Source organism: Pleurodeles waltl, chromosome 8 (genome assembly GCF_031143425.1).
Source record: "Pleurodeles waltl isolate 20211129_DDA chromosome 8, aPleWal1.hap1.20221129, whole genome shotgun sequence".
In the NCBI taxonomy this organism is placed as follows: domain Eukaryota; kingdom Metazoa; phylum Chordata; class Amphibia; order Caudata; family Salamandridae; genus Pleurodeles; species Pleurodeles waltl.
The window spans coordinates 1,354,049,491-1,354,193,669 of record NC_090447.1 but is presented as its reverse complement, the minus strand read 5'-3'; the positions used below and the strand labels follow the sequence as shown (position 1 = coordinate 1,354,193,669).

At 45.1% G+C, this 144,179-nt stretch overlaps 1 protein-coding gene across 1 annotated transcript; it reads right to left on the bottom strand.

Annotated features, from left to right (window-relative positions):
- Nucleotides 1-37,096: 37,096 nt before the first annotated feature.
- LOC138248631 (matrix metalloproteinase-18-like) lies at nucleotides 37,097-71,389 on the bottom strand. The gene is made up of 10 exons (XM_069202363.1): nucleotides 71,104-71,389; nucleotides 65,722-65,966; nucleotides 65,474-65,622; nucleotides 62,276-62,401; nucleotides 44,899-45,060; nucleotides 43,667-43,781; nucleotides 42,639-42,772; nucleotides 41,553-41,712; nucleotides 41,078-41,181; nucleotides 37,097-37,945 (listed from the first exon to the last, which is right to left on the bottom strand). Exons 1-10 carry the CDS (start codon nucleotides 71,206-71,208, stop codon nucleotides 37,836-37,838), a joined length of 1,410 nt encoding a protein of 469 aa, XP_069058464.1. The 5' UTR covers nucleotides 71,209-71,389; the 3' UTR covers nucleotides 37,097-37,835.
- Between the last annotated feature and the right edge of the window lie 72,790 nt (nucleotides 71,390-144,179).

Sequence of the window (144,179 nt, the reverse complement as noted above, 5' to 3'; positions counted from 1 at the left end):
ATCAGTTTAGAGAAAAAGAACACTGTTGTTGTTGGGCCGAAACCCGAGTCCTCCATAGATACCACGTGTATATCATTACTCTCAATTAGTCTGAGTGACTCTGTCAGCCAAATAAACATTTTAAAAACAAAGATCTGTTTAAATATAAATCTGTATCAAATAGAAGCATAAAATCTGAAACCAAAGTGTCCACAAGATTGAGTCTCTCCTTCCTTTTTGTGAGTGGCGACTGATCCGACCAGTGTGGAAGCCACGCTGAGGCCCCAAACGCCTGCCCCAGGAGATTCAAGTGTGCATACTTGGTTGTGAAAGTGGCATGTTTTGACTCATGGTTGAGCTATTTGTGCTTCGCCCTCTAGGAGAATGAAGAGAGACATCCAATACTCATGATTCAGAGATCGAAATATGGAGATGTTGAGCAGAATCCTCCCGGGATAGAGGTTCTTGTGATGAGAGGGGTGCATCAATGAAACACACCTTTCTTTGACCTTTTTTGGAATTCTTTGAGTCAATTGTTTAGCTCTCTTGCTGTTCTTCTTTAGACCCAATTGATTTTGCAACGAAAGTCAAGTTTCTCTGATTACTGTATTAGCTTTTGGGCAGGCTTTAAAAATCGGGGATACTTCCTGCACTATGCTTTGAGGTTCACAATTCAGGCTTTCATTAAAAAAAAAGTCACTCAATACGAATCTAATAGAGTCTACCGGGCTCTCCATAGAGGCTAAGTTCATTGGTGGTACCTTAACCTGAGACTTACTGGCCTGTGAGCAAAAGTCAATCCCAGTATGGGGACTCTTAGGCCCTCATTTTACCATTGGCGGTAAATGCCGCTTACCACCGCGGTTATGGCCGCCAAAATACCATCACTGCGGCTACCATCCATTCGCCCAATTATGACCACAGCCGGATTTCCACCAGAAGAAAGGCAGAAATCCGGCTGTGACCATACTGGCAGATGGTGGTAAGGTTGTGCTGCTACCACCAGCAGTGCCACGCCAGTAGACCGCCGCCAGCCATATTATGACAAATAATTTGGCCTGGTGGTGTTCTGATGGTGGGTGCTGCTGGCGGTAGCAGCGCCCCGTCCCGTCCCCTGCCGGAAGACCCCCTGGATCCAGGTAAGGCGGTTTCTGACAGGGGATGGGGTGGGCGGGGTGTTGTGTGTGTGTGGGTGTGTGCATGTATGTGTAAGTGTGTGCATGAATGAGAGTGTATGTCTAGTGTTGTTTGTATGCTTGTATGCATGTGTGTGAGTGCGCGTATGAATGGAAAAGAGAATGCATGTCTGCGTCTAAATGTGGATGAGTGTGCCGATGTGTGTGTGAAATAATGAATGCATGCGTGTATGTCTGTGTGAATGAGCAGGTGTCTGCGTGTGTGTGTATGAGGGAGGTAGGAAGGGAGGGGAAGCGTATATGAAGGGCGGTGGGGGCATCTGGGGAGTGTTGGGGGGGAGGGGACCTCCTATCAGTGACAGGGAAGGAATTCCCTGTCACTGATAGGGCCTACGGCCACGGAAACCATGGCGGTAGGCAGGGTTATGATACCGCCGGCAGCACAATAGCGACAGGGGGCTGGAGATGGTTATCCCCAGCCCGGCGGCTGCTACCGCCATGGCAGTCAGAGTGGTACATTGGCGGGTTGGCTTCAGTATTACCGCCACATTATCTCCGACTGTCAGGCCGCAGTGAAGCTCCTTCTTTATGTGATGTAATTGGTTTATGGATATCACCTTTGTTAGTAATTCGTTATTTTGGTATAGCTGTAACAGTGTCAAAGATACAGTCAGATCCCCCATACATTTTCTAATAGGTTTAAAATAGACAACAAGAGTCACTCTATGCTAAGGAAAGAGGAGGAAACCTTAATATTTTGTTCTGGCAGGTTGCTTGGGAGATTAACGTTTATGCTCAGATCAGGAGTTGCTGAGAGATGTGAGCACAATGAAAGATGATTAGAGTGATTACTGCTAAAGAGCTGAAGGCCTGTGGACAACGGTGAGGGAGAAGAATGGAAATTGATCCCCCCCTGTTGGGGACCATATCTTTTATATAATTCTAAATCCAGGTCTGGAAGGGTGAAATCAACCAACACATGTACTGAATCAACACTTTGGGGGCCTCCTCTGCGGCACCAACAGGCAAACCCACCCTATTATGGTCAAAACAGACGAAATTGCAAGCAGAAGGGAGGAGGAGAGTGACAAAACTGCTTTACGTGAATCATGGGCCTCAGTGTGGGAAAAGTCTACTAAGAAAGCGATGGAAACCTGATTGGTCCTTTGAGAGATGTCAGCATGTGCTGACCCCTTTAGGCTAGATTGCAGTGGTTCACCCAGCGGCAAAGCATTGGGAGTAACTCTGTTGCCGAAGAGCCTAGTCTCCAGGGGTTCCAATAGGGCCTTCTCCATTTCCCAGAAAGAAAAAAATTTATTTCTACATTTAAACCCCGGGGCTACTGCTCCCTTGTTGCGGAGAGGGTTAGATTTGATTTTGGAACAGGACCTTCCCTGGAGTAGGCGACCTGATCTCAAGTTTTTGGCAGTCATTGTACCTTTGCCAGTGTCTGTCAGTTGCAGATGTTGCTTCCCACTATTCCCTGGGCGCCCATGTGACATTCCAGGGATCACATGAATCTGCTAAAGAGGTTTGGGCGCAAGTAGCAGTTTGGGCAAAAGCGAGATGCACCGCTTTTAAGGATTTTAATCAAGTGTATATTTACAGTCTGAGTAGTGGTGCCCTTTACCTCAGTTTGAGTAGGGAAGGATCTGGGCTAAGCGGGGGAGGGTGGGGACATGGAGAGAAGGGTAGAAAGGCAACAAGCCATGCCTTTAGAGACCCGTGGCTGCTTCCATTGCCCAGACACTGCTGTCCTCTCCTGTGTGTAACCACCCCTATGTTGCACTAGGAGCCCTGTTGGCTACCCGAGGCTCCCAGCAGTCTTTTACCAGATGTGCAGCTCTGGCTGCTGTAAGCCTGAAGCGTTAAACGTGCGGCATGCATCTTGTCTAATGGCTGGTCACGCTGGGTAGGGCTCTGTGATCATGGTTCACTTGGTTCCTGTGAAGGCAGTCTTGTAGGTAATGCCCGATTCCCTGGACCTGAGTACGGCAACCCTCCACAGTCTCAGAGTCTCTCCTGCTCTACTTGAAGCATGTGGACTGAGAGCTCCCAGCTTGTGACCCAAGTTGCTGCTCTTCTAAAATAGAGGCCGCACTGTCAGCAGGCCAGCTACGCGGCCAGAATGGCCTGAGCAGCCTCCTCAGAGGAGGCCCACTCTGCAAAGTGGCCCGCTGCAGGGACACAGGACCAGAACGCTGGTGACCTTCAAACTCCCTAACGGCAAGCAGTCATCAAGGCTGCCCGGGCCACAACTCCATGTCACCTCTGTGTGGGCCAGTGCCGGCCTGTGCTGGCCTATGCTGGGTGAGTTGTCTTGCGCTCACTCCTTCCGACCTCCACTCGATGCTGTCTGTGGGGGAGCGGTCTGTGAGCAGCATCCCGTCCCCTTGATCCACAACTTCACGGGTGCGCCACAGTGGTGGTGCAAAATGGGTCCGAGGGGCTGGTGGGGCTGATGAATGGCAGACGGGCAGCCTCTGCTGCGCGGGAGCGGCACAATGAAGCAGACAGGCCGCCAGCAGCCAAGCTATCCGGCTGCTCAGCCGCTTGTATCAAATTACCGTGGCTCTGGCTGGCTCTGCTTCCGGCCAGCTCTGTTTCTGGCTGGCTCTGCTTCAGGCCTTCAGACCAGCAGGCAGCACCCAAAGCCACGCGGGTCCCTAACAGCCCACGGCTCGCTGCTCTCGGCTGTGTGTTAAGAGCACCTTGAGAGACGAATCTCGCTGGTTGTAGTTGCAGCATCACAGCATTACATCATTGTCCATCCTCTCTGTCCTGAGGTAGAAGAATGCAGCTGGAACCTGACGATGGAGGAAGGCTAAACCTACAATGAGGTAAAGCAGTAAGAGTGCAAGGACAAGCTTGTCCTCTCAGTATGAAGTAGAAATTAATCTGGTCCCTGAGACACCCGGGGGCTGGTCTGTGGAAGCACTTCGATGTAGAGGGGAGGGACACTCTGACGATCCTTAGGGGATCCTCAGGGACTCACCCACACCATAATGAAGGACTCCCTACTCACAAGGTATGGTCTGACCCCTGAGCAGTATATGGACCTACAAAAAGAAAGAGTCCCAAACTTGGTTGGAGTGGGAAGATTCCTTTTGCTGCAGATCACTGGATGGTTGAGAGAAGTGAAGTAAGGTAACAACATCTGAGGGGCTTTTCAATTTAATTACTTGGGAGCACTTGTAGAGTCTTTGCTTTCCAGAGCTGCACCAACGCCTGATTGACAGCAAGCTTACTGACCCCAGGAAGCTTGCCCAGGAAGCGGACTGTTGGCAGAGCACCAGGGTCCAAAAGAGGTATGGGGGAGACCACACCAAGGGTGGGAAGGGTCCCTCTCAGAGGAAAGGGAGGTAAGGGTAAACAGGGGGAGTTATCTAAAGGGCTCTAATCTAGTTCCCACAGTTAGGATTCCCAGCCCCCTAGTGAGAAGAAACAATGGTTCCCCAAAGGCAAACCTGTGGAGGCGGGTCCCCGCAAGTGCTTTGCATGTGACCAGGTGGGTCATGTGAGGGGGGACTCCAAATGTCCCAAGGGTACACCTGCACCCACTGGCGCTTAGTCACAGGGTTTGGTCAGTGTAGCGCTTCGGGGGGAGTTGGTTCCAGTGGATTCAAGCTAGCCTGGCTGATGAGGGGTGAAACCCCGAAACCGGTCCCAGGATGCTTGTTTCCGGTCCAGGGAGAACCTGGCCTGGCAGTTCGGGCTGGACTGTTCCCATGAGGAACAGGGTCAAGACTGATTTGCATATGGCTGGGTTCAAACTGGGGTGGCATGGTGAGCAAAAGAATGGATGGATTAAACCCAGATCTGTGACTGGGGGTGAATGTTTGATTGGTTCCGCATTCCGTCCATCCAGTTACGCTATCCCACAGCGTTTGTGTTTTGCTTTGCTTTTGCCGCCCTAAGTGCGCCGGGTATGCCCAGACGTGGGTCCCGGGCTCACTGTGCCACTGGATTCAAGCTAGCCTGGCTGATGAGGGGTGAAACCCCGAAACCGGTCCCAGGATGCTTGTTTCCGGTCCAGGGAGAACCTGGCCTGGCAGTTCGGGCTGGACTGTTCCCATGAGGAACAGGGTCAAGACTGATTTGCATATGGCTGGGTTCAAACTGGGGTGGCATGGTGAGCAAAAGAATGGATGGATTAAACCCAGATCTGTGACTGGGGGTGAATGTTTGATTGGTTCCGCATTCCGTCCATCCAGTTACGCTATCCCACAGCGTTTGTGTTTTGCTTTCCAGATGGGTGGGAGCCAGCTGAGATGACCATTGACTCACTAGGGGACAGTGAGATGGTCCAGAGAACCCTAGTACCGGAGAACACTAAGAAGTACAGGCAGTGGGTGAACATCAATGGACAGAGGGTGGAAGCCCTGAGGGTCACAGGAGCCAGTGTGACTACAGTGAGGAGTCACCTGGTGTCTGAAGAGCACATAGATCCCTGTGTACTTCACCAAGTAGTTGCAGTGGACAACTCAGAGCGCCTGTGCAGAGTGGTGCTGTTTCCCTTTGAATGGGGGCTCTTCAGGTTCCTTGAAAGTAGTTGGGACTCCAACCATGCCTGTAAATTGTTTGCTTGGCAATGGCCTGGAGGATTCCCCTTGGAAGAAGGTGGAACACAGGTCACACTTGGAGATGTTGGGTCTGCCTGGGTGGGTATGCGTATCTACCCAGTCAATGGCAGCCCATCAGGGTGGTCAGAAGCCCCTGGAGCCTGAAACAGTGGCCCAGGGGTCCGCCAAAAGGAGGAAGGGCAAGGAGCATGGGAAACCGGCCCCTGTAGTTCCCACAGTCCGGGAGGAGGCTGAACCTGTCATTGTGCCCCAGAGCCTACAGGGAAACAGGTGGCTGAGCTGGGGGAGGTCCCTGAGCTGTCACAGGATCACATCTAATTTACTGGGAGGATGGCCTCCTATATAGTGAGCCTAAGGTTGTTGAGCCTGGGTCAGCCCGTGAGCTGGTGGTACCCCAGTGCTTCAGAGCCTTCCTACTGGGTCTGGCTCATGATGTTCCTTTAGCTAGACATTTGGGGCAAGATAAGGTCTTCCATTGACAGGCTTGTCACCCACTTTTACTGGCCCCTAATGAACAGGCACTCAGATGCACATTGTAGGTCTTGCCAAACTTGTCAGGCAAGTGGCAAGAGTGGGGGAGAAGTGGAGGGCTCCCCCCCAACCTTTTCCAGTGGTCAGTACCCTCTTTGAAAGGGTTGGTATTGACATGGTGAGGTGTCAGGATCCCAAGACAGCCATGGGCAACAGGTTTATCATTGTCTTAGTGGACCATGCCACCCAGTACCCAGAAGCCATTCCTCTGAGTTCATTCACCTCCCATGTGGTGGGACGAGCTTTTATGGGGAGTTTTACCTGCATGGGTTTCCCAAAAGAAGAGGTATCTGATAGGGGTACCAACTTCATATCTACCTATATGAATTCTCTGTGGCATGAGTGTGGGGTAATGTATAAGTTCACCACTCCTTGCCACCCCCAAAGCAATGGTCTGATTGAAAGTTTCAAACGCACTTTGAAAGGCATGACTATGGGCCTGTCAGAACTCTTGCGGCATAAGTGGGGCGTTCTCTTGCGATGCCTTCTGTTTGCCTACAGGGAGGTGCCTAAAAAAGGGCTTGGATTTAGTTCTTTTGAGTTACTGTATGACCACCCTGTTAGGGGAACTTTGAGTCTGGTGAAGGAGGGCTTAGAGAAAGCCCCTAGAAAACCTCCCCAGGATGTATTCAGTTACATGCTGGCTTTTAGAAACCAGACTGCACGCTTCAGAGGTCTCGCACAAGAGCACCTAGGGGCAAGCCAGGAAGACATGAAATAGTGGTATGACCAGAATGTCACTCTGGTTGAGTTTCAACCTGGACAGAAAATGTGGGTGATGGCACCAGTGGAGCCTAGGGCACTCCAGGACAAGTGGACTGGGCCATTTCAGGTAGAGGAGCGCAAGAGCGAAGTCACCTTCCTGGTGGACTTGACCCAGGAACCCCTTAGGGTCCTGGACGTAAACCACCTTAAGCCACAATTTGAGCAGACTGAATTGTCAATGCTACTAGCAACAGATAAGGGGGTGGAGGAAAAGAATGGGCCTCTTCCTGACCTCCTGTCTTCTGGAGAGAAGGATGGTCCTGTGGAGAGAATGAACCTCTCCTCCTCCCTGACATCAGAACAACAGAGGGACTGTTGCCAGGTGTTGGGCCAGTTCATCTCCCTGTTCTCCTTGATCCCAGGGGTCATACACTTGTGTACACACGATTTGGACACTGGAGACAGTCCACCTGTTAAACAGAAGGTTGGCTGATAAGGTCAAGGCTAGTATCAAAGATGAAATATCAAAGATGTAAACCCTAGGGGAAATTGAGGGGCATATTTATACTCTGTTTGCGCCGAATGTGCATCAAAACTTTTGACGCACAATCAGCGCAAACCGTGCACCATATTTAAACTTTGACGACCAAGCCCGCGAACGCCAAAATCCTGCCGTGTGCGTCATTTTCTGGATGTGGGAAACCCCCTTGCGTTAATGACATGCAAGGTAGGCGTTCCCGTCCCAAAAATTACTTAAATGCCCGTGCGCCTTATTTATGCTACCGCGCAAAAATGACTCACGTCAGGGAGGCGGAGTTGGAAAATGGTGCACAACCCGTTTGCGTCAAAAATTAACACCTGGGTCAGGGCAGGCGTTACAATGGGGCAAACACACCTGTACTTAATGAAAACACACAGAAGCAACAGCATAGCTCCAAAAGGAAGACATGGAGGTGCTTTTCATCCAGCATGCACGCAGATGCAGAGCACAGGAGCAACAACAGCATCTTCCACAGCACCAGCAGGGACCCCAAAGGCAACGCAGAAGGCAGGAGAGGATATTCCGCACCAGGATAACCCTTCTGGGACTCCACCAACAAGACATCATTAAGAGGTACAGGCTTAACTGGCAAGCCATTCAGCAGCTGCTGCGCAACATTGAGCCACAGTTGGCACCCAGCTTGCAGACACCCTGCACCATTCCACCAGAAACCAAGCTGCTAGCTGTACTACACATGTTGGCATGTGGCTCCTTTCAAACCACTGGTGCCCTGGTTGCTGGGATCTCACAGCCATCATTCTCTGCCTTCCTACCCAAGGTACTGGATGCCATCATCTTCCTCACACCCCGCCACATCAGCTTCCCCAACACACAGCAGAAGCAGCAGGAGACCAAACAGGGGTTTTACCAAATGAATGGATTCCCACACGTCCTTGGTGCCATTTACTGCACCTATGTATGCATTGTGCCACCTGCTGCAATCGAACATCTATACCGCAACAGGAAGCACATACTCCATTAATGTGCAGGCCATTGTCGAACACCGGGGTTTGATCACCAACATCGTGGCAAAGTATCCTGGGAGTGTACAAGATTCATTCATCTTCCGTCACTGCACCATCAATCAACACTTCCAGGATGGACGATATGGAAATGGTCTACTTGTTGGTAAGTACAGAAACCTACTTATATACACACTGCACAGCAACCCTCTAGGACACACAACCCATACCCCACAACATCGACACATGGACAGGAACACACTGAGGTTGTGACACCGTTAGGCATGTTTGATATCCTCACCCAATGGGAGACACATCTAGGGACAAATGACAGTTCCAAATAACAACAGATGCCACTCCACAGACACAAGGGAAACATTTTAAACAACACAATGAAAAAGACATGGCCCCAATTGGCAGTACATTTGGGAAGCTTAATCTTTCAATATCACATCAATAACACTCAATCCAACACCCTTCAAACCAATACGTACTGTGTAAGGGGTGTGTAATGTGTTTTGCTGCAGGTCAAACACCATGACACACATAGCATGATGATGACTACAATGGTCACATGCAATCATTGAGGCTGTACCAATATCTCACATCACTCCTGCTCTCACATTGCCCACTACCAAGAAGCAAGGGGACTGTGCAAAGAACACACATTGATGGGACAATATTGAAAGTGCACATTCCTACACATACGCGTTGCGACAAATTAACACACACACAACAGATGTACTGGCATACGTACACCTTCTGAAACTCTAAATGACAACCTCACAACCAAGTTAGCCATCTGAACTAGAACATGTTCAGTAGTATAGGTACACGTTACAACCTGAGTCGACTTGACAAGGGCAGAGAAATAGGTCTGCAGTGAACTTGTCACACATGTGAAATTAGTGCATAGTCAATTGTTAGCACGTCAGTGCTCACAACGTACGGAGATGTTTTGCACATTGTTACCTTGCAAAATCTAAGGGTCTCACTGATGGTTAAATAATTCTATTGCATATGTGAAACTGTATGGGATGTCCAGGGTATATAGATGCAGCTGTATTACCACCACTGTCAAATTGATTCTGTGTATGGAAGTATCATCTCACCCCCAGTTGAGACACAGGGGCACCTATTTCACAAATCACATTGCAAGGGAGTATACACTGAACTGCAACTCTACAAAAATACTGCTGACATCCGGTCAACAGCCAAACACCCGTTCAGATAAGGAAACAACCCAATGCTGATGGTACATCCTAGAAGCCTAGGAATCCACACAATAACACAAATACCAATGAGTCACAGACAACACAAGAGAACAACTGCCATGCAAAGTGATATATATGGTGCAAGGTACATCAACATGCTCTCACTCATTTTCTCTTTCAGCTGATCAGGGGTATGGGATCTAGCCATGGATCATGACCCCATTTGCAAACCCAAGCACTGCAGCAGAGCGTGCCTATAATGAGGCACATAGGAGGACACGCACCATAGTCGAGAGGACCTTTGGCATTCTGAAGTCAAGATTCAGGTGCCTCGATATCACCGGAGGCAGCCTCCTATACTCACCAGAAATGGTGTGCAAAATAATGTTGACCTGTGCCATCCTGCACAACATATGTGTAAGAAGGAACATTCCCCTATATGAACCTGACCCACAAATGCCTGAAGAGGAGGAAGAGGGGGATGCTGTCCATCAACATGAGGGGGACCATCCACACACAGCTGCAGGATTGCGTTGGAGACAACATATTGCCCAAAATTTCTTTTAACTCTACTCACCCATCACCACTGTCTTACCATATGTAAATAAACACCTATATTAATTACTATATCATGTTCTGGATAATCATTTTTGCATAACATTATCTCTAACTATCATAATCAGAGTTTAGCCTCATGGAGCATTGCTGAAATACCAATTAGAACACAGAACATTACTAAACTAGTTTAATGCGTATGAATGTACAGCCACATTCCCTCACACAGTAAATGACATATAGTAATAGCAGAGGACCACACCTATTTCACACATACATGTTGGCAACATGGTACATCTCAGCATATGGCACACAACTAAGACACCATCAGTCTATAATATAAAAAAAATGCCTCATACATGAGGCAGTGGATGTGCTATTGCATTGGTAACAGGAATGTATGACCAGACCCTTGGCAGCAGTACGTCTTACATCACCTATCTTTGCAAGGACTATATGTGACTAGATTTCCATATAAGCAGCAAATTCATAGCACAAGTGCCCCAGGTATGACTAGCATTGCTCACATGACATCCCCTGCACATGGCAGCCCATGCCCTAAGTCCAGACACACCCATGTTCCCGCTCTCACCTCTTCAGAGGTCCCTGGAATGGTAATATGTGTCCCCAGATAATCCCTCCTCTACACACTCCCAGACTCACAATGTAAATCCAGTGTGCTTCCCTCTTTAGTATGGTATGCCATAGTCATTGTACTTCTGTCTGCATGGACGTCAGGTTAAATAATGCACTGGCTTGTAGTCTCTAAGACCTGTTATCACCTGTACATTGCTTCCCATGTGAAAGGTACTGTTGGCCCTTTGAACTTGAATCTCAGCTACAGGACTTGTGAGAGAATGATGCTGCGCACACCTGTGAGCACCTCCATGGAGACCAACCATTTGAACATTCACTGCCCTTGCAGCTGCTTGGAACCGCATAGAAACAGCCATTTTATTTATAACACTGTTATGTCTTGCCGTATAAATCAGCTGTGTAGCACAGCCTTTGGGTTAATGTGTTACGTTCCAACACACAGGACAAACAGTTTTCCGTTTCCACTGTCTTGTTCCTCCTTTGACAACTCTCAGTCTGAAGTCTGAAAGCATGTTTGAACAACGTGCTAGAGATACAAAAAATAAATTGGTGTGTGTCGTACAACATTCTAATATGAATGAGAGAATTAGAAAAATCATCTTCAACAACTGGCACATACTTAATAGTGATCCAGATTTATCACACTTTGAACATCCATTGCTTGCTTTTAGAAAAAATCCAAATATGTCCAACAAATTGGTTAGATCGTGTATGTCTAGAGATGCAGATTTTTGTCAAAAATCAATAAGGAGGTCACAGCCAGTTAAAGGGAACCACAAATGTGGTACTTGTAAGGCATGTCTTGGAGCTATTGTGAGTGACACCAAATTGTGGAACCAAAAAAAATGTAACGTTACTGACATGACAAACTGTAGAACAACTAATTGTGTAGATCTGATCCGGTGTACCTGCGGCTTGGGATATGTTGGTGAAGCGGGACGAGAAGTAAGAGTGAGGATCTTGGAACATATGTCCAATATCCGAAACAGGCGGGAGGGAGCTCCCCTAGTCCAACACTGGAACCATTGTGAACATAAAATAGAGGACTTAACATGGACTATTCTAGAAAAGATGAGGAAATCGGGAGGAACTGATGACACTAAAGTTAGGAAAAAACGTGAAGTATTTTGGATCATTACATTGGATACTTGTAAAAATGGGCTGAATGAAGATATTCCCTGGGAAAATATAATTTGTTAAAAATTCCCAGCTGTGAGATATCATCCTCGTTTGATGATAAGTTAGATCAAAAATATGTATACAACTTGAATAAGATCCGAGATCTCTACAATAATGTTAGATGTTATGCTGTGGATGTATATGCATTTATATTGTAGTTAAACATCAGGACCTTTTGTAACTATCTTCTTAGACTTTGTCCTCAAGTTAACTGTCATCAACCAACATGTTCTATAAATTAATTACATACAAGGACTTCTTAGGTGGGTCCGTTGACGTATTCCTCTTGGCAGAGCAGTGTAGATGGCTGTTAGTGATCCTCTGACCTCTAGTCCCCCAGTTATATTATTCTGTAAAAAATCTATGGAAGTGTATATACATATATTATATTAAATAAAACCTTTATGAATTGGTTTCTTTAAGATATTGTGGTACTTTGATGCAAATTTTTTTTGTTTTAATTGTATCAAGTTATGTTTTAATTTTGTGGTGGTTTCTATAATATATTGTAGCATCTATATGCCTGCGGGAGATTTCATTCCTTGCGCGGTAATTTGAACTACTCCCTGCCATCATGGCTACCGCTTTATCCAATAGTGGTTTCCTTGGATTTCATTAGTTGGCCTCATTTCGCGCCAGTCTCTCCGTGCGCGTAGTCATTTGACTGAGAGTCTACAAGGTAGTCGCAGATTCCGGCACGCGCATGAAGAAGACGCTGGTGTTCAGGAGATGCGAGTCTATCTTCGTTTTCTGGTGAGTGACTTGGCGGCTACATATCAGCATCACTGCCTGGTATACTATCAGGCCCGCACGTGCTACAAAGATTGGTGAGCGGTCAGCGAATTAGTACACATCGCATACATATTTTTCATTTTCAGAATAATTCAACAGACACCTGTGCCGAAGTGGGGTCCTAAACTACTATAACAGCGTATCCTAACAGCCCGTTGTTCTTTAAAAATTAGGCAGTAATAGAGGTAAAGCCATTTTTGGGAATATTGACCCTCTTAGGCACTCTGACTAATTATGACTATTACTATCTTGGTATTTACTATCTTAGCCACTATTTGGTATTTTTTCATAGAGAATTCCATTTCTGAAGAAGTAACGTGGACGTTACGGCGTAGTGCAAGGGGGTATCTATCACACCCTTGGTAGAGTGTGTATTTTCCATCATAGTGTCCACCTAGAGTAAATGGCAGGTAAATATTGGCCCATATTTTGAAAACAAATGGTGGGGGTCATTTGTTGTAACCCTCACAGGGTGCAATTACCTCTAGGCAATATTTGATTTCTACGATTATATAAGATACCACGGTTTTTTTCAGGTCTTAGTGCATGATTTGGCATGTTTTAATTGATACAAGTTTATAACTTTTTCTTTGTTAATGTTTTATCCCTGGGTTTTCACCTGGCCTCTCTTGGTGTTTATCACACTAACGGGCTGTCTTTATGTGTGGTGTTGTTGCTTTTTGCACTTGTCCTTTGCATGTGATATTAGGTCTGTGTGCATTTAATCTGTACATAGGGCATGTCTAACGCGTTTGGATTCAGGATTACGCGGCTTCAAGGCAGGGTTTCTATATTTTTTTATACACTAGATATCCCTATCTCAAGTGGCATTTCTTGAGACATCAGCTCCTCGTTTGATATATATGTCCGTCCGATGGTGTTGGTATCCACCTTCGAATATAGATTTGGGAATGGCCCTGATGAAGGTGGCCTCCCTATGAGAGGATCCCCGAAACACGCGTAGGCCCCTGGTTCCTACTATGTTCTTGGAGCATCATATGAGAATATTAAGAGATTGGACTCTATAGGTTCAAGTAAACTTATATGGATACTACAGTATATATATGTTGATATTTGATTACATGTTAATATTTGATTATTTTGTGGTATATTGTTGTATATATTAGTCTAGAATGAATGTGGTGTGAATGATGTAGGTACTGTCTGTTTTATGATGTATTTAATAACGATTAATAAAATATTGACATAATAATTTTGCATCTTTGTGTAATGATATCCATGATAATGTAGACAATGAATGATATGTGATGTAGCCTCAGATTGGACATATAGGTGGTCATTACAACCCTGGCGGTCGGTGTTAAAGTGGCGGTAAAACCGCCAACAGGCCGGTGGTAAAAAAAATGGAATTACGACCGTGGCGGAAACCACCAACATAGACAGCCACTTTAACACTCCGACCGCCACGGCGGTACAAATAAACACCACGGCGGTAACCGCCAACAGACAGGCGGAGGACAATGCACCGCCCACAAAATTAAAACAGTCCAATCCGCCACCATTTCCGGGGCGGATTCCCCGCTAACAAAAACAGGACTTGAAACGGAAAACGCTCACCTCTACACACCCCACGAGGAACCAGGACGCCATGGAACCGGAACTTCAGATACTCCCAGCCTTTATCTTCCTGCTCCTCTACCAGGAGCACGAACGTCAGTAGCGAACACCACGGTGGGTGCTGCACCTATGACACAGGGGAGGGAAAAAACTGCGACACACATACGCAACTCGCAAAATCCCAACCCCCACCCTCACCCACGACAAAACACACACTAATACTGCATGATACATTACAGTTACGCCCCCCAAACCCCCCTGGAAGAATGCAAGGACAAAAGGAAATGAGTTGAATAATTGTTATATATTCAGTTACATTAATCAAAAATATTTACATATATATCCATTTACACTATAAACAATTATATACACGAAGAACACAAGTCCAAGGGATTCCACCATCATAGTCCATGGACCACTGGGCCCAAAAGGCATGGGCGAGGCCCACACTCAATACCAGTACAAGACGGAGAGAACACTGCTGGGGCATCAGATAGAAATAAAACAGGCACCTCAGGGGGAAGGGAAGGGGGGGGGGCACCTCAGCCAGATGAGTGCACGACGCCAGATCCACAAGGGGGCTCATGCCCACTGTTCAATCCTGGGGAGTGCAAAGCCACAGTCTCTCAAGTCTCTACAGTGGGTGGGTTGCCCACTGTTCAATCCTGGGGAGTGCAAAGCCACAGTCTCTTAAGTCTCTACAGTGGGTGGGTTGCCCACTGTTCAATCCTGGGGAGTGCAAAGCCACAGTCTCTCAAGTGGATAACAGTCTCCACTGGTTCTGGAGGGGGCTTGGTGCCCAGAGTGCTTCATCCTGCCCGTGGCGGCCTCAGTAGCGTTGAAATCATTGGCGCTGACTGTCCTGCGGTGGTGCTGGCGGTCTAGTCCTGGGCAGCGGGGCAGCTGGTTGCGGTCTTGTCCTGGGCAGCGGGGCTGCTGGTGGTGGTCTTGTCCTGGGCAGCGGGGCTGCTGGTGGTGGTCTTGTCCTGGGCAGCGGGGCTGCTGGTGGTCTGGTCCTGGGCCGCGGGGCTGCTGGTGGCCTGTGGCAGTCTTGTCCTGGGCAGCGGGGCTACTGGTGCCGGTCTTGTCATGGGCAGCGGGGCTGCTGGCGGTCTTGTCCGCCGTGCTGATCTTCCCAGACTAGCCGGTTTTACTGTGCCCCTTCATCACCTTGGATGGTGTCGCAGCTGTCTCCACACTCCAAACTGTACCCCATTGAGCGGCTTTGGTGGCTGATTTCTTTCCCCTCTCCCGCCGGGCACTGGGCAACTTTTTATGCTTGACTGGTGGGGGACTGTCCGTGCTCTGGCTACTTGCCACACTGGCTGCCCTGCTGCCTGGTGCACTCCAGAATCCAGTGACTACTGGCACCACTGGTCCCGCCGATGTTGTGGCTGAGGTGCTAGGTTGGGACCTGGAGAGTCAGGCCCTAGGAGACTGAAGGGGTGGGGGAGGTGAGGGAAAGAGGTCAAGGTTGGCCAGGAAAAGTTTCTTAGGAACACTGGGACGGGTCGCTGGAGGGGGTTTGGGAGTGGAGGAAGATGTAGTGGTTGTAGGAGGTGTACGTTTGCTAAATTTGGGAGAAGATGCATGGGCTGGAGGCTGTTGTGAGGTGTATGGCTGTTGGGTGGGTGTGTGGCTGCTTTTGTATACCTTGGGAGGTGGGCTCACAGACTCACTGGTAGAGGACACAGGGGACGTGTGAATGGTAGTGGGGGTGGTGACTGCACGTGAGCGGGGTGTGGTGGTGGGTGTGCTGGTGATGGATGTAGTGGCCGAGAATGTAGTGCATGCAGGTGTGAGTGGAGATGAGACAGGGAGGGAGGCGGGAGACGAGGAGGGGGACACAGTGGAGGCAGTGGATGTTGGTGTGTCTGCATGTGTGTGATACTTGCGTGAGTGCCTGTGGGATGTGTGGTGCTTATGTTTGCCAGAGCTTCCCTTGTGTGTAGAGGTGTGTGCATGCTGGTCTGATGGTGTGTTTGGGATAGGCTGAGGTACAGGGGTGTGGGTCTGGGTGGAGGAAGTTGGAAGGGGGAGGCTAGAGACAGGGACAATGGCTGCCATCAGTGCTGAGGCCAGAGTCTGAAAAGCTAGCTGAAGGGCTGCCTGACCAGAGTGAATGCCCTCCAGGTATGCATTGGTTTGTTGCAACTGCCTCTCTACACCCTGGATGGCATTCAAAATGGTAGACTGCCAACAGTGAGGGACCTGAGGAGGTCAATGGCCTCCTCACTGAGGGCATCAGGGGTGACTGGGGCAGGGGCTGAGGTGCCTGGGGCGAAGGTGATGCCTACCCTTCTGGGTGAGCTGGCACGGGGCAAACGTTGAGGGGCTGCTGGAAGGGCGGTACTGGTAGGGGGGGTGGCGGCTGTACCTGTAGATGCGGGGGCACAGATGAGCCCACCACCGCAAGGGAGCTTTCCATCAGAGGAGGGGTCCGTATCGCTGGTGTCAGCTCCTGTCCCCGCCTTGGAGCTCCCCTCACCCTCCGTCCCACTGGTGAAGTCAGACTCCGTAGTGTCGCCCTCGAGGGCCATGTGGGATGCAGCTCCCTCCTGCTCTGGTGCCACTGATCCTCTGCCTCATGATGCTAATGCACACAAGAACAGGGAGACCACAAAAAGGGGGGGGAGACAGAAGAAAGACATGTTGAGTGCTTGCAATACCGCTATCGTTGGCGGACACGACAGACACAGAAGCCCCCTGCAATACGCCGCGCACTTGGAGTCCACTATTCAATCCCAAGGACATGGGTTACAAGGCTATGCCCGATTTCAGCACACATGGATGTCACAGGAGCCTGACTAGGTGTAGTTGGCACTGTACACAGGTGGTGTGGGGTGCCACAGGGCCTGCCTCAAGAAGGGTCCTTGCCTACTAAACTCACCCTGGCCTGGGGGAACCCACAGCCCACCTCCCCCACCCAGACACATACAATGCATGCTGAATCAGCAGAATGAGAGTAAACTCACCCCCTTGTGTCTGCTGTGATGCCCTCAAATGCCCATCCAACTCTGGGTACGCCACCGCCAGGATCCTGAACATCAGGGGGGTCATGGTGCGACGGGCACCCCTCCCACGTTGGGAGGCCAACCCCAGCTGGGCCTCCGCCGTCTTCCCATCTTTTCCGGCAGTGGCTGCTCCGTCTGTGGTAGACCCCCCAGGGTCCGGACTTCCTTGGCGATGGCACGCCAAATGTCCTTCTTCTGGTGGGCGCTGACTTACAGGAATTGTACAGGGGAAAAAGAGAAGTAATTACCATCTGCACCGTCACAGTCATTGGCCCACATCCCTACCCTTGCCATGACTCACATGCACTCACCGTCGTTTCATGCACGCTTCATTCTCACCCCCCCCTATCTTTCATCCACCCCACTCCACACAGGCATTGCCCATACAGCATGCTCACAGTGTACTTACCTATTTGTCTGGAGGACCGTAGAGTAGCGTGTACTGGGGGAGGACCCCATCCACGAGTTTCTCCAACTCCTCCGTGCTGAAGGCAGGGGCCCTTTCCCCAGACACAAGAGCCATTGTCTCTTCCAGACTGAGGTCACAGCAGCACTTGCAGTGTAGGTCCTCTCCTGTCGAAGATCAGGTATCAAGTGATTGAACAGATAGAAAATGGCGGCCACGTCCGCGGCGGTGCGTACCATCACCGCCGGCGTACATCGTCATTGGCTCCTGGGACCCATAGGGTCCAATGTTAACCAATGCAGGATTGCGCAGCGGTCTTCGACCGCCTACCACGACGGTGTACGCCAGCGCAGTTACCTCATATCCCTCTATCCCACTTTACAGGTCAGGCACCCACCGTTTCAGGGGCCCACATGGCATTATTTTGGACTGAGTCACACATATGTAGGCCTTGCCTAAACACTCATACAGGCATATTTCGATTTGCTAATATTTTCAGAGTAAGCTGTGTTTACGTACCTCAGAGTTGGTTAACTCTCTGCGCGCTGTTCTCCATAGGCACCGTTCACTGGGGCATGTGAGGAGATAGCGGCACCCTCTGGTGTACAGACCGCTGGATGGACCTGTCGACAATGGAGGAGCAACATGTGATCATCACCTACAGGCTTGATCGTGCCACAATCCAGGAACTGTGTGCCCAGTTGGAGCCAGACCTGATGTCAGCTATTCGCCATCCCACAGGAATCCCCCCTCAAGTACAGGTGCTGTCATTACGCCATTTCCTAGCAAGTGGGTCTTTTCAAACAACAGTGGCCATAGCCTCAGGGATGTCCCAGCCTGTGTTTTCCAACGTGTTGTGTAGAGTGTTGTCTGCCCTGCTGAAACACATGCGGAGCTACATCGTTTTCCCTCAGGTGGAGGATTTGCCTACAGTGAAAGGTGATTTCTATGCCCTGGGACATATCCCCAACATCATAGCTGCCATTGATGGGACACATGTGGCCTTGGTACCCCCCTCAGGAGTGAACAGGTGTACAGAGACCGGAAGAGTTACCATTCCATCAATGTGCAGATGGTGTGTTTGGCAGATCAGTACATCTCCCATGTTAATGCAAAATTCCCTGGCTCAGTGCATGACGCTTACATCCTGTGAAATAACAGCATCCCTTATGTGATGGGGCAACTCCAGAGGCACCGGGTGTGGCTATTAGGTGACAACATGAACCCAATTAAGTGGGAATAGTTGTCTGGGTCTGTAGATGTCCCTATGAGTTGTCCCTCGCCATTTGCAGGTGACTCTGGTTACCCCAACCTGTCATGGCTACTGACCCCAGTGAGGAATCCCAGGACAAGGGCAGAGGAACGCTACAATGAGGCCCATGGGAGAACTAGGAGGATTATAGAGCGAACCTTCGTCCTCCTGGAGGCCAGGTTCCGGTGCCTCCATATGACAGGTGGTTCCCTATTCTACTCACCAAAGAAGGTATGCCAGATCATCGTGGCCTGCTGTATGCTTCACAACTTGGCTTTGCGACGACAGGTGCCTTTTCTGCAGGAGGATGGTCCAGATGGAGGTGTTGTGGCAGCTGTGGACGCTGTGGACAGTGAAGACGAGGAAGCAGAAGAAGAGGACATCGACAACAGGAACACAGTGATCCTGCAATACTTCCAGTGAGACACAGGTAAGAAGACAACACTGTTTGCTACATCTGATTTACATCTACTACCTCTCTACTGTCTGTCATGTTCACCCAGTGTATGGTCATTGAGTTGTCACTTTCCCTTACGATTTCACAGATGTGGGTCCCACTGTGTGACATCTGCTTTGTTTCTTCATGGACTAGAGCTGTGTGACATAGGTATGTTGACATCACATTTGAAAGAGCATTTTGCCACTGTAATTGCTAATACACTATTTCGAAATCACAGACAGACTCCTGATTGTTTTGTGCTTTAAGGGTGTTTTTTTAAGTGCTCATTATTGGAGGGGGTTGTAAAATGGTGAGGGGTGATGGCTGGAGGAATGTCCATGGCAGAGTCCAGTCTATTAGTCTCACAGGTGCATTGTCCAAAGGGGCAAAGGAAGTGGAGCTGGGACACTTTAAGGATGGACAGGGTGACAAGGTGGGACAAAAGAATGACAATCAGGGTGGTCTCATTTCTTGGCGGGGGTCTTGGCATCATTCTCTGTCTTTGTCCTGGATCTCTGGGACCGTTTGTGGGGTGGTTCTCCATCTGCAGGGGGCGGGGTGCTGGTGTGGTGGTCCTGTGGAGGTGCCTCCTGTCCACTAGCGCCGGCGGAGGTGGTGGGCAGTTCATCATCCAGGCTAGTGTCAGGGGCCCCTTGTTGTGCCACAGTGTCCCTCCTGGTGTTAACATGTTCCTTCAGCACCCCTACAATGGTGCCCAGGGTGGAATTGATGGATTTGAGTTCCTCCCTGAAGCCCAAATACTGTTCCTCCTGCAGCCGCTGGGTCTCCTGAAACTTGGCCAGTACCGTTGTGATCGTCTCCTGGGAATGGTGGTAGGCTCCCATGATTTTGGAGAGGGCCTCGTGGAGAGTGGGTTCCCTGGGCCTGTCCTCCCCCTGTCGCACAGCAGCCCTCCCAGTTCCCCTGTGTTCCTGGGCCTCTTTCCCCTGAACCGTGTGCCTACTGCCACTGCCCCCAGGTCCCTGGTGTTGTTGGGGTGGTGGGTTAGCCTGGGTTCCCTGTAGTGGTGGACACACTGCTGCTTGACGTGTCCTGGGGACAGAGGTGTGGGCCCACTGGGTGGGTGCTGTGCTGGTGTTTCCAGAGGGAGGAAGCTCTGTAGTGGCTTGTGCCAGTTTGAGGGGAATCGACTGTCCCGAGGTCCCAGATGGGCAGGGCTGGTCATCTAGATCCAGTTGGACAGAGCTGCTGTCATCACTGTGGGCCTCTTCTGTGGGTGGAGTGGACATATCTGGACCCTCCTGTCCGGTGACGTTGGGTAGGGGTCCTGCAGGGGTATAAAAGCATGATTATTGCATCTGTGTATGCCATGGTGTGCAATGGATGGGTGACCGTGTACCCCAGTGCTTGCATTCCTGTGTAGGACCTTGTGTGACGATGGGTTGGGGGGGTGTATGGGTATGGGCAGTGGCCATGCTTTGGTGATGGGTGTCCATGCTTTGGTGTTGCATGCAGGGCTTGGGTTTGGGATGTGTGGTTTGTGATATTGGGACATGTGTGAGGAGTTGGAGTGATGGGGTGAGGGCGAGGGTGGGGGTATGTGATGGCATGCAGGTTGGGTGGGGGATGAAGTAGTAAAGATTTGACTTACCAGAGTCCATTCCTCCAGCTACTCCTGTGAGGCCCTCAGGATGCAGGATAGCCAAGACCTGCTCCTCCCATGTTGTTAGTTGTGGGGGAGGAAGTGGGGGTCCATCGCCAGTTCTCTTAACCGCAATGTGGTGTCCTGAGAACACGGAACACACCTTCCCCCCGTAGGTCGTTCCACCTCTTCCTGATGTCATCCCTAGCTTTTGGGTGCTGTCTCACTGCGTTGACCCTGTCCACGATTCTTCATCATAGCTCCATCTTCCTAGCTATGGAGGTGTGCTGCACCTGTGATCCGAATAGCTGTGGCTCTACCCGGATGATTTCCTCCACCATGACCCTGAGCTCCTCCTTAGAGAACCTGGGGTGTCTTTGCGGTGCCATGGGGTGGTGTGGGTGATGTGTGGGGTGGTGTGTGTTGTGATGTGTGGGGTGATATTTAGAGGTGTGTTGTGTGAGGTGCGTGGATGTTATGTGAGTGATGGTGTTGAGTGCCTGTGGATGCTCGTTTGTAGATGGTGGTGTCTCTCTGTGTGCTTCTTTCTCACTTTTTGTCATAGGGGTTTGTGGGTGATGTGGGTGTGTGTTTTATATTGTATTGGATGTGTGTGTGTGGTGTGTGTATGTGTATCAGGTGTGTGTATTTCGAATTGTCCAATGTGGATGTGTTTTGTAAATGTGTGTGTATTTTGAGCGCGGTTGAAAGACCACTGTGTGGATTCGTGGGTCATGATAGTGTGGGCGTATTCCTGTTGGCGTGACGGTGGAGGTTTTGTTATCGCCAGTTTATCACTGACCTTTGGTGTGGCAGACTTGTGTGGGTATCTAGATTTTGGCAGATTCCGGGCTTTGGGTCATAATGACCGTGGTGGAATTCCACGGCCGCGGCAGTGTGTTGGCGGTCTTCTGCACAGCGGTAAGCAGCTTTTACCGCCAATGTTGTAAGGACACCCCATAGTTTTTTGTAAGTGTTGACATACTTATAAGATGAATATTGTTACATATCCTTTTTCTTGTCTTGTATCTATTTATGAAATATGATTCTAAGGTAGCTCATTATTTTCCGTGCAGATTCCACTCTCAGCCTGACCACTGTGTATTTTCCTTGTGAAATGTTTGTATCCTGATTGACCCTGCATCCTGTTAGCCTGACTGGCTCCTGTCTTTGCGTTACCCTAAAGGTTCCTTGGGCCTACATTTGTATCATAGTTGCTTTCCCAACCCTCATATTCCTCCTGGGGTATTGTGTCAGGTGGGTCCACAATACATACTCAAATACATTGTATAGCATCATCAGTTTATTTATTGTACCATGGGGGTGAATTTGTCTCCAAATAGCCGAATCATGGCCTATCCCTTGTCTGGGTCTCATGTATGCATGAGTGACAAATTGTGACAGTGTACCATGGCTGTATGCATTGATTGGGTATGGTGCCACAAGCACAACAAACAACATCAGATAATGTGCATGAAATGTCTACACATGTTAGGACCCTGACAGTCCACACGCTGATTCACATTGCTCCCAACATATTGATGGGGCTTGTGTGGTGAATAGCTGTGAGATTAATCAGCACAGAGACACTGATGTTCCCAGATGCTGTGGGAATTTTAGAGGCCAACCTGTGTACAGATGTTGTGAGTAAACCTGCTGGTATAAGAATCCTGAGACATTAATTTTGTCAGCACACCAAGGTTACCCTGTTGACAGTCTCATAACACGTCTGCAGTGACAGGGTTGGACCATCCCCATGTGTGTTTTCAAATCCTCATTGGCTTTCCTTCTGTTGATCTGCGAAGGATACTTTGTAGATACAGGAAATGGCTCCACAGACTCATGACTAGACCTGCACGTAACTGTGACAACATAGACCCCAATAATTATACAGGCTAAACATGGGCCCACACACCTGAACCAGACACCTTTGTGCATTTTACCACTGGAAATATGTGTACACGCGCTGCTTGGTCTGCTGGTTCTCCACTGCCACAGGAGAGACATGGCTCTGTTATGTGACTCCAACTGTGGCGTAATATTACAGTTGTGTATTATATTTGGGGCTCTGTGTCACAAACACGGTACCCACATAGTATGATCCCATGCCTGACTCATGGTGGGTTAACAAGCAAGTGCCTAGGAAGTAGTATCCAACATTCCAGGACATGTGATGGCTAAGTTTTGGAACATTGACATGAACAACCGTCTGCTATCTATTGAGTGCATGCTTTGTCATTGGTGGTGTTTATGTTCCAAAAAACCTAGGAAGCGCACACAGCAGTTTTTGCTATGTGTATGACTAACACATGTCCTCTCATTTCCACACTGACTTGCATCTTAGGGTTGGACACATTGACTCCACATGCATACAAGCAGATTAGCAAAAATGCATTTTGTGATGTTCACACAGTGGGTCAACAACAATAGTAGTAGCCAAATCACACACATTGACCCATGGGCATTGAGTTATTGTAGTGAGTTGCGTCGCCTTGCTATCCTCTCTTGACGCAAAACATGACCAAACTGGGTAATACATAATTGTATCCCACACGTTTGGCCATCTATTGCGTCAGTGAAGAGTGAAAATCCGGTACACCAAGTAGAGGGTCATGGTCCGCAGTAGTATGATCTGTCACATGTGCCCATACACCGTAATGCCCAGTGTGGGTGCAATCAGCCTATCTCTGTATTGTCACAACTGTCATGTCCAATTAAAAATGAAAAATTACCCAAACCCAGTTAATGACAGAAATTGTGACGCATATGCGTCAAAAAAGACATCTAAAAATGATGCATATGCGTCAAAATATGACGCACAATGCCCTGAAACATCCATTGGCCCTGAGCGGTAATTCCCACACTGAACCCCCCGGACATTGGTTAAGTAAAAACATATTTAACAATATGGATGCGTGGTTATTTCTTCTCATGTGCGTAAAAAAAAAATGACGCACAGACTGTAAGCGTCATAATATTTTGACACATAACAAGAAAAACGCACCGCATTTGAGGCAGGAAGTGATGTAATAGGATATCCTGTTTACAGATTTGGTACAGTGGGTGTACTTTCACTTTCACTTTGCAGTCTGTGATATTTCCTGACTGTGTGGCTGTGTATAGACTTGTCTCTTTGTGCATTTTGTGACTTTGTCTCCAGTGTGGTCTTTAAATTGTCTTTTTGTGTATAATAACTGTCTGTGGTATCCTGTCTGAGTGTTTTTGTGGTCATTTGTGTTGTCAACATTTGTCTTTGTTGTGTTGGGAGTCTGCTGTGGGTAGTGGTAGTTTGGGAATAGTTGGGCTGTGTTCGTAGTTATTTTGCATTTTCCTGTCCTACTTTCCCTCTATTCTCCTTTGTACCCATTTATCCCCTCTTTATTTTTGGTGCAATAATGTTGGGTAGGCCTCGTCTTGGCAGGATGGGAGAGGAGGAGCTGGGTGGGTTTATTTGGCTGGTGTGCCACTTCCTACCCCTGATGATAGAGGCAGGTGGTCGTGTGATCCAAGGCTATCACACAGAGGCAAGGAGGCTCCGGTGGGAAAATGTGTGGTACCATCTGAGGAGACTATCCAACACACCGCAAAATGACCACCAGTTGAAGCACCGCTGGGCTGACCTTGTTGCCAGGGAGCTGCTGGACCACCTGGGGATTGTGATTGGTGGCCCTGTTGGTGAGTACAAATCAGAGTAATGTGCACGTTTAAATGCTCTGTAGTGACAGTAGCTTATTTTTTCATATTCTGCCGGCAATGTTTTTGAACATGTGGAATGCTAGTGAAACATACAGGGACATATTTCTACTTTGTTAGCATCGCATTTGCGACCTGTTTTGAAGCAAGAGTGGCGCAAACTTTCAAAATACACTTGTATTTTGTAAGTTTGCGCCGCCTTTGTGTCAAACTGCAACACAAATGAGGTGCAAAATATGTATAGATATGGGCCACAGTTGCCTGTGAGGTATACAAATTTCCTACACATTGCTGCGATTTGTTGACGCAACAGCTAAACTAACTTTCTAAACACAACAGGAGCCTGAAAATTAGTGCTGGCTTCATGTCAATTGATGATGGCAATGTGACTCAAGCATATGTTTCATGTATGGTCGGTGAGTGTATCAGGAAACATATCTTGGAAATCCAGAAATTTTCCTGAAATATTATGTCCATATTGTTTTCGGATACATATCTGAACTGGATTCTGACACATACGTAACAAGTTATAGCTTACCTCTGGTAACATCTTAGACTGATATTTTGAGTTTGTAGTGCCACAATTTAAATTAGGGATGGCTGGCAAAAGATATGCACATGGGTTCATATCTCTATGGTTGGTGCAACTCACCATAGCTGTGGCACATCAAATGAAGAAAATGATACAAATTGAGAGCTAACAACTGTCCCTGGCCCTCTGTACATTGTACCGGTGTGTCTATAATTGGTCTTAGTCACAATGTCTGGGTGACTGGTATTGCAGTCCTCACGGAAAGTGGCTTTGCATGTCTCTCATGGATACACGTGATGAGAGGAATACACTCCATGATTTTGTCTGCTCACTAATGAAGGAGCATGTTTGCCACCACATGATAGTTAGGGCCACTGCATGTGTGGGGATATGTGTGTATCACTCACTGGAGTCCCCGGGTCTGTAAACATGTTTGCAGTGGTATATAGGATGCAGTATCATCATGTCTGAGAGACTTTACTTTCTGAGTTAATATGTGTTGTACAGTGCACAGACATTGAGCACATTTCTCCCTTCCATGCCTTACAGGTGGACCTGCACCCTACACTATTGGAGAGGTGGCTCGATTTGCGGACCCAGGCATCTCCAGTAAGTGTTGATATTTCTGTTCTGTGTTGTGTTTGCTGATGATGTGTGATTGATTCCTGTGGGTTGGACACATAGCAAGGTGTGATGCGCTGGTCAATCATCTGTTTTGTTCCTTGAGAGGAGTATCATTTTCCCCATCTTTGAGTTGGCCAATCCTTATTGTATTGTCATATTTTGGGATTGTAGGTCAGTCCTGTAGGCATGGCAATGTGAATAGGGATGAGTTATGTGGATAAAACTTGAAATCAGAAAATGTAGCAGTGGACCATATTAGTGAATTAGTCAGCCAGTCAGGCCCTCATTCTCCCAGAATAGGGATGCCAAAGTCTTACCCACAGACTTCAGCTTCCCTATTCACTAATGAACATGTTTGACTGTATGTTTAACTTCCTAGCAGCATGTAGCTCCACATGTTGTGCTACGAGTATGAGGCACTTGAGTACAATGGCCTAGGTGTGCATGCAGATCATGGCCAGAGGTGTGCTTGCATCTATCTGTTTGTTGTAAGTTATGGGTTACTGGTAGGAAATGATGTTGACAATGGTCTGCATTTCCAAAGATAAGTATTGATGGGATTGTCCAAGGTTTGGGTGTATCCTATTTGGAGTTCCTCCTTACCTGTGGTGTGCTGGCCTAACCTATGTACAGCTTTCCAAAGCTTCATGGGTGTCCTTGTTGTTAGAAATTATTAGTTGCTTGTCCACCCCCCACCCTCAGGCACAGGCGTAGGGTTGTGAATAGTGTACCTAGGACTGATGGTCCAAGTTTGGTACACAGACATATAAATCAGTAAATCACTTGTCCAAACCTAGGATACCCACTCAGGATTAGCACATGCATTCTATACTGGCAATTCCGTTTACAACTTGCAGATCTTGTGGCCCTAGATTGCCATCCAGAACATAGACATTTGTTGGCCTGTCAGTGGTGGCGGATTTGCAGGCTGATTTTTAACTGACAAGTGTCAGAACAATGATGCCAAAGTCATTCCAATTGTTACCCATCTTGTAGGGCTTGGATGTGCTGTTTCATAATAGGACATGTGTAGGCTGGCTTGCCATGTACTTCCTCAGGGACTATCGATGATCTGCATGATGATATGGGCTGTTACAGGTACATTAGATGTATTGTCTGATTTATGTCTTGAGCCATATCACACAATGAAGTACCTAATGTTTGGTTTTCTATTTGTCTTAACAGCTGACAATATGACTCCCATCCAGATTCGAGAGTTTCAGTGCAGGGCAATGAGTTACCGCCACATTCTGGATGTAGAGTCTGGGTACCGCAACATGGCAAGACAATATCACCATGAAAGAGCCTCCGGGGTGTGGAGGACATTTGCCCAAGGGGGCCCTTCCGTGTCCATCACAGCCGCCACCACCAGCACCACCACTACCACCCAGGTGGCACCAACAGTAGCTGGTACCTTTGCTGGACCATCTAGAGCAACAGCTCCAGGACCAGTCACAGCACGACCTGCACCTCAGCCTACAGACATGGCACCGACAAGGGCCCATACTTCATCCACTGGCTCCCAGACCACTCCTGCTGCAGCCATAGACCCTGCAGCTTTTGCCCATATGCAAAGGAACTTGGACCTTGTCACAAGTTAATCGGAGGGTGTGTGCCATCAAAAAGACCCTGAGAAGGGCCAACTTGTAGGCTTGTACTCAGACATGATTCCCTCTCCTCCCTCCTCTTTCCTGGTTCTTTAACTTAGTGGATTTAGGGGGCTTAGTGTTAGGTTAGGGTAGGCTGTTAGTTTAGTTAGTAGTAGTGGGTTGGGGGGGTGTAGCAATGTTGGGGTTTTGGTGTTTTAAAAAAAGAAAAAATAAATCAATAAATAAAAAATAAAATATATATGTATATATTTGTTTAGTATTAGATAGTATGTGTTTAGGTTCGCATCTGTTGTCCTCCATGTGTCCCGTCTTATAAGGAGGGTGGCGGGTTGATGTTTAGATCGTTTCGTTAAATGTGATAAGTAAGTTTAGCTTAGGTTAGTTAGGGACAGTTGTGGGTAATGTGTAGTTAAAGTAGATTAGGTTAGGTAAGGTGTTTCCCCTAGTTTTAGCTTCTGTTTTTGCTGTTTAATAAATATCTAGGTAACTCTTTACAGTATGTGTCAAATGCTTGTAGATCAGGGCCTTGCCATGAGTGAACAGTGTCTCTTTTGTATTAACTTTTGTGTCCCATGCTGCAACCATATCCCAACTGAGCTGTTACATTGGCAGCTACACCAAAGCTACTTAGCTAAGAACCGGCCATCCATTGCACCCACCACTCACAGTTACTATGGATCCCAAAGTGTGGTTATTTTGTGCTGTATGTTTTCAATGTCACATACTTTGCTTCCAGATTTGGTATTGGGGACACTGTGTTAAGTCTGCCTGCAGCCTGATGTCCAAGCAAATCCTTATAAGGTGAGTGGTAGTATGGTATACATAACTCACACATATCATTTGTTACAATGTTCAGCACGGTTACTTATTTGTACTTCATGCTGTTTGGTGTGTGTTAGGTAAAAATTGGAAAAATGTCACATACGTAAGTTTTGACTTTCAGTAACAATCGAAGGCACTATTTTCTGGGTTAGACATCCCTTGAGGAGGCGTTATTCTGTACAACACAGCATTTTGGTGTATAGTTTATATTTTCCTCAGAAATAACCCTCAAAGGGGGCAGATGATGGTACAATCCAGGCCCCTGTGCATCGTTATCAGCCAAGATTCATTCAGGTCAGGCGTATAGACAATCATTGATCCTTGACCTGAGGTTAACATCACTGATGGCCATCACGGTTGATGTGTCACATTACACAGAGACAAAGTTGTTGTGTAAGTGCTATTTATTTAAAAGTGCTGTAGTGCTATATGTACATTGTCCGTGATTGTGAGTCCATTAGTGTGACATCTTCCATTGTGATCCTACACAAGTGCAAAAGGACTTGTCATTGGACATGCTGGGGTGAAGTGTCAGACAGTGCAGAGGGACAGGATTTGCCAATCAGTTATTGAGAGACAATCACAGGGCAGGCTGGCAAGATAAACAGTGGGTTGAAGAACAGTGCTTGAGTACAGTTGTTGCAAGACTGGCATGTTACAAAGCACAGGACCTTGGTAATAGGTGGCCATGTGGCAGGGACTAGTGCTACCGGGTACTCTTACGGGTGAAGGTGATCTGTTCCACGTTTTCATCTTCTGATGTGTGTGTAGTCTCCTCTGCCCTTGGTAGTGGTGGTTATGAAGGGGCAACACACAACTCAGTGTTTGAAGACGTAGAGTCAGACATCCAGGTAGCTGCTAACTGTGGGGGTCTTAAGGGCAGTACTGCAGCAAGGAGGAGCTGCTGGTTCTTACGAATAGCAGCCACCACACGGTGGTAGGCAGCCAGGTGGGCCCTGAGGGGTTCAATATTACATTTGTGCACGCGTTGACAGGATTGTTGTTGTAGGTGTTGGGTCAACTCTATTACAGCTGTGCTGATTTCCTTCAACCTTTTTTCAAGTTCCTGCAAGATTGTTGTTCGCCCTTGCATAGCTGCTGCCTGTTCTTCAGTTGACGAACGCACCCCCTCTAGGCTGGCTGCCATAGTTTGCATCCCCACCCGCACCTCCTTGGCCAGCTCCCGCTGTACTCCAACTACAGTTCGCTCAAAGCTGGTGCCAGGGTTGTCAGAGTCTTCAGCTGTGTTGGAGCTGGCAGGTAGTACAATTGGGGTGGTGGGTGGGTCCTCTGTGATGGCTGCTGTATCTGTGCTCCTCCTTGTGACTGAAGGTGGGGTCTGGAGGGTTCCAAAGACATCTTGGAGGGTCTGCTGGCTGATGTTTGTCAGCTCGTCATCCATGTAATCAGGGTAGTCCAGGACAGGCATATCCGCAGGGGAGCCATTGTCCTCTGCAATGAGAGTTGGTACAATTAGTGTGTCTGTGTTGTGGGCTTTGTAATGTGACATGCCTGCCTTCCGATTATTTTAACATTGTGATCTTGGTTCCTGTTCATTGTTCCTGTCTCTCATATTAGCATTCTCCCAGGCCTATTCCCCACCTGCATGTCACATGTATTGTGGTCAGTTTGTGGACTTGTCAGCATCACATCCTCTAGGTGTTGGTTCAGGCCAAATTGTGAATTGCCACCTTCTTGTCCTATTCAACCCTCAGTCTACTTCCATTCTCATGGTGAGGCCTTTCACTGGCTGTGGGTGCTCTGATGGCACTGGCACCACACTTAACAATCTGGACCTGTCCCAGTCTCTGATCTTTCACATCCACCTATCTGTAGTTGAGATGTAGCATATACTATGTCTAGCTTTGTTATGGCACAATATGGATGTCAGCATTGATAATGTTTAAAGTGATGCCATTTGGAATGAAAAATGTCCCTTCCACCTTTCAGAGGTTGGTCAACCAGGTGTTGACTGGGCTGGATGATTTCAGTGCAGCCTACCTGGACTACATTGCAGTGTTCAGTTCCACTTGGGAGGAACACTTGCAGCACCTCTGAAGAGTGTTGGAGGCCCTGCACAAGGCTGGCCTCACTATTAAGGCCAGGAAGTGCCAGATAGGACAGGGTTCAGTGGTGTATTTGGGACACCAGGTAGGGAGTGGCCTGGTGACACCCCTACTGCCAACAATTGACACTTATCTGTCTTGGGAGCCTCCGAAAACTCAGACTGAGGTGAGGGCCTTTTTAGTCCTCAGTGGCTATTAGAGGAGGTTTGTCAAGGGGTATGGTACCATTGTTGCTCCCTTGAATGAGTTGAATCCCAAGAAGAAACCAAAGAAGGTGATCTGGACTGAGACTTGCCAGACAGCGTTTGATGCCCTGAAGACTGCAATATGCACAGCACCTGTGCTGTGGGGACCTGATTTCTCCAAGGAGTTTTTTGTGCCAACTGATGCTTCAGCGCATGGTATAGGTGCAGTGTTATCACAATTAAATGAAGAGGGCCTAGATCAACCTGTAGCCTTCATTAGCAGGAGGTTACTTCCCCGGGAACGGAGGTGGAGTGCAATTGAGCATGAAGCTTTTGCTGTGGTCTGGGCGCTGAATAAGCTAAGACCCTACTTGTTTGGGACTCACTTCCGGGTTCAGACAGACCACAGGCCCCTCAGATGGTTAATGCAGATGAGGGATGAGAATCCAAAACTGTTGAGGTGGCCCATTACCCTACAGAGGATGGACTTTAAGGTGGAACACCGCCCTGGCACAGAACACACCAATGCTAATGGTCTGTCTAGATTCTTCCACCTTAGTTATGAGAACTCCCATGAGGTTGGGTAGTTTCTCCCCACTTTCAGCTGGGGGGCATGTGTTAGACTTGGCATCCTTGACATGGTCTCCCCTAGCTTTTTGCCTCTGCTTCCCAGGTTGTTGATATGTGCTGGCTTCTGTTTTTGCTGTTTTTGATACTCTGGTCACTCTACCACTGCTAACCAGTGCTAAAGTGCAAGTGCTCCTATGTGAAACATATGTGTAAATTAGCTTATCCATGATTGGCATATTTGATTTACTAGTAAGCCCCTAGTAAAGTGCACTGGAGGTTCCCAGGGCCTGTAAATCAAATGCTACTAGTGGGCCTGCAGCACCGGTTTTGCCACCCACATAAGTAGCCATGTAAACATGGGTCAGACCTGCCACTGTAGTGTCTGTGTGTGCAGTTTTAAACTGCCAATTCGACTAGGCAACTGTACCCACTTGCAAGGCCCAAACCTTCCTTTTGTATACATATAAGGCACCCCTGAGGTAGGCCCTAGGTATCTCCACGGGCAGGGTACAGTGGATGTTAAAGGTGGGACATGTACTGATGTGTGCTACATGTCCTAACAGTGAAATACTGCTAAATTCAGTCTTCACTGTTGCAAGGCCTATCGCTCTCATAGGTTAACGTGGGGGCTCCCTTTAAATAACTTTAAGGTGCAGATTCCCTTTGAGAGCAGATAGATATAGAGTTTAGGGCATCTGAACTCACAATGTAAAAATATACCTTTTAGTAAAATTAGTTTTTAGATTATGAGTTTGAAAATGCCACTTTTAGAAATAATGAATTTTCTTGCTTAAACCATTCTGTCCCTGTTTGTGGATTGCCTGTCTGGGTCAGTTGACAGTTGGGCTGTTTGTGAATCTCCTCTAGACAGCAACACAAAGGTAGCTGGGGTGTAGCCTACATATCCTGATGAGCCATCTGTGTTAGGAGGGGAGGGAGCAGTGGTCACTAACACCTGAAAGGGCTGTGCCTGCCCTCATGCAATGTAGTCTCCAACCCCCTGGTGTGTGTCTGGGGCCGGGCCTGGACAAGGCAGGATCTTGTGAACAACAGAGACTTTCCTTTGAAGTAGGCCTACTTCAAAGGCATAAAAGGGTATAAGTATTGGACCCAAAACCCCTGAAAATTCGATCACTTCTGGATTCAAGAGGAACCTCTGCCAAGGAGAAGAGCTGATGAGCTGATGAGAAGTGCTGCCCCTGCCTGTGACTGTGCTTTATGTGGCTATCTTGCAATTGCTGCTTCTGCCTGTGAAAGGGGACAAAGGCTTGACTTTGTTGTGAATTCCTGCTTGTGAAGAATCTCCAAGGGCTTGAGTTGAGCTTGCCTCCTGTTTTGAAGTCTCGGGGCCATCAAAGACTTCCTCTGCTATCATCTGGACTCTCTGCTGAGAACCCTGCACTGACAAGTGGTGCCCTATCCAGTCCATGTGCCCTTAAAAGGTCACGTTGGCAGACAAGAATTGAAAAGCCACGCACAGAACGCCTTGCAGGGAAATTTACAATGCACCATGTGCAGCGCGGCTGATGAACGACGCGTGGCCGGCTTCGTGGCTAAAATTGATGCTCCACCAGCATCGCAGCTGGGAGATCGACGCATCGTGGCTGGAGAAACGACGTGCAACACCCATTTGCAGCTGCTGATAATGATACAAACCCCACACAACGTGTTTTTCTAACACTGGTCGATAGGATTTTCCACACATCGTCCCTGGGCATCAAAGTCAACTGGACTCTGGGTGGATTCGAGGTACCCTGTCTGGAAATCGGCATGTCACTGTCTTGTGAGTAAGAAGAAACAAAGCATCGCCGACCTGACTGGAGAAGGAACGACGCACGTCCTCCCTTGCGAGGAAGGAATCGATGCATCGCTGGACTTTTCTGACGCATGCTCGCCCATGCAGTTTTATTTTTTATGCTAACCAGGTACTTTTTGCAAATTCAACATGCTCACTGTTTTCTATGGATTAAGACACATACTCTTTTGAAAATTCACATCTTGACTGTTGTATGTTGGATTTTGTCATTTTGTTCTTGTTTGACTTAGATAAATTTTACCTATTTTTCTAAACTGGTGTGGTGTTCATTCTGTAGTGCTTTCATTGTATTACTGTGTGTGTTGGTACAAATACTTTACACATTGCTTCTGAATTAAGACTGCCTGCTCATGCCAAGCTATCAATGGGGTGAGCGGGGTGTAACTGAGTGTGATTCTCCCTTACCGTGACTAGAGTGAGGGTCCTTGCTTGGACAGGGGATAACCTGACTGCCAACCAAAGACCCCATTTCTAACGAGATACATAAGAAAGAAGGCATTTAAAATATCCTCTAAATCATATGTTTGTATGAGTACCCACAAATTCAGAGATGCACAAATACCTTCTGCTACTAGACCCCATATCTTGTGCCCATTTCAGAAATGCATATGTTACCTTGATGCCTGCTTTTCACTCTACAGCTTTTATAATATTAATTGGGCTACACACACTACCCAATAAAAAATCATTGGACGGTGCAGCTCAGTTTTTGGCTCTGGGTACCTCTTTTCTTGAAGAAACTACAAACCCTATATATCCCCACAACCAAAATGGTCTAGCAAACAGGAAAATTCATTGCTTTTCGAAATTGGCCATCACAACAAAAAGTTACGGATGGAAACATTGTCACAATTGGCTGGTTTTTCCTACACTTTTTCAATTATTTCAACAATTAGTTTTGTTGGGAAAACCTTGAGGGATCTACGACTATGACACCTTGCTGAATTCAGAATTTTGTCTTGCAGAAATCCTGAGCTTTCCTGGATGGTCCATGGGCTTCACGCTGGTTTGCACCACAAACTGTAAGTAGGTTTAGAGGGTAAAAATAGGAAAAACGGACTACCTCTTTGAAATATACCAAAAGTTGTGGTAAAAAAAAATGTTTTTCTTTACTCAGTGCTGCATGTCCCTGAAAGCAGAGAAGATGGTGACGCATCAAACACTTCATTGATGAAACTTTTATGAAAAAACCAGGCACTTTTTTTCCAGAGCACTTTTTCCTATTTTCCCCCCAAAACCTGAAATTTAGCTACATTTTGGCTATTTCCTTGGTACCCTATTGGGGAGTCCACAAACCGTGTGCACCTTTACAATCCCCAGGATCTTTGATGCAAATTTGACATGTATAGCTTATGTGGGGAAAAGGTTATGGAGGATCAAGCACATACCACCCCAGGTAGCTACAAAAGAACTTCACCCATGGGGGTGGGAAGAGAAGCATAGCAGCGAAAGGGATAATGCTGGCCATAAATAAGTTCTATTTACAGAAGCTTTAGGAGAATGAAATATGGCCATTAACACAATCAATGTCAACAGGTGTGCACTTGCCCAAAATACATTCAGTAAAAACAGTTGCTCTCAGTCTTCCATTGTACCCCACATAAGTGCGCACAGTAGCAAGAGGCTACTGCAGATCAGCAAATGAACGTTTAGAAGGTACAGTATTGTTAAGGTCTCCAGCACCACCTGTCTGGTAAAAGTCAGCCCAGTGCTGATGGTTGCCGGTGGGGCCCACTTGCACCTATTTTTGTGGGCCAGCACTTATTTTAACTCATCAGAGACTTTGACCCGGAGCAAGAGATAGCAAAACATACATTGGAGATGGAGAAAGAGAAAGATGGAAAAAACAGGACAAATGGAGAAAGCAGGAACCTGCATGAGTGAGATAAAGGGGCAGAGAGTGTCTGGTTTTGGATTAAAGAGGGAAGAGGTTGACGCAAGACAATGAAGCTTTGGTATTCACCACACTTACATTTAGTAGCACCGTCCGCAGGCATCTGACCAAACCACTGGGCCCGGGCACATAGGCCCATATTTATACTTGATTTAAGCCAAATTAGCGTAATTTGATTTACGCTAATTCAACGCAAACCTAACTCCATATTGATACTTTGCCGCTAGACACATCTAACGGCAAAGTTATGGAATTTACGTTGTTTTCTGGAGGGGAAAACCTACCTTACTCAATGAGATGCAAGGTAGGCGTTCCCGTCCAGAAAAGCACAATATTGTCTTTGCGCCATATTTATCCCCCATGCTAAAATCCAGCACAGATGGATGTGGGCCTTAAACAAGGGCACTAAGCTTGCTTAGCACCATTATTTAACGCCTGGGTCTGGGCAGGCATAAGGGGACCTGTAGGCAGGTGTCCATGTTCTGAGACCATGGAATTTGCACACAGGTACCCTTCCCTGGCCACAGGAACACACCCACACACACCAGGAAGTCACCTAATGATGGGGGACCCATCCCAGGTAAGTACGGGTGAGTATTTTTCTTTTCTTTTCCAAACACCGCTCGGGGGCCCTGACTTGGGACCCTCTGCGCGGCGCTGACCCCAGTGGCCATGCCCAGGGGATATTTGTCCCCTGGGCATGGCCATTTGGGTAGTGGGCATGGCTCCTATCTTTACGAAGACAGGAGCCATGTCCATGGGGGTGTGTGCCAGAAAATGGCGCTACACTGCTTAGAAGCAATTATTTTGCCTCTAAACTGTGTAGCACCATAATTTGACGCACAAGCCCCGGTTCCCCCTACTTTCCAAGGACGCTAACAGGGCATTAGTGCCAGCTAGTGCCATTCCATAAATATGGCGCCCCACCAGCATCATGGAATGGCGCTAGCTAGCACTATACTTTTTGACGCAAACCTGCACTAACGCAGGTTTGCGTCAAAAAGTATAAATCTGCCCCTCATTCTTAAAAAAATTAAGCACCTTGTCAAACTGATGGGGAGTTGAGTATATGACTGCATGCACCCATAGGAAGTGTTACAGTCACCCAACCTTAGAGCAAAGCACAGTTGGGCTGCAATGAAAACAGACTCTATGGCAAAGATAGGGCATGATCCTGACCACTAGGCCTGGAAGGCAGAGGACACAACTGAGAGTGTAAAGAGAGGGCTATGTCATGAATAATGCCCCAGTCCTCAGTTTATCCGAGACATTGATATTTGTACCCTGACTTCAATAAATAAAATTGGAATTACCCACCTTAGAAATTTGACTCTTTTATTGTTTTAAAAATGCTCAAACATAATTTGCTGGCCATCATACAGAAGCCCATTTTATGATAATTTCAAAATCATGTAAAATTCCTCTACTTGTTTTTCTACAAGTCCGAGAAAGAGGGCATGGGGAGTCCGGGCCACCATGCCTACATGCTTTGGGTCCAGGACGCCTAGCCCACCAAGCGGTCTAGCTTCTTCTTTCAACCCTCCTCCATCTTCTCACACCTTGTCAGTCACGGCTCACACAAAGCAGAAGGGGCGGGGTGACGCGGAGGAGAAGGTGAATTAAATTAAAAATAATAAAAATAAACACTTACCTTTTTGCCGCCGCTTCGTGCTCCACTCCTCTCCTCGGCTGGCTGCAGGCACAGGCTCCCAGCCTGCCCGGCGGCCAATCCTGACGCTGCTCAGAGCAGCATCAGGATTGGCTGGGAATGCCCAGCCAGGGCGCTCCCAGGCAGACTGGGAGCCTGTGCAGGCTCTCTCTAGCCCAGCAACTGTGTTGCTGGGCTGGAGAGAGCCTACTGCGCATGTGTGTTTGGCCAGCCTGAGACGACCGGCTAAACACACATGTGCTCTGAGGGGGGGTGCTGTGCACTTCGCCTCACTGCTCGTCACCCCCTGTGGCCCTGCCCCTTTTTCCAAAAAACAATATTAAACACAGTTTATTATCGATTTTTGGGAAAAGGTTTGCAGCTGCCGCTGCTGGCGGGTGGGGGTCGACGCTCCTCCACCCTAATGGAGGAGCCAGCTCTGCTCCTTGTGATGTTCCATGAACAAAAATTCCAAGGCTATTCACTGTACACTTAAAAACAACAGTTTGGCAAGTAACATTTCTTAGCCCCAATTATACTCTCTCCGGAAATAACTTTAAAATGCAAAGGTTTCTTGAACATATAAATACTTTATTCTTCCGTATAACATATAAAATTTATATATTTATCGAAAACATCAATTAAATATATATATTTAACATATTCTTAAATAAGTGACGAAACTGCAATCCCTTTTAATTAATAGCATAGATTGCACACATGAATGATGAAGGGTTTTAATAAAAGTGGTCACATTTGACAAACTGAGCTCTACCAATGCTGGAAGTTAACTCTTATGGTTTGAAAGGGGGTTTCCTGTATTGTAGCCAGGAAAAGCCTTACGATTTTAAATGTTAATTGTTTTATATAGAGCCCATGCCACCTTGAGGTAGTGGCATGACATAGCATAGACTGATTTAAGTTTAATTCAAGGGGCAACCTGGGGCTCCTGAAACTATGGCCATTGTAATTCAGGAATTATACACGTACATTTATCTGTGCACTTGCGAACCCTTACTGTGCCATGCAGGAAACCACACCCTAGCTAGTGTAGAATGTAATATGGCAAATTAAAGGAAGAACTCTTCACTCCTCCCAACCTCCGACTCATCAATTAATACAAAAGATCATGTGGCTCTGTTGTAATAATATCTTAAACTTAAGAGGGATACTTAGTTATAAAACTTGAGGCGTACATTTGGGCTTTATTCTCCAAAAGATTGTAAAATGGCAAGGTAAACAGTATCACAGTGGTATTTCTTCTTTTATCTTCTTGTAGAATCCTTTCGTAGAAAGCTTGTGTCTTTTCTTATTTTTCTGTACAGCTCAACCAGCTGTTGCTTTTCAATATTCTGGTAACTCTCTTTGTTTTCAAGCTGAACTCATGTTGCACTGATCCGCTAAAGAAATACAAGAATCCTAGAAATATGATAAACAGGAGTCAGTTGTTATTTATTTTGTTTAAATGTTTGTTTGCTATAACAAAACTGTGTTCGCGGGCACATAACATGTCTTTCAAGAAGGTTTTCCTTACTAAAGGCAGGACTTAGGGGCTGAATTAGAGTTTGGAGGAAAGGGCTCTCTGCTGCAAATTCAGTCAACCCCTGAGACTATCTGCCTCATTTAGAGTCAGGCGCACCACCAACTTTCCACCACCAGACCCTCCACTGACTCCATTGATGGAAAGCTTTCTCCAATGGCCCATTGAAGTAGGGGCCGTCAAAGGAAGGGCATTACACCACCTGCCTATATTGTACCTTGAAGGCAACTGCGGTGATGACTGTTTCTTACAACGTACATAGATGACCAAAGGCCAACAGTTAAATCTAAATTTGTTAAAAGATAGTCCGTCTGCCAAAGCCTAAATAAGGCCCTTAGAGTTGAATGGTGGGGGTAAATCAGCATGGGCTAGATTTACTAAGCACTTGTGTTGTCTTTGCATTGGGCAAGGTTACACCAGGCAGTGTAAGGCTTTAAAGGAGATTTAGTAAGCCAAGCAAAGCCACCTTGCATGGCTCTTCGCGTCTTCGTAAATCCAGAGTAAAGCAAGGCAGTGCAAATTGCTGCCTTGCGTTACTCTGCACTGGGCAGGTATTCCATGGGTGGAGGATGGGCATTGCTATGCACCCACTCATGGATTATGATGCAATCCCTGATTTACAAACGTCAGTAAACCTGGGATTGTGTAAAAATAGTATGCCTTCCAAACAGAGGCTTAATCAGGAGAAATATCTATATTTCTCCTCATTATTTCATCTTTCTATGTGTCCTACATTCTGCAGCAGACATATAGGAAGAGGAAAATGCCTCTTTGGATTGTTGTTGTGCAGGGGGACATGAAACAGCACAGGAGTGCCTGTGTTGGCGCTAGGCAGCACTATTAGTAGATATGGAACATTCCTGCTCTCACCCTGTCACGCAGGGTAGTGCAGTAAGTTGTCTTTCTGAGTTGCATACAATGGCAATTTGATAAATCTGGACCTTAGGGGGGATCTATTAATGGTACAGAATCCATGTACTGAATTTAATTTACAGCAGCAATAGTACAAAGGAGGAGCTGTATGTCAGAATAGCAAGGATAATAATATTAATATTGTCTCCCCATATACCTTAGGCAAAATAAGGAATATCAAAATATTGTGCAAGGTACATACACATGAAGTTAGGTTTAGTAAGGTTTAGTAAGTCTATACTAAGCTTCACGACAGTCCAGTAGACAATATTATTGCAACAATATTTTGGCAGGCCTATATTTATGTGTTGAATGTCTGGTAGTAACCCAGTGGAAGGTATTGAACATAAATGTGTTTACACTCTACTACCACTCACCTGTAAATCTGGCCTGAGATCCTTTCTCCCTTTGTTGCAGTGCGCTCTACTTGGAAAGGGGTTTAGGGCCAATCATTTGCATGATTTATTTATAAAAATAATCTGTTAAAACTGGCAATTTGCCAATTTCTAATGAAGATCAATTTATTCTCAAGACAATGCAGTTAAATGTAATGTTGTGTTGTGCTATGGTATGTTATGTTATATTATGTTATGTTATATTACATTACATTATGTCATTTCATGTCATGTTACATCACACTTTTTTGTGAAGGTCAACAGTCACCAACATATGTTCTCACACACTGAGAATGTGTGCTGTTCTGATGAATCATACAGAATAAAGAAAAGGGTCAGAATTCTTACTCCAGTGAAATCTAGCTGCATGGAGAACTCTCAGGAGAATATGATATATCACCATTCAGGGACATATTGAAATCAAACAAATACATTGTGGTGGGAATTTTTGCTTTCACAGAGCAGATATCACTTTCCATTTTCGATATGATTCTGATTTATACCTCCAACAAATATGCTAACCTTCCTCGGAAGACTGGCACATCCAAAGAGAGTCATAAACACAAGATGGGGGATTCATGCATTTGAGATGGTATTGTATAAGTAATTGTGACTTGAAATCTTTCCAGAATCATCTCACATAGACACTTCAATTGGAAGGTTGCTATGGTAGAATGAAGACAATTATTTCAGAAAGATCATGCTTCTGCTGATAAGGAAATGTTTAACTTGTGAGTTGATGATGCTAAACTGTTCTCTGTTTAATGCTTCCCAGGAGAATAGGTCCATGATGTAATGACTTAGTGATGTGGCCAACAGACTTTTGAAATGAGCCTTCTTCCACTGATTACTGGCAGACAATACATCAACAGAAGTCCTAACCTCTATTAGCCCTGAGTAAACAGTAATGTTACTCTTTGTCAGATAGTAGCCAAACTAATCACGGAGGTGAATTCCAGAAGGCACTACTCACTGTATGGTTAGTATGTACCATGTTTCAATTCCTCGAAATACATGGTTGCCAGATGCAGCTTGGTGCACAGCATTGGAATATTCGTGTGTAACTAAGGGGGCCAGTTGGTGACATTCCGAGATTTCCGACATTGCATTGGAGCATAATATAACTATATATGTCTGGTAAAAGGATGTGCCTGTTTGTTTTGGCTGATGCACTATTCGAAAAGATGTCAACTCAATACATTGTCCACAGGCCGCCAAGTCAACTGTCACTCGAATAATCGGTTGAGTACACTGCTTCCTCGCAAACTCCAGTTTTTGTTGATATGTTATCAGAGCTGTGATGCCCATCAATTGAGAAGGTTGAGTAAGAAGGAAAAAATAGAAAAGCATTATAGAAAGAATATTGTCTATGTTGATGTTCGGGTTTCATGTTTTCCTAAAACCACAGAAATGCGGAAGTTTAAGTGTGAAGGGTCGAGAGAAAGCGATGGTGAGAGTCATATGATCTGAAGAAATTGATTGTTTATGAAAGCCACCTTTCAGTGAGACTATTGCTTGACATTTCATAAATGTAAGATGGGTCCATGGAAAAATAATAATTTGTCAAGTGGGAGTTACGTGACACACAGTCTAAAACTAGATTGACACTTTTCAGAGGCATCTTACTTATTAACTATAACTATAGCTCTTACAACTAATGCATCCAAAACTGTCAGATAAACGTAGCTCGTTTGAACATCTTACCATCGCTTTGGAAAACAGCATTGATCTTATGGCCAATTCCTGGAAAGTCCTCTTCTATCTGTCTCGGGAAACCTTTGTCCATTTTCTGTTTCTTTTCATCAAACCTAAAGACAGAGGAGAATACCAAACGTTGTCAGAAATCATTTTACTTCATTTGTGACATAATAGCCAACTAGATATGTAGCAGGGCGACAGCATGTGATAGAAGAGAGAGAAACAGGAAGCGAGATATGACGTTTCTTCTGATCAGACTCAGTGAAAGGAGACCATGGTAAGGACTCTCAGTAATATTAACTACAACCTCCCTGTGCTCCCAGCATTGATAGTTTGCATTTATTGTTAATTTTCCATTATCATATAATTTAAAAAAATAGTCAATTACAGTTTTCAAGTCATAACATAGATTTGGAGTGCACTCTTGTAGACAGGTGGTAATATTCCATTACTTCATCTGACCCCCTTTTATCCCTTTTACCTCCAGTATTGCTCTCCAACAAAGAAGTATGTTTTTCTTGTGCCTTCATCATAGGAAGCAGCGTCAATTTGTGCCACATTTCTTGGGAAGCCCAGTTTGTAGATATTCTTTGGGTATCCTTCAAGTATTTCATATCCACTAAGAGCCCAGTATTTAGAGCCTGCAAAAAAATAATGTTTTTTTATTGCTGGTTTCTTAGGGGTTACATTTCTCAAGCAAGCTACTTTACAGCAGCAACAGTTGGACGAAGCTACTCTACATCAGCAACAGGTGGATGGTGAGGGCATAAAAAAAGGTAAAAAGAGAAGAGTCACGAAGTGAGAATAATAATTTCTTACGTGTGTCAAGTTCAGCACTGTACATGAGTTTCCCAGTTAATTCTAGTATGTGCAGTAACTCCTTTTATTTATCACACATAATGTAATTACGAGTTTTGTGGCATACATAACACACCCGCGATTCTCCCCAAACAAATTTAGCATGCAAAGTTAGAAATGTTTTTAGAAAGGGAAATGTTTCTCCAATGTTACGGCTGACTCTAGAAAGAGTACATCTTTGGTACAAAGCCTCAACTACTTTTTTCCTACATGGGAGTTTTGGTCAAAATTCATGAATCATTGCATGGGAATACCCATGTACCACCAATGTAACGTCAAGTTGGGTCAAAGTAGGGAAACACAACACTTTGCTCTGTTTTAGGGCTACTTTCGAGTACAAATCATGAATTTGTGTTGGAAACAAATCCCTGTTCAAGGCTTTGTGCTGGTTTGCATCACTTTTTGTCACATTGCACATGTGCAAAGCTATGATAAAATTGGTACTTAGTATCAAAGCTAAGTTACTCATACTTAATTTAAGGACTTATTTTTAAAAAAGTACACTTACAAATCTAAAACTATTTGCAAGACCACAAATATTGAGCTTCATCTTTAATTTACCTATATAAAAATCAGTTTTGGCTCATCAGCATATTTTCTGTGTGCCATGGAAAAATTCAATGTGGTAATAAATTGCTCCACATCAAAATTGTTTTAACCAATGCAGTGTTGAGTTCACAGTAAGCTAAAACATATGTTAATAAATCACCTTTGAAAATGAGAACTTGATCAATATCTGTATTTTCATAGGCAGCATCAATGTCAGATGGTAAAGAAGGCCAAAACATTTTGATCATACGCAGTTCAGTGTTTGAGGTTTGGGGGAGATTGCGCCAACAGAACCTGTAGAATGGAATGCAATAATTTCACATCATGACATACATAGTAGAAAACTAGATGTAGATTTATAATAGTGTTGTCAACTGAGCATACCTTGCCATCATTTGTTCAAGAAAGTGACAGATTAGTTAAACGTAACTGGTTATAGGAATTCCTTGGTTACCCTAACAAGGGCAGAAATTTACTACTTGAGTTTCTCCCAAGGACAGCATGAGGCTTCCATCATCTGGCAAACACGCTGATATATTAGATAGCTCCATATGATGTGTCAAGGAGACGTTAGATGAAAAGATTTAATTTTAAATATCAGAATCCCATTGCAAAGAGTCAAAAACAAAGAGAACAACCATGGGTATTAAAAAGTGCATTGCAAATACTTTGTTACTTAATTAAGGATAGCATATGCCACTTAATGTTTGTGTTTGATTAGGAATAACAGGCTAAGATGGCACATAGTTGAAAGATAACTGTAAATTGCACTGTAGGGCAAAGATGTGGAGCAGGGATGAAGGTAGGGGGAAGATAAGAAGAGTTTGTCCTTTGTTTCATAATTGTTGTAAATCTAGTTAGATATTAGTGAGTTAAATTGAACTACATAAAGAAATTTGTGAGCTTTGGATGGAAGCACATATATCCTCCTCTTAACACCTTCTGTCCTCCAGCAGTTATTGGTGATGGCAGTCTGTTATCAATTTATTATTCTCTAAAGCTTAGCCAGAAAAGCTGGCACATATGCACCTAGGTAACGTGTGACAAACGTCACCAGTCTCCTGCAGATTGGCAGTGGCCTTTTACAATAGTTATCAGGTCAGGAGTAGTGGTTTTCCTACAACTTCCTATAGTGTGCTTGCTCAAGTGTTATGGAACAGAGCCCTAGTTCATGCAGAGTATGCTTACCTGTCTTTAAAAAAAATAATTTCTCCTCTGAGAGTGGTGATGGCGTCAAAAATCAAATTATCACAAGCTGATGGCGTGATAGGCCCTGTAGGTTGAACAGGATTCTTTGATAATCCTAGGAGAAAAACACACTCATGTTTACAACTCAATTAATATTAACACATATTCAGCATTCTAGAGTTGCTTGCGTATCATTTGATGCCTCTCACATATGGCATCCAACAGCACCAAAAGTAATAATCATATTGGCAGTCTATAAAATTAGCTATAATAGCATTGAGCATTGTAGATTTGATATAGTCTTGAAATAGGTAATGGTTGTTTTATCGTTTGTTTTGTTGCGTTATGTTATGTTACTCATATATGATGCTGTATTGGCTATTTATGCAGCCTAGTAATGTTGACCGTATCCATTTATCAGTCTGCTTGTTAGACATTTCCCTCTGGAAGCAATCCCTGTGGAGTTAAGTGAGGGGTTTGTGTACTTCAGTGTCATAGATTTCATTGGAGGGAGTCTGGTGTTTAAGGGGCTGATTGCGAGTTTGGGGCTCAGAAAAACCTGACCTCCAAACTCCCAATGAGGAGACCACCACTGTGCTGGTTCTTACCTCACCGGCCCCATTATGAGTTTTGCATTGGGCTGACCGGCAGAAACCAAGGTTTCCGCCAGTCAGCCCAGTGGAGAACATTCAGCGGCATTGCACAGGGGGCCCCCCTAGAGCCCTCTGACAGTGCTTTGGAGGGTGGGCCCTGCACTGCCCATGACAGTGTCATGGGCAGTGCAGGGGCCCCACTGTTCCCCCCTGCACTTGTTCTCTGCCAGCTTTTTCATGGCGGTTGAATCGCCATGAAAAGGCTGGTGGAGAACATGATTGTAATCAGCACGGCAGTGCTGACTTCAGCGCTGCTGTGGCTGATTACAACCACGACTGCCGTCATACCGTCGGGATCAAAGATCCTGGCGGAGACTGCGGTCTTTTGGTGGTCTGACTGCCAGGGTTATAATGTAGCGGTCGTACCGCCATAGCGGCGACAGCTTCACATCCACTGTGAGTCTGTCGGTCATTGGACTGGCAGACTTGTAATAGGGCTCTATGTCTCCGCATCTTGGTGCTGTTGACTGTTTATATTGGAACTCTCTACTCACACAGGCTTTGCTTTGTCAGACTCATTTAGTCACTTGTCATTTTATAAAGTTTAGATTCTTAATCACAGTCATAATTGTTGTGTACCATAAAGGGACTGAATTCCATTAATATCGTCCTGAGAAAGCTGAAAATCCTTGGTGTTAACATTGACGACAAATGGAAACATCAAAGCTCCAGGGTCTTTTGAGTGAGCGAGACCCAGTGCATGGCCAATTTCATGAGCAGCAATCAGAAACAGGTTGGTTCCTAGAGAAAAAAGAAATATGAAAGTTAATAAAGATAAGACTTTTCCAGATGAAAACATGGCTATGTAGCACATGCTCGATGGTCTTGCATCCATTTAACCCCTCAGGTGCCTTGGACGTAGCGGTTACGTCCTGGGCAGCACCACTCGGGTGCCCAGGACATAACCATTATGTCCTGCTACTGGCCCTCGGGGGAAGCGCTAGGGATCCCCCTGAGGGCCTGGCACCCCACTCCCCTGACAGGGATGGAAGGGGAATCGCTTCCCCTTCCACCCCTGACCTCCCTTGTGGCGTCTGATGACGTCAGCACGCAATCGCACCAGGGATAACATTTTTTATTTTTTTAAGACATGGGGAGTGACCCCTTAGGCAAGGGTCTCTCCCCTGGGGGGAGGGGATTTGTTTTAGGCCATTTCTGCCCCCCTTGGGGGCAGGAACCTCTAGGCACTAGAGATCATTTTTATTTTGTTTGCTTTTTTGTTTTAGATGTGGGGAGCGACCACTTAGGCAAGGGTCGCTCCCCTTGTTGACAATTTTATTTTAGGCCACTTCTATTCCCCTTGGGGGCAGATTAGTCTATTTTTATTAGGCCTATCTGCCCCCAAGGTAGGCAGAAACCACTAAACACCAGGGATTTTTATTTTTTTGCATCAATTTCACACAAGGGGAGCGACCCCTTAGGCAAGGGTCGTTCCCCTCAGAGACAAATTTATTTTAGGCCATTTCTGGCCCCCTTGGGGGCAGATTGGCCTATTGTTATTAGGTCAATCTGCCTCCAAGGGGGTCAGAAACCACTAGGCATCAGGAAGGTTTTTTTGTGTGCCAATTTCACGCAAGGGGAGAGACCCCTTAGGCAAGGGTCACTCCCCTGTGGGGGGAATTTATTTTAGGCCATTTCTGCCCCCCCAGCCTATTTCTATTAGGCCGATCTGCCCTCAAGGGGGGGCAGAAACCACTTAGGCACCAGGGATTGGTGTGTGTGCACGTGTGTGTTTTTTGTTTGGGGGGGCAGTGCCTTGGGCAAGGGTCACTCCCCAATGGGGTCACATTACTAAAAGCCAACCAGGTTAGATTTCTTTTTTTTTTTTAAATAGGGTGGTGGTATGGCCATACCCGACCCCAAATAAATGGGGCCAAAGTTGTTCTGCCTACCGGTGGGCAGATAGGGCAGTTACCTCCGATCCACTCCCCGGGGGGCAGAAAGCCTACTAGATGCCAGGGAATAAAAAAAAGAAGTAGGGTAGTGGCTACCAACCAGTATAGGCATGGTTATGCCCCCACCCCAACTGAAGGGGGTAACAGTCTTTCAGCTCTCCCCCGCACACTAAAACATCTTATCCTACGGCAAGCAAGAGGACATTTGATTATTTGGGGTTTTTGTTTTACATTTGGGCCATGAGAGCTTGTCTAATTCTCAAAATCGTCCCACTTGAAATTGTGAGGGCTGCACTTTTTGGACTTTCGGCTGCTGCCATGTAGAAAAATCTACGAGACCTATACACATCTGAAAACTAAACATCTGGGTGAGTCTAGGGTGGTGTGCTTCAAATGCACCTCACACCATTTTCTTACCCACAATGCCCTGCAAACCTCCAACTTTGCTGTAAATCACACATTTCCTACATTTTTGTGATGGAACCTTCTGTTATCTGCAGGAATCCACCATCTTCCTACCACCCAGCATTGTTGCATCTATACCGATAAAAAATCTGCCCCACTTGTCAGCCTAAAAATATTTTTTTTCAAACTGCCCTTTTGGAACCGCTTTGGTTTCCCCTCAATTTCAACATGTTTTTGGCTCTTCCCTGTCACAGGCTCTTGGCCCACCTGCACAAGTGAGGTATCATTTTTACCGGGAGACGGAGGGAAATGTTGGGTGGTAGGAAATTTGTCCAGGTGCAGTCATCCCACACAGAAATGTGGGAAAAAGTGATTTTTTAGCTAAATTTGAGGTTTGCTGTGGATTCTGGGTAAGAAAAACTGGGGGATCCACGCAAGTCATACCTCCCTGGAATCCTTTGGGTGTCTAGTTTTCAGAAATGTTTGGGTTTGGTAGGTTTCCCTATATGGCTGGTGAGCCAGGACTAAACACCCAGGTGCCCCACGGCAAAAACAGGTAGTTTTGTATTTCATAATTTTGATGTGTCCACATAGTGTTTTGGGGCCTTTCGCTTCCCGCGGGCACTAGGCCTACCCAGACAAGTGAGGTACTATTTTTATTGGGAGACTTGTGGGGTGGAAGGAAATGTGTGGCTCCTCTTAGATTCCAGAACTTTCTGTCACCGAAATATGAGGAAAAAGTGTTTTTTTCCACATTTTGAGGTTTGCAAAGTATTCTGGGTAACAGAACCTACTGAGAGCCCCACAAGTCACCCCATATTGGATTCCCCTAGGTGCTCAGTTTTAAAAAATGCACAGGTTTGGTAGGTTTACCTAGGTGCCGACTGAGCTACAGGCCAAAAGCCACAGCGAGGCACTTTGCAAAAAACAAATCAAGTTTCAATATAAAAATGTGATGTGTCCATGTTGTGTTTCCTGTTGCAGGCACTAGGCCTACCCACACAAGTGAGGTACCATTTTTATCAGGAGACTTGGGGAACACAGAATAGTAGAACAAGTGTTATTGCCCCTTGTCTTTCTCTACATTTTTTACTTCCAAATGTAAGACAGTGTGTAAAAAAGACGTCTGTTTGAGAAATGCACTGTAATTCACATGCTAATATGGGGACCCCGGAATCCAGAGATGTGCAAATAACCACTGCTTCTAAGCACCTTATCTTGTGCCTATTTTGGAAATACTAAGGTTTCCTTGATAACTATTTTTTATTCTTTATATTTCAGCAAATGAATTGCTGTATACCCAGTATACAATGAAAACCCATTGCAAGGTGCAGCTCATTTATTGCCTCTGGGTACCTAGAGTTCTTGATGAACCTACAAGCCCTATATATATATCCCCGCAACCAGAAGAGTCCAGCAGACGTAACAATATATTGCTTTCGAAATTCTGACATCTCCGGAAAACGTTAGAGTAAAACATGCAGACAAATGGCTGTTTTTTTCACCTCAATTTCAATATTTTTTTTAATTTCGCTGTTATTTTCTGTAGGAGACCCTTGTAGGATCTACACAAATGACCCCTTGCTGAATTCAGTATCCTGTCTACTTTTCAGAAATGTATAGCTTTCAGGGATCCAGCATTGGTTTTACACCTATTTCTGTCACTAACTGGAAGGAGGCTTATAGCACAAAATATAGTAAAAAATGGGGTATGTCCCAGTAAGATACCAAAAATTGTGTTAAAAAATTTGGTTTTCTGATTCAAGTCTGCCTGTTCCTGAAAGCTGGGAAGGTGGTAGTTTTAGCACTGCAACTCCTTTTTTGATGCCATTTTCAGAGCAACACAAACCTTCTTCTGCAGCCCTTATTTCCCTTTTTTTTTAAATGAAATGTTCACTGTATTTTGGTTAATTTCTTGGTCTCCTCCAGGGGAACCCACAAACTCTGGGCACCTCTAGAATCCCTAGGACGTTGAAAAAAAATGATGCAAATTTGACGTAGGTAGCTTATGTGGACAAAACGTTATGAGGGCCTAAGCGCAAACTGTCCCTAATAGTGAGAAAAAGGCCTGGCACCTGAGGGGGAAAAGGCCTGGCAGCGAAGGAGTTAATGAAGACTTCTAAATTGGAGCAACATTTCACAGACAGGCTTTACATAATTCATGTGGAAGATTCATATAGATTTTCATCTTGCTGTCATAAGTAAGCAAACAATGTTAATGTTGCTCAGTTCAAGAGACTCATGAAGATTCTCAGTCTAATGCATTCGCCTTCATGACAGCCATAACCAATTGCTTATCAATTCTGCTGGTAAGGGATTGTCCACCACTGTGTAAATGGGTGTGTTACCATGCCTTGAATGCCTGATTGCAAGAATCTGGTATCCTGACTTTTGTTTTTGGCCCTCACATCATGTTAATCTAGCAGTGGCACAGAGGCTTAGGCTTGTGTCTGAATCTGAGAGGTGCTGGTCTTCTCCTGTGACCTGGAGGGGTACACCAGGTGTGCCTTCATTTTAGACAGAGGAATACTATCACTGTCATTTGGTTTGTCGGGCATATAACGTGGTGGTGGCAGCATTCAATGTTTTAAAAATGAGTAGTGTTATGAGATCTTTTTATCTTCTTCAACAGAGTGAAGCCCTACTGGTCCTATCATGTAAAAGTCTACTTCTACATGGTTGACCAGTCCTTTACACTAACATCCACAGAACCTGTTAAGAGTGTTGATGTGTGTAGCATGTGTGGTACATGTATAATGTGTGTGAATGAGTCAGAGTAATGTAGGCCAATGTGATCCATTTTTGATGCTCCTGGCCTGGCCATAAACAGGAGGGTGAGGTCTATGTTCCCTTACTATAAAGTGTATCACTCACATTGCTGTAGATTTAGAAAGGAGGCCTCGACACTGAAGTGAGGGGAGTGGGAACAGGGCTCTTTAAGATACTGGTCATAAAGTTGCTGCTGATTAGTCCTCCTGAGGACCACCATTTGATGGGCAGTATGTGTGAAGGGTGGAACTACTAACTCTGTTGTGCGAGGTGAAGGAAGACTACATCTTGTCTTTCCCTGAATACCCCTTCAGTTGGGCTGATGTCAGGTGGCGAACCCTCTTTGTGACTCTGATGGGATTTCTCCAGGAAGGAGATGTCAGTGCTGTGGTGAAGCACAACTCTACACATAGGCTGTGCCTAGAGAATGGACCACTGATAAAATATTGAGGAAAGGAATATTGATGTAAAAAATATCAGAACAAAATATTGATTTCCATAATTTCGAGAGCCTATAGGTGTGACCCCCTGACCTGTTCTTGGCCAAGAGTCCACTTTGGCTCCACCAGCCTGCCTCCATGCCCCTGACCCCGCCATCTGCCACTAGAAGAAGTTCGAGGCCCTCCACCACCTGCCCTTTTTTAATTCCACTTTGTTTTACCCTTGTTGTTTGCACTGCCCATTTCCAGCCGGCTCTTGCCGGTCTCCTGATTCCTGCCGCTGCGTCCCCTGCGGTCCGCCCCCCTCACATCCCCATTGGTCCTTCCCTCCCACCTCCTAGCTGCTCCTCCCTCCCACCTTCCCTTCTCGTTGGCGGGCGCTGCGCGGCCGTGCCGCTGGCACGCCAGAGGCAAGCCTGCCTGTGCCCCTCCGCGCCTGTACCGTGCCTAGCGTCGGTCCCCCTGGCCCTCGCTGCTCCGACCCCCCGAAGCAGCACTACTCCTCCACAAAACTCCACTCCCTCAACCCAGGCCAGCATCCTGTCTGCGCCCAGGCCAACCCCAGGCACACACATGGACCATTCACATGCCACTCATGCCGTTTTTCCTGCACTCACACAAACTCCACAACAACACCAACCCCCGCAACCACCTTAACTGCATACTCCTTAACACCCGCTCCGTCCACAAGCACGCCATCAAGCTCTGGGACCTGATCACAACATACTCCCCTGACATCGTCTTCCTCGCGGAAACATGGATGAGCCCCTCATCAGAACCCGACATAGCCATAGCCATTCCAGAAGGCTACAAAATCTCCCGTAGAGACTGCATAAACAAGCCAGGAAGGGGTATCGCCATCATACACAAAAACACCATCAAAATCTCCACCAACACCAACGACACCCTAGAAAGCACAGAACACCTACACTTTTTAATACACATCAATGCCAACACCACCCTTAGAGGAACCCTCATTTACAGACCACCAGGTCCCCGCCCCCCCATTTTGCGATGCCATCGCAGATACTATCAGCTCCCACGCCCTCACCTCCACAAACTACATTCTCCATGGTGACCTAAACTTTCACCTGGAAAGCACCCATGACTGCAACTCCACAGCCCTGCTGGACAACCTCATGAACCTCGGCCTCAAGCAACTGGTCACCTCACCCACTCACTCAGCAGGACACACACTTGACACAATTTTCACCTCCAGCAGCACGTAACCTTTACCCTCACCACCGAACTCCACTGGACTGACCACCACTGCATCCATTTCTCCTTCATGAAACCCCCAACCCACCACCAACAAAACACCGCACCCTACCGAAAGTGGGACAAGATCTCCAAAGAACACCTGATCGCCAAGCTCACACAAGCTCCACCCCCATCACCAATTACCCTAACACTTCCGCCCACAACCTCACACAATGGTTAACAACTTGCGCAGACTCCCTCGCCCCATTGAAAAGAAACAACAACACCTGCACCATCAAGACCGCCCCCTGGTTCACCACAGAACTCCAAGCCTCCAAACGTGAATGCTGCAAAAAAGAGAAAGCATGGCGCCAAGAACCCTCAATGAGCAATTTTTCCGCCCTCAAAACAGCCATACGCAAACACCACCAACTCATCCAGACCACCAAACGGTCCTTCTACAAAGAACGCATAGACAACAACTCACACAACAGCAAGGTACTCTTTGCCATCGTCAAAGAGCTCACCAAACCCAAATACAGCCCCTTTGACCCCCCTCGCACCCAAAACCTTTGCAACTCCCTCTCCAACTACTTTCACCTCAAAATCGTAGACATACACAACAGTTTCACAGCATCAGCACCCACCATCAACACCACTGACACGACCAACAACACAACGCCTTCCCACACCAACCAACTACACACCTGGACGACCCCAACCAACGATGAAGAAACCAAAAAAACCATGAACTCCATCCACTCAGGCTCCCCCACAGACCCCTGCCCCCACCACATTTTCAACAAGGCCAGCCAAATCATCGCTCCCCAGCTCCGCACCATAATCAACAGCTCCTTCGACACTGCAACCTTCCCAGATGTCTGGAAGCACGCCGAGGTCAGCGCGCTCATCAAAAAACCCAAAGCAGACCCGGAAGACATCACGAGCTACCGTCCCATCTCTCTTCTCCCCTTCCCCACCAAGGTCGCTGAGAAGATAGTGAACGCCCAACTGTCTCAGTTCTTAGAGGAAAACAACACACTCAACGCCTCCCAGTCTGGATTCCGCAAGAACCACAGCACTGAGACCCCCCTCATCGCCTGCACAGATGACATAAGGACCAGACTGTACAAGGGCGAGACCGTCGCCCTCATCCTCCTGGACCTCTCCGCAGCCTTCGACACTGTATGCCACCAAACTCACGCCTTTTTGACGCAGGAATCCAACACAAGGCCCTAGACTGGCTCACCTCCTTTCTCGCCAAAAGAACCCAAAGAGTCCGCCTCCCTCCCTTCCGGTCTCCAGCCACCAAGATCATCTGCGGGGTCTCCCAAGGATCCTCCCTCAGCCCCACCCTCTTCAACAAATACATGGCCCTCCACACCAACATCCTCCGCCCCCACGGAATCACCATCATCTCTTACACAGACGACACCCAGCTCATCATCTCCCTCACCAGGAACCCTTCCACCACCAAAACAAACCTGCACACCGGACTCCTCGACATCGCCAAATGGATGACAGCAAGCCACCTCAAACTCAACTCCAACAAAACAGAAATCATCATCTTCGGCCCCAACAAGACAGCATGGGACAACACCTGGTGACCCACCGCCCTCGGACCACCCCCAACACCCACCACGCAGGCAACCTTGGCATCGTCCTAGACTCATCTCTCTCCATGGCCCAGCAAATCAACACCATATCGTCCTCCTGCTTCAACACCCTTTGCATGCTACGCAAGACTTTCAAATGGATTCCTTTAGAAACAAGAAAAATGGTCACCCATGCCCTCATCAGCAGCAGACTGGATTACGGCAACGCCCTCTACGCTGGTACCACAGCCAAGCTTCAGAAAAACTCCAGCGAATCCAGAACGCAGCTGCACATCTCATCCTCAACCTCCCCCACCACAAACACATCTCCGCTCACCTCAGAACCCTACACTGGCTGCCCATCAGCAAAAGGATCATCTTCAAAGCCCTTATCCACGCTCACAAATCCCTCCACAACACTGGACCGGCCTACCTTAACAAATGAGTAAACTTCCACACACCAACTCAACTTCTCCGCTCAGCTGACCTCACCCTCACCACAGTCCCCCGCATCCAACGCACCACCTCCGGTGGCAGATCCTTAACCCACCTTGCCGCCAAGACCTGGAACTCTCTCCCCACCAACCTAGGCAAGACCCAGGACCTCCTAACTTTCAGAAAGCACCTCAAGACATGGCTTTTTGAGCAGTAAACGGCAACCCCCCTCACCCCCCTCAGCGCCTTGAGACCCTAACGGATGAGTAGTGCACGTAATACATTTTTTGAATGTTTGATTGATTGATATATATATAATATATTATGGCAAGCACAGAAAAATCTGAAAAGAATATTGTTGACACTAATATCATCCAAAAATATTGATCTGTTAAAAGCAATAAATGTTAAACATTTTAATATATAATTTTAATTTAAGGTAAGTTAAATATATTCCACTAATATGTAATACTGCATATAAATAGATACTTTACACATATGTGTCTATCTATATATATATATATATATATATATATATATATAATAATGTAGCATAGTTAGAAAATATTTACTTTACATGATATCAAATTTTTTAAAACTTTTAATTGTATTATTATAAAAAAAAAAATATATATAGATATATTCACACTAATATTTAAAAAATATTATTACAATTAATACAATGTAAAATGAATATTGTTCTAAATTATGTTAGACACTGTGCATCTATATATATATATATATTTATATATATACATAGTTGTGTATATATATTTATATATATAAATACATATATATATATATATATATATATATATATATATATATAAACTATAAACGAAAAATAATTGTAAAATAAAAACAAATAATGTTAATACAAAAATATAAAAAACTAAGAATATTATAAACTTTATTCAATCAACATTATTAAAACAATTGGAGTCTGAGAATTTTAAATATACTATTGAACTCTAGTTAACTCAACTGTAGGGAAAGTGTTGAGCTTCGGAGGAGTAAAGTTTACTTTTCCAACTGTAGTCTATGCACCAGTAGAGAAAGCGTTGGATTTCAGAAGGGTGAAATTTACTATTCCCAATCCAGTCTGTGCAACAGTAGGGAAAACGTTGAATTTCAACGGGGTGAAATTTACTTTTCCCACTCCAAACAGCACAACTGTAGGGAAAGTGCTACACTTTGGAGGGGGAAAAATGTACTCTTCCTACTCCTGTCTGTGCATCAGTAGGTAAGAGTTGGATTTCGGAGAGGTTAAATTTACTATTCCCACTCCAAACACAGCAATAGTAGGAAAAATGTCAAATTGCGAAGAGGTATTCTTTTATTACTATAATATAAATACACAAATAAAAAATAATCTATTTCGCATAATTATTATTCACAAAAATATATAATTATCAATTGTTGAAAAGTGTATTATTGGTAAGGGCAGGTGAGTACCAACACTTAGCAATAGGCCACCAACCCCCACTAGATCGAGTTAGGTCTCAATAAATTAATCCCAGCTGAACCCTTGGTAGCTTGGTAATGAGCAGTTAGGCTTTACTTAGGAGACAGGTGTGTAAAGTATTTAAACATCACAAACAATAAATAAGTGAAACACAAAGCACTTTATAAAAGTCCAACTCCGAATTATAACAATAGATTAAATTTGTATCTTTAAAATGACAGTTAAATGAAAAAAATCGAATAAAGAGAAGAAGAGATATACATTTTTAAAGAATAAATGTTTTAGCTCATAGAAACTAAAAGCGGCAATCTGGACATCTGGTCACACTCAATCGGGTCATGCTCTTTTGCTTGGCGATTTTCTTCACCGGGACGAAGTTGCAAGTCGGATGCAACCTCACTGGAGCCCTCTTCAGGTACTCGTCGCAGGAGATCTCGGTGAGGAATTGTATGTTCGGACAATTTTTCATGGTGAGAATCTTTGTCTGGGACAAACTTGAAATTGAAGCCGACCTCCCTGGAGCCCTCCTCGGAATCCTCGGTCAACTTTTTACATTTGGACTGAGAAACTTTTTTGGAGCTTTTTCTCCCCGACGTCGAAAGACCCTCCATGGCAAGCTGATTTTGAGTTGACGGCATCTGATTGCCTTTCCACAAGCCCCCCTGTGGAATTTTCAGCATGATGAACCTGCAAGTCAGGCCAGGTCACGAACGACGGAAGCCAGCTTGACTCACGGCCTCGAGTCAGTCCACTAAGGAAGCTTTTTTTCCAAAGTTGCTCTAAACTTCTGGATCTTCTTGCAGAAGCTCTTTGAAGGTCCTTTAGGAGTCCACACCTCACCCCAAGGTTCAAGAAGCTTTCACTTGCTCCTTGAGGATTAGGACTCCAACTCCCAGAATGCACTTTGTTCTAGTCCAAAAATGACTACTGGACACTGGTCAGCTGGTCAGTTTCTTCACACTTGATGCAGGGGACTCTGGTCATCTATTTTCTACCTATAGCAAGCAGTAAGTCCCTTCTTGAAGCAGTAGGCAAAGTCCTTTTAGTGGTGAAGCCCAAGTGTGCAGCTGGTGCAGTCCTTCAAAGTGCAGTGTCCAGGTGCAGGTCAGGAGTCTAGCAGGGCAGTCCTTCTTTGTCTTGTTCCTTGTAGGGATCTGAGGTGGGGCACAGCTTTGCCAGTTTAAGTCTTGCTCCTCGAGGTGGAAAGCAGGGGGGAGCTTTGTCCAATCATGTACAGGCCACCACCCTCTTGAGTGACCACTTCCTGGGAAGCAACATTCTCCACAAATCCAAGATGGTAAAAATTCAATCTCAAAGGTTAGGTCTGGCTGAGCCCACCCACTGGTGTGGCTAAGTTTCTCTTAGCACATCCCTTTCAAGCCCTCTCCTAAACTAATCAGGAGGCACCTGGCTGTCTGTTTTTTCAGAAAATAGGGGCGGTCCATTTGCTGGACCAAATGTCCTTCCCTCCTTTGAAGTACAGTTTGGCTGCTCTCTCCCAATCCTGTTTCGTCATCTGCTGAGGCAGTTCTTCTCCCCCATGCACTTTCTTTGTGTTCAGCCCAGGCCACCACTTCACACCTCATCAAGGTGGTTTGGCCAGGCTGCCAGAGGCTGGCCAATCAGAGAAGGCACTACAGAGCAGAAACTTGTAACTTTTAAAAAGAGTTCTAAAACTAGCTATATTAAATTCAACAGTGGCATGTTGTTGGATTAATTATAACTTTTAATTTGATATTAGACATGCCATATTTTGCTCCTTCCCATGGAAAATTAGACTTTATTATGGTAAAATAAAGTCTCCCCGTGTTAGCCTATTCACAACAATGGGGGAAAGCAAATTTAGCTATTTTTCCCCTCACTAAGGCTTATAAAACATCTTTTATAAGGTCCCTGCTTATAGTTACACTGCACCCAACCCTGGGGGCACCTAGGGCACACCTTTGGGGTGACTTATATGTAAAAATAAGGTAGTTTAAGACGTCGGAACTACTTCTAATTCCAACTTCGAATTTGGGATTAACTTTTACTTAAAAGCAGCCAGTAAGACAGGCCTGCCTTTAAAATGACACTGGGCACCTCAGCAATGCACCTATGGGTGCACTACCTATGCTGAGGTCCCTAAATCTACCTGCCCTACCATATACTAGGGACTTATAGGTAGGTTGATACAGCCAATTATAATTAGCCTAAATTGCATAATCCATTTTACACAGAGCACTGGCCCTGGGACTGGTTAGCAGTACCTAGGACACAGCCAAGAGTCAGCATCCACCAGTATCTGTACAAAAAGTTGCGGCGTGACCAGGGCAAAAAGGAGGACTTTCCTAACACAATTATAAATAATTGTTATTCATTTATTAAATAATTCACTTCCCACCCTATACCCCTACAAACCTAGCAGCTGGCACACAAAATATAACTTAAACATTTTTTTTTCAATTATTTACATATGTAAAATCAATTCATAAATAATTGTTAATTATTGCGTAATTGAATAGGTAGACTAGACCCTTACAATCCCAAAGGCACACAACTAAAATATAATTAAAATAATTTAATATTCCATAATTTCATTGTTTAAAAATCAATTAAGCAATTCATTTACAAACATAGGGCCTGATTACAACTTTGGAGGACGGTGTTAAACCGTCCCAAAAGTGGCGGATATACCACCTACCGTATTACGAGTCCATTATATCCTATGGAACTCGTAATACGGTAGGTGGTATATCCGTCACTTTTGGGACGGTTTAACACCGTCCTCCAAAGTTGTAATCAGGCCCATAATTTCTAATCTGAGGAAAACATGGCAGCATTCCTAGTTGGAGAATTTAGGAAACATATGCCTCAAGCTGTTGCCGCGCTCCAGCTGCAAGTCAGTGATAGAATACAATGTGCTCTCCATCACCACAAATACAAACTCTCACCCTCTTTGCTGTGAAGTGCTTACGTTGATCACTAAAAACTATAACTCACCATTGCAGTCTCACTACCACCCAGCTACTCTTGCAACACAGGCTTTCGCTGTGGCATCAGGCAGTAAAGAACTTCAACAGAGTTAACGCATGAAAATACTAGCCATTTAATCTATGGAAATCCCACTGAATTTAAGAAAAGTGGCGTTGCATCCAATGCAGCACCACTTTTCTTGTGCACCTGTTAACACCACCATGTGTGTGCTGTATTTAAGATATGGTGCACCATGGTGGTACTAGGAACAATAGCATCTTGTGCAGTGGCGGGCGGCAGTTTTAGGAGGGAGGGGAGCGCGCGGGAAGCACACTCACACTTTCACACACACGCACGCACATCCATTAACAACACTCATCAACATTCAAATATACACGCATGCACCAAACATTCATTAATAAAGATCACACACACACACTTACCTTCAGCCTCAGAGGTGCCAGGAGGGTTGGGACTGCTGCCTTCCCTCACTGGATGACCTTAGGTCAGCCAATGAGGGAAGGCAGCAGTCCCAGCCTCGTCACAGAGTGGGATGGGGTCAGTGAGACTTCTGACCCCACCCCACTCTGTGACAAAGTGTCACTGATTGACACTCGCCCTGGGTGCTTCAGGGCTTAAACCTGAAGCACTCAGGTTGAAGTCAATGGGTGACACTTTCCTCGTCACCCGGGGGATGGCCTCGAGGCACCTTTGCTGAGCCGAGGATGTCACGTCCATAGGAGCTGTGACCTCTTCAGCCTAGCAAAGTTCATCTCAGGCAGCCAGGAGTCTGCACAAATCGTGCATGTCTGCTCCTGGCTGCCTGACCTGAACATGAAGAGTGTCTGTTAGGCTGACCTTTGCTCCGCCTGACAGACACTGTTCATGAGGGGCAAAAGGTGGGTGGCGTGGCCACTCTGCCCTAACGGACGGGCCGTGCCTGGTCTTGTGGCGCTTTGCTCCACTAACGTTAAAAATTCTGATGATAGTGGAGCAAATTGCAAGGAGGCCAATTGATTTTAAAAAAATAACGTAAAAAATGGTGCAATAAAATCTTGTAGATTTCATTGCACCATTTTTGCAGGCCTCCTTGCACAGGAATGCCCCCTTTCCATACATTATGCATGGTGCTTGCTTAATGTGGCGCAAAGGGTCGCAAAGTTGCTCAATGCATGCATTATGCCACTTTCGTAGCTATGGCATAGCGTGGCATTTTTGGCAATCTAACGCCACATTAGCATCAGACAAATGATGATAATGTGGCATTAGATGGCGCAAGGCCATCCTTAAATTTGGGCCAAACTTTCTCTGTACCTGTAATCAGATGTTTTTTTGTTTAATTTCATAAAATCACGCATGTGTATTTGTGGTCCTTAATAATTCAATGATCGGCCTGCCTATATATTTGCTAGTTCATCTGTATACTACTAAGTGCATACAACCAGGACTCAAACCCTTTTAATTCTATTTGTGAACTTTATAAATTAAGTTTAAAAAATGATTTCAGAATGTGCCTTTTATTAATTTTACTGAGTTGCTATGCTAATCACCTGCCCAGAGGACAGTGAGTTGCATCATGTCTGTTAGTCAGCATCAAAAGGGTTACAGTATTACTAATTACATCTCATACTATAACTCCCACGCAGAGGGGTGAAAACTGGAAAAAGTGAAGCTAACAGCTCCAAATAAATGTTTAGGAGATGCCTACTCTTCCTAAAGGCTAGGTTCAGAGCTCCTAGAGTGTGGGCCACGATTACCATTTGCCCTGGGCTTCAGCTCAAAGGGTATATTTGGGTTTGGCAGCTGTTATTTGTAAAGCATTTATCAAAACTAGAATTATTAAAAACCTCAAAAGCAGAAACAGACCTGGGCAACACTTGCACCCTAAGAGAGTGTGACAATAGATCTATGTTCGTAGTATGTGTTTGAATGTAGCAAGCAATGAAAAGTGTATATCATTTTGTATTGTTTATGTTTCCCATGTCCCTCCTGCTTTCCCTCACTCCCCCCGGTATAGTGTGCTCAGTCCATTCAGTCCCTACCCTATCTTGGATGTTTCACAGGTTCCATTCTTAATATTCTACTTCCTGACAGTTGAGAACAGAGGCAATAGTGAGGCAAGGTATTTTGGTGGGCCCATCTACGTTCAATATACTTGACCAACTTCACTTCCTCAGGTTTGGTTCTTACCTTAACAAATTGAAATAAAATACTCACACAAATAGACATGCACATCCTCACACAACACGTCATACCTAAGCTTCTCATGAGCAGTATTGGCTGTAAAGAGAGTGTATTTACTATTATAAAGCATACAAGATGGATTAGGTTAAATAAAGGACTACAGCAAATATGATTGTTTAGTCTGTTGATGAACTTGCACAAAAGTATCTAATACACTACAGGGACTTGTCCCAGTTGCGCAATGGGGCCTCATTACAAGTCTGGTGGTCACTTCACCACCAGACTCGCAGATTGTGGTTGGACCACTGCCAATGCGGCGGTCGGAGCACCATATTAGGCCTATGGCGGTCGTGCCGCGGTGAGACCACCAGCTCCGCCAGGCTCGTAATCCTCAATTACGAGCCAGAGACAAAGCTGTAGGATGTTTCCCACTAGGCCAGAGGGCTGAAACTCAGGTTTACCCCCACTGACCTAGCGGGAAACTCTTAATAGGCCTGGGAGGGAGGTACCACTATGGTGGCAAGCTCCCCCTCAGAAGTTCGGCGGACGGCCTAAACCGTCCACCGAACTCATAATAAGGCTCATGGTGTGTATGTGGTTTTCTCAGGGTTTACCAACACTGTGGGGACCAATCCGGTCCTCACAGTGTGTGATAAACATGCTGTTCGATACACAAATATACATATATACACACAAACTCACATATATGGGGCATATATATATATATATATATATATATATATATTACATAATTATATTAAATAATTGATTTATTTTATTACCCAAATTATAATGAAATAAAAACACGTATTTCACAAAGAACCATAAAATATGAAAAAAGTCAAGTCTTCCTATGAAGTATTCAAATATGGGTTTAATTATTATAATAACAGCCTCCAAGCTAATGGGCAGATCCTTAACATTGTCAAAGCCACTATAATTATGTACCAACTTTATCTAAGTAATAATAAAGCAATGTTATCTAAGGATGTGGTAAAATAGGCAATCTATGTGGCTCATTCTCTGCCAGCATTACTTTTATCCTTTTGAGCTAGAAAGAACAAAGTTTTCAGGAATCTGAAAATTATGCAGCAAATTAGGTAGAAATGCCATAGATGTATAATTATTTGGTAGAGACTGCAGCCACAGAAGAATAGAAATGCTCTGGCCTTGGCCTTTGCCAGTTTTTTGAGCAACAATTTATTCATGAAAGGTAGACCTAAATATTTTGGCCCATATTTATGGGCAATTGGCATAGGGCAGTGCCGCAAATCTTCTTACTGTGCTGCCCCAATGTGCAAGGGTTGGAATGCACTGCATTTATGAAATATGATGCATTCCTGTCCTTTACCTCTTCGCAGGCGCACAATTTGCTGCCTAGTGCCATAGCAGGCTTTTTGCACCATGGTGCAAGGATGTCTGCATTGCATGCAGGATTGTTTTTGTGCAGGAAATGACACCTTCCTGCACAAAAACAATCCAGAGAGGCGTTTTCCTGTTTCTGTGGACAAATGAGGATAAATACAAATATTTCTCCTTGTTATGCCACACCTCGGGTGGCTTAAGGTTTAGGCACAGCCCCACATTTATGTCATTAAGTAAATCTGAGGCAGCATCCAAATCCATGGGTATTGCATAGGAAAACCCACCACAACGCCAGTGGAACGCCCCTCTGGTGCAGAGTAAGGCAATGCAGAAACTTGCAATGATTTGCCTTATTCCATATCTAAGAGGCCATGAAAAGCCACACAAAGTGGCTTTGCTTGGCCTCATAGATATGGTTGAGTGATTTGCGCCACTGGTGCATCAAAATAAGTGATGCTCCAGCAGCACAAGCCTCTTGTAAAGATGCCTCTTTAACTCCAATCAGTGCCAATTGCTAGCTTCACTGTGATGAAAACAGCTTTTTTTTAAATCTCTGAAGAGCACCTATAGACCATACCATATAGTTAACAGTTACGCATCCTCTCTCTTGTGTGCTCTCTCTATATGTGTATGTATGTATGTATGTATGTGTGGATAGATAGATAGATAGATAGATAGATAGATAGATAGATAGATAGATAGATAGATAGATAGATAGATAGATAGATAGATAGATAGATAGATAGATAGATAGATAGATAGATAGATAGAAATACATACACTACACACATCACCCGCACATAATGACATTTCATTTTAATCCATTCAGCAAGAAAACATGGGATTCATCTTCTGGCGATGTGAGGCGTTTTGGTCCTATTACTTGGATCTTCCTAAAACAACTGCTTAAAGCGTGCCTTACCAAAGAAATAAAAAAACGAAGTGTGAAATTTCTGGATATCAATTTGGAAATTAAATAGAACAAAAACAAACTATTCTAAATCACAAGGGAACATCAGGCACTGCATTCTATAAGCACTGAGTGAGCACCCAAAGAGTTTTAACTGGACAATCCTGTATGGGGATCTTATTGGAATCAAATGTAATTGTATTACAAAAGAAAACCACGAGATAAAATCACCAAAATATTGACTTTAAAATAGAATGCTTTATGCCCAATATACATCTTAATATTTACATAAAACATCGTGAGATATGTACAAGGGATAGTGAAAGAGACTTGTAACAAACCATCTGTGCCTTTTGACCATGTTTCATCTTCATCAAAGTGGACATCTCCACCTTCACCATATCCAGGATCAAATGCATGGGCCAAAAACTCTCCTGGCCCATCAAATGGAGAATTGTCTCCGTGATCTACAGTGAAAAAAATTATTGTTTGCCAGTTACTGCAGTGCCACGAGTAAGAACAATCTCTTTGAATGTGATGGGCATATTTACTTTCTAGTTCCCAAAATGGGGACTGTGCAGGTAGAAATGACAGGAGAAATGTGTAAAAGTCATGTTTAATAACCTTGTGTGTCTTTGTCTTATTGCGTTACCTGCAATGAGATAATCAAAACGTTGATGTTTTGTGCTATTTCGTTGGCTATACCATCAAAATGGCTCACCTGGTCAGATTTATTTTCCTACTCTAATGAAAAATCTAGATTTTTCAAAAGAGATCATTGTTAGACCTGCCAGCCTTAGGGTGGTCTTCCCTCAAAAGTTTTGACTTTCATCCTCCATTATGCTGGACCTATTTTTGTTGGCCTTAGGACTCCAAGCACCTTTCTGCTAACCAGTGCAAAAGTGCATGAGCTCACTCCTTAAAGCATAGCAATATTGGCTTACTCCCCAAATTGCATATTTAATGTACATGTAAGTCTCTAGTGAAGTGCAATACATGTGCCCAGTGCCTGTACATTAAATGCTGCTAATAGCCCTTTAAACATGTCTCAGGCCTGCCATTGCAGAGCCTGAGTGCAGTTTAAACTGCTATGTTGACCTGGCAAAATAAACCATTTGCCAAGCCCAAACCTTCCTTTTTAATACTTATGTCACCCCTAGGGTTGGCCCTGGAGAGGGCAGGGTGCAATGTATTCAAAGAGTAGGGCATGTACATTTTAGTTTTTCATGACCTGGTAGTGAAAAACTCTTAAATTTGCTTTTTACTACTTTTAGGCCTATCTCTCCCATAGGGTATCACTGGAGTTGCCTTAATGCATCTTATAAATGTAGGTTTTGAATAGGAAGAGATGACCCCCTTCATGTTTGGTGTCTCTGAAATCACAATTTAAAATCCTAACTCATGATGAAGTCAGATTTGTAATTGCAATCCTGAAAATGCCACTTTTAGGAAGTTGGCATTTTCTTACCTTAGCCAAGTGGTGTCTCTAGCTGTCTCTTGTCGCATGACTGGATGTAGTTGGCAGTTGGGCTTTGTGTATTCCTCCTAGATAGCCAAACACTATGGGAGTTTAGCTGTGACTTAATGGGTCGCCCTGGGCAGGAGCTGGACACAGCCTCTGTTACACCTGAATAGGATGTGTCCTGTCCACACACAAAGGGTTTAACGGTCCTGTACTGTCAATTCAGCCAGCTTGGAGCCAGGGCAGATGAGGAAGGGAATTCCTTGCACTTCAAAACCACTGTCTAGAACCTCCTCCCACTTTCCAGAACCAAGGCACCAAAGTATAAATACTGGACCTCAAACACCACAACTTCAGTACAGTTCTGTACCTGTGGATACTCTGCCAGGAAGAAGGACTGCTGTGCTGCTGAAGGTCTGCTCCTTTGCTCGACTTCTACTTTGTTGTGCTGACCCGTGCCTGTTGCCCTTTTGCCTGGGAGTGAAAAGGACTGGACCTGCATCTCTCCAACCCAGAACGCTGTGTGACTCCAAGGGCTAGTTAGGTGGCCTCCTAACCTGAAGTCTCAGGGACATAAAACACTTCTAACCATCCTACTTCAGGCCCTGACTGTGACATTGGTAAGTCTGTGCTACCAAGTAGTGCATCCCCAGTCCTGGACAATTGTAAATTGGCCTAAGGTGCTTGCTCCAGTGGACCAACACATCCTCTGCTGCAGAAGTCGAACCGATGCATCACAGCTGTTGCGTGGAATAGATCCAGCATATCACTACTATATAGTGGGTCAGAACCGATGCAACAGACTTGCTTCACTGCATCTTGGGACCAGCCCATCACCGTCAGAACTGCCAATGAGCAAGGCGTTCCCTTGCACAAGCTTTGCATATCCCTCGATGGCGACAGCCTCAACAATGATGCCAAACCTTCACATCACCGCTACAGCTTGAATCGGATCTACACATTGTATAGACTATGCTATGCTTCCTCAACATTGGTTTCACATCACAAGCCCTGTCGACAGGGTCCTTGACATCAATGCACCAGGATCTTGCACTGCAGCCTTGCTGCATCTCAGAACTGATGAATCACTCCAGCTGCATGACGCATCTGTGCTTCAGACCCAGGCAACAATTTACAACCAGTGTGTAAGGTACCTTGGCTCAACTGGCCTAAATAGGTTCCTGTAGCTGGCTCGTGCTCCATCGTAGTTAGCCTAAACTTTGGACTTTGTCCTGGTGCATCACAACCAGATCTCCCTGGTTGGCGCTTCTTGCTTCTAAGCGCTGTTCTACAATTTATTTTTTTTAATTCATAACTCAATTTCTACTTTCTGGATTTATGTCATTTTGGTCTTGTTTTATTTATGAAAATATGTTCTATTTTTCTAACCTGGTGTGGATCCTTTTTGTGTGGTGTTTCACAGTTTTTACTGTTTGAAGTGTTGCACAAATACTTTACATATTGCCTTCAAGCTAAGCCTGACTGCTCTGTGCCCAGCTACCAGGGGGTGACCACAGGTTAATTTGGTAATTGCTGGTGCCTTTCTCTGACTAGGTTTGTGGTTGCTACTTAACTAGGGCTTACACCCCAGTCAACCAATAACCCAATTTCTAACAATCATAAACAATGGTGTGCCTCTTAAATATTGAGAAGGGAATATCATGGAGTAATATTATCATAGACAGAATATTGATGGACAAAATATTGAAACATAAGTACAGATTTTCCATATCTAACTCAATGTATATATAGCTTGACAATATATATAGCTTCAATGCACGTAGATGTGGAGCTACGAATGTTAAATCTATACTTGCTCTATGTGCTCTTACCTTTTAATTTTTTTGGACCTTGATATTTTGTTGACGGTATTGAGACCACGATACTCCTAAACTTAATTGCTCAATATTCTGTGGTACAATCTTATAATTATGTCTCCTGGTTTCCCTATACATTTTATTAACAAACATGTTTGGGTGCCAGACATTCCTCATAAAGTAAATAGAATGGTTCATAGTGGCGTTTTTGTAGCCAATTTAAATGTACAAATGGCAAATGATTTGCCAAAAGCACTTACCTCCAGCTACAAAAGAGATTTCAATGTCTGATATGTCATCATATATCCTGGTGAATCTCAGTGGTGTCACATTGCTCCAAACCTTAAAAGCTTTCTGGACTGCATGCTCCACATCAGCCTGCATCATATCTGGTGTGAAGTTTAGAAGTCTGAAAATTAATAGAAGTCAGTTAGTTTCCCAAAGTGCATAGATATTAATCAGTAGAGTGACATCTCTGAAGAACTGAAATGGCCTTGCTTCTCCTCACCTGTATGTCAGGTTGGTTGTTTCCCACTTTGAATGACTTTCCGAGGTAACATAGTTTGCAATATCAGGATTTGCACACCGTGGTTTCTCAATTATGTCCATAGTGGCTGGATCCAGCTTCCCAGTCACCTCCAATCCAAAAAAGTCTTGCATTTGCTTCAGCTTTTCAGAGAATGGATTACTGCTTTTCATCCGTGTGATAGGCTTATCCACTGTTTCAAGGTTGTAATACCTTTTCAGGTATCTCTGAAAAGGATAAAGTGGTACATTTAGAATCTGCATTCCACAGGCACTGAGTGAAAAGACAATAAATTAATATTTGTATTCTATAATATGCAGTGTCTTAAATGTTGGCTACAAAACATTCCTTTCTGGACATCCTCAGGAAATACTCTCTATGGCCAGCTGTGTTCTCAGTTTGCTATGGGAATATCAAGGTTTTAATACCGACATGCCAAAACATTGTGGCAGAACTATCGATAACAAGAATATTATGAAGGTAACAACAGGTATGTATTGGGTTCATTATACCTAACTCTAGAGGTATGTGATTTATATATATATATATATATATATATATATATATATATATATGTATATATATAAATATATATATTACTTAGTGGCGGTCGCCAGTAGGTAGTTATAGTTAGGACCTAATTAGCATAGGAAAAACATTTTCTATTTTGCTAATAACTTTGGTGCCATTTGACAAATCTTCACAGGATTTTCATAAAATAGTTTGCTAGTTACTTCAGCTGATGACTGTAAAGTTTTGGGGTGATCCATCAACCGAGGGCCGTGAAAAAGGGGGGTCCCAAAGCGCATTTTCCTCATGCAATCATGCATCATGAAATTGGGATTTCAGACACAATTAGAGCCTGAACCACTGAACGGAATTACACCAAATTTAGCAGAAACCTAGATATTGGTCCAGAAAGATCTCTTTTTGTAATTTGGTATAAATCTGTTCTGTAGTTATGAAGTTATTAAAGTAAAAAGATTTATGTATATCTAGAAAAGTGGATCTGCTGCAGATCCTCCACAGATCCGGGTGGATTTGAGGATTCTCATGCCAACAGCTATGCCATGATTGACTGGCTGCAACCTGAGAGGAAAATTGCAGCCGCCATTTAGAACATCAGGACTTGGTTCTGAGTGGGGGAAAAAAATGTAAAGGTGATAGAAGGGGTCATGGCAGAGGTACCCAGACCCAATGGGACGGATGGAGGGGTCTGTAAGGGACCCTTCATGGGCAAGAAATTGTCCAAAAATGTTTTTTTTGCATGCAAAAGAATCCCCGGGTCCACCCAGATCCTCCCAGATCATCAAAGATTCAGGAGAATTTGGGTGGATCCATGGATCAAGACCCTAATTTTTAAAAAAGCACACATACACCCATTCACAGAACCACAAGCCTACTCACATATTCACTCATACACCCACACAACCACTTACACACCCACTTACACACCTATACAGCCGCTCACACACCCACAAAACCACTCACACACACATTTACACACTCACACACTTATTCACACACTCACACACCCACTCACACACACATTCAACCACTGACATACTTATTCACACACTCACACACCCACAAAACCACTACTGCACCCCCTCACAGCCACTCACACACCCACTCACAAACCCACTCACTCATCAATTCATGCCCCCACACACCCACTTACAGAACCATACAACTACAACCACACCCACTCACAGACACACACAGCTACTCATATACCCACTCGCAAACCCATTCACACAGTCGCACACCGGCTCCACAAAGCCACTACTACACCCATTCACAGACCCAGACAGCCACTCACACTCCCATTCGAACTCTCACTCATAGTCTCACAAAAACACTCACACCCCACACACACACTTACACACCCACACACCCACTCTTACACCCATTTACACGTTATAGTAAAATTTATACTGGGAAAAAACTGTGAAATTCACTAGAAACACAAAGGTTACAGGGACGTTATAGTTTCGAAACAGCATTAAAACATTGAAATTCACTGACAAAAACAAAGGTTATGGGGACATCATAGGTAGGTTAATATTTTACACACAAAAAAACGCAGAAATTCACCAGTTATAGTTATTGTTATCTCAAGTGACTAAAACTCACCCCACTAAGGTAACTATAACTCACGTCCTCGCTATGCACTGCTGATTACTTCACATATTACATCCCTCATAATATCTTCTATCACATCATTGACAATATCACTGCAACATTTACAGTAAAATTACTGACGAGAAAACTGTGCATTTTAACTAATATCTATTATCACCCTTTATACGTTCTCCTTTTGTGACCCTCAAAACCTGCTGTTCACTGCAATGAATTTCAAAGGGCTGCTATCATTTATATTGGTCCCAAGATTACTGCCAGCACTTCCTGGTTGAAGTGCTGACAGCCAACCAGATCTCACCATGAGATCTATGCTTAGGCTTTGCCATGAAATCTATATTTCTTTTTCCTTTAATAACTCCCAAACTACTGAACAGATTTATACCATATAACAAAAAGCATGACCTGTGCACCAAGATCTAGCTTCCTGCTGTAGTCTTGTCTATAGGCCCAATGGGAAAATGCATGGGGAAAATTTGCATTGGTACCCCCCTTTTCCTCAGCCCTAGCTTAACGAATCACCCCGAAACTTTCAACACAGAAGCTGAACTGACTGTCAGATTAGTTTGAAAATTTCCTAGAAAAATTCGTCAAACGGTGTCAAAGTTATTGTCAAACCAATAAGCACTGTTCCTTTGTAAACTAGGGTCCTTGTAGATATGACCCGGCAGCGTGCGCCGCGGGACTGTCCCTAAAAGTGACATTCCGGCTACACAAGGGGGCTTTAAATAAGACCCTAGGTCCTAAATATATTTACTCAGTCACCCATCAGTAGGTTATATGAATGTATATATATACAGCTGTACGAATGGCAAAAGACTTTGTCACTATCTAGCTCGGCGAGGATAGCACTGTGCTAATCCTATGCTTAAAGACTTTGCTAGATAAGCAGACATTTGAGGTGAGCAAATCTAGAGTGTCGCTGGTGTTGCAGGGTGCTCCTTACTAGAGCAGCTCTCCACCTAAAATTGGGAACTTCCCAGAGTTCTCCTTTGTTTTTTGCATATATATATATATATATATAAATATATATATATGTGTATACCTATAATATATATACATATATGTATTATATATATATACATATATATGTATAATAATATATACATATATATATATCATGACACAAGAATCTAAATCATTTTTGCCTCAGTGTTTCTTGAATTTCCTACCCTCATTGGGCAGCTCATGTAAACAATGTCCTGCTGCCAGTATTACATTCATTGATGTTGAAATGGACCAATGGTATTTGATTTTTAACTCAAATCGCAATCCTGAATAAAAACGAAAGGGCCTCTTATGGCAATTGTATTATTGGGATCACAGGTCGACATGTTGATTCTTTAAAAAATGATTTTGTGTCATTTTCAAGCATGGTTTGATTTTCAAACAGCAACCTGCAATTCCGCTGCTGCGAAGTTTTAGAAGTTAGTGTAACCTGCGGGCATTTTTAGTCACCCTCCTTTGACTATTCCTGAAGTTGAGTTGTAATGTGAGCCTTATTAGTTACAGGCATAGTACACCGGGTGCTTTGATCGGATTTTTGTGAAATTCCCCATGCTTTTCAATTGCTTTGTTAGCTCCTGATTGTCCAATGCAGTCTATTGTTTTTTTTATTTTGAAATGTTATTTATTGAGTGGTAGCATGAATTATTCGTCGTATTTGTGGATTCCAGCAGTAGTGGTGAATATATTTGTGCATGCTGTAATTTCTTATTACATTAGGTAATGACGTCTCCATTCTAAAATTCCCTAAGCAAATCGTCAAAAATTAAAAATCATGAGGTTTATCGTTACGAGTTCGGTGAGGACTTCCGGTGTGGTAGCACAGCACCGGATGTCCTACATAAATTTCAAATGTGGTATTACCACATCATTGGTCGTTGGTGAAGAAGGAACGGTAAACGAACATAAAAATCGAGATTTCCCCACTTATTGCTGCATGTTTTTCCCAAATTTTGATATTTTCCACAGATATGCTGCACCTCATTTAACTACGCAAAAGTGTTCAGAGAAAATACCATAAGTGTGGAATTACCACCTAACTTGTGGTCCCGATTCAAGCGGTAACTCCCTGTTAACAGCCGAATTATGATTTCCTCATTATTCGTAACACGCCTCAAGTAGGGAATTACCGGGCCCCATTTGCAATTGAAATAAAATCCTCATTTGAACAATATAGAGTTAGGGTCTAAAAAAACAAAATAGGACAAGTAAATCGTAAAAACAAGAAAACGTGGCATATTCAGTTCAGGATTGAATGGGCATCTACAGCTGCTACTCTGCCAATGATAGCCATGAAAAGAAAATATGGAGCAATATGATGCTAACCTCAAGCGCTGTGAAATTTTACACTAACAAAACTCAAAAGCCATGGTCAGATTATACTGCAGACAAATTCAAGTACTGCCAACACCAAACAGTTTATGTGATCCCGACAATGATGATGACAAATTCAAACACCGCAGACACAAATCTATTTATGTGAGCCAGTCTTCTTTTCTGTTTAAAACTGTTCTTTTAAATGGGACTCGTGTTTATGAGCATTCAGCTGGCAGGGAATCATAACTACAGTCATTGCAAGGACGGCACACTCATGATTGGCAGTCTTTCAAAATGTGAGTCAGGAGGTCATACAACATAATGGCGTAAAACGTCTCGCCAGAGCATGCATACATTGCTGTGAAACGAAGTAAACACACACTGCAAGCACATATTCTGCAGCTTCTGCAGTTATTTTAAGGTAAGTTACTTACGGGAAATGCAAGCCCTTTTTTAGCCCTTTTTAAGAACGGCCCCCAGTCTCACGCGACTTTTTCTGTAGATTTGCAGCGATACCATGTACATAGTAAGTACAATTGTACCACACATTTAGGTGTGAATTAGAAATAATTTGCAAAAAGAGCGCTTGCACACGTTTCCACATTTATTAGTATACCATGTGCCGTGTTACCGCATTTGTAGTTTATATGGTAAAACCGCACCACACAAGACAGCAAACAGGAGTTAAATGTGAGGTAAACACATTTAACACTATTTTTGTACAACTGCGCCCATCTCTGGCAGCCAGGGTTTTACTCTTTCTTGTAAAATCGCAACTGAACATCGTAATTATGATCAACACTGAAATGGGGCAGTGTATTCAAATGAGATATTTTCATTACGTTACCATGACGAGTTAAAAAATCTGATCAATAGTACATTCTGGAGTAAAAGACTTACCTCTACTAGGTGCAAGTTCTTGTCTTGTTTCTCAAGTTCTTTCAGTGCAGGGAAGGCAAGCGAGTGTGCTGCACAGAGAATCAGGATAACGGGAAGGGTCGCCATTCTTGTCCTCACTCCCGTCGATGTATCGGAGTCTATAGGCGACCGACCCTCACTGTCCTGTCTCACCTGGACTCCAGAGTTTATATAGAATGCTTGTGCATCATCGGGGCAGGCGGGATTGCTCAACAATTGCAACTTCCTGCAGTTTTGTATAAAACAATGACAAAAAATTCACAAACGCGAAAAGGTGACACACTGGCTGTTAGGCAATTCTGTTCCCACCCCCACCTCACCAGATCAGAATACACTATTTGCTACATATAGCAAGTAGGGGAAGTGAGGCAAGCATTTCCTTCCTTACGCTGGTGTATATTTTTATGTCATACGAATTCGTGCACAGCAAAGTTCCAAATTGTGTGATATTTTCTGCCTCGGGACAAGAATTGTCAATAACACGCTGTACACGCCCGTGTTCTTCTGGCGAGGTGTTTTGAATGACTGTAACAGTACTGCAGTGAGGTGTGATGGAGCTGTGCTCCTTAGGTGTGACAGAACTGCTTAGGGAGTTCCAATATTCTCACAGTGTACAGCGGGTACTGGGACAATGTATCCCTCATGGTAGCGCAATCATTGTTCACACACTTGGTGCTTTGACCTTTGGCACACAGTGCAACACTCAGGTGGTCCATAACCACTCACATAGAACATTCAGGTGGGTTTTAATGAGTACTTAGCTGAACTATTTACATCATGTGAACTAAATAGAGAGGTGTTACGGCCATATTTAACCAGTAAGTGGACTATTTGATCTGGATTTAGTCAACATCTTTGAGTTTTACTACAATTAAATATATACTAAATTTAATGGAATGGGCTTTCAGCAAGATCTCTTGATCCAGTAGTCTGTTGTGTCAATTTTTTCTTGTGCCCGCTACAGTATACAGCATTGGGCAGACTACTTTAGCCATTGGCTAATTTCACTTTGAGATATCTTTCTGCCTTTTCACAAGGAGCACATCCGTTAACAAAGTAGTTCCACTAATCCATTCATTGATAGAGACTGCTATTGCAATCTAAGCTTTTTGACACCATTTTTTACATCTTATATTGGTGAGGGCCCAGTAACTTTCCCAATAATAAAGTTTAGCAAAAACCATAACAAAACAAGCATTGACAAAGCCAAAAAGGTGGCAGTGAATGCCAGTTCTATTGTCTTTCTCAGATTTTTTTTGATTAATTGGCAGTCCTCCAGCCCACCAGGTCAGTGGATGACCTTGGTGAAAGAAAGCCAACCTACTCGGTGGGGTTCTCTGTCCCTACAGTTCAACGCCTGACGAGACAGATGCATTAAAGGAGGAAGATGTGAAGAGAGCACCAGGTTATTTTCTGCCTTTCTCTGCTTTTTTTTGTGAAACTGAATTCCAAAACAAGAGTTTGTTTTTAAAAAAAAACAAATCTATGGACTGACACATAGGACGGTCCTTCCTTGCACACCAGGGCCCTTACTTGTTTTCCCTGCTAGGGTCCACCACACCTCAAATTGCAGCCTTCAGCAGGGAAATCCAGAGACAGTGGTCTGGACTTAATTAGGGAATGTCGACCATCATTGTGAGCTGGCAGCTGAGTGGCAGCATGACTGCTGGGTCAATGGTTTCCTCTGAGGGAGCCAGATCTTCCTCTGCCATCCCAATTCCAGCTCAGGCTCTGCCATCCCAACTCTAAATGAGGTATGGGAACCACAAAATTGACTTCTCTTATTTATGACATAGCCCCTGCTCTCAAATGTACAGAAGATAATATGGGGAATTCTTGCACATATTCCAAACCACTGGCAATGCTCTGGTAACTTTGCAACCTATTGTTTTTCACCTACTGTTCCACTCTAGGTCCTACTCTGCCAAACTCTAAACTTTACCTTTATTAGAGGTCCTTTGGTGATCCAGATTCAGCCTGTAACAGGAGGCACCAGCCAAATTAGTATTACAAGATGTGCAGTAACTCTGCATGTCAGGACTGTTTCACCCAGACGCGTTGCCTGCTAATAATGTATTTAGAAAGCAATTGACTATAAAGCACCTATAATATTGTGGACAGTACATTTGTTATTTTTTTGAATAGATTAACCTCTCTGCCAACCTCTAAATAAGGCACTAAGAAGCTTTTAATATTTTTTCTAAATCAATTTGGGGGGTTTCATTGTGTTTGTTCTTGACATTAATGTTGTTTGGTATTGCTTGAAATGATTGTATCCTAGTGCAGTAGTGGTTTGTAGGGCAACTACTCCCAAATTAACAATCACTGTCTTAAAACATCAAACTCCACATTAGAAGGCAAGTGCTAAAGCTTTAAACCCCTTCAGATCACCTTTCAAAGAATACATGCTTGCATGCAGAAAAAAATCAGTTTAGGCAACATTTTTATTTACTGCTGTCTCTTCATCAGAAAGTGTAACTCTTATTATTCTGGAGTTAACACCTTCTGATAAAAAATAAAGAACACTTGACGATTTCCATATAGCCCCCAAACTAAATGTTAACTCCATAGTTCAGAACTGTTTCTTCAAGCTGTTCACTAGAGTCCACCTAAAAGTACATAAAGGTAGACATGAACGCCGAAGAATTAAATGTGGGTGTGGCTGTACATATATTTTCAGATCATGCCAATAATGCTGTCTTTGATGGCCTACCTAAAATTGCTTTACAGGTTATCACAGGGACAGAATGTCACAGTCATGTTGTTTGTGGGTGAAGAAGATGAATCCATGTGCCTAATTCAAAGAATTCCTTACACTGGCTCAAAAGGTCACCTTTAGAATATACTGCCTGGCCACTGGTGGTTTACATGGCCTGGTCATCGTTACCTAGCTATAAAGGTTGTGCTATTATCCACTATGTTATCTACACATCAGTAGCAGTCATTTCATCTATGTCACTTTGGCGTAATTTATAGTATGGCAAACAGAGTTAGAGTTCATATGGATGGTGGAAGACATTAAGGGCCTCATTACGAGATGGGCAGAGGGGATTACTCCATCACAAATGTGACAGATATCCTGCACGCTGTATTACAAGTTCCATAGGATGTAATGGAACTTGTAATACAGTGGGCGGGATATCCGTCACGTTTGTGATGGAGTAATCCCCTCTGCCAAACTCGTAATGAGGCCCTGAGTCTGCCATCCTGCCAGTACTCTGTCCCAAACATGACGGATATACCATCCGCCGTATTAAAAGTTCCATAGGATATAATGGAACTTGTAATACAGTGGGAGGGATATCGGTCACATTTGTGATGGAGTAATCCCCTCCGCCAAACTCGTAATGAGACCCTAAGTCTGCCATCCTGCCAGCACGCCATCTGTCAAGTTTAGGGATGACCACCTGCCCAGTGGTCATCTCTGCAACTTGAAAGGATGCTTGTTTCACATTGCTGTTGTTGGACCTAGCCCTTTTTGCAGGGTCATCCCCAAACCTTTCGCCTCCTTCCTCCTATTTTTGATGACCTGTTTTTGTTGGCTTTAGGAATCTTGGCACTTTACCACTGCTAACCAGTGCTTAAGTGCATATGCCCTTTGTCTAGATTGTATTGCTGTTTGGTTTATCCATGATTGGCATATTTGATTCACTAGCAAGCCCCTAGTATAGTGCACCCTGGGTGCCCAGGGCCTGTAACTCAAATGCTACTAGTGGGCCTGAAGCACTGATTGTGCCACCCACATGAGTAGCCCTGGAAACATGTCTCAGACCTGCCACTGCAGTGTCTTTGTATTCTGTTTTAAACTGCCATTTTGACGTGGCAAGGGCACCAAACTGCCGGGCCAAAACCTTCCCTTTTAGTACATTTGAGGCACCCTTAAGATACACCCAAGGTAGCCTTATTGGCAGGGTGCACTGTATTGAAAAGGTAAGACATGTACTAGTGTGTTTTACATGTCCTGATAGTGAAATGCTGCCAAACTTGATTTTCACTATTGCAAGGCCAATCGCTCTCATAAGTTAACAGGGGGATTGCCTTGAAATATCTTTTAAGTGTAAATTCACATTGGAAGCAGATAGAGATATGGAGTTTGGGGTATCTGAACTCATAATTTAAAAATACACAATTTGGTGAAGGTGGTTTTTAAATTGCACATCTGAAAATGTCACTTTTAGAAAGTGGAAATGTTCTTGCTTAACCATTCTCTGCCTCTGCCTGGCTGTGGAATACACATCTGGGTCAGAATGACAGTTGGGCTGGATGTGAATTTACTCGAGACAGTCACACAATGGGAGTGGAGGTGTGCCCTGCATATCCTGATGGGTCTTCCTGGGCTAGAGTTGTGGGGGGAGCTGACACTTGCACCTGAATAGGGCTGTGCCTGTCCTTACACAATGCAGTCTCCTACCCCCCTGAGTGTGTCTGGGACCAGAGCAGGAAGGGCAGGGTCTTGTGCACTACAAAGACTTTCCTTTGAAGTTTGCCCACTTCAAAGGCAGAAATGAGTATAAGTATTGGACCCAAAATCCCAAACTTTAAGAACACCTATGGATCTAGAGGGGATTCTACCACAGAGAAGAGCTGAGGAGCTGTGAGGAGGAGTACTGCCCCTTTGCTGTGTGTGCTTTGCTGGGTTGGCCTGCAGTTGCTGCTTCTGCTTTGGAGAGGACAAAGACTGGATTTTGCTGTGAATCCTGCTTTTGAAGTTACTCCAAGGGCTTGAACTGAGCTTGCATCCCATTAAAAAGTCTCAGAGACATCAAAGGCTTCACCTGCCAGCCCCTAGGTTCTCTTGCTGAGGACCCTGACGTGCCAACTTGTGGCCACTCCAGTTCCAGGGCCACTGGGAGTGAAATCTGGCACAAAACAAGAAGAAACAGGCACACCGACTCCCGACGATGCCAGAACCCGTGCCTCTGCCCGATTCCGTGCCACTGCCTGCACCCTAGGCCACAGTCCCTGCCAAAGTACGATGACCGTGACCAACACCGCAGGCCTGATGCTGCTGCAGCGCCTCTGAAGTCCAGCAACATCGTGAGTTCTGAGTGCTGTGTCACCGGAGTCTGTGAAACCCAACTCAACCGCTGTGCCTGGAGCCCCGTGGTGTGACCACAACACAGCAAAGTTGCCTCATTGCATCTTGACCCACTGGACTCATCAACCCTGCCAGATCATAAGGAATGATGCCTCACCGCCAGTGCCGCTTCACCTTCACTGCTCCATAAGGAACCCCCCTGCGCAGCAGTAAGGAACCAGTACATCACCTTCTGCACAGCAGTATGGATCTGACTCTGCACCGGCTCCAGCAATGCCTCACCTCCCAGACTCCGTGCCACGTCATTGACTCTGCCTTGTTTCTAAGGTACTGTACCTGGGTTCATGCCCCTCCGTGACCAGGTGCCGTACTATCCCACAAGTGCCGTTGGTACTGGTGATAGCACCAGTTGAAGTTATTGTGTTTCTAAGTGCTTTTATTGGGGTTTAATCTTTTAAAATTCATATCTAAGCTTGTGTATGTTGGATGTTTGTCACTTTTGTCTTGTTTTTCTTAGATAGATAATGGCTATTTTTCTAAACTTGTGTGGTGTCCATTTGTAGTGTTTTCACTGTGTTACTGTATGTGGGTACACATACTTAACACACTGCCTCTGAGATAAGCCTGACTGCTTGTGCCAAGCTACCAAGGGGGTGAGCAAGAGTTATCTTAGGAGTGTGACTCCCTTACCCTGACTAGAGTGAGGGTCCGTACTTGGACAGGATGCAAACTGCTAACTAGAGACCCCTTTTCTAACAGCTGTTAGCTGTGTTTTCAAGCATAACTAATTAGCACAAGGAGAAGTCTAGGTTTCTCTTTTTCCATTTCAATTATGGGTCTATAAGTCCTACTCCCAAACTCTAAAATGTTAAGTCCTCTTAGCTAAAAAAACAGGACTGGGTAAATGCTTTGCCATGATTAATTGGGTAGTTCTTAAGCTAAAGCCGAATAACAGATTGTTCTAGTTAGCAAGTTTATTTATCACGTAATTGTTTTTCTCTTCTATTTTTCTCAGGAGAATTAGCCGAGAAGAGCAGTTAAAAGACCAAATCAGTGTTTTGTTTACTTTTTATGTGTACTATCAGTCAATCTCCTTTCCTCTTTTTCTCTCTTTCCCTCTCACTCGACATGAAATCACCTAAATAATGTAAATTTGAACATAAGAATTGCCCTCTCTTATTCATAACTTTACGGCTCACAATTCTCTCTTCAAGTTCCTTAAACTGGCAAAGTGCACCCGCCCACCCTTCCTTCCTGCTGTCAGTCACCAACCAGCCCTTGCTGGCTGTTTAAAAAGAAGCTTGGTGGAGATGTGTCAACATGTTCAGTGAGCAACCTCAGCGCCATGACTCAGTGTTTTAATCTGTTTGAACTTGTTAAGCACCAACAAGGAGCTGGGGCTGCGACCAACATGTGTTACCACGTATGGCCTGATATGTCATACACGTTTCCTGAAAATTCCCGTTACATCATCTATTTTTACGTCCATTTTAGAATCAAGCGAACCTTTGTTCTAGGGCTGTAACTAAGAAAGGGCCACACACAAACAACCGTAGTAACCTCTGTGCCATTTATCAAATCAAATGGAATTAGTTTATTGTAGGTTAATTATGCATTATTCATTATTCACAATGCAATAAAACGTAAATATCACGACTGGTCCTAGGACAAAGTTAAAATATGTTAATCACAGGTAGGATATTACACACTTTACATACATAATCTGGTCAGGGATATTAAAATATTTCCCTGATTTCCAGAAAATTATTTCTTTCTGGGCTGTATTAATAATTATAATAATGATAAATGTCCTTTGTTCTGAGAGTACGGTCCTGTTATTCCAGGCTCACTCTGGAATTTAGCCGGAAGCCGGGTCGTAATGTATGAGTGTTTTAGCTGCTTTGCTATATAACTACACGTTCTCACCTAAAAGACAGCACTCCTAACAGTTCGTATCTTTTTTACTCTCAAGTTCTTAACAATGGCATGAGGAGTTTACTTCTGAGCTTTGACGAGCCAGTGCAAATGGTGGCATTTATCATGTATTCATGTTGTGTGATAAACAAAAAACTAATAATAATCATACATTCCTATTCATATCTCAAATCAATCTCACAATTCATGATAATAATAGCTATTTTCCATCTATTAATAACTATGAATATATTCGTTGATACTGAAAATAGAGAGCATTGTTAAAGCCGAGAGGTTTTTGCTGATGCTGTTCTGCATTGGCAAAAGACAAAATGCTTGTTTGACGATGAAGAACAGCAACAGCAACAAAAAAGAAAGAAAAAGCAGAATGACGAATCTGTGTACATGTATCAACACGCATGTGCACTATCCACCATGATGCTAATGTGGCCCCACCATGCTTCTGCGTCATCATGCACATCCAATGTTTTTTTGTTTTATTTTATAGTTCCAAAATGGTGGAAGCCAAGCTTGAAGAAGTCAATCAAATTCCACTAGAAAATACACTATCCAAAGGGATCACTGGATCCACTTCCTTTATGCAACAAAATTGTGACAAAACTGTAATATTAAGCAGCGGCGGCTTCTTCATGAGGGTGGGAGATTCTCACCAACTCCCTGCCCGCTGCGAGCCGCGCTATATATGAACAATAAAATGGCAATGCAATTATTTCATTGCCATTTTATTTTTCACCGAGGCGCGACACCCGCAGGCTGCCCCCAAGCCAGGAGAAATGTGAGACTGTCACTGCTGCTGATTGGCAGCATGGAGGACTGGAGCATAGGCTGACCACACAACCAAGTGCAGAAGTTTGCCCGACAGTCTTACAACGGCAAGCGTGACGTGCACTTTGCAGTTCTCCAGTCCAGTTGTTTTGGACAGCTGGGTGGAGAACAAGCATAGGCCTCGAGGATGTGAAGCACCATTCAGCCAGCCCACTTCATCCAATCCTGGTGTTTCACTCATGCTGGTTAATAGCATGAGAGGAGTGTGTAGATTGCTTAGGGAAATGAGGTCTTCCACTCGCATTTGGAGCCACAGACTGCAGAAGAGCACAGATGATTCAGTTGGGTAAGTAAAATGTATTTCACTTAAAATGTTAGTGTAATGCATGCCAGTGATTTAGTGTGTGTTTATATTGCATGCTTGTTTTATTTTTGATCTTAAGTGAAATACCTGGAGGAAAGTAGTATTTTCCAGTGTCCCAGGAACTTACCCTAACCTTCCTCTGAAAAAAGAGAGAAAGAGGAATATGTGAAATCTTGCCTCATATTTTAATTCTGGCTTCATAATTTATATATGACGCAACAAACATGACCTTGGTGTTGTTATAAGGTTATTTCTTTGATAATTGGACTGTGTATTAGACAAGAGGACTTTAGACACAACAGTATTGTATATCATTCCAATCTAAAATTACTCTAAAACACAATTTACACATAAGGGGGCATTTGCAGTGTTATTTAAGAGTATGTGAAGCTGTACTCATATAGTACTACTTTACCTATTGGTGCCTTTGTGACTTGACCTAGAATGTAGAGTGAAAAGCTTTTACACATAACACTATGGGGGTCATTCTGACCCTGGCGGTAAAAGGCAGTTACCGCCGGTCAGAAGACCGCCATAACACCGCCGCGGCCGCGGTAACCCGCCAGGGTCATTCTGACCCACAACTGCCAAACCGCCAAAAACCCGACCTCCACTGAAGGCCGCCACATCAGCGGTCAGCGATAAACTGGAGATGACCAAACCTCCACCGTCACGCCAACAGAAATACACCCATGCCATTACGACCCACGAATCCACGCGGCGGTCTTTCAACCGCGGTATCCCATTGGCGGTACACACCGCCGCGGTCAAAATACACACACCTTTACAAAACACAGCCACATTGGATAATTCAAAATACACACACCTGAGACACATACAAACACCACTCCCACATAATCAATACGATATAAAACACACACCCACATCACCCACAAACCCCCACAAATCGAAATTCAGAGACAAGGCGCGATACACAGAGAGAGAGCACAGGGAACGCAAACCACAACACACACAGGGACCCAACATCATCCCCCACACTACATCTACGCACAAAACACCACACACCACTACACTCATCACCACAAACACCACCCCACACCTCATCCACACCACCCCATGGCACCCCAAAGACACCCCAGGTTCTCGGACCAAGAACTCAGGGTCATGGTGGAGGAAATAATTAGGGTAGAGCCCCAGCTCTTCGGCACACAGGTGCAGCACACCACAATAGCCAGGAAGGCGGAGCTATGGCAAAGGATCGTCGACAGGGTCAACGCTGTGGGACAGCATCCCAGAAATCGGGAAGACATCCGAAAGCTCTGGAACGACCTACGGGGGAAGGTGCGGATGATGGTGTCAAGACACAACATCGCTGTGCAGAAGACTGGCGGCGGACCCCCACCCACTCCACCCAAATTCACAGCATGGGAGCAAGAGGTCTTGAACATCCTGCATCCTGAGGGCCTCGCTGGAGTAGGCGGAGGAATGGACTCTGGTAAGTCTAATATCAACTACTTCACCCCCCCCAACCACCAGCATGCCAACCCCCACCCCCACCCTCACCCCCAACCCCCCAGCACATATCCTCCCTGCTAATGTCTCACCAGCACAACCCACCCAAACCAACACCAACCCCTGAATGCCAACACAAACCATGGACACCCATCACCTAAGCATGACCACTGCACATACCCATCCCCCCCCCAAACCACCCTCACAACTCCTCCCACAAGGGAATGCCAGCACTGGGGGACAAGGGCACCCACAAATCGCACGCCATGGCACACAAAGAAGCAATAACCATACTCTTTTACCCCTGCAGGGCCCGAACGCCAACACACCGGCCCGGAGGGTCCAGAAATGTCCATCCCACCCCCAGAACAGGCCCCCAGTGATGACAGCAGCTCTGTCAACCTAGAACCTGATGACCAGCCCGGACCATCGGGGACCTCTAGACAGTCGGTTCCCCTCAGGCAGCCACAGGCCCCAGCAGACCTACCCCCCTCTGGAAACCCCAGCACAGCACCCACCCAGCGGGCCCATGCCTCTGTCTCCAGGACAGGTCAAGCAGCGGTGTGTCTACCACTACAGGGCACCCAGGGCAACCCACCACCCCAACAACAACAGGGACCTGGGGGCAGTGGTAGTGGGCACACAGTCCAGGGGACAGAGGCCCAGGAACAAAGGGGAACTGGGAGGGCTGCTGTGCGACAGAGGGAGGACAGGCCTAGGGAACCCACTGTCCAAGAGGCCCTCACCACCATCATGGGAGCGTACCACCACTCCCAAGAGACGATGGCGACGGTCCTGGCCAGGTTCCAGGAGATCCAGGCCATGCAGGAGGGCCAGTACATGGGGTTCCGGGAAGAACTGCGCAGCATCAGTTCCGCAATGGGTACAATCGTGGTGGCACTCAACCAGATTGTCACCACATTGCGGGACCATGTGGCCCCCCAAAGGGCCCCTGCCACTAGCATGGAGGAAGAACAGCCCACCACCTCCGCCGGCGCTAGTGGTCAGGAGGCCCCGACACAACAGCAACGGGCCACCCGGACCCCAACCCCTGCAGAACATGAACCACCCCGCAAGAAAGGCCTGAGATCGAGGAAGAAGACAGAGTAGGATGTCAAGACCCCCGCCATGCACGGATCCCCCCGGATGTCATCCCACTGTCCCACTTGTTCACCCTGTCCAACCTTGAACTGCCCCTGCTCCACCTTCCACAGGCATATGGACAATGCACCTGTGCGAACGTGAGTCTGGACTCTGCCATGGACATGCCTCCACCATCACCCATCACCCTTTTTGAACTATACACCAATTTTTGCACTTCAATAAACACAATTATTCCACAAAAACCATCTGGAGTCTGCTATTTATTTTTTTAAACCAAATGTATTCGATATAACCAACCAAAAATGTCCAAATACATTGTGATGACAACATACCAGTGTCACACAGCGGTAGTCCATGGGGAAATAAACCAGAGGGCACTCCGTGGGGACCAGATCACTGAAATAGGAAGGCAAATTCACAACTAAGTTACCATACATTGGGGTGAAAGGTCAGACAGTAGAGAGCCAGTTCTGTTACAGATATAATAAAATGCAGGAGTAGATTCTTACCTGTGTGTTACTGGAAATACTGCAGTATCACTCTGTCCCTGTTGTCTGTGTCGTCCTCTTCGTCTTCCTCCTCTTCACTCTCCGCAGGCTCCACAGCGGCCACAACACCACCATCTGGACCATCCTCCTGCAGGAAAGGCACCTGGCGTCGCAAAGCCAGGTTGTGAAGCATGCAGCAGGCCACGATGATATGACACACCTTCTTTGGTGAGTACATTAGGGATCCACCTGTCATATGCAGGCACCTAAACCTGGCCTTCAGGAGGCCGAAGGTCCGCTCGATCACCCTCCTAGTACGCCCATGGGCCTCATTGTACCGTTCCTCTGCCCTTGTCCTGGGATTCCTCACTGGGGTCAATAGCCAAGGCAGGTTGGGGTAACCAGAATCACCAATTAGCCACACACGCTGTCTCTGTAGCTGTTCCATCACATAAGGGATGCTGCTATTTCGCATGACGTACGCGTCATGCACTGACCCTGGGAACTTGGCATTTACATGGAGATGTACTGGTCAGCCAAACAGACCACCTGGACATTCATGGAATGATAACTTTTTCGGTTCCTGTACACCTGTTCATTGTCTTTTGGGGGGACCAAAGCCACATGGGTACCATCAATGGCACCAATGATATTGGGAATGTGTCCAAGGGCATAGAAATCACCCTTCACTGTAGGCAAGTCACCCACCTCAGGGAAAATGATGTAGCTCCGCATGTATTTCATCGGGGCAGACAACACTCTGGACAATACCCTTGAAAACATAGGCTGAGACATCCCAGATGAAATAGCCACTGTAGTTTGAAATGATCCACTAGCCAAAAAATGGAGTACTGACAGCACCTGCACTAGAGGCGGAATCCCTGTGGGTTGGCGGATGGGTGACATCAGGTCTGGCTCCAGCTGGGCACACAGTTCCTGTATAGTGGCACTGTTGAGTCTGTAGGTGAGTATGACATGTTGTTCTTCCATTGTCGACAGGTCCACCAGCGGTCTGTACACGGGAACATTCCTCTGTCTCCTCGCAAGTCCCAGCGGACGGTGCCTAGGAAGGACAACATGGAGCACAGAGTCAATCAACCCACAGGTAAGTTCCCACAGCCTGCACAGTACACGAATCTCTCTGGATTGAATAGCTTGTATGAGTGTCGATGCAAGGCCTAGCCATGTGTGACGCAGTAGGAATTAAGCCATGTGGGCCCTTGAAATGGCGGCTGCCTGACCTGTGAAGTGTGACAATGTGAAGTGAGGTCATTGCGCTGGTGTGGCACGCCGTGGCGGTAGGCGGTCGAAGACCGCGGCACAAAGCAGCATTGGTTAACATTGAACCCTATGGGTTTCAGGAGCCAATGACGATGTGCGCCGGCGGTCGCGGTACGCACCGCCGCGGTACGCACCGCCGCGGGCGTGACCGCCATTTTCTCTCTGCTTAATCACACGAGACCTGATCATCCACAGGAGAGGACCTATACTGCAAGTGCTGCTGTGACATCGGTCTGGAAGTGACAATGGCTGCTGCGACTGGGGAAAGGGCCCCCGCCTTCAGTTCCGAAGAGTTGGAGAAGCTCGTGGATGGGGTCCTCCCCCAGTATGCGCTACTCTACGGTCCTCCAGACCAACAGGTGAGTACACGGGGGCCAATGCATAGTGGGCAATGCCTGTGATGAGTGGGGTGGATGTACGATGGAGGGGAGGGGAGCGAATTACGAATGCATGGCACGACAGATGAGAGCGTGTGCCACCTGGCAAGTTTGGGGAGGGGGTGCCACTCACATCGAGCATGCAGAAAAGTGATGATGTTTCTTTTCCCCCCCTGTACATGTCACATAGGTCAGCGCCCATCAGAAGATCGATATTTGGCGTGCCATCGCCAAGGACGTCCGGGCCCTGGGGGTCCACAACAGACGGGGCACCCACTGCCGCAAGAGGTGGGAGGACATCCGCCGCGGGAGCAGGAAGACCGCTGAGGCTCTGCTGGGGATGGCCTCCCAACCTAGGAGGTGTGCCAGTCGTACCTTGACCCCCCTGATGTCCCGGATCCTGGCGGTGGCCTACCCCGATTTAGATGGGCGCTTGAGGACATCACAGCAGACACAAGGGGGTGAGTACCAGCACATTCAGCTATATTTGCGCGCAGTGGAGGTGCCTGGGTGGGAGAGGAGAGCCGTGGGTATCCCTAGGCCAGGGCGATTTCTGTAGGATAGGCCCCTCCGTGAAGTATGGTCCTGTGCCCCCGCCCCCCACCTCTGTAGGGTGCCTAGTAACGCTATTCATGGACCTGTGTATTCTGTGTGTGCAGTTGTCGCCCATAGGCTTTTAGGGCATGTCCCAGGGAATCAGTAGTGTACCCCAAGTGCGCAGCGTAGTGCAGGGGGCTTCTGTGTCTGTCCTCTCCGCCAACGGTGTCCCCAATGCATGCACTCAACTTGTCTTTATTTCTCCACCCCCCCCCCATTTTCTTTGTTTTTCTGTGAATGTGTGCATTAGCATCATCAGGCAGAGGAGAAGTGGCATCGGCGCAAGAGGGAGCTGCATCTCACATGGCCCCGGAGGGCCATGCAACGGACTCCGACATGACCAGTGAGACGGAGGGCGAGGGGGGCTCCACCACGGGGACCCGTGCAGACGTCAGTGACACCGACACGTCCTCGGATGGGAGCTCCCTTGCGGTGGCGGCAACATCCGTGCCCACCGATACTACAGGTACAGCCGCCACCCAGCGCACCAGCTCCGCCCTCCCAGCAGCCCCTCGGCCTTCAGCCCGTGCCCGCACGGCCAGGAAGGCAGCCATCTCCTTCGCCCCAGGCACCTCAGGCCCTGCCCCAGTCACCCCTGCTGCCCTCAGTGAGGAGGTCTTTGACCTCCTGAGGACCATCATTGTTGGGCAGTCTACCCTTTTGAATGCCATCCAGGGTGTGGAGAGGGAGGTGCATCAAAGCAATGCATACCTGGAGGGCCTTCATTCGGGTCAGGCTGCCCAGCACTGATCGTTCAACGCTCTGGCCTCAGCACTGACGGCATCGATTGTCCCTGTCTCCAGCCTCCCTCTTCTAACTCCCTCCACCCAGTCCCACTCCCCTGTTCCTCTGCCTATCCCATCCACACCTACAGACCAGCCTGCACACACCTCAACACCCAAGGGAAGCTCATCCAGACATAAGCACCACAGAACACACAAGCATTCACACATTCAACATACAGATGCAGACATGCCAACAGCCACTACCTCCTCTGTGTCCCCCACCTCCTCGTCTCCCTCCTCCCTCCCTGTGACGTCTACACTCACACCTGCATGCACACCACCATCAGCCAGTACACCCATCACCGGCACACCCTCCACACCAGTCCGCACACGTGCAGTCACCACCCCCACTGCCATGTACACGTCCCCTGTGTCCTCTCCCAGTGTGTCTGTCACCCCCGCTTCCAAACCACACAAACGCAGGCAGGCACCCAACCAACAGCCATCCACCTCACGTCAGCCTCCAGCCCAAGCACCTGCACCCCAAGACACCAGACTTTACTCTCCTACAACCACATCCTCTTCCTCCACTCCCATACCCACTCCAGCTACCCTTCCCATGGCTCCTAAAAAACTAATCCTCTATAAACTGGACCTCAAGGAGGGTAGCCTTGCACCGTCACCTGCCACATCGGGTAAGGGAGCCAAGGGCCACGGAGAGTCTGCCAAGGAGGGCAAGGGCAGCAAAGCGCAAAAGGCAGGGAGCAGCCGACCTGGCCATGAGGGCCCCACCAGCCCCATTCCGGGGGTATCGGAGGAGACCCAGGGCCCCAGGACTCCATCACAGGAGGGCCCCGCAACGGAAAGGTCCGATGCTGACTGAGCAGGAAGTATTGGCCAGGTGTGGTTCACTCGAAACACAAGACAGGCACCGCTGAACAGGGCCCCGCCGTGAGGAGCACCGCTGAACAGGGCCCCGCCGTGAGAAGCACCGCTGAACAGGGCCCCGCCGTGAGGAGCACCGCTGAACAGGGCCCCGCCGAGAGAAGCACCGCTGAACAGGGCCCCGCCAAGACAGGCACCGCTGAACAGGGCCCTCCTGTCAAGCACCGCTCCGCTGGGCCCTCATCTCAAGCACCGCTCCGCTGGGCCCTCCTGTCAAGCACTGCTCCGCTGGGCCCTCCTCTCAAGCACCGCTCTGCTGGGCCCTCCTGTCAAGCACCGCTCCGCTGGGCCCTCCTGTCAAGCACCGCTCCGCTGGGCCCTCATCTCAAGCACCGCTCCGCTGGGCCCTCCTGTCAAGCACCGCTCCGCTGGGCCCTCCTGTCAAGCACCGCTCCGCTGGGCCCTCATCTCAAGCACCGCTCCGCTGGGCCCTCATCTCAAGCACCGCTCCGCTGGGCCCTCCTGTCAAGCACCGCTCCGCTGGGCCCTCCTGTCAAGCACCGCTCCGCTGGGCCCTCTTGTCAAGCACCGCTCCGCTGGGCCCTCATCTCAAGCATCGCTCCGCTGGGCCCTCATCTCAAGCACCGCTCCGCTGGGCCCTCCTGTCAAGCACCGCTCCGCTGGGCCCTCCTGTCAAGCACCGCTCCGCTGGGCCCTCATCTCAAGCACCGCTCCGCTGGGCCCTCCTGTCAAGCACCGCTCCGCTGGGCCCTCCTGTCAAGCACCGCTGGCCCATTGGCAGGCCCGGTTCTGTGTCGGGCAGGGCTTCACGAGGCACTCTGCCCACCATGCCTCCTCCATGACCAGTGGACTCTGTAATCCACCTGATGGACTGTGGCTTTGCACCCCCCAGGATGGCACAGTGGGCAATCCACCCACTGTAGAGACTTGAGAGACTGTGGCTTTGCACTCCCCAGGATGGCACAGTGGGCAAGCCACCCACTGTAGAGACTTGAGAGACTGTGGCTTTGCACTCCCCAGGATGGCACAGTGGGCAACCCACCCACTGTAGAGACTTGAGAGACTGTGGCTTTGCACTCCCCAGGATGGCACAGTGGGCATGGAGGCCCTTCGTGGATCTGGCGTCGTGGACTCATGTGGCTGAGGTGCCCCCCCTTCCCTTCCCCCTGAGGTGCCAGTATTTGCTTTTGTGATGCCCCAGCAGTGTTCTCTCCAATGGACTTGATCTCCTGTGTGGGCTTTGCCCATGTGTTGCTGCACATTGGCCCACGGACATTTGAACTTTGCAAAACTGTGCCGGACTTTTGCTACTTGTATATATATATAGTTCTAGATGTGTAATAATTCTTTATATATCGCTAAGTTCGCTATACTTAATTCTTGCTAAAATTATGTTATATTTTTACAATCATTGCCTTTTGTATTGACTTTTTTGTTTTGGGGGTTTGGGGGTGTCACTCTGACTTTTTAATCTGCATTGGTGTGTAGGTATTTCGGTGGGGGTGAGGGTGGGGGTGGGTGTGTGGCGTATGTGTGTGCCCGTAAGCTTTCCTCCTCCCCCCTCCCCTGTGTTGTAGGTGCAGTACTCACCGTTGTCGTCTGCTGCGACGTTCGTGATCCTGGAAGCAGAGCAGGAAGGCAATGGCTGGGAGGATGTGGAGTTCCGGTTCCATGCTGTCCCGATTCCGCGTGGAGTGTGTCGAGGTGAGCGTTTTCCATTGGAAATGTCTGTTTCCGCCGTGTTTTTATCGGCGGTGCTCCCGCCCCGGAAAAGGTGGCGGATTGGTGAGTCGTGATAGGGTGGGCGGTACATTGTCTGCCGCCTGGCTGTTGGCGGTGACCGCTGCGCTGTTTGTTTGTGCCGCCGTGGCGGTCGGAGTGTTAAAGCGGCGGCCTGTGTTGGCGGTTCCCGCCAGGGTCAGAATTCCATTTTTTGGACCGCCAGCCTGTTGGCGGGTTGGCCGCCGCTTTAACACTGACCGCCAGGGTCAGAATGACCCCCTATATATCAAATGGAATGCATTATTTTTTGGTCTCCAATCAGACTCATATTACTTTACTGTAGACCCCACTTTCCACAGTTTTATCTTTGTGCAGATGCTAGGTCGAGTGAGACAATCCATCCTTCTCTACAGCTCTGTACGTACATTTGAATATGTGTTGCCTGCAACCTTTACTCATTACAGTATTTGACCTTATTTTAATAGGTAGTGGTTCCAGCTGAGATTCACGTTATCTCAGAGTTTAAAGTGGGTGAGACTCCATTAGAGGGCCCTCACCAAAGAAGACATCCAAGAACCAGTGCTCCAAAGCTCTAACCAAACTGCATCTTTTTGCAGGTTAGAGCCTTATTTCCAACAGTCCCTAATTTTATTCTCAGTGAATCCAGGCAGTACAACCTTATTGAAGTCCCAAGTTTCCGAATGCAGAGAATATCCTATTTAAATATGAAATCCATGGCATCACCATCCTTTAGTTGGGTATTTCGTCATATATTTTATTTGGTTGGACATCCTAAATTCCAAGACCGACTGTCAAACTATAAAGAAATTACTGTTAGCAACATACTCTTGCAGGGAATGAAGATTGTCAGTGAGACTAGGAGTGGGGCTTGGTTGCTAAGAAGAAGCCTGAGTGGATCTTGGGCTGCCTCCATTACCTGCCTGACATGTACTGCATTGGCCTACCTCCCAGGTAACTGTAACCTTTTGGTGTTTATGGGGGTCATCACGACCCTGGCGGTCAGAGACCCCGCCAGGGGTAATGTGGCGTCCGTACCGCCAACAGGCTGGTGGTACGGAGACCCGTATTACGACCGCGGGGCCGGCGGTTTCCCGCCGTTTTAGCCCCGGCGGTGATAATCCGCCAGGGCAGCGCTGCAAGTAGCGCTGCCCTGGGGATTATGACCCCCCCTACCGCAAGCCTGTTTCTGGCGGTTTGCACCGCCAGGAAGAGGCTGGCGGTAAGGGGTGTCCTGAGGCCCCTGGGGGCCCCGGGCAGCTTTTCACTGTCTGCATAGCAGACAGTAAAAAGCGCGACGGGTGCTACTGCACCCGTCGCACGGCCACAACACCGCCGGCTCCATTAGGAGCCGGCTCCTATGTTGCGGGCTCATCCCCGCTGGGCCGGCGGGCGTAAACTTGGTTTGCGCCCGCCGGCCCAGCGGGGATGTCGTAATGGGGTCCGCGGGAGTGCGATCTTCATATGGGCTTAACTGAAACTGAACTACGCTTAATTCATTGTTTATCTTCAGTGCTGGTATCTGGTTTTAAAAATTAAATCACACAAGCGCATCTATGAAAAATTCTAATGCTGGGTTTCTAATGTTAGAGGTACTTTGGAAAATGTTTATTTAAGATCGGTATCCACTCTCTCTAGTATCCCCAGTAACTAATCAATGCGTGCACAAGGTCAGAGGCTGGAAAACTTGGACAAAGGCAGCAGTTTGTGTTAGGCTGGTCAGGGTCCCTCTCCACACTAACTATTAGTAGCAGAAACAATAGATAATGTTGTTGGAATATCTTTGTAAACTGGATTTCTTGTCCTCCGTAAATACTTTGTTGACCTTAAGTGACTTTAGCGATTTCTTGCACGGCCTGTATCACTATCATTGTTTTACTATGCTGATTCGCCATCAGAATCCTGTATTGTATCCTTTCGACACATTTTGAGTGGAGATGGTTCAATTCCGAATGGATTTGCATAAGATGGATCGCAGTTTCCCCAATTAGCACAGGAATGCTGCTAACTTTGGAAACGTTATCTGGGGGTTAATTTTTTTCCATTTGTCTATTTGTCCCTCAAGCACCCATGCGTGGAGGAACAAGAGTAAACCACTGTCTTTTAAGCCTCCTTAAATGACCAATAATCTTCTGCCTCCAAAGCTGGGTTTGGGGGGGTTTAAGACCACTGCTGTCATTATGTACTCCCTGGCGACTATGAAGTTTAGAGATGTTTTGTCATTCTTGGTAATAAAAAACGTATCAGCTGCAGTGTCTGAAACAACTATTACCTCCCCATCATCACATTTAGTTGGATTTTTGAATGCCCGATTGACCCTTTGATTATTGGGTAAAAAATTCTTGAAAAATGGATCAAGCAGCACTACGGGAGCATTCCCTCCATGGGATGCCACTGTAGGTGCAGAAATGATGAAACAGAATGGATTTATTTTTGTCCTGTGTCTCTTCTCAGTCTTTTTGAGACCTGTGAAGCTCTTTTGGATTTTCCAAATTCCACATCAGGGCTTTTAGGTGCATTTGTGAAGTTGCTCCAAACTGCTCACTCTTCCATGGATACTACCAGGCGGGGAGAGTGAATATTTGACAATTTATGTTAACCTGCATGTGATTCAGAACGTTTTCAGTGTTTGCTTTATTATTTGGTATATTCTAACAATTAATGATTTTTAAAAAACAAAATGACCGAAAAAAACGTTATCTTTGGATCGTCTAGATTTTCATTGTCAGGACCCTTGGGTACAAAATCATGATTTACTTTTTTCAAACCTCCACTGCAGTCTGCAAAATAATTAGTAGGGAGCTCAGCTTATCAAAGACTAAGAAACAAAAGCCATTCCTGGAATTTACTTGAGGTTCACCCTACACCGAATCCACCAGGTTAATAAATCAGTAGACAATTTGGTATTAATTGCAAACATGTAAGAGGTAAAGTCTACAAGAGCTCAACCTTGAGCTCCAATTTGTCCAGTCAAAGTGATAATGTCCTGTAGGTTTCCCTGAGTGTGGTGCATACATTGCACCAAATGTCAGGGTCACTAACTGCTGGTAAAATTGCTGAAGGTGCATCAGAAAATAGTAAGGATGAGGATAATTGATACTATGGGTTTCTGCTCCCTGCAGTTCACCTGACATATCCAGAGAATCATGAGTAGATTGTAGGGAATGTGGAGCTGTAATTTCCAGCATGAGCAAGGCGGGGTGCCATGAAAAGATTTTTCAACAACCATACTTATTGCCATCTCAATCTTACCATCCCTCATTACATTTAGAAATATAGGGCCTCATTATGAGGCTGGCGGTCAGCTTCGTGGTGGCGATCAGGACCACTGCTGCTGTGACGGTCCGACTGCCACACCATGACCCTGACAGTCAGACGACAAGGGTAGCGCCATCTCCGCCAGGATCGGTGATCCTGATGGGTTGATGGCGGGTGCATGTTGCAATCAGCCAGGGCAGCGCTGCATGCAGCACCGTCTTGCTGATTATGACCTGGTTCTCCACTAGCCTTTTCAAGGCAGTTTCACCACCATGAAAAGGCTGGCTAAGCCGCCGCAAACAGACATGGCTCTATGAGCTCCTGCCTGCCCATCCCTCATTTACAGTCATCCTGCATTTTGAGGGCCGCAATCAAGCCCAAAAAACAACCCCTAACTTAGGAGTGATGGACTGGAGGCGGACTTAGTGGATTCGAGCGCTTCCTGCCATTGCCTTCACCGAGGGAAGAGACTGAGCTTCTCATCCCTTCGCCTCAAACAAAATGGCGCCCACGTCTGACTGAGCGCTCAAGACCTCGCCGTCAGAGGAAGTGGGCCTGGGGGAGCCGCGGCCGAGGGGAACCCAGGCTGAGTCGGTAGTGCTGGTGAACAGGATCCAAGAGCAAAATGGGGCAGAGCCTGTAATGGTTTGCCTTACAGCGGACTATGGAGTGCGACTGGAGGAGCACCTTGCCACGGACTGAGGGAAAGGGCCATGGTCACAAGCACTAACCCCGATCACTGGTGGGGAGCCCCTGGAAAGTGGGGCCCCTGAAGGTACAGAGGATAGCAGCAGGGGCGGTTTGAGGTTGCACCCACTTGGTCCCCCCAGTCCTCCGTGGACCCTGGAGGAATCAGCATGGTGGCCTCTTCCAGGATGGCCCTCGCTGGATTGTGGGCCTGAGCAAGTTGGAGCGGGATTCGGAGCAACCCATCTGGGCTTTGGGCCTGACACCGGCTCGGTCCTGAGGGCCCTCACGACTGAGAGGGGCACGTGGCTGGCGAGGGGCGGCCCCTGGGATGGGCATCACCAGGCCAGGAAGCCCAGCTTGGAGAACTGCACTTTGACATACAAGAGAAGTAAGTGGTGCTCTCTGCCTGCGAGCGTGTGGCGGGAGGCACTGAGCGATAGTGGGGGGAGGACGCTGTAGCGCTGTTGTCTGCTTGAGGCCGGCGCCTCCCTCCTTGGGGCTGATGACCCTGGACCCGCCTGACTGCCCATAGGAAAAGGAGACCTCGTGGACCTCGGGGGGGCCTGAGTGGAATCAGGGGGAGACTGGCGAACTTCATTTGAGCCTTGCGATGGATGCGCCTGCTGACCACCATTGAACTGAGCTGGGAAGGGGAGCTTCCTGTACATGGCTGACCACAATAAACAACTGAGCCAGAGACTGGAGTTAGCTAACTGCAGGGCAACATAAAATAGCGCATAACAGAAGGCTTCAGGGGGAGGCGAATTGAGAGGGCCCATGCAGGGAGAGCCAGCGGGGAGATAATGCCTACCTCTGCGCATTGGCTCCCTAGAGATCTCAGGCTTGGCGGCTGCTTCACTGCTCCAGGGGATCCCTGTCTCACCCCATGCACTGCACCTGCATGCCTCAGGAGAGCAGTGTCTGGCGAAACTCTCCGGTCACGCCCCTTGCCTGAAACACTGGGCTTAGCTGGTGCAAATAGTGTCGCTCCCAATGGAAAAGGCAGCCAGAAAAAGAGACCCAGTTGCCAAACTCCAAAGAGATGCCTCAGGAGATATGGAAGGAGAACAGAAGAGTGGGGGACGATAGTAGGGAGATCCTTTAAAACTAAAATAGATGCCATGGTAGCTGATCTTGGCCTGGTTAGAGATGACCACAGGCCATTATCAGAACATGTTACTACAACCAAGAGACTGGTTGCTGATATATCTCTAGTGTAGGAAAGTCCTCCTTTTTGCCCTGGTCACCCCCAAAGGTTTTGGACAGGTACCGGTGGTTACTGACTCTTGGCTGTGCCCTGGGTACTGCTTACCAGTCCCAGGGCCAGTGCTCTGTGTAAAGTGGATATGCAAATTAGGCTAATTATAATTGGCAAAGTTAACCTACCTATAAGTCCCTAGTATATGGTAGGGCATGGAGGTTTAGGGACCCTAGCATAGGTAGTGCCCCCATGGCTGCACTACTGAGGTGCCCAGTGTCATTTTAAAGGCAGGCCTGCTTTGCTGGCTGCTTTTAAATGAAAGTTACATGCAAATTCGACTTTGGAATTAAAAGTAGTTCCAAAGTCTTAAACTACCTTATTTTTACATATAAGTCACCCCTAAGGAGTGCCTATGTGCCCCTAGGGCTGGGTGCTATGTAACTATAGGCAGGGACCTTATAAAAATAGTTTTATAAGCCCTGGTGAGGTAAAACAGCCAAATTACTTTTTCCCTCATTGTAGTGAATGGCCTCCATAGGCTAGAATGGGGAGACTTCATTTTAATTTTAAAAGTCCCCTTAAGTAACAGATACCAAGAGTCTGGTATCAAATGAATTGTTATAATAAATCCCACAACCTCCACTTGTGAGATTTAATATAACTTGTTCAGGTAAAGAGTTTTAAACTTGACCTGAAAAGTTGCCAACTTCAGCCCTGCAGTGTTTTTGCTGCTGTGCTCTGATTGGCCAGCCTCTGGCAGCCTGGCCAGGCTGCCTTGATGAGGTGTGAAGTGGCCTGGCTTCACACAAAGAGATGTGCCTGTGGGAGGAGATCTCCCCTCAGCAGATGGTGAGGCAGGAAGGGGGAGGGCTGCCAAACTGGTCTTCAAAGGCAGAGAAGGACATTTGGAGCAACCCATCAACACCCCCACATCCTGCAAACCCAGACAATTAGGTGCCCTCTTGATTAGATTAGGAGAGGGCAGGAGAAAGGTGTGTTTAGGATTTTTAGCCACACCAGTGGGTGGGCTCAGCCAGATGTAACCTCCAAAAATCACTTTCAGTCATGATGGATTTTTGAGGAATGATGCTCCCTGGGATTGATTTTTGCTACACTTCACAGGAAGTGGTCATCACAGGGGAAATTTCCCTGCCCTTTACTGGAGAACCAGGACCCCCCTTTTTTTCACCCAGGAGCAGGGATAAAACTGGCAGACCTGCACCCACACCTCAGATCCCCATCAGATTCCAACAAGGAAGAACCACAGGAGAAGAAGAACTGCCCTGTTGGACCCCTGACCTGCACCTGGACCCTGCACTCTGAAGGACTGCACCAGCTGCACACTTTGGCTTCACCACAAAAGGAACTTTGCCAGGCTTCAACTGGTTCAAGGAGGGACTCCCTGTTTGCTACAGGTGAAAACTTGCAAACCAGAGTCCCCTGCACCAACTCCTGAAGAAACCAACCAGCTGACCACTGTCCAGTGGCCAAAAAGGAGTTTGTGCCAGGTGCATTCTGGGAGTTGTAGTCCACACCCCACGGAGCATCTTAGAGCTTCTGGAACCTTGGGGTGAGCTGTGGACCCCAAAAGAACCTTAAAAGAACATCTAGAAGAAGAACTAGAAGTTTGGAGAACTTTTGAAAAAAAGCTCCATAGAGGGACCGACCCACCGCGGCAACTCTAGCCGCGACCCGGCCTGACTTGCAGGTTGCTCCCTGTGAAGGAAATCTCCAAAAAAGAGACTAAGTCCGAACGTAGGAAGCTGACCAGGACCTCCCAGCCAGCGTATCCGAGGAGGGCTCCAAGGACATCGGATCAAGATCCAGGTTTGTCCCGGTCGAAGGATTTTTACCTCGAAAAAACGACTAAGTCCGAAGGTAAAAACCTCCACCGAGGGCTCCCGCGACGCGTATCCGAGGAAGAGTTCCAGGAGGTCGGATTGGACTGGCAGGTTCATCCTGCTGAAGAAAATCTTCAGAAAAACAACTAAGTCCTAATGCAAACTTTTGACCGAGGCCTCCCGCGGGCTGTAGCCGAGCCGGGCTCCATCACGGTCAGCCTTAAACTTTGACTTTGCCCCGGTCGATGTGCGACCAGATGACCAGATTGGCGCTTTTTGTTTCTAGGCGCTAGAAAACAATAATTGTTTAAAAATTCATATCTCCTGTTCCCCTTATCCGATTTTATTTGTTTTTGTATCATTTTAAAGATAAAAATAATACCTATCTTTATAAATTCATTTTGGATTTTTAAACTGTTTCCTGTGTTTTATTTAACTACTGTTTTGTGATATTTGAACGCTTTACACTCTGTCTCCTAAGTTAAGTCTTGTCGCTCGTTGCCAAGCTACCAAGGGTTGAGCTGGGTTTAATTTACTGAGACCTAACTGGACCTAGGTGGAGGTTAGTGGCCTGTTGCTAAGTGTAGGTACTTACCTGCCCTTACCAATAGCCCATTTTCCAACATCCAGACCTTTCTAGATTGCAAGTTCAACTAAGTACTCTGGAAACTAAAGTCCGTACACTCCAAGCAAGGGTGGAAGACAGGGAAAAACGATCTTGAAGAAACAATATTAGAATCATTGGACTCCTGGAGAAAATCAAGGGCCCGCAGATGGTGGCATTTGTAGTGAACTGGTTAAATGAAGCAGTGGCTTCTACTGGACTCTCCTCATGTTATGCCCTTTAGCGGGCTCACCGGGTGCCAGCCAGGCCTCCGCCCCCTGGAGCTCCTCCGCGACCAGTGGCAGCCAGACTTCTATAGTATGGAGACCGTGACCACATATTGGCACAAGCTCGGTAAAGAGAGACATTCAAGTAAACAATAATAAAGCCATGATATTTCCAGATTACACCAAAGAGGTCCAAAAACACTGTGCCTCCTTCATGGAGGCCAAGAAACAATTACGAGCCCAAGGCCTGCAATATTCAATGCTATTTCCAGCGAAGCTGCAAGTGGTCACACTGCAAGAAGTACAGTTCTTCCATACCCCTCTGGAAGTATGAGACTGGCTGGAGGCCCATCCACAGGCAGTGTCAAAATTCCCCGCAAACACAGCCATTTCAGCAGAGGAGAGCCAAAATGGATTCCAGATGCCTGTACAGACCCCAGGAAGATGACAGCAGACCAGGAACCAGCCAGGAGGACACACACAAGAACCAGGACAGGAAGAAGAAGAAAAGAAAGTGTTGCTTCAGTGCAGAGGAGCAGGAAATCCTGGTAAAAGAGGTGACGGAACACCAGCACCAACTGTTTGTCACCTCAAAGTTGCCAATCAGTAGGAGAGAGGAAATATGACAACAAATTGTTGACAAGATTAACAGTGTGGCAGAAGTACGCAGAACCGTCATCGAGTGCAAGAAACGCTGGCATGACTGCAAGTGCAGGACCAAGGAAAAGATGGCCAGGAACAGGAAGGCAGCACTACAGACTGGAGGTGGGAGTCCAGCACACCAGGAGCCCCTGGACCACATGGAGGAGATGGTGGCAGCCGTCATCCCTGAGGAGATCGTCACAGGGATTCAAGGACAGGACAGCGCAGACTACCAGGAGACAACGCACATGCAGGGTAAGTTGCATGGGGCATTAAAATGCACTAATGTCAACTACAGCTGGGGGGATACCGACTACAAAATGCATGGAAGTCATCATATACATGGAGGGGCATGGGTAAAGGGGCACGGCATGGGGGCATGGCCTGTACAGAGAAAAGCTGGGGCACACCATAACACAACACCAACAACAGTTCCATGTGGGTATGCTGCCATGCCAACGAAGTAGCAAAGGTAAAGCCATGCCAGGAGGGAAGAGCACAACGTCAAACTGACATCCTGTCACACTTCAGCCACTATACCCCCTACATTAACTAGGGCCCATTTAACAACCTCTAGCCACACCGACAACTGGAATGTAACAGTGACAACATTTGCCACTACCACCTCCGCTGTGTGTGCAGCTCAAGTAGCCAATGGCAGTAACGTCCCCATGGAACATACACACCTAAATTAGAGGGTTGAGGATGACAACTTTAACAATCCCCTGAAACAAGACAAATGTTCCAGTCCTGTCAATTGTGAATGCCCATAGTTGCCGCAAACATCAGCCAATGTCATCAACATTAGGAGCTACACAGCACTAAGGTCACACCCATGCAGCATATGTCAGGGTCCATCCTGTGCCTGGGTCACAATGCAACATCCCAAATGTCATACTGCTCAGACAACAGCATTGAGGGGGAGGGCACATGTAACTGATCACTGAAATACACCTGCACAGTCAGAGGAGGAAATAGGACACTGCTACGACAATCAGGGCAATCCAATCTCCAGACATTCCCCAACATCAGCTCTACACATTACCAATGCTGACATCCATATCGTGCCATAACAATGCTGTGCATAGTATACGCTACATTTCAACTACATATAAGTGGATGTGAAAGATCAGAGCATGGGGCAGGTCCAGATTGTTAAGTGTGCTGCTAGTGCCATCAGAGGACCCACAGCCAGTGAAAGGTCTCACCATGAGAATGGAAGTAGGGGGAGGGTTGAGTATGACAAGAAGGTGGCAAATAGTGCCCAAAACCAACACCTAGAGGAGATGATGCCGACAAGTCAAATAACTTACCACAATACATGTGACATGCAGGTGGGGCATAGGCCTGGGAGAATGCCCATCTGAAAGACTGGATCAATTAACAGGAAACAAGATGGCAATGTGAAATCATCACAAGGCCGGCATGTCACATGACCAATGCCACAACACAGACACACTAATTGTACCCTATTTCATTGCAGAGGACGATGGAGCTCCTGCGGATATGCCTGTCCAGGACTACCCTGATGACATGGATGACGAGCTGACAAACATCAGCCACCAGACCCTCCACCTTCAGTCACAAGGAGGAGCACAGAACAAGCAGCCATCACAGAGGACCCACCCACCACCCCAATTGTAATACCTGCCAGCTCCAATACAGCTGAGGACTCAGATGACACAGGCACCAGCTTTGAGAGAGCTGTAGTCGGAGTACAGCGGGAGCTGGCCATGGAGGTGCGGGTGGGGATGCAAAATATGGCAGCCAGCCTAGAGGGGGTGCGTTCGTGCATGATGTCAACTGAAGAACAGGCAGCAGCTATGCAAGGGCGAACAACTATCTTGCAGGAAGTAGAAAAAAGGCTGAAGGAAATCAGCACAGCCGTAACACAATTGACCCAACACATACAACAGCAATCCTGTCAACGTGTGCACGAATGCAACATTGAACCCCTCAGGGCCGACCTGGCTGCCTACCATTGTGATGTGGCTGCTATTCTTAAAAACCAGCAGATCCTCCTTGCAGCAGTACTGCCCTTAAGACCACCACCACCAAGGACTGAGGAGGCAACACACACATCAGAAGAAGAAGACATTGAACAGATCACCTTCACACGTAAAAGTACCCAGAAGCACTAGTCCCTGCCACATGGCCACCTATTACCAAGGTCCTGCGCTTTGTAACATGCCAGTCTTGCAACAACTGTACTCAACGACTGTTCTGCAAACCACTGTATATCTTGTCAGCCTGCCTTTTGATTGTCTCTCACTTACTCATTGGCAAATCCTGTCCCTCTGCACTGTCTGACACATCACCCCAGCATGTCAAATGCATTTTCCTTTAGCACTTGTGTAGGATCACAATGAAAGATGTCACTATAATGGACTCACAATCATGGACAATGTACATATAGCACTACAGCACTTTTCAATAAATAGCACTTCCACAACCACTTTGTCTCTGTGTAATGTGACACATCAACCGTGCAGTACACCACTGAATTTTGCCTCCTGTCAAATTACATAGCTTGTCAATACAACAGTCCTGAAATAATGTAGTGTGCACAGTGGCCTGGATTCTACCATACTCTGCCCTTCTTGGGGGTAATATCTGATGAAAAGAGAAACTATACACCATAATGCTGTGTTGGACAGAATAATGCTTCCTCAAGGGATATCTAAGCCATTAAGTAGTGCCTGCAAAATGTTGCCTCCATGCAAAATGAACACATATAACATTGACCACAAATCTAAGCGAACAGTCACCAAACTGCATGAATGGAGGTGTCTGAGTTTACATCCAAATAAGTGATCATGCTGAACAGTGTAACAAATGATCTATGTGAGTCATGAACACGATTCTACAAGAGTGCTCACTACCACTCACCTTATAAGGGTTTCCTTGCACGAATGCAACATTGAACCCCTCAGGGCCGACCTGGCTGCCTACCATTGTGATGTGGCTGCTATTCTTAAAAACCAGCAGATCCTCCTTGCAGCAGTACTGCCCTTAAGACCACCACCACCAAGGACTGAGGAGGCAACACACACATCAGAAGAAGAAGACATTGAACAGATCACCTTCACACGTAAAAGTACCCAGAAGCACTAGTCCCTGCCACATGGCCACCTATTACCAAGGTCCTGCGCTTTGTAACATGCCAGTCTTGCAACAACTGTACTCAACGACTGTTCTGCAAACCACTGTATATCTTGTCAGCCTGCCTTTTGATTGTCTCTCACTTACTCATTGGCAAATCCTGTCCCTCTGCACTGTCTGACACATCACCCCAGCATGTCAAATGCATTTTCCTTTAGCACTTGTGTAGGATCACAATGAAAGATGTCACTATAATGGACTCACAATCATGGACAATGTACATATAGCACTACAGCACTTTTCAATAAATAGCACTTCCACAACCACTTTGTCTCTGTGTAATGTGACACATCAACCGTGCAGTACACCACTGAATTTTGCCTCCTGTCAAATTACATAGCTTGTCAATTCAACAGTCCTGAAATAATGTAGTGTGCACAGTGGCCTGGATTCTACCATACTCTGCCCTTCTTGGGGGTAATATCTGATGAAAAGAGAAACTATACACCATAATGCTGTGTTGGACAGAATAATGCTTCCTCAAGGGATATCTAAGCCATTAAGTAGTGCCTGCAAAATGTTGCCTCCATGCAAAATGAACACATATAACATTGACCACAAATCTAAGCGAACAGTCACCAAACTGCATGAATGGAGGTGTCTGAGTTTACATCCAAATAAGTGATCATGCTGAACAGTGTAACAAATGATCTATGTGAGTCATGAACACGATTCTACAAGAGTGCTCACTACCACTCACCTTATAAGGGTTTCCTTGAACATCAGACTACAGTCAGACATAACACAGTGTCCCCAATACCAAATCTGGAAGCACTGTATGTGACATTGAAAACATACTTATTGAAAAAAACACGTTGGGATCCATAGTAACTGTGATTGGTGGTTGTAATAAATGTTGCAAGGTTGCTTTGGGGTAGCTGCCAATGTTACAGCTAATTTGGGATTTGTTTGTAGCATAGGACACAAATTGTAATACTAACGAAATCATGTACACTCATGCCAAGGCCCTGATCTACAAGCATGTCACACATACTGTAAAGGGTTCACTACATATTTATTAAACTGTAAAAACAGAAGAGAAAACTCGGGGAAAAGCCTTACCTACCCTAATCTACCCTAACTACTCATTACCCACAACTGTCCCTATCTAACCTAAGCTAAACTTACTTATCACATTTAATGAAATGTTCTAAACATCAACCCCCCACACCCCTTATGAGATGGGACACATGGAGGACAACAGATACTAACCTAAACACATACTATCTGTGAGAAAACAGGGCTGATTGCAGAGGCCCCATAACTTTTTGCCCCCATTTTCCTCTTTTTGCTGGTGTTTTCCTGACTTTGATGGTTCCCTGGGTACTGCTAACCAGTCCCAGGGCCTGTGCTCTGTGTAAAATGGATATGCAAATTAGGCTAATTATAATTGGCTAAGTTAACCTACCTATAAGTCCCTAGTATATGGTAGGGCATGTAGGTTTAGGGACCACAGCATAGGTGGTGCACACCTAGGTGCATTGCTGAGGTGCCCGGTGTCATTTTAAAAGCAAGCCTGCCTTGCTGGCTGCTTTTAAATTAAAGTTATATGCAAATTCGACTTTGGAATTAAAGGTACTTCCAAAGTCTTAAACTACCTTATTTTTACATATAAGTCACCCCTAAGGTGTGCCCTATGTGCCCCTAGGGCTGGGTGCCATGTAACTATAAGTAGGGACTTTATAAAAATAGATTTATAAGCCCTGGTGAGGTAAAAACAGCCAAATTCGTTTTTCCCTCATTGAAGTAAATGGCCTTCATAGGCTAGAATGGGCAGACTTTATTTTAAATTTTAAAGTCTCCTTAAATGTTGCATACCAAGAATTTGGTATCAAATTAATTGTTGTAATAAATCCTACAACTTCCAGTTGTTGGATTTATTATAACTAGTTCAGGTAAAAAGTTTAGACTTTACCTAAAAAGTTGCCAATTTCAGCTCTGCATTGTTTTTGCTGCTGTGCTCTGATTGGCCAGCCTGCAGCAGCTTCTGTCAGGCTGCCTTGATGAGGTGTGAAGTGGCCAGGCTTCACACAAAGGAATGTGCTTGGGGGAGAGAATCTCCCCTCAGCAGATGGTGAGGCAGGAAGGGGGAGGGCTGCCAAACTGGTCTTCAAAGGCAGAGAAGGACATTTGCAGCACCCAGCAACACCCCCACATCCTGCAACCCCAGACAATTAGGTGCCCCCTTGATTAGATTAGGAGAGGGCAGGAGAGAGGTGTGTTTATGATTTTTAGCCACACCAGTGGGTGGGCTCAGCCAGATGTAACCTCCAAAAATCAGATTCAACCATGTTGGATTTTTAGAGACTGTTGCCTTCTGGGATGGATTTTTGCCACACTTCCCAGGAAGTGGTCATCACAGGGGGACGACCCTGTCCCTGATTGGAGAACCAGGGCCCCCCTGCTTTTCACCCAGGAGCAAGGATAAAACTGGCAGACCTGCACCCACGCCTCAGATCCCCTCCAGAATTCAACAAGAAAGGAACTAAAGAAGAAGAAGGACTGCCCTGCTGGACCCCTGGCCTGCACCTGGAACCTGCACTCAGAAGGACTGCACCAGCTGCACCCTTGGGCTTCACCACAAGAAGGACTTTGCCTGGCTTCAACTGGTTCAAGGAGGGACTCCCTGTTTGCTACAGGTGAAAAATTGCTAACCAGAGTCCCCTGCACCAACTCCTGAAGAAAGCGACCAGCTGACCACTGTCCAGTGGCCAAAAAGGAGTTTGCGCCAGGTGCATTCTGGGAGTTGAAGTCCGCACCCCCCAAGGACCATCACAGAACTTCTGGACCCTTGGGGTGAGCTGTGGACCCCAAAAGAACCTTAAAAGAACATCTGGGTGAAGCCCCAGAAGTTTGGAAAAGATTTGAGAATTTTTTGAAAAAAGCTCCAGAGAGGGACCGACCCGCCGCGGAAATTCTAGCCGGCTTGCCTCAACCGCGACCCGGCCTGACTTCGTGGTTCGTCCCGGTAAAGAAAAACATCCAAAAAAGAGACTAAGGGCCTGATTCCAACTTTGGAGGACGGTGTTAAACCGGCCCAAAAGTGGCGGATATACCACCTACCGTATTACGAGTCCATTATATCCTATGGAACTCGTAATACGGTAGGTGGTATATCTGTCACTTTTGGGACGGTTTAACACCGTCCTCCAAAGTAGGAATGAGGGCCTAAGTCCGAACGTAAAAAGTTGACCGGGACCTCCCAGCCATCGTATCCGAGAAGGGCTCCATGGACGTCGGATCAAGAGCCAGGTTTACCCTGGTCGAAGGATTTTCATCTCGAAAAAACGACTAAGTCCGAAGGTAAAAGTCTCCACCGAGGAAACCCACATCGCGTATCCGGACAAGGGCTCCAGGAGGTCGGATTCAACTGGCAGGTTCGTCCCGGTGAAGAAAAACTTCAAAATAAAGACTAAGTCAGAAGGTAACTTTTTAACCGAGGCCTCCCGCGACCTGTAGCCGAGCAGGGCTCCATCGCGGTCGGCCTGAAAGTTTGACTTTGCCCCGGTCGAGGTGCAACCAGATGACCCGATTGGCGCTTTTTGTTTCTAAGCGCTAGAAAAGTAATAATTCTTTAAAAATTCATATCTCCGTTTCCCCTGAACCGATTTTAATCATTTTTGTGTCATTTTAAAGATAAAAATATAAACTATTTTTATAAATTGGTTTTGGATTTTTAAACTGTTTCCTGTGTTCTATTTAATTACTGTTTGTGATATTTGAATGCTTTACACTTTGTCTCCTAAGTTAAGCCTTGACGCTCGTTGCCAAGCTACCAAGGGTTGAGCTGGGATTAATTTACTGAGACCTAACTGTACCTAGGTGGAGGTTAGTGGCTTGTTGCTAGGTGTAGATACCTACCTGCCCTACCAATAACCCATTTTCCAACATAATTGGAAGCAGCGACGGGATCCTGTACTTGTGTTCAATATCACGTTACAGTTTTGGGTAAAACAAATTAAAAATCCTTTAAATTGTCCTAGTGCAAAAATTGTTTTTAATTTTTAATTTGGATTAATTTCAATTATTGAATTTTTGTAATTTTTCTAAATTCTTGTTTCCAATTTTTGCAAAAAGTTTTTGTTGACACAAAACTAGGGAACCATGGAGCTTGATCTGGCTAGCCTACCCACACTGACAGTAGTCCAGCTTAGGGGGTTGTGTATTGAAAGAGGGTTGCCTGCAACCACTGATCTCAGGAAGCAAATCCTGATCACATCCCTGACAGCATGGGCTGAGGCCCAAGAGGTAGAGTCAGAAGAAGCTCCAGAGGAGGGAGAAAGAAGGGAGGATGCAAGCTCTAACCACTCAGGGGAGGGAAGGCATCTGAGCCCAAGTGAGGATGAGGAAGAACGGTCCTCAGTAAACACAGTCACTAGGGGCAGATCCAAAGCTAGTGGTGGGAAGGGGGTCCTTTCAGGAGGAGAGAACCCATCCATCAGAGAAAGAGAGCTGGAGGCCCAGCTAGCATACATAGCTTTGGAAGCAGAGAAGCTGGCCCTAGAAAAGAAAAAGTTGGCATACGAAGAGAAAAGAGATGGAGGCAGCGATAAAGAAGCTGAGGTGTCCATGGGTGGGGGAGTTTGCCCCAGATTACCCAAGGGGGTAGTTCCTGCTTATGTAGAGGGGGATGACATAGATAAGTGGCTGGGGGCCTTTGAGAGGGCACTCCAAATGAGAAGGGTTAGGCCTCAATACTGGGGTTCCCTTTTGTGGGAGTTGGTCCCCAACTCAGGGAGGGATAGGCTTCTGACCTTAAGGGGGGAGGAGGCAGATTCATACCCTAGTATGAAGAGGTGCTTAGCCAAGAAGTTTGGTCTGACCCCAGAGCAATATAGAATGAAGTTCAGGGACACCCAGAAGGTCAGTACCCAGTCTTGGGTTGACTTTGTGGACATTTCACTAAAGGCACTAGAGGGCTGGATTATTGGTAACAAAGTAGATACTTATGAGGGGTTATACAATCTGATCATGAGAGAGCACATCTTGACCAATTGTACCCAAGAAAGGTTACGCCAGCATCTAGTGGACTCTAAGCAGACCAACCCTAGAGAGCTAGGGGAGGCAGCTGATGAGTGGTTGAGAACCAGGGTGGTTGTCAAGTCCCAGGGGGGAGACTCCAAGAAGGGGGGGACAGGTCCCCAAAAACCTAAGGAGGGAGGTGGTAAGCCCACCACAGAGACTCCCTCTGTACCCCAGAACCCTAAGAAGGAGGAGAGTAAATCCCACTCCCACTCTGACAAGCAGAGACAGGGAGACCCAGGGTTAAAAAAACTCTTGGACAGTAGGGCTTGCTTTGACTGTCAGCAGACAGGTCACTTCAGAGGAGATGCAGCCTGTCCAAGGAAGGTGGTTAGCACTGGGCTGTCCAGTGTAGCCATAGAGGAGGATTCCTCAGATGATGAAGTCCTCCTAGCATTGAGCTGGGAGACAGGACCAGATGGTAAGCTGGTGATCCCTGAGGGTGGGAGTAGGCACTTTCACCACATTCAAGTGAATGGGATCCCTACCACTGGCCTGAGAGACACCTGTGCCAGTCACACTATAGTGAGTGACCGGTTAGTGACCCCAGACATGTATGTCCCAGGAAAGACAAAGAAAGTCAGGATAGCCACAGGGGAGGTCACCTCCAAACCTGTAGCCATAGTGCCCCTAGAGAGGGAGGGTATCCTTGACTGGATTAGGGTGGTAGTCAGTGCTGACCTTCCCCTAGATTGTATCCTGGGCAATGACCTCCCAGAGGTGAGTCTGGTCACAGATGGGGTGGTCGCCCAGGGCGCCCCCCCAACCCAAAGTCCTGGGGAGTCAGTCCCTACAGTTAGGAGACAGGGGTCCCCAAGAAAAGGAAAGAAGAAAAGGAAGGGTAGGCCACTCTTAAAGAGAGTTCCAGGGAGCCAAGGGCCCTCTGCCCCAGTAAGGGGGGAGCCCAGAGTTGGCACTGGTGAGGCCTCACCTGACCCCAAGGAAGTCCTGAGTAGTCAGGCAGCTGTCCAGATGCAAGGTGTTGCCCCTGCACTGACAGAAGGGAGAGTGGAAGGAGGGTGTCTGCCACAGGAGGTGGTAGCCCCCCACTCTAGACAGCAAGAGGGGTGCCAGGACCCCAAAGTTGCCCCTAAAGCAGCTCAGCCACCTGTCAGTGGAGAGCTTAGGGTGTGGTTCTGGGTACTGACAGCTGTCAGTAGCCTCTGCTGGGTGCTAGCCTTCCTGGCAGCACTGTACTTGGCCTGGGAGGCAGACCCCAGGGCCAATAGCAAAGTAGGCCCCCTGACCCTATTGGTCATGGTGGGGTTGCTCAAGTGTTGGGTGACCTCTTTGGGTAAGCTAGGTGTTGCCCTAGCAAAGTTTGGAGTAGGGGAGGTGGGCACCTCACTACCCAAGTTGGCAGAGAGAAAGGAAGAAGACCCCCCTAGAGGGAAGTTTCAGTTTGAGTTGGGTCCTTTTACTGTTGGGATGGCTTCACTACCCAGAGGGAGTGACCCTGACAGGGGGATGTAAGGCAGAGTAGGCCCTGCAAAGGGACAGCCAGTTTTCTTCACTGTATTCCTCGCCTAGCAAGCCAGGAAGACTCTCCCAGGGTTGGGCTGAGTCTCCTGGGCGTGTGGGCTGGGGGGGGGGGGGTTGTGTGAGAAAACAGGGCTGATTGCAGAGGCCCCATAACTTTTTGCCCCCATTTTCCTCTTTTTGCTGGTGTTTTCCTGACTTTGATGGTGCCCTGGGTACTGCTAACCAGTCCCAGGGCCTGTGCTCTGTGTAAAATGGATATGCAAATTAGGCTAATTATAATTGGCTAAGTTAACCTACCTATAAGTCCCTAGTATGTGGTAGGGCATGTAGGTTTAGGGACCACAGCATAGGTGGTGCACACCTAGGTGCATTGCTGAGGTGCCCGGTGTCATTTTAAAAGCAAGCCTGCCTTGCTGGCTGCTTTTAAATTAAAGTTATATGCAAATTCGACTTTGGAATTAAAGGTACTTCCAAAGTCTTAAACTACCTTATTTTTACATATAAGTCACCCCTAAGGTGTGCCCTATGTGCCCCTAGGGCTGGGTGCCATGTAACTATAAGCAGGGACTTTATAAAAATAGATTTATAAGCCCTGGTGAGGTAAAAACAGCCAAATTCGTTTTTCCCTCATTGAAGTAAATGGCCTTCATAGGCTAGAATGGGCAGACTTTATTTTAAATTTTAAAGTCTCCTTAAATGTTGCATACCAAGAATTTGGTATCAAATTAATTGTTGTAATAAATCCTACAACTTCCAGTTGTTGGATTTATTATAACTAGTTCAGGTAAAAAGTTTAGACTTTACCTAAAAAGTTGCCAATTTCAGCTCTGCATTGTTTTTGCTGCTGTGCTCTGATTGGCCAGCCTGCAGCAGCTTCTGTCAGGCTGCCTTGATGAGGTGTGAAGTGGCCAGGCTTCACACAAAGGAATGTGCTTGGGGGAGAGAATCTCCCCTCAGCAGATGGTGAGGCAGGAAGGGGGAGGGCTGCCAAACTGGTCTTCAAAGGCAGAGAAGGACATTTGCAGCACCCAGCAACACCCCCACATCCTGCAACCCCAGACAATTAGGTGCCCCCTTGATTAGATTAGGAGAGGGCAGGAGAGGGGTGTGTTTATGATTTTTAGCCACACCAGTGGGTGGGCTCAGCCAGATGTAACCTCCAAAAATCAGATTCATCCATGTTGGATTTTTAGAGACTGTAGCCTTCTGGGATGGATTTTTGCCACACTTCCCAGGAAGTGGTCATCACAGGGGGACGACCCTGTCCCTGATTGGAGAACCAGGGCCCCCCTGCTTTTCTCCCAGGAGCAAGGATGAAACTGGCAGACCTGCACCCACGCCTCAGATCCCCTCCAGAATTCAACAAGAAAGGAACTAAAGAAGAAGAAGGACTGCCCTGCTGGACCCCTGGCCTGCACCTGGAACCTGCACTCAGAAGGACTGCACCAGCTGCACACTTGGGCTTTACCACAAGAAGGACTTTGCCTGGCTTCAACTGGTTCAAGGAGGGACTCCCTGTTTGCTACAGGTGAAAAATTGCTAACCAGAGTCCCCTGCACCAACTCCTGAAGAAAGCGACCAGCTGACCACTGTCCAGTGGCCAAAAAGGAGTTTGCGCCAGGTGCATTCTGGGAGTTGAAGTCCGCACCCCCCAAGGACCATCACAGAACTTCTGGACCCTTGGGGTGAGCTGTGGACCCCAAAAGAACCTTAAAAGAACATCTGGGTGAAGCCCCAGAAGTTTGGAAAAGATTTGAGAATTTTTTGAAAAAGGCTCCAGAGAGGGACCGACCCGCCGCGGAAATTCTAGCCGGCTTGCCTCAACCGCGACCCGGCCTGACTTCGTGGTTCGTCCCGGTAAAGAAAAACATCCAAAAAAGAGACTAAGTCCGAACGTAAAAAGTTGACCGGGACCTCCCAGCCATCGTATCCGAGAAGGGCTCCATGGACGTCGGATCAAGATCCAGGTTTACCCCGGTCGAAGGATTTTCATCTCGAAAAAACGACTAAGTCCGAAGGTAAAAGTCTCCACCGAGGAAACCCACATCGCGTATCCGGACAAGGGCTCCAGGAGGTCGGATTCAACTGGCAGGTTCGTCCCGGTGAAGAAAAACTTCAAAATAAAGACTAAGTCAGAAGGTAACTTTTTAACCGAGGCCTCCCGCGACCTGTAGCCGAGCAGGGCTCCATCGCGGTCGGCCTGAAAGTTTGACTTTGCCCCGGTCGAGGTGCAACCAGATGACCCGATTGGCGCTTTTTGTTTCTAAGCGCTAGAAAAGTAATAATTCTTTAAAAATTCATATCTCCGGTTCCCCTGAACCGATTTTAATCGTTTTTGTGTCATTTTAAAGATAAAAATATAAACTATTTTTATAAATTGGTTTTGGATTTTTAAACTGTTTCCTGTGTTTTATTTAATTACTGTTTTGTGATATTTGAATGCTTTACACTTTGTCTCCTAAGTTAAGCCTTGACGCTCGTTGCCAAGCTACCAAGGGTTGAGCTGGGATTAATTTACTGAGACCTAACTGTACCTAGGTGGAGGTTAGTGGCTTGTTGCTAGGTGTAGGTACCTACCTGCCCTACCAATAACCCATTTTCCAACACTATCCTATACTAAACAAATATATATATTTTTGTAATTATTCTGTTATTTGTTTACTTTTTTTTATTTTTTTTAAACACACAAGAACCCCAACATTGGTCCCCACCCACCCACACACTCAAAAAGAAACAGTAGAATTAATCAGAACCCCCCACCCACTAACTAAACTAACAGCCTATACTAACCTAACACTAAGCCCCCTAAACCCACAAAGTACAAGAATAAGGAAAGAGGAGGGAAGGGAGGGAATCATGTCCGTCAAAATGTCTATAGGTTGGCCATTCGGAGGGTCCACTTAATAGACCGCACCCGCCGGTTTATATGTCGCACGCCTGCCGCAGGCGACTCATTTTTTGCAGGACATGGTCCAATTTACGCTACATATCAACAAAAGCAGCAGAGTCAATAGCTGCAGCCTGGGTGGTCTGGGTGCCAGCTGAGGAAGTGTGTGGCTGTGGGCTGCCCTGCAGGTGGAGCACTTACTGATGTGGTTGTCAGAATGGTCCCAGCTGTTGGTGGTGCCACCTGGATGGTAGTGGTGATGGTGCTGGTGGTGGCTGTGGTGAGCAAAGAAGGCCGCCCTGTGGGAATGCCCTCCAGGCTCCGGAGGCCCGTTCGTTCCTGTATCTGCGGGCCATTCTTCAGTACCCAGACTCTACCTGAAGTATATGCTGATACCTCATTGCCCGCCTTTGGAATTCTCGCACCTGGATGGGTGTCATATTTGCAGCTGTGAAGACAAATCTAAAAAATAACATTAGAAACTGAATTGTGTGAAATGGCACAAGAAGTAAATCAGACAATACATCTACTTTACTTGTAACAGCTCATATCATCATACAGATCATTCAATGTCCCTGAGGAAGTACATGGCAGGCCAGCCTACAAAGGTTCTATGACACATAGCACATCCAAACCCTACAAGATGAGTAACAACTGGCATGTTTTGGCATCATAGTTCTGCCAGTTGTCAGCTAACAATCATGCAGCACATCCTCCGCCAATGCCAGGGCTACAAATGTCATTGTACGGGATGGAAATCTAGGGCCACATGATCTGCAAGTTGTAAATGGACTTACTAGTATAGTACTCATGTGGGAAAAATGAGTGTGTATACTAGGTTCAGACAAAAGATTCACTGATTTTCATGTCTGTGTACCAAACTTGTATCATCAGTCCTAGGTACACTATTCACAAACCCATGCCTGTGTTTGAGGGTGGGCGGGTGGAGTAACAACTAACAATTTCAAACGACATGGACACCCAGGAAGCTTACGAAAGCTGGACATGTGTTTGCCTCTACACACACACCACAGGTAAGGTGTACCTACAAATAGGAGACAGCAAACCCTTGACCAATCCCAGCAGCACACATCTGGAAATGCAGACCTTTGTCCACATCATATACTTCCAGTAAGCCATGACTTACAACTAGAACATAGATGCAAGAACACCCCTGGCCATGATTTGCATGCACACCTAGGCCATTGCACTCAAGTGCCACATACTCGTAGCACTACATGTGGAGCTACATGCTGCTAGGAAGTTCAACCTACAGTTTAATAAGTACATTAGTGAATAGGGAAGCCGAAGTCTGTGGGTAAGCATTTAGCAGCCCCATTCTGGGAGAATGTGGGTCTGACAGGCTAACTAAATCACAGATTAGGTCCAGTGTGACCCTTGCTGATACAAGTGTTATCCACATGACTCATCCCCATTCACATTGCAAGGCCTACAGGACTGACCTAGAATCCCTAAATAAGACAATAGGTTAAGCATTGACCACCTCTAAAATGGTTATAAAATGAAATCCTACTCATGGAACAAGACAAATGATGGGCCAGCGCATCACACCTTGCTATGTGTTCAACAGACAGGAGTCCATCACACATAACCAGTAAACACAACACATAACAGACATATCAACACTTACTGGAGTTGTCTGGGTCCTCGAATGAAGCCACCTCGCCCACAGTGTATGGTGCGGGTCCACCTGTAAGGCATGGAAGGGAGAAATGTGCTCAATCTCTGTGAACTGTCCAACAATTCCAAAGACAAATACTATGTGTAAGATTACATAAGTAAGTAAAGCCACCCAGACATGATGATATAGCACGGCTAACATGTACATACCATGGGTCTCCTGAGAATTTTACACACATATCTGCACACATGCAGTGGCCCTAACTATCATGTGGTTGCAAACATGCTCCTTCATTAGTGAGCAGACATAATAATGGAGTGTATTTGTCTCATCATGTGTATCCAAGAGAGACATCCAAAGCCACTTTCCTTGAGGAGTGCATTACCATTCAACCAGCCATTGTGGCCGTGACACATGTATGACACACAGGTACAATGTACAGAGGGGCAGGGACAGTTGTAAGCCCTCATGTTGTTGCATTTTCTTCATTTGATGTGGCCCAGCCATGATGAGTTGCACCAACCATAGAGATATGAACCCATGTGCATACCTTTGGCCAGCCATCCATAAACGAAAGGTGGAACAACAAACACCAAATACCAGTCTAGGATGTTAGCTGAAGGCACCTTGAACTTTTTCCCTATGTCTCCAAATCCAGATCTGACATGTATCCGAAATGACAAAGGGCCACAATAATCCCTAAGATTTTTGGATTTCCGTAATTGCTTTCCTCACACACTCACCAGACACACATGAGACATATGTTTGGGTCACATTGCTATCATCAATTGACGTGAAGCCTGTACTCATTTTCAGCCTCATGTAATGTTTCAAAAGTCAGTCTAGCTGTTGCGTCAACAAATGTAGGTAATGATTTTGAAAATCTATACCTCACAGGCAAATGTGACCTATATCTATACATAATTGGCTCCTGATTTGTGTTGTTGTTTGACACAAAGGCGGCACCAACTTACATTAAGCAAAAGTATTCAGTAAGTTTGCAGAGCACTTGCTTACTAACAGCTAGCAATTGTGGTCCTTAACATAGTCCATAAATGACCCTGTATGGTTCCAAACCATTCCACACACTCAACAACATTGCCGGCAGATATTGTACAAATCATCTGATGTCACTACAGAGCATTTAATCGTGCACATTTACATGATTTGTACTCACCAACAGGGCCACCAATCACAATTCCCAGGTGGTCCAGCAGATCTTGCTCCCTGGAGATGAGGTCAGCCCAGCGGTGCTTCATCTGGTGGTCATTCCTTGGGGTCCGATAGACGCGATGCAGGTGATGCAATACCTTTCCCTAACGGAACCTCCGTGCCTCGGTGTGATACCGCTGTATCACCCGCCCACCTGCCTCATTCATAAGGGGGAGGAAATGGCACACCAGCCATATGAAACTCCAAAGCTCCTTCTCACCCATCTTGCCAAGACGAGGCCTACCCAACATCTTAGCAGAAAAAAGGGAAATAGGGGCTAAAGGGGAACAAATGAGAATAGGGTAGGGGGAAAGTAGAATATGAAAAACGTTACCTAAACAACTAAAACAGCCCAACTATCCCCAAACTATCCCTACCCACAACAGACTCCCAAAAACAACCAAGACAATACAATACTAGACAATTGTACACAATAAACACTCAGACAGGATACAACAATGGACCACACAGGAGACAAAAGCACAATTTAACCAGACAAAACTCTCAACACAGCCACACAGTCTAGAAGAATCACAGACTGCAAAGTGAAAGTGAAAGTACACCCACTGTACATAATCTGTAAACAGGATATCCTATTACATCACTTCCTGCCTAAAATGGCGGCCGTTTTTATCGTTATGCATCAAAAAAAATTGACGCATACAGTCTGGGTGTCATTTTTTTCAACGCACAGGAGTAAAAATGAGCCCGGATCCATATATTTGGAAATAGTCTAACACTTAACCAATTTTCTGAGTTATAGTGTGGAAGAGTCAATGGTGTTTTCAGGGCATTATGCGTCGTTTTTCGGGCATAAGCGTCATTTTTTGACGCATATGCGTCACAATTTCAGGGCATTAACTGGGTTTGGGTCATTTTACCATTTTAATGTTATGTAACATTTGTGACACAACTGAGATAGGCTGATTGCACCCACTTTGGTCTTGACGGTCTATGGTCACATGTGAGACATCATACTGCTGCGGACCATGATCCGCTACTTCATTAACAGGATTTTCACTCTTCACTGACGCACTAAATGGCCATATGTGTGGCCTACATATATGTATTGCACAAATTGAACATGTTTGGCATCAGGAGAGGATAGCAATGTGACGCACATAAGTACCATACTTCAATGCCTGTGGCTCAATGTGTGTGCATTGGCTACTAATGTAGTTGTTGACCCAGTGTGTGTGATTCACAAGATGCGTTATTGCAAATATGCTTGTATGAATGTGAAGTCAATGTGTCCGAACCTTAGATGCAAGTCAGTGTGGAAATGAGAGAGGACATGTGTTAGTCATACATGTAGCAACATTGTTGTGTGCACTTCCAAGATTTTGGGTAACGTAGACACCACAAATGACAAAGCATGCACCGGATAGATGGCAGACGCTTGTTCATGTCAATGGTCCAAAAGTTGTCCATCACATGTCCAGGAAATTTGGATACTGCTTCCTAGGCACTTGTTGGTGAACCCACTGTGAGTCAGGCACATGTGTAGACTAAGTGGGTACCATTTTATTGACACGGAAAGCCAAAGGTGACCCACAACTGCAATATCACCCCACAGTTGTGGTCATATGACTGAGCCACAACTCTCCTGTGACAGTGGTGGACCAGCAGACGAGGCAGCACGATGCCACATATTTCCAGTGATCAATTGCACAGAGGTGTCTGGTTCATGTGTGTGGTCCAATGTTGATCCTGTATATTTTTAGGGGTCTATGTTGTCACAGTTACGTCCAGGTCTCATCATGAGTCAGTGGCGGCTATTCCTGTATCTACTGAGTATCCTTCGGAGATCAATGGAAGTAAAGTCGATGAGGACATGAGAACCTACATGGGGATGGTCCCACCCTGTCACTGCAGACGTGTTATGAGACTGTCAACAGGGCAACATTGGTGTGCTGAGTGAGATCATATCTCAGGAGTCATGTTCCGGCAGGTGTCATTACAGCATTTGTACACAGGTTGGCCTGTAAAGTTCCCACTGCATCTGGGAACATCATAGCCCCTGTGTTGATTAATCTTGCAGCTATTCAGCACGCATAGGCCATCAATATGTTGTGAGCAATCTGATTCAGCGTGTGAACTGTCAGGGTCCTAACATGTGTGGAATTTTCATGCACATTATCAGAGGTTGCTGGTTCTACTGGAGGCACCATACCCAGTCCCTGCATACAGCCCTGGTACACTGTCACACTTTGTCGTTCATGCATACGTGAGACCCAGACAAGGGATAGGCCATGATTTGGGTATTTGGAGACAAGTTTACAAGTATGGTACAATCAAAAAGCAGATTATGCTATACAATGTATTTGAGTATGCATTGAGAAAGCACTTGACAAAATACACCCTGAGGAATGTGAGGTTTGGGAAAGCAAGTGTGGTACATATGTAGACACAATGAACCTTTAGGGTAACACACAGACAGGTGCCAGTCAGGCTGACAGGATGCAGGGTCAATCAGGATCCAGCAATTTCACAAGGTACATACTCAGTGGTCTGACTAAGACTGGTCAGAGGACAAACAAGACAGTTGACATGAAAGACTGTATTTGTCCTGTGTTTTGGAAGGTGACACATAAACAAAAGGGCTGTGTTACACAGCTTATTTTTCTAGCAATGCATAACAGTGTAATCGACAAAATGGCAGCTTCTATGCTGTTCCAAGCATCTGCAAGGGCAGTGCATGTTCAAATGGGTGGTCTGCACGGAGGTGCTCACAGGTGTGTGCTGCATCAGCTTATTATAAGTCCTGTAGGTGAGATTTGAGTTCAAATGGCCAACAGTACCTTTCACATGGGAAGCAATCTACAGGTGATAACAGGGCTTAAAAAGTACAAGCCAGTGTATTAATTGACCTGATGTCCATGCAGTCAGATGTACCATGACAATGGCATACCATACGAAAGGGTGAAGCACACTGGATTACTATTGTTAGTCTGTGTGTGTGGAGGAGGGAATATCTGGGTACACATATTACCATTCCAGGGACCTCTTCAGACAGGTAGGGTGTGACCAGGAGCATGGGTGTGTCAGGAGTTAGGACATGGGCTGACATGTACATGGAATGTCATGTGAGCAATGCTTGTCATAGGTGTGGCACTTGTGCTGTCTATGTTCTGCTTATATGGAACTCTAGTCACAGATAGCCCTTGCAAAGACAGGTGCTGTACGACTTACTGCTGTCAAGGGTCTGGTCATACATTCCTGTTACCAATGCAATAGCACATCCACTGTCTCATGTATGAGACATTTTGTTCCCTGATAGACTGATGATGTCTTACTTCTGTGCCATATGCTGCGATGAACCATGTTGCCAACACGTATGTGTGAAATAGGTGTGATCCTCTGCTATTGCCCTTCAAATGTGAAATGTACAGGATATATGTCATTTACAGTGTGTGTGTATGTGGCTGTTGTGTAATACGCATTACAATTGCTTTGGAATGTTCTGTGTCCTGATCGGTATGTCAGTAATGCTCCAGGAGGCTACACTCTTATTCTGATAGATGGTGATAAAGGTGAGAAAAAGTGATTACCCAGACAATGATATGGTGATTATTATCAGTGTTTATTTACATATGTTCATACATAGGTGATGGTGAGTTGTTTCAAAAGAAATTGTTCACAATATGTTGGCGTCTACGCAATCCAGCAGCTGTGTTTTGTTGTTCCCCCTCATGTTGCAGGCCAGCATCCTCCTCTTCCTCCTCTTCAGGCATTTGTGGCTCTGGTTCTAATAGGGGAATGTTCCTTTGTATACAAATGTTGTGCAGGATGGCACATGTTAAAATGATCTTACAGACAATTTCTGGTGAATATAGGAGGCTGCCACCAGCGATGTCGAGGCACCTGAAGCTCGACTTGAGGATGCCAAAGGTCCTCTCCACTATGGTGTGTGTCCTCCTATGTTCCTCATTTTAGGCACGCTCTGCTGCAGTGCTATGGTTGCCAAATGGTGTTATAATCCATGGCTGGATCCCATACCCCTGATCAGCTGAAAGAGAAAATGATTGGGATCATGTTGACGTATCTTGCCCCATTCATATCACCTTGCATGGCAATAGTTGTCTTGTATTGTCTGTGGCTCTTTTGTGTTATTATGTTGATTCCTAGGCTTCTAGGATGTGACATCTGAATTGGGTTGTTTCCTTGGCTGAACGGGTGTTTGCCTGCTGACCGGTTGTCAGCAGTATGTTTAGGGATTTGCAGTACAGTATACACTCCCTAGCATTGTGACTTGTGATACAGGTGTTCCTGTGTCACTGGGGGTGAGATGATAGTTCCATACACAGATTCAAATTGACAGTGGTGGTAACACGTTAGCAACTATGTACCCTGGACATCCCATACCTTTAGACATATGCAATGGATTAATTTAAACATCAGTGAGACGCTTACATTTTGCAAACCTCTCCATACGTTGTGATCATTGACGTATTGGCATTAGACTGTACACTAATTTCAGATGTGTGACAGGTTCACTGCAGACCTATCAAACATGGCTAGCGGTGTCACAACCTCAGTGTGTTCCTGTCCACATGTTGCCGTCGTGGTGTATGTGTTGTGTGTCCTAGAGGGTTGCTGTGCAGTGTGTATATAAGCAGGTTTCTGAACTTACCAACAATTAGTCCATTGCCATATTGTCCATCCTGGAAGTGTTGATTGATGATAGAGTGACGGAAGATGAATGAGTCATGGACACTCCCAGGATACTTTGCCACGATGTTGGTGATCAAACTTTGGTGATCCACAATGGCCTGCACATTGATGGAGTGTGTGTGCTTCCTGTTGCGGTGTAGATGTTCAGTTGCAGCAGGTGGCACAAGGCGTACATGTGTGAAGTCAATGGCACCAAGGACGTGTGGGAATCCATTTATGAAGTAAAACCCCTGTTTTATCTCCTGCTGCTTCTGCTGTGTGTTTGGGAAGCAGATGTGGCGGGGTGTGAGTCCAATGATGGCATCCAGTACTTTGGGCAATAAGGCAGAGAATGATGGCTGTGATATCCCGGCAACCAGGGCACCAGTGGATTGAAAGGAGCCACTTGCCAACATGTGAAGTACAGCTAGCAGCTTGGTTTCTGTTGGGATGGTGCGGGGTGTCAGCAAGCTGGGTGGCAACTGTGGCTCAATGTTGCGCAGCAGCTGCTGAATGGCTTGCCAGTTCAACCTGTACCTCTGGATGATGTCATGTTCCCTGAGGCCATGAAGGGATGTCCTGGTGCGAAATATCCTCTCCTGCCTTCTGCGTTGCCTTTGGGGTCCCTGCTGGTGTTGTGGTAGCTGCTGTTGTTGTTGCTGTGCTCTGCGTCTGCGTGCACGCTGGATGAGAAGCACCTCCATGTCTCCCTTTTGCTGCTCTGCTGTTGCTTCTGTGTGTTCTGATTAAATACAGGTGTGTTTGCCCATTTTAATGCCTGCCCTAACCCAGGTGTTAATTTTTGAGGCAAATCGGTCTGTGCGCCATTTTCCGCCTCCCGGCCGTGCAGGATATTTGTCCGGAAGCATAAATACGAAGCACGGGCGTTTAAGTCATTTTTTTGACGGGAACGCCTACCTTGCATATGATTAACGCAAGGCGGTTTCCCGCATCCAGAAAATGACGCACACGGCGGGATTTTGATGTCCGCTGGCTCGAGCGTCAAAGTTTAAATACGGGGCAAGGTTTGCGCCGAATGTGCGTCAACATTTTTGACGCACAATGGGGCAGACAGAGTATAAATGTGCCCCTAAATGTCTGCAGTAAATTAGGGGATAATCCTACCTCAAGAACACATTTAGTGAGGGCAAGTAGGCACTCACACTTGCTATTCATGTTCTGTTGCATTTAGTACTACTTCTTAGCACAAAATGCACAATTTCATCCATTTTGGACACAGAGGGCTTTTTGGTGCTGAGAAATAGTACTAAATGCAGAATTACTCTTCTCACTTAATTTAAGTGTAATCTTGCTGAATTTTTGCCTAATATAGTGTGATTGTGCTACTCTGAATTACACAAGTTATGTCCTCCCTCTAAATTCCACCCAGGCCTGGTCACTACCCCAAGAAAACACAGCCTTATGCACTTTTGATCAGCACAATAATACTCAAAGGTCAAGAACCCCAGTGGCAAACAATAGATACTCAGTTGAGAACTGCCCAGGTACCTCAGACTTTCCCTTCTCAGGTACTAGTTGGGGTTAATTCTTCTGGAATTGCACAAGCAAAAGGAAAGAAATCTGGATGAATCTCTGTTAGCGATAGACCTTCTTTAGGTTCTCAGTTTATCTACCCAAGAAGTCTTTCTAAAAGTATTGGGATAACGTGGCTCTTCTTCCTTTTAAATGTGTCAGACTGCTGCATAACAACAGCATGAGTGTCATATGATAGGATCTTTTTTTTATGCACAACGTATAGTGATTTTATATTAAATACAGCATCACAATGAGTATGTTAGTGCCAAACAACAATGTTCTTCATCACTTCATCGCACATGAATCTACTGGAAAATCAAGATGAATCCTTACCGTTGGTAGTCGTGCCTGCAGGCCCAAAGAACAGTCCAAAGTAAGTGCCACATTGACTGCATATCTTCTCAAATTTAAAGGGACTTCCCCTGGCAATATAGATTGACTCTTCCTGCTTGGCACACCAGTCCATGGCAGCATTCCACTCAGGCAATGGGGTTTGTTGTTGGTTCCATTTGCATGCTATGTCTCTCTTGGCCATCATTGTAGCTATGCCCAAGAGTGTATGATTCCCTCGGGCCCCGTACCTCATGTATGAGGCCCAGTAGGGCAATTTTGGGGGCCAGTACTCCAGAGACAGATTGGGCAATCAGCTGCCAGTAGTGGGCCACAGAGGAGTACTGCCACATCATATGGAAGAAATTAGTGTTTGGAAGGGAACAGCGTAGGCAGCGAGGTTCAGGGAGTCCTCCTGCACGCCAAAGCCTCTGGGGGCATGAAGTATGTTATGTGCAGGTAGTGTAGTTGTATCATGCACAGGAGTGTAGGGATAACAATTTCATGGGGAGCCATAAGTGCCTCCCACCATTCGGTGTCATCAAGGCTGCCCACCCACTTCTCCCATTTGCGTCAAAGCATTTCAAACACCTCTGGGGAATTGCAGACCAAGGAATGATAAATCTGAGAGATGGCCATAGGGCCCAGATGTCCCATCATTCATTTTGCCTCCATTGGACTGATTTCAGACAAGTCTGTGAGTTCTGCACGGTGTATCGCAAGTGCATGTCTTTTAGTTGCAGGTATTTGTGGAATTAAGTGTGCGATTTGGAAAGTGGCCTGTAGGTCTTGAAAGGAGTGCATATGGGACCCGGTCCAGGTATCACTCAATGTGGTGATCTCAATCAAGTCCCAGCCTTTGAAACCTTCTGGTTGTGTTGCATGGCTGAGTCAGCAGCCTCTCCAGAGGGGTGTCAGTTGCTTTGGGTGTATTATTGCATCCTGTAAATCTGTCAGCCACCTGCCGAACAATAAAGATCGTTTTAGTGACTTCAGCAGTACTGGAGAAGATGGCTCAGGCATACAGGAGATGCATAATGGATGTATCGAGGACTAGATGGGCCAGCTCTAATTGATATACTAGGTCGCTCCAGCCCCCAGTCAGCCATTCACTAATAACAGTGAGTTGGGATGCCCAGTAGTAAAGTCTAATATCTACTGAACCAAACCCTCATCATAGACCGACCTACGCCTTTTGGCAAAGGCAATGCGGGGAGGTCAGCCACTCCAGATGAAGGAGCTAAGCAGCACAGTGATCCGAGTAAACCACAAATTAGGAATATGGAGCAAGAAGTTTGCAGCACATATAAGAATTTCAGGAGGATCATCATTTTAATGAGTGCAATTCAGCCCAAACGGATTTAAGGGCAGCTTGTTCCAGTTGTGTTGGCTGGTTCTAGTGGTGGATACCAGAGGGTAAGGTTGAGGCTCTGTGTAAGTTCTGCTAGTGTGACAATGTGGATTCCCAAATATTTAAAGCTAAGGCGGCAAACCGGAATGTTGGATTGCCAGGACAGTACCGTGTGTTTACTGGGTATAAGGAATAGAAGTGACTTATTGTGGTTCATACGAGGCCAGAGGCCTCCTCAAACACCCTGAGAATGTCTAGAATCCTGGGGCCTGACGTGTAAGGATCTGTGAGGAAGAGGAGAATGTTTTCCGCATAGAATGTGATCCTGTCCTTGAGCATCCCACTCCAGCACCATCCCTGCACCTGGACATCAAATTGGATGATCCCAGCCAGGGGTTCAATGGCCAGGGTGAAGAGGTGTGTGGAGAGGGGGCATCCATGTCTGGTACCACGTCTAATAAGGAAGATGCATGATAGTAACCAATTGATAAGGACCTGCACTGTGGGCATGTTATAGAGGAGCTTGACATGCTTTTGAAAATTAGGGTCAAAATTATGCATTGGAAGACGAGGTCTAAATTGGCCCAGTCAACCAAATCAAAAGCCTTTTTGGAAATCTACAAGTAGGAGTGTGATGGCGTCAGGTATTTTCCTGGATGTGGGCCAGTGCTGTCTGGGCACGTCTGATGCAGTGCAGAGTGCTGTGATTAGGCAAGGTTAGATCAAGGTCAGGGGGAAAGGAACCACATTGGGCTGCTTCAGTGTAGAGTTTGAGCAAATAGAGAACAAGGGTATCTCGAAAGTTGCAATAATATGTAAGAGGGAACCCATCTGGGCTATGAGCTTTCCCAGGGATCAATTGATGTAGAGCCACTTGTTTCTTGTCATATGTAAGCAGGAATTCTAGATCCTCTTGCTGGAATGGGGTAAGGTAGAGGAGTGGGATGTCAACAATCAGGGGTTGGGTTACGTCTCAAACAGGTCATGGTTGGTGGGCAAAGAGACACTTGTAAATGTCAGCAAATGCATCTGCTATTGCGGCTGACACATGTTGGGAGGCTCCCAATGTGTTAGTGATGGAAGGAATTAATCGAGGGCTGTGGTCCCTGGTGGCGAGCCAGTGGGGAAGTTTACTACTTTTGTTGCAGTGTTCGTACACACATCGGACAAATTCCCTCCAACACTGGGATGCACTTGAAATGCAATTTGTCGTAGGGATAGTCTGTCAAGCTTTACTTGTCAGTGCAGGGATTTGGATGCAGCTGTGGTGGTTTTAGTCTTAAGTCATAATATGTGAGACTCAAGCTTTACCATGTGGGAAAGTCTATCTTGGCTGGCATGTTTCAGTTATGATTTAGCCGCCCCCCTGATAGTGGCTTTGCCGGCTGTCTACTCTCTTAACCTAGCCTTCATTGTTCTCCATGTACACTTGGAAAGCGACCATTGGTGAGGAACCAGGCGTTGAGGCACCAGAGCAGTCACTTGTGGGACATAGGGTTCCCTAAGCGAAATAGGAGCGGTGAGTGATTTGAAATCCCACGTGGAAAGATGTGTGCATCAGTCGTGTGCATCATGGGAAGGAGTAAATAGTCAATGCGAGAGAGGGTTTTGGCAGCGAGGCACATGTATGTATAAGATTGTTCAGTGGGGCGCCCCATCTGCCAAACATCACACAGCCCCAGAGAGTCTTTCAAAGAAGTGAACACTTTAGACGTTTCTTGCTGGTGTCTTGTGGGAGTGTAGAATACTTCCACGACTGACTCTAGGGTGGCGTTGAAGTCAACCCCAAGGATAGTCGTCTCCAATGGGAGATTGGAAAGTAGTCCTGTAAGCTCATCAAGGGTCACCTTGAGCCTCTGTGGGGGCACAAAGATATTACAACTTTGTAAAGTTTCCCTTCAAGTGTCCCCACTACCCTCATAAAACAGCCTTAAGAGTCATGAATAGTCCGTATAACTGCCAGTGGGGCATTTTTATGGAACAATATGGCCACTTTCATAGAGCCTCTGCTAGGACCTGAGTAGAACATTTATTCATAGCCAAATCTGTGCAGAAAGGGGCAGTTAGAACCCAGGAGGTGGGTCCCCTGTAATAAGGTGATGCTCGATGAGTGTCGCTTAAGAAAGCAGAGGATTGCCATTCACTTGCTGCAATCTAAAAGTCCGTTGACATTCAAGCCAAGAAGAAGGGGACAGTTAGCCATAGAGGATGCTAAGGGAGTGAAATTGCAGTCTGTGGTTCAGTGGTGCAAAGGTTGGTGCATTGTAGCGGGCGCATGTGGATGCAGTATAGTGTAACAAAGTGTGACAAATAAAAACATGAAACAACCAATCCCCCCCCCCCCAACTAAAACAACCCCACACTTCCACCACAGAAGCATCTGTTGCCCTAAAGGCCCCAGCAAGAAGAACATACTACATTTCGGGTTATTCAAGGTGGACCTTCTCCTGTTCAGGATTACATGGTTGCAGCTACTGAATGCCTTGGGCACCAGGCCAAAAGTCAGGCATGAGACTGAGTTGGTAGTCCTCTACGGTCATTACTTTGGTGGCGCAGGGGATCCTTCCTCATTGCCAGGAGTCTCTGGGGAAAAGGCAGCTGGCCCAGCAAGGTCCAACGAGGTGGGGCGGAGTCACTCAACTCCAATCTAGGTGCTCCCGCAGCCAGTGTCGGAGGAATCAGGCGAGTATTTGCACTCTCCATGACCTAGTTTGCATTAGGGCCTTCCGTCATGGTTGAGGAGTAGCAGGGGCCGCAGCAGTCAGCAACAAGTCCCCTCCCCCATCGACCACTGTGGGGGGATCATGACATCTGAGTTCTCTCCTCTTTGCTGCCCTTTCCCAGGCCTCCTCACATGTGTTAAAGAAAGGCATGTGGGATTGGTGGATGACTTTCAATTTGGCTTTCAATATTTCAGGGACAGTGTTTTCAGTTTTAGTTTAACAGCATCAAAGGATTTACTCTGCTCTTGACAGTTTTCGTATTTTCGTATAATCAGGAAAGATCATGATGGGGGCCGATTGAAAGGTAAGTCATTTTTGGGTGCATGCATACCTTAAGATAACATCTCTGTCATGGTAGTTTAAGATTTTTGCTATGATATGGCATGGAGGCGCTCCCAGTGGTGGTTTCTGTGTAAGGGCTCGATGCTCAAGCTCCACTACAAAGCAGAGGGTGACCTGTGGGATCCAAGATTTGATCCAGTTCTCAATGAGCAGTTTGGGCTGGGGGATTCAGCCCCCTCTGGAAATCCTACAAAGTGAAGACTGTTGTGCCTGGAGTGATTTTCTGCATCTTTCACCCTGGCTTCCAGGGGCAGGTAGTAGAGGTTAGTGCAGAGACTTTAGCTTTGAGGTTGGTAGTATTGTCTTCAAGGGTGGGCACTCTGCTTTCGGCCTCGGTGACTCTTCCAGCCACATTGCGTAGGTCTTGGTCGAGAAGGGTGACGTCCACTCCACCTTTGCAGATTTTGGTCTTAAGTGCTTCTCGAGAGGTCTGGATGTCCTTCAAGATTTTGGTCACCTCTGCAACGACTGGCGGTGCAATAGATGAAGAGCAGGCAGAGGGGTGCCTGTTGGTGTCAGTGGTGCAGGTATTGTATTTATCTATTCAGCACCCAGCAGCAGGGTCTTGTCCTTTCTCATGGCAATGCCAGGTATTGCAGTTCAGGTGGTTTACTGCAGCACCAAGGCAGGCAAACCGCAAGGTCTGGAAGTCCCAAAAAGATTCAGTAGAAATGAATGAAACAAGAACATCTGCCATCAGCCTGCTTACCTCCAGGTTCAAGAGGCAGTATGAGCAGCCTGAGGACAGTGCTAGAGGGATGGTATTGCAGGGGAAGCTCTGGGGCAGTGAGAACCCCCCAAGTGGAGTTCATAGTCATGGAGTTTCCCAGAAGGGAGCCCCTTGTAATGATCAGTTTTGGAGGGATTGGCAGATGTCAGCAGGAGTTCATAGGGCCAGCAGCTCAAGGGGGGAGGGGAAGGCCCCACTGTGCAGTAGAGACATGGGAGGTTGTCCCCCCAGCCTGCCTGCCTCCAGTGTGGCCAGAGGTGTTTGGAGGTATCTCAAGCAGCTGGATGGGGTGAAGTTACTAGCTTCCTCTTTTGGGAGCACTGGCTAGGGCCAACAGATGCAACGGCTTCAAGAGCAGGCTCTGGTGAGGCAGGAAAGGTCAGGCCACAGTGTCATTCAGGCCCCACTGCTGTCCCTTCCTGGGCCACCACAGTGCAGACTGCCCCCGATGTTTCACTTTCCCCACCGGGGAAAGCCCAAATGTCCAGGTTCGGTGACGCAGCCCACCATGTCACAGGGAGGTCCCACTGAAGCCACTGAGCAGGTGCCACATAGGTGACCAGACCACCAGTTCTCTTTGGATCCCAGCCACTACCATCTTCCAGTGGCTTCGGAGGGCACAGCCGCTGTCTCTTGGGCTTCTGGGACACAGGTGGGAGGATCTGATATTGGGCATCCAGCAACAGCAGGAGAATAGTGGTGAGTTACAGAGTAGGTCCTGAAGTGTTTTTACAATATGTCAGCCATCTTGGGTGCTTTGGCCATGTCCCCTCACTTTAGGATATTATGCTAATATCCTGTCTCTGGGTTCATTCACCCATGTGAAAATCCTGTCTACTTTGGACTTCCACATGTATCTGTTCTTTCTCATATGATGAGTACCCTGTATGCTGAGTTACTAAGACTTCTCAGGCATCAAGGCTTTCCTATCTACCAACACAATTACACCCAACAATATATGTTTACAATGTTGTTAGCTAACTAAGGGCCTCATTTATATTTTGGCAGTTGGCCAGTCCTCCTCCCTGACAGAGGTGCTGACTGCAAATTTTTGAAATGTCCATTGGCCCATTATTACCATAGGCTGTTTTGAGATATAACATAATCGTTTATTCCTAATTAGGTTTTGATACTGAATGTATTGGATGCTCTGTTCGCAATATGAATAAGAATATGACTTTATGGGTATGTTTTATTTTGTATTTATCGTTGGAAAATCTGGGTGTGCACATTTTTTTAGGTATTTTTTCTGTTTATACACTTCACCATTGGGTGTGGGTAGTTGGAATTTTATGAAGCTGTGTTTAATATTAGTATGTTTGTGTTTATGTTGAAGACTGGTTTTGTATATTTTGCTTTCATGTCGATTTTTGCACTTGGATCTTTGGGTTTTTCTCTTTGTCCTCTCCTCTGTTTTTAGTGAATCTCTAATATGTATTATTGTACATATATTTTCTTGTGTATTGATTTAAGTGTTTTATGTATATTTATATTGATGATGTTAGATATATATATATATTCCATGTATTTACTTTCTGCCTAAAATCCACAAGAACAAATCACATCCCCCGGGCAGACCCATAGTTAGCATGAATCAGTTTCTGCTTGAAAATACTTCACGATATTTTGACCTGTTTCTGTGCACCTTTGTCACCGAATTACCATCTTATCTACGTGACACCAATGACTTTCTGGCTAAGATACACAATATTCCATGGCATACAGACTATTTAATGGTTACCATGGATGTGGCCTCCTTGTATACCTCTATCAAACATCAATATGGGCTAAAAGCATGTCGATATTTTTTACAAACACGACCTATTGAATTTCTTGAGCATACTGATATGCTTTTATCCATGCTACAATTTTGTTTAACCCATAACCTGTTTCTTTTTGATAATGACTGTTTTTTACAAAAACAAGGGACGGCTATGGGGGCTTCTTTTGCTCCCACGTACGCCAATTTATATATGGGCTGGTGGGAGAAGGAGGTGGCATGGTCTGAAAATAATAATATCTATATGGACAGAGTCGTATTGTGGGTGCGCTATATTGATGATCTGTTTATCATTTGGGATGGCACTGATCAATTATTGTTGGAATATATAAACATACTAAACAATAATGAATTTAACATTCATCTAGAAGCCACGTTTAGCAGAGAGACCATTGAATTCTTAGATGTCCTATTAGAAGTAAAAAATGATTATCTAGAGACCACCACATATCGCAAACCCACTGCATGTAACTCCATATTACATGCCAATAGTGGGCATCCCACGGCATTGAAATGGAGCATACCATATAGCCAGTTTCTGCGGGCTCGCAGAATATGTTCAGATGAGAGTAGATATGATTTGGAAATCAGGACTATGATGGAAAGATTTCTAAATAGAGGTTATCCTCTCAAAATTCTAGTGGATGCACAGAAAAGAGTTAAAAACAAAAGTAGAGATGAGTTACTCTTTAACAATACATCAATCAATAGTGATCCAAAACAATCATCTCCCAGAATATTTTTGCAATATAACCAACAACATGATTCATTGAAAACCATACTTCAGAAAAACTGACACATTTTACAGAATGATCCCATCATTAGGGACAGCATTGGCCCTCATCCATCCATAACTTTTCGGAAGGCTCGCTCATTAGGGGATCATCTAGTTAGAAGTTTTTTCTCTACGAAAGCCAGTACATCTTGGTTGAGCCAAAAAAGTTTGGGATTTTGGAAATGTGGCCACTGTAAGGCTTGCAAGTATGCACAAAACATGCAAAAATATCAAACCTTTGATGGTCACTATTGTGATATTAAAGATCGCATCACTTGCGATACGGAATTTGTGATTTATGTTATCGAATGTGGCTGTCACAAAAAATATATTGGCAGTACCATCCACAAGTTAAAAGTTAGATTTTTGCAACACTTTAGAGCCATTAAAAATCAAGATAGAACATATCCCCTGGCCAAACACTTTTGGGATATACATAAAGGTGATTCTAGCACATTATCATTCTATGGCATTAAATCCATCAAAAATAACCCCAGAGCTGGTGATAGAACATTGGAACTTAGACAAATGGAATCGAAGATGATTCTATTATTAGGTTCTGAATCTCCTTGGGGACATAATCTTGATGCTGAATTACATGTCCATCTTAGATGAAATAATGATTGTTTACTGCATTGATGGAGAAACCTTAAGTGTTGGGAGGTTTCATTTACATTTAACTATGGTCATAACATCATCATTTTCATTGTTACAACTGCCACACATAAGGGGTGTATTTTTTTTTTTTACAAATGATTTTGCAGATAATCAGGAGAACAAACTCGTCTCGAATTGATGTTTGATGAATTTTTTCACTCAAAATTATTTCTACAATTTTGTAAGATTTTTCTTCCCGTAGAATTTACTATTTACAGAAGAGTGAAAATAGATATGTGATTTTTGTATTACATATAAAAAAATGTTTTTAGCACTGTTTTGCACCAGTTATATACACTTTATTTAACATAGAAATAATTTTATATTATTAGCACCATGCACTTTAGTCCGTGATCGGCCTCTTTTCCAATTTAATTTTAAATACATGCATAAATCAGGAAACCTATAATTTAGATCTAAATAGGTAAATATTGAATTCACAAAACAAAAAATATGTATTGCCTTCTGGATATTTATTTATAACATCTAGATATAATGAGACACAATTTTGAACCAATGTATTTATGGGTCAAACTTAAATGGACATCATGTAGGTAGATAGTGAAGTGGCAATATATTTGATTGCAATAATGAATATGATTTTAGATATTGTAATTTTTTTTTAACATTGTATAATATTTACAATATTTATGATAATCTTATTTGAAATATTTATAGTCATCCATAGCTAGAAACCCAAATTGAAAAATATGTCCTACAAATATTTGATAAATTAAAGTGATGGTGGTTGATCAAAAAATCGACAACATTGGTCCAAGTCACGTTTACAACATTTATTTAATGAATTTTATTATATTTAATTAATGTTATGTAATATGCATTCGTGATAATTATGTGCTATGTATGATATATTGGTGTTCAAATTGTTGGAAGCAATTCTTACAATGATATCAAAGCCAAAACCTTAGGTTTTTGCATGTGTTAAGATGGCCGCTATAGTAGATCACATTAGAAGGCTATGGAAATAAAGGATGGAGTTTAACCTGTATATATACGGTGCTGGCTTGCTGGCCGGATTTGTCCAGTTGAAGGCGTTCTGCCGAAACGCGTTGCCATTTCTCTCCAGGACTCTGTAAACCTTTACAACCAATAAAATTTGATGAATTCAACACGCCTTTGTTGAATACGACTTTGTTCCGATGGTCTGGATCGAATTCACGGGATCGGTGCAGCCGTTAGATGGTCATTGTTCCATCTATTGAGGATTATATATATATATGTTTGTAAGTAATTTGTATGTATTGTATTACGGCCCTGAAGAGGTCCTGTTGTATGGACAAAATGCGTTGGCTATTTTTTATAGTGATGTCTGGCTTATTGTAAAAAGATAAGAAGAATAAAGAGAAGATTTGTAATGGACTGATATTAAGAATGGAACTTTTTGAATACTGTCCAGGGTGGTGCACCGTTAGCAATTGATTTGTTTACATTCCCTCCGCAGGACCGTTAGCAATTGATTTGTTTACATTCCCTCCGCAGGATTGCACCTTGGCAGAAGGTGTTGGAATGTGTGCACATATTATCAAATTATCAATTCCTATTGATATTTTGAACATTGACTAGGGGATAGTGGTTAGGTGCATGGAGCTAAAGCCCGCTGCCTTCTGTTAAATAAAAGTAGTTCACTTACTCAAATACGTTGCTAATATTTGCCTGCTAAAATTCTTACAGGGTGTTTAAGCTAATATTCTACTATATATGGAAGAGTGAGGAAGTTTTAAGCCGTACTTGAATTAATGTTTAGATGTTTTGCATGTGCATCCAAACCCAATGAGAACTGCGCTACTTTCTCACTTCTTTCCCTTTCTCTATCCCCATTGTTTATCTTTACATTATCTTCTTCCGTCTCCCTCTCACTCGATCTAATTTACTATCTGTCACTATCTTTTAGCCCCTCTCTCTTTCCCATCAGAATGCACTATGGTGCTTTGCAATTCAAGACAAATAGGACTCAGAATTTTGAGCACTGGATCATGAGCATGTGAACTAGGTGAAATCTCGTAACTCCTCCGAACTGGCATCACTATCACAGGGGTCAAGGGCTAGATTTAAGAAAAGTGGCGCTGCACCCAGTGCAGCACCACTTTTCTTGCGTGCACAGTATCTAAGATATGGCGCACCATGGCGGTAGTTAGGGAACTAGCATCAATATTTTTGACACTAGTTTGGAGGTTTTCAGGATGAGCTTCAAAAATGTTGACGCTAATCCTGCAAAGCCCATTGAGGCCCATTGTAAACAATGGTGTGCCTCCTTTTTATGCCTGCTCTGAGCAGCCGTTAAAAGTGCCGAAAAAAATGGCGCAAAGAAATCACCTCGATTTCTTTGCGCCATTTTTTCGGCCTCTCCTAGTGGGGGAATGCCTCCCTTGCATACATTATGTCTGGCGCAGGCATAATGTGGCGCAAGGGGTTACAAAGTGGCGCAATGCATGCATTGAGCCGCTTTGTAAATTTGGCGTGCCATTTTCTGCCCAATTGGGCCACATCAGCGTCTAAAAAAATGACAGTAATGTGGCACAAGGAGGCACTAGGGGTTCCTAAATGTGCCACCAAGCTTGCTAAGAAATCCGACTGGGGAACAAGATCACGTCAGAATTTTAAATTATTAATTCATAAAATGCTATAATTGAGACTGCATAAACCTACTAAGCCAAAATCTACCATAGATATAAGGTCTATATGGACACTGTCCATTAGCATTTATGGAAAGTGCTTTTAGAACTGTATCCAGGAAATCCCATTTCATGAGCAATAATCTGTCCATTTTAAGTGACTTAAGAGGTTTAGAATCAAGCTCATCTTTTCTTTTAGTCATACAATTGAATTGGTTTATAATAGATTAAGCTAAATTTGAGAATAAAAATGTGCGATTTCCACCATGTGAGACTCTTTGCTTTTCTGCAGCTTCATTTCTGACCTCTTTTAACCCTGCCCGATTGTGCTTCCGTGTAAAAAGATGAAGCCGGTCATACAAATCCTGCAACTCTAGTAGTATGTGTGAGGGCTGGTATCTATCAGGCTCGCCTTTTTGTAAGCCCGACTACTGTTTTTAGAAAAGTGCTCATAAAAAAGTGTTGTCTGAACTTGTACTGATGCAAAATATAATCTAATGCTAACACTATCCTATGTTTAAAGCTGGATTCAAACTCCAGCTGCCTCAAACTCAATTCCGACAAGATGGAAGTCCTCATCTTCAGCTCCACTTCCTCTGCATGGGATGACTCCTGGTGGCCTGCCACTCTCGGAACCGCTCCGACTCCCACCGACCACACACAAAACCTAGGATTCAACTTGGATCCCTCACTATCCATGACCCAGCAAGTCAACGCCATCTCCTCCTCCTGCTTCAATACCCTCTGCATGCTCCAAAAGATCTACAAATGGACACCCACCGAAACCAGAAGAACAGTCACTCAAGCCCTCGTAAGCAGCAAACTGGACTACGGCAATGCCCTGTACGCAGGAACCACGGCCAAACTCCAGAAGAGACTGTAACGCATCCAGAACGCCTCCGCACGCCTCATCCTGGACATCCTCCACCACTGCCACATCACAGACCACCTGAAAAACCCACACTGGCTCCCAGTCAACAAGAGAATCACCTTCAAACTCCTCACCCATACCTCAACAGATGACTCTCCTTCTACACCCCGACCCGGCATCTCCACTCCGCCGACTTCACCCTCGCAACCGTCCCACATTTCCGCAGAACTACAACTGGCAGTAGATCGTTCTCGAACCTCACTGCCAAAACGTGGAACACTCTTCTCACCCACCTGCGCCATACCAAAGACCTCCTTACCTTCAGGAAACTTCTCCAAACGTGGCTGTTCGAGCAGTAGCAGCACTCCCCCACCTTCTCCCCCTCCACTCCTCAGCACCTTGAGGCCCTCATGGGTGAGTAGTGCGCTTTACAAATCCCTGATTGATTAATTGATCGACTGATTTCACTCTATTTACTTTGAATACCTTTATGAATACTTGTCTGCAACTAGTGCATGTTGCACTACACGCTATAGTACAATGCATCCATTAGCTGGGAGAAGGCATTACAGGGGGCAGACCATGACGCGCTCCCACATGGCAGCACATTTCCCACTATCTGGAGCAGCTCCATCCTCACGGATGGCAACTAGGACAAAGAGCGAGTAGTAGGCAGGATTTTGGAGGTCTTCAGCCCACAGACGGTGCGTTGTGCTGTGGTGAGGGGAAGTTTGGACATTGCCAATTGTACGCGTGCGGCAAGAGGGAGAATGCATTTTTCTTCCATGCAAAAGGCTGCAAGGGAGAAGGACTTCTTTTTCTGACGGAACTTCAGGGACTGGCCCCAAAGGCTGCCACTGTACTGATGCCTCCACTTACTCAGTCAGAAAGATTGAGAGTTGCAATCTTCTACGAAGTGAAGGGACCCCCAAAGATCATTGAGGCAAGAAAGGCCTCTGTGAGAACTGGACCCCATAAGAAGTCTCATTAGTGAAACTTCGTTAGTTATGGGATGCATTCTTCACAGACCTGGGGCAGCAGCTGCAATATTGTACTGACAGGACTCAACAGCTCAAAGACAGTGCTGTATGCACAATAGTCCTTATTGAGACAAAGGTTTAAGCTTGGAAAAATTAAGCAACAAATCGGAAGGCTGATGTGGCAGATTCAGTCATATCTAGGCTGAGACAAATCTCTTTTTGAATTTTGAGGTTCCGTAGAGCATTGATGAGATCTGAGTACAGGCAGCAAAAGCCTCACAACTCCTCAGTCCTAGGTGAACAGGTGAACTGGGCAATGATCTGTAGAAAGAGCAAGTGACAATACTGGTTTCGAAGAAGGAAGGTATGAAGGGAGGCTTGAAAGTGCGCGCAATCTTGCACTTGAGCCGTATGACTTTAAGGTGGAGACCAGAGTTCCAGGCAGTCAAGAAGGAATTGCTTTCACCAGGTTGCAAAGCTTCAGCGACGTGCGACTGAGGGTGTGTATTGAGGGAAAACTTGATCATGTTTTCTAACCCCAATACATCGAGAGACGTTCGGAAATCTAGTCAGAGAATTGATGGAGACAAATCTTTGAACAGTGCCACCTGATTGGCTGCCTATTTGAGATGTAATTAGTGTTTTTATGCCAGCAGAATGACATTACTCAATAACTGCCTAAGAGACTACAATTAAGAGATGGAGTGGTGAATATGATGTCTGATATTTCAAAATGCTTATTTATTATAACTCCCCTTACTCAATTATGTGCAGGAAAATGTCTGTCACTATATCACCAAGACACCCACACATTTTTCTTCTCTTTTTTCATGAAATTTTACGGACTCCATTAGGAGAGGGTTATCCTGACTTATAGTTCTGTAACTGAGACTTTAATGAAATGATTAGCTCTAAAATGCAAACATGACACTTATTTGGCAGGATGATTTGAGCATCTGTCTGTGTGCATTTTTAGGGATCTTTTACCCCTCATATGTTCCTGGTTTATTTAAAAATATTCAATCTTAAAAAGAAACTTCATGTGCATTTTATTAATTCCAATTATGCACACCAAATAGGAAAGTGTTAATACATGTTTTTATTTATAATGCCTGTATCTTCTGTATTGGCGCAATCCTTTGCATAAATAGCCTGGCTTTTGGGCAATAACACACTCTCCATTAAATTGTGATTAACAGGTTTCAATGAGGGTAATTGTTTTTCCATGAAAGCTTACCTCAAGAACATTGTAAAACTCAGAGAAAGTCCACATAAGTATTTTGTATTACTAACAAATCACTACACAATTACAGAAGGAAATTTCATGGCCTCAACCATAAAATAATTCATACACCTAAAAGTACAAATAAATTCTTGCAATACTAGAGGAGTACTCCCAGAAAATGTGACAGCCATATCTTTCCAGAAATGCTCAAGAAAGTAAGGACTTATGCTTGTACAGTTGTACATAGAGTTCAAATACATTCTAATAATGCTTGTCAGAGATGCATTTATACTAGCTAGTTGTTTTTCACCACTTGCAATATATTTGTTCCTGCTGAACAATCCCTTCCTGCTACCCCCGCCCCAATTTTGTTGGTGTTCTCTTCTAGTTCACCCGCTAAGATATGTATTCCTAGGAGTAATCCTTCAACTGTTTTCAGGGTGGAAATGGGCTCAAAAAAGCTTTATAGAGAGCAACTAGTTTCTGCGTCTGCAAAAAGCTGTCACTGTATCCCCATCCTCCAATGCCCTTTCCACACCTGTGAAGGCAGGATTACTCCTACATAATGTTACACCTTAGTGGTGTGTGGGATAATTGATGTCAAAAAAGTAAATGTATCCTAAATGGCTACTATAGGATAAGAGTGCATTTGAGTGTTTCAGATGCTGAACGGGCTAGGCGAGGTGAGCACATGTCAGTTATCTTAATATATATTTTTTCTGTTTAGAGATGTTGGAGGCAATCTGAGTTGTTTTCTTTCAGAGACATTCAGGACAGAATTCCTGCTGCTCTGTTCATGTCATTATTTTATGTTAAGAGGTATACTAACCTTGCTATTCAGAGCCAACATAGGCAATGTGAGCTTCCACACTTCTCCAAGCTCAGTGCCAAACGTACACTAAAACATGTAGGTTAGAAGTACACCTGTGGAAAGAAGAGCAGGGCAAGAGAAACAGATAGACAGGATGTTATGACATTACCAGGTTACACAGCTTGACCTGATTTGCAATGCCAAGAGCATTGATATCCAAAGACAAGAGGAATCTGATAACATGGCTAATGTGTGGGCTTTGGCATCTTAACTTCTGATATTGTATAAGTTATATGTGCTGACAATTTCTGTATCTTCAGCTCTCTATTCTGGAAGGATTATTTTTCCAGGGCTGAAATATAATTAGAGTTATAGAAAGCTACCTTCAATATTATGTGATACAGTTCCATGGCTTTGATTATGTAACTGTAATGTGAAAAGCACTCATTAATATCACAATATCATAGAGTTCACCTAGGTAACCATGAATCATATCCTTGGACAAATTATTACAATAATACCATGTGTTCTGACCAGATATTAACTATGTGCAGCATGAGATTCCAAAGACCCCTCTTGAAGAAACAATGCAGGTGTGACATTGAATTCCTACAGTTGAAAATATTGTTTTTGTGTTAAAGTAAAAGTGGCAATACAAAAAAGAAAAACAAAATAGTACATATTTGAATGTGGGTCAAAATTACATAAATCCAATTGATTTTGTACTTTAAGAATAGTAGATAATGAGTGAATCAATATGTCAAGTAATAAGTAAATAAAGTGAAAATAGAAGCAAAAAGAAAATAAAGGAACCAACAAGAGCTACTCACTGTATAAGAAATAATGTAAGGAAGGTGCAACACTTTGTAGCTATTAGTAATGAATATTATAAATAAATACAGTGCAATATACTCATCAACTGGTTTCCAAAATAATTGAAAAGATGGGTGATTAGGAATAGCACCCTTAAGAGATAAGTCAGCTTCTCATCAGGTAAACGTAATCTAAGACCACCAAGTGTATACTGTTAATAAGGATGCATCCTTCTAATTAGATGTAATTAATTTTGAGTGCTGAGGAGATTAATAAATCAAATAACCTATGTGTATCAGATAATGCAGTGGATAAGCAGGAGGATTTACAAATAAGCATTTCATAGCAAAGAATATTAAAAATGGGGAGAATTTTCAGAATAGCGCCCCATACATATTTCCAAAACTGTGCATAATAGAGCATTCACATTAAATATGTTTCAATGATTCAGTCAACAACATACTATAGCGACACAGTGGAAAGTCTAAAAGTTTAGCTGTAAATAATTTATAAGGGATCCATAGATAATTAAACAAAATTAATGAATTAGTTTCATATAAGGCAATAGGAAGCCAATCAGAAATGTTAGCTAACCGCAGGAGCTTCCAACTATCAAGTGAGAAGGCTGTGGGTAATTCATCATTCCAAAAAATCAAGAAAACAAAAAGTGCTGTTATTTTTGGTGTGTGAGGGTTTTGTAAAATTTAGATACAGCATGCAGGGATGCAGTAAAAGCATTAATACAAATTTCAGAATCAGAAAGACAGAGAGCTGGACACTTTTGTGAGAAACAATTTTGTATTTAAATAAATATATATATATATATATATATATATATATATATATGTATATATGTATATATATGTATATATATATATATATATATATATATATATATATATATATATATATATATATATATATATATATATATATATATAAATCTGTTGGTAGTGTTGGTAGTAATTTTGGTAAATTAATATTGTAATTCTGAAAAAGTTACAAAGGTATTATTGCCTTGAATATCAAAGGAATGTGCCAGGGAGACATTTTTGTAGAAACTGAAATGGGTAATTCAAATAAAGAATCACAATCTTGTAAAATTAATTTAGTGGATTTGAGAATGGCATAGGAGTTTAGCAAAATGTTTGTATTAGACATAGATAATAGGATAGGTTAAGGAAAAGGTAAAACCCATCCTTATTCAATAGAAGGCCATTTGGGTGAATTTATAGGATCTATCTGCTTAAACCATAACATCCTTGTTTTTAAATAAAGGTTTTATGATATTTATGAAAATCAGGGAGACCAAATCCACCTTCAGTTTTCGAAAGTTTAAGTTTGGTATGTCTTAAACATGAGGGCTTGTGGTTCAAAACAAATTGGGATATAAGGTTGTTGAGATGTAACTTCTGTGGAAGCCTAGATAAAATATTAAGAAGTTGAGGAGTAATGGCCATCTTAATAACTTCATTTTCCCCCCAACATGAGAGATACAAGAGGGGCCAACCATGAATAATATCTTTACATTTGGAAAGAAGGAAGTCAATATTAAATACCTAAATATTTTAGTTTCTTATTTTGCCATATGATATCAGTACTAGAAAGCATATTGGGGTACAGAGAGCATTTAAAGGAAAAGTATTTTGCTTGGGTAGTATTTAAGGTACATCCTGAAACATAAGAGTATTTATTTATACGATTAAAGCACTGGGAATTGAAGTTTCTGGATTATTAATAAATAGTAAACCATCATCTGCATATTGTTCTTTATTTTGATACTCTGAATGTTACTAGAGTTTCTAATAGCGGAAAGTAGGGGTTCAATGGCTACCTTGTCTAGTGCCCCCATAAAGTTGAGAAGAATTAGAAAAAAGTTATTTTATGAATAATCTGGCAGATGGAAAGGAGCAGAGGGCCAATACCATTCACATAAGTGAGTTCACAAAATGAAAGGCAGGCAAGGCACAAAACAAATACTGCCAATGAATTTATCAAAAGATTTCTCAGCATCAAGTGCCAGAAGGCAAGACAGAATGGCTAGATTTAGAAAAGCTTTAATTACATGAAATAAAAGTCTAGTGTTATTGACAGAATATCTATATTTCATAAGAACGGTTTGATCTGCATGGATTACAGTCAGCAGAATATGAAATAAAATGGTTATAATAATGTGGCAATACATTTTGCAATCTTGGTTGATTAAAGATATAGGACAATCGTGAGAGGCATTAGTATGATTTTATCAGTTTCTAGAGAATACAAAAAAATACTTCAGTAAAGAGCCTGAGATAGTACCAGTATTGCTAAATTCAGTAACTAACTGATACAAATAAGAGGCAAGGTGAAGAATTCTTTTTATAAACTTCTGCTGGAATATCATGTGATCCTGGAGGTTTTCGTGGTTTCAATGGTGTAATATCTGTTTTCATTTCTTCCATGGAAATGGGTGCAGCTAATTTAGATCTGTCAGTGTAGGATTTTTAGTGGTAAATTACAAAAAGCTAGACATTCATCAGTAAAAATGTTCTGTAAAGTTGGAGGTTTACTGTACAATGAAGAATAAAAATTTTAAAAAATCACTAACAAAGACAGTAGTAGAAAGTGCAATTTCCCCATTTTGCCATGAATCGCATGAATTTGATTTGCATCTTTTTTAATATGGAGATAACTTGGTAATTTCCCAGATGTATTACTATTAAATAATATTTAGCTCAGTTGTTCGAAACCTGTATCCTAGCCCTTTTGCTTAAAAGAGATCTATATTCATAATAGAGCTTTCGTAATTGTGTTGTGTAAAGAATCATTAGAAGTGATAAACAAAAGTTCAGATTTGGCTATTTGCTTGTCTAAGTCAGAAATCCTAATAAAAAAATTATTTGTTTTCATGTGCCATTAGAGAAATTGTTACACTTCTAATATATGCATAAAAGTATCCCAGTGGACAATGTTTAATGTTATACCATAAGAACTAAGGGAGAATTAATCTTCAATTGCTGACACTATTTTAACCTTGTTGGTTTCACTAATAATAATATCCACATTCATACGCCATCTTGAGTGAAAGGTATGCGGTGTGTCTAGTTGTAGATGGAAAGATGTCATAGCATGATCTGAAGCATCAATGTTTCCACTAGAATGATCAGAAATTGAATGGAGAATATTTCTTTAGGATAATAAATAATGCATTTGTGTATATTAACCTATGAGGAGGAGAGAAAAAAAGTAAACTCTTTATGTGTTGGAAAATGTGTCATATATCAACAAGTTTGGTAGTTTTGAATGATGATTTGAACACATGAAAAGCTTTGGAGGGTCTAAATTTAGTAAAAGAATGTGTCTAGTAAAGGGTTCCATATTAAGTTAAAATCACCTACTACAATAAAAGGAACCATTCCTAAATTGGTAATTGCAGAAGGAATAGTTTTCCAAAAGTTTGGGTCACCAGCTGTTCGACCTTCAATATTGAGTAGATGTAAAACTGTATTATCTATTTGGACTTTAACAATTAAAACCTTCCATCAGTATCTGAATGTTTGTTTAATACTTGGAGCTTTCAGAGGATAAAGTTGCCACACCATTCTTTTTTCCTACAGGTGGTGAAAAAAGAATATGATCAAACCATTTCTTATTCATATAGGATAAGATGTTATAATCTGTATGAGTTTCTTGAAGTAAACATATGTCCACCTTCTGTCAAGCAAAACAGTCTAATATTTTCAATGATTAACTGGTTACCTTAACGCCTTAATATTCAGAGAAACAATTTTAAACTTAGATGACTTAGCCATAGCTGCAAACATTAGGACGGGACAATAGTAGCAAACAAACATAAATAGTAGAATATGAAACTTTGTGCTAGAGATTATAGATTGCTGTAGCTCTAAAAGGAAAACAGATAAAGAAGTAAAATGAAGATGTCGACTAACATAGAAAAGACAACTTAAAAACATAAATACAAGTTTGGAATCACACATTGTGCATTCACAAGATAAGAGAGGAAAGAATTACACTTGTAAGGTAGATATTGTACGAAAGGTAAGCTACAATTAATACATAGTGGGTGCAACAGTAGTACCAAGTTAAATTCTCATGGATATCTATTGACAAAGAGAAGTGATGGTCCAGAAAAGCACGGAGATCTTCAGGGTGCTGAAAGAATTTGGAGCTGCCCTTTTTCCATATGTGCATGATAAAAGGCTCAAGACAGACATATTTGAATAGAGAACTTCATAGTCTAGGCCGTAGAGCAGTGAATTATTTGCATAGGTTATCTGTTTCCTTAGAGAAATCTTGATGAATAAAGATTTTGTTTCTGTGAACTAGGAGAGAAGGAATATCTCTTGCAGCGTTCAGTATCATCGCCAACTGATTGTGACGTAACAGTTTAAATATCATTTGACAAGATTTAGCTGGTCAGGCTTGCAGAAGGTTGAATCCTATGTGCTTTATCAATTTCAAACATTTCTGTGAATTTTAGATTCAGAAGATTAGGCAATAAGTTATCCTGATATCTTCTGGAATTGTTACCTTCAATATCTTTAGGCAAATTAAAAGTTCATAAGTTATATTGTCTATTCTGATTTTCCAAGTCAAATAAAAGTTTATTTATAGTAGGATTTTTGGCTGCAACAGGCAATTATTGATAAATTTTAGATGACTTGCCTTGTGTTTCAGTTGCGTTATCTGAAATTTTATAGACAACCCAGCCATATCCTGATTAATATTTTTAACTTCTGAGGCAATGTTATCAGTATTTGATCATACAACCTATAGTTCCTCCAATATAGTGGTTAAGGACGATTTGGTATAGTCAACAATTTTAGATTTTAGAAGTGGTGGAGAGATTCTTGATGTTTATTAGAATTAACTGCAGTATTTTTGCCTTCCATATTGATAGAGCATCAAGAAATGTCTTATAAAAATAATAGATACATGATATAGTACTGTTTGAGAACACTAACCTCTAACTGAAGGTACAGTTGCTAAAACTCTTAGGGTCAGATGTATCATGCATTTTTGCGGTCGCAAATTTGCAACCACAAAAATGTATTTTGGTATGTATGAATTCCAATTTGCGATTATGTAACCTGTTACCGGATCACAATTTGGAATTGCGACTATACACCGATTCGGTATTAAGAAGGGGCGTGTCAAGGGCGTCCCTTCCTAATACCGAATCACAGCGTTATGTTGGAATGTTTTGTGACCGAAATATGGTCTCAAAACATTCACATTTTACCACCTACTTCAAGTAGGTGATAACTCATTTGCAAACGGGAATGGGTCCCCAAGGGACCCCTTTTCCTTTGTGAATGCATGCAAGAACATTTCCATCTCTTAAAAAAATGAAAATTAAACATTTCATTTTTCTTTTTTAAACGCATCCCCTTTTCTTTTAAGGAAAATGGGCTGCATTTAAAAAAAATAGATTGCTTAATATAAAAGCATTCACAGCCATGGTGGTCTGCTGAGCCCAGCAGGCTATCATCCCTGTGATTGTAGCCATTTTGCAATGGGTCGCAAATTGCGACCTACCTCATAAGTATTAATGAGGTAGGTCAATTTGCGGGCCATTGGGAATCGCTAAATAAAACTCCTGGAGTTTCATACACTCAAATATCAATTACCTAATTGTGATTTGCAAAAAATCGCAATTAGGTAATCGCTAGTCAGATAAATGATACATCTGGCCATTGGTCCCAGGTCTTGCCTTTTAGTGAATACAGCTCTGCCCCTTCTGACAGAAACCTCAGCTGCAGAGAGGAGAGAAACTTGGAGCTGGTTCCAGTTCAAGCAGGCTTCAAAATGGACCAAAACACTCCAGGAAAACTTCCAAGGAAGCGCCACAGGTTGCAATGTCTAGAAAAGGTGAAGAAAGGAATGACAGTGCCCCTTACTCTTTTTGAAATACCATCATTAGCTTTGGGCTTGGTAGCAGATAGGGGTATCAGCCATCTTGAGTCGCATGCTTATGCAATCACCTTGAGTTCTTAATCCTAAACAATGACTTCTTGTGTAAACAAATAAATTGCAAAATTAAAGTTTGTAATCCGAATGGATGACTTCTTGTTCAAACCAACACATTGAAAAATAAGAGTCCATAATCCCAATTGATGAATCCCTGTGGAAAATACAACATTCGTGATATAAGCATTCGCAATCCCTAATGACAAACTCCACAAAGTGCAAGTAAATATCTGTATACTAATGTTATGCTAGAATACTTCTCTGAATCCATAGATTGTTTTTCATCAAATTCCAAGAATAACAGAAAATGAGTACTACAAACTTGACACCAGCAGCAACTAAGTATCACAAATGCCTAGCAAGGACACTATGGTTCATGAGAAGCTTATACTATAGGCATTCAAGAGACCCACCACCATTTCCACTTTTTGTGAGAGTCTTCTAACTTGTTTGGATGTATATTCCTTCTTCTCTGCACTCAGGTATTGAGGATAAAGTGTCCATCTGCAATCCAAGGCCTCACTCTAGGTGACTCCTACACTCTGTTCACTGAGGCATCCTCTTCTGCCCCTGAAGATTTTCCTGTTTAGAGAATTCAGAGTAGCATATGTCCGTGTGAGACTGGCATGCAGAGGTAAGCACACACAGTGCATCCTGAAACTTTCCCACCCATTACTTCTGCATACCATTACTTCTACTCCAACACTTCAGCCTACCATTACATCAATTCTCTATCATTAATATGACAATTAGTTTGATCCTTCTGCTTTGAGCTGCTAAAATTCCCCCAAGAATCTCTCACAGGAAAATATAATTTACTTGATCACCATCACTTATTGACTATTTCTAACCCTGGCCAATATAAAATATATAATTATACTATGTTGAAATAAATTAAATGATTGCACGTTAAATTACAAATAAATAAGTTAATTCTTTATCTAACCCTAAGCCTACTTGTTAGACTTTTCATCCTTGGTGTGGTCTCCCTTAACTTTTTGCCTTTGTTCCCCAGGTTGTTGATGTGTGCTGGACTCTGATTTTACTGTTTTTGTTACTTTGGGCACTTTACCACTGCTAACCAGTTCTACAGTGCAAGTGCTCCTTTGCCAAATGTGTATGTAATTGGCTTATCCATGATTTGCATATTTGATTTACTAGTAAGTCCCTAGTAAAGTGCACTGGGGGTGCCAGGGCCTGTAAATCAAATGCTACTAGTGGGCCTGCAGCACTGGTTGTGCCACCCACATAAGTAGCTCTGTAATCATGTCTCAGACCTGCCACTGCAGTGTCTGTGTGTGCAGTTTTAACTGTAAATTCAACTTGACAAGTGTACCCACTTGTCAGGCCTGAACCTTCCCCTTTCTTACATGTCAGACACCCCTAAGGTAGGCCCTAGGTAGCCCCAAGGGCAGGGTGCAGTGTATGGTTAAGGTAGGACATATAGTAATGTGTTTTATATGTCCTGACAGTGAAATATTGCTAAATTCGTTTTTCACTGTTGCAAGGCCTCTCCCTCTCATAGGTTAACATGGGGGCTACCTTTAAATCTGATTAGAGTGTAGATTCCCTTTGGGAGTGGATGGACATGTGGAGTTTGGGGTCTCTGAGCTTACAATTTAAAAATACATATTTTAGTAAAGTTGATTTTGAGATTGTGTGTTTGAAAATGCCACTTTTAGAAAGTGGGCATTTTCCTGCTTATACCATTTCTGTGACTCTGCCTGTTTGTGGATTCCCTGTCTGGGTCAGTTTGACAGTTGGGCTGGTTGCACCTCACACTAGACACTGACACAAAGGGAGCTGGGTTGTAGCCTGCATATCCCGATGAACCATCTGTGCTAGGAAGGAGGGGAGGAATGGTCACTCACACCTGAAAGGGCTGTGCCTGCACTCACACAATGCAGTCTCCAACCCCCTGGTGAGTGTCTGGGGCCTGGCCTGGGCAAGGCAGGATTTCACATTCAAAAAGAGACTTTACTTTGAAGGAGGCCTACTTCAAAGGAGAAATTGGGTATAAGAAGGGCACCCAAAACCACAGACTTTGGAACACTTCTGGAAACAAGAGGAACCTGTGCCTGGAGAAGAGCTGAAGAACTGAGGAAGAAGAGCTGCCCTGCCTGTGCTTTGTGGAGCTATCCTGCAGTTGCTGCTTCTGCCAGAGTAAGAGGGCAAAGACTGGACTTTGTGTGCCTTCCATCTTGAGAAGAAATCTCCAAGGGCTTGATTTAGAGCTTGCCTCCTGTTGTTTGAAGTCTCAGGTACAGCAAAGACTTCTCTCTGCCAGCACCTGGAGTCTCTGGAGAGACTCCTTCTCTGCCCTGTGGTGCCCATCCAGTTCCTGGGACCCTTAAAGGAGAAGCCAGCAGCCTAAGAGGAGGAAATCCACGCACAGAGCACCGTGCGCAAAAAAGATTGACGCAACTCCGATCTGCAGCTGAAGAAACGATGCACTGCCGGTTCCATGGCTGAAAATTGGCGCTCGCTGGAAACAAAACCGAAGAATCGACACACGGAGCAGGAGAAATGACAGGCAGCATCGCTGACGGAGGCTGGGAGATCGCAACCCACGCTGCGTGATTTTCAGATCATCGTGCGTCTGGATTTCCAATGCAAGCACCGCTGGGTGTGTAAAAACAACGCAAGGCCTGCCTGGACCCGAGAGTGCTGACCGGATCGATCCATCACTCTCCTACGGAGAGAAGGACCCGACAAAACGAGAAACGACGCAAGGTCCGGCGCGTGAGTAGAATTGATGCATTGCAAGCCCTTTATTGATGCACACTTGCCCGTGCGGGTTATTTTTGACACACCCGAGGTACATTTTTACGCTAACAGTGTTAGTGTGTGTTTTAAACTACATAAAGACTCTTTTTGCTTTTTAATTGATAACTTGACTTGTGTATTGTGTATTTTTGTCGTTTTGGTCTTGTTTTGTTTAGATAAATATTTTCTATTTGTCTAAACCTGTGTTGTGTCATTTTGTAGTGTTTTCATTAAGTTACTGTGTGTGTTGGTACAAATACTTTACACCTAGCACGCTGAAGCTAAGCCTACTGCTCTGCCAAGCTACCAAGGGGGTAAGCGGGGGTTAGCTGAGGGTTCTTCTCTTTTACCCTGACCAGAGTGAGGGTCCTTGCTTGAACAGGGGGTAACCTGACTGTCAACCAAAGACCCCATTTCTAACACTACTAAATACAAATATATCATTAAACAAATGTTAATGACAATAAATGAAATTACTTCGAATAAAACAATTGTAAATCCTAATCCTAAAACCAGCATAAAATCAAATTTAATTTGAAAAATAAGAACTTTCAAATGTTTCATGTTTATCAATTCTAATTAAATCAAACTTAAATAGTTTAAATGAAATTGACTTGCATTAATACAATTAAATGAAATGATAGGGAACCCTGAATTTAAGTCTGTCTCCAATAAATGTTTATTCATTAATTAGGAAGACATTGTTTGAATCATATTAAGTGAAGTAAACATACAATTGTAAAACCTTAACAAATTATCTGTTCCATAGTTTATTATGTTAATTAAACATAAAATAGGTGGCTATTACATAATTTATGTTAATTAAACCAAAATAGGGAACCCTTATCCCAAATGTCTGCAACTCTTAATTAACCTCCAAACTACTAATTTACATATCTGAAAAGTGAACTCCAGATGACATGGTTGGTGTTTTTATATGTCTTAATAGGAACAGATGAAGTAATTGCGTCTATCAAAGTGCTGTCTTGGAAGTAATGGTAAGTCAAACCAACAGTTGGATCCTCTAATTTATTTTTTGGAGGTGCGTTGCCAACATAGGAACCCAGTCCACTTATGACAAATTCACACACCTAACTGTTTTTGTTCACCCCAGATCCATCTCTATAGTTAATTAGGACTCCACAGAGGATAATTGGTTCCCCAGAATCTCAGGGATCTGTCCAAGCATAATGTTCAAGAGCTGAAGTCCTCAGCAGCCAAACATACAGGATGAAATAGACCTATGTTCCATTGTCCTTGGGAATCAGGTCAGGTGGTTGGATAATTTTAAATCTAGCCTAGTAAGTCCTTTTCAGGAAGAGAAGTCAAGTACACGTGTTGGAGAAACCACCATGATTCCTCCACAGACATCTAAAAAACATCTGCTGTGTTCTTCCCATCTTCATATCATAGAGAAACTCCAACTATCACATTGGTTACAGAAACCTA

What these genes read in the sequence shown, in the direction of transcription:
- LOC138248631 (XM_069202363.1), bottom strand. Translation starts at nt 71,208, where the DNA reads ATGGCGACCCTTCCCGTTATCCTGATTCTCTGTGCAGCACACTCGCTT. An exon ending in AGAACTTGCACCTAGTAGAG is followed by an intron (nt 65,967 to 71,103) that starts GTAAGTCTTTTA and finishes TATCCTTTTCAG; the next exon opens with AGATACCTGAAAAGGTATTA. An exon ending in TCAAGTTCTCATTTTCAAAG is followed by an intron (nt 41,713 to 42,638) that starts GTGATTTATTAA and finishes ATTTTTTTGCAG; the next exon opens with GCTCTAAATACTGGGCTCTT.